The sequence below is a fragment of the Cynocephalus volans genome, chromosome 5 (genome assembly GCF_027409185.1).
Source record: "Cynocephalus volans isolate mCynVol1 chromosome 5, mCynVol1.pri, whole genome shotgun sequence".
Taxonomy (NCBI): domain Eukaryota; kingdom Metazoa; phylum Chordata; class Mammalia; order Dermoptera; family Cynocephalidae; genus Cynocephalus; species Cynocephalus volans.
The window spans coordinates 41,161,751-41,305,929 of record NC_084464.1 but is presented as its reverse complement, the minus strand read 5'-3'; the positions used below and the strand labels follow the sequence as shown (position 1 = coordinate 41,305,929).

The 144,179-nt window shown below is 36.0% G+C and overlaps 3 protein-coding genes, 1 long non-coding RNA gene and 2 pseudogenes across 4 annotated transcripts; 1 reads left to right on the top strand and 5 right to left on the bottom strand.

Moving 5' to 3' along the window:
* Positions 1 to 3,506: 3,506 nt before the first annotated feature.
* Positions 3,507 to 4,437, bottom strand: LOC134378388 (olfactory receptor 2J3-like). Its single transcript, XM_063097451.1, is given in 2 exon segments — positions 3,507 to 4,418; positions 4,420 to 4,437. Coding segments are annotated over 2 exon segments (930 nt in total).
* A 24,644-nt stretch (positions 4,438 to 29,081) lies between these two features.
* LOC134378417 (olfactory receptor 2J3-like) lies at positions 29,082 to 30,018 on the bottom strand. The gene is given in 2 exon segments (XM_063097500.1): positions 29,082 to 29,999; positions 30,001 to 30,018. Coding segments are annotated over 2 exon segments (936 nt in total).
* Positions 30,019 to 60,958: 30,940 nt separating this feature from the next.
* LOC134378963 (thyroid receptor-interacting protein 11-like) lies at positions 60,959 to 117,649 on the bottom strand. Its single transcript, XM_063098244.1, has 19 exons — positions 117,071 to 117,649; positions 113,520 to 113,578; positions 106,360 to 106,470; positions 103,728 to 104,006; positions 101,691 to 101,759; positions 96,862 to 97,027; positions 96,022 to 96,384; positions 92,844 to 92,881; positions 92,189 to 92,275; positions 87,821 to 87,961; positions 87,105 to 87,298; positions 83,604 to 83,767; positions 82,405 to 82,508; positions 78,058 to 78,157; positions 66,450 to 66,531; positions 65,361 to 65,475; positions 64,810 to 64,926; positions 63,502 to 63,646; positions 60,959 to 61,179 (listed from the first exon to the last, which is right to left on the bottom strand). Exons 1-19 carry the CDS (start codon positions 117,207 to 117,209, stop codon positions 60,959 to 60,961), a joined length of 2,694 nt encoding a protein of 897 aa, XP_062954314.1. The 5' UTR covers positions 117,210 to 117,649.
* A 114-nt stretch (positions 117,650 to 117,763) lies between these two features.
* Positions 117,764 to 123,837, top strand: LOC134379236 (uncharacterized). Its single transcript, XR_010023707.1, has 3 exons — positions 117,764 to 118,127; positions 122,193 to 122,276; positions 123,509 to 123,837. It is a non-coding gene; the product is annotated as an uncharacterized LOC134379236 (long non-coding RNA).
* A 9,224-nt stretch (positions 123,838 to 133,061) lies between these two features.
* On the bottom strand, positions 133,062 to 133,687 carry LOC134378962 (peroxiredoxin-1-like; annotated as a pseudogene).
* A 7,055-nt stretch (positions 133,688 to 140,742) lies between these two features.
* On the bottom strand, positions 140,743 to 141,543 carry LOC134378961 (olfactory receptor 2J3-like; annotated as a pseudogene).
* Positions 141,544 to 144,179: the final 2,636 nt, after the last annotated feature.

Here is a 144,179-nt window from a genome sequence, read left to right as displayed (position 1 = left end):
AGCACTAGGTCAGCTTCAGGCTCCAGGCTGGTCCCCATGGTCCCAGTCTTCAGTGGACCAAAAGACCAGGCCCACCCCAATAGATATCACCTCACATCTCACATCTCATATCTGTTAGAATGCCTATTGTGAAAAAGAAAAAAGATAACAAGTGTTGGTGAGGATGTGAAGAAAAGGGAACCTTTATACAGTATTGTTGGAAATGTAAATTAGCACAGTCATTAAGGAACTCACTATGGAGTTTCCTCAAAAAATTAAAACGAGAACTACATGAACCAACAATTCAACTCATGGGTATATATACAAAAGATCTGAAATCAGTGTGTCAAAAAGATATCTGCACTTCCATGTCATTACAGCATTATTCACGATAGCCAAGATATGGAGTCAACCTGTGTCCAGTGATGGATTAATAGACAAAGAAAATATGGTATATATACATATTTGAATATTATTCAGCCTTAAAAAAAAAGAAGGAAATTCTGACAAGTGCAATAACATGGTAAACCTGGAGGACATTATGCTAAATGAGGTAAACCAGGCACAGAAAGACAAATGCCACCTGATCTCAATTATATGTGGAATCTAAAAAAGTTTAACTCATAGAAGCAGAGATTAGCAGAATGTTAATAGCCAGGGAATGCTGGTGGGAAGGGATAGAGGAAAAGAGAAGATATTGGTCAAAGGTAAAAAGTTTCAGTTAAACAGGAGAAATAATTTCAGGAGATCTATTGTACAAATTGGTGACTATAATTAATAATAATGTGTACTTGAAAACTGCTAAAAGAGTAGATCTTAAATGTTCTCACCACAAAAAATAAGTATGTGAAGTGATGAATATGTTAATTGACTTGAGTAAATAATTTTATAATATATGCTTATTTCAAAATATCACACTATACACTGTAAATATATAAAATTTTTCCCAATTATCTCTCATCAAGCTGTGGGTGGAGGAGAGATTTAGATGGTGAGACCAGAATGCTACATGAAGTGTCCCAAACTATAAGATTTCCATAGCGCAAAATGGTTCAAAGAATTCAGCTATGTTCTTTAAGTTTTTAAAAGTCTGTTTTTAACTCAACAACAACAAAAAATGATTTACAAATAGGCAAAGGACCTGAATAGACATTTCTCAAAAGAAGACATACAAATGGCCAGCAGGCACATGAAAATATGCTCAACATCACTAATCATCCAGGAAATGCAAACTAAAACCACAGTAAAATATCGCCTTACTCCAGTTAGAACGACAATTATCAAAAAGACAGAAAGTAACAAATGTCGGCAAGGATGCAGTGAAAAGGAAACTCTCATACATTGTTGGGGGTAATAAACAGTATGGAGGTTCCTCAAAAAACTAGGTATACATCCCACTACTGAGTATACATCCAAAGGAAATGAAATCAATATATTGAACAGAGACCTGCACTCCCACGTTCATTGCAGCACTATTCACAATAGACAAGTGTAATCAACACATATGTTCATCAATAAAGAAGTGGATTAAAAAATATGATATATATACACAATAGAATACCATTCAGCTACTAAAAAAATGAAATCCTGTCATTTACAGACATGGGTGGAATTGAAAACCATCATGTTAAGTGAAATAAGCCAGGCACAGAAAAACAAATACGACATGACCTCACTCCTGTGTATACTATTTTTAAAAAATGGTTCTTATAGAAGTAGAGAGTAGAATAATGGTTACCAGAAGCTCGAAAAGGAAGTGGAGAGGGGAGTTGGGAAGAGGTGGATTAATGGGTACAAAGTTACAGGTATTGAGGAAGAATAAGTTCTGGTACTCTAGGCTGACTGTAGCTAATAATATTGGATTGTATATACCTAAATAGTGAGGAAAAACGGATTTTGAATGTAACCACCACAAAGAAAAGACAAATGTTTAGGTGATGGGTATGCTATCTACCCTATGTGTTGTACAATATATTCAAGTATTGAAACCACACACTGTACCTCACAAATATGTACAACTAAAAGATAAATAAATAAACGTGTGTTTTTATGTAATGTTTCATTCCATGTGGTCCAAATTATTTACTAAAAGTTCTTTTATATACATAATTCTTGAGGTTTTTTTAGTTCTTGGTTTAAGGATGAGAGAACATACCCCATATTATTGTTCATGACTAGTCGGAGAGAAAGGAAGAGTCACAGACACAGAAAGAAGACAAAGTCAGCAGAATCAATGTCATTGCAAACCACACAGAAAATTGAGAGGAAGTTGGGGGTTGTGTTTTCATTTTAATAATGTAGGAAATAGTGCTGGAGGCAAACATATCTAAACCTGAAAGGCATCAAAAACTACAACTGACATTTGCGTTACAGACAGAATTCAGGCATTGCCAAATATTACTTTATACTGAACTGTCCTTTGGTCCTTATTTCACTCCAGTTGAATATGACTGTCAGCATAAAGTATTATATTGCGAATAAACTTATTTCAGATAGAGATGATTGATAATAATATACCTAACAAAATAATCACTTTTATAAAAATACATTTTTAACTTGAAAAATATGTGATGTACTTACTAACCCCAAATATTCAAATTAGAACAACATTTTAAAAAAACTAACTAACATTTCCCATACAACAGCTTTTATCACAAAAATTTTTCAATACATTTTCAAGTAACTTTTTTTGTATATCCATTGGCTTCAAGTCATTTTCAGAGCCTTGTTCTCTATTTGCCTCAAATATGAGTATTTTCCATCGCTTGTTGGGTTATGCAGGTGCTCTAGGCACTTATTTCACCTAATTATGCCTAGCCTGTGATGACCATTGAGCTATATATCACAGATTTTTGTCATTTTCACCTCCTGTACACTTTTCACTTCCTTGTAAAAAAGAGATGTGAAATGCCTACTTCTACTGCATTACTTCAAAGCTTTTCTTGATAAATACATAAACCTTATTTTCTTACTATTGATAATGGGATATGAAAGAATATGGACCAAAATTCCTCTCAATACTTACTATTCAACAAAGAATAGCAATGTTGAAGAAAAATATTTAAGGTAATTTACTATATCTTTAACTAAAGATGGATGACAAAAGTATTCTGCCAAAAAAGCAAAATATTAAAAGACATATGCTAGAAAATTTTCAAATTGGGAATGTCATCCTTCCATAGGAATTATAAACTGCTCTTTTATCAACATTTGCAATGAATTCCATGCCTCATTCTCAATTTTAAAAATGCTACCTTGGATTCATTATGTGTGTGCCTTAGAAAAAATTCACTGTTGTGTCATCATCATTTTACAAGGCTGTTTTCTCCATGAGTGAATGGTATTTAGGCAGACTGTGTTTTATTCATATCTGTACCAAGAACTCTGCAGCCTGTGAGAGTACATGCTCAGTAAGTGCCGAAAGAGCGAATGAATGACAGAGTGGTTGATGAATGGATGGATGGGTGAACGATTGGTGAAGACATGCTCCATTACACTGTTAATGTCACAAGTATGCAGGCTCAATCTCACCCCATCAGTCTCTTTACTGCCCCTCTTACATCTTTGTTTCTGAGGGTGTAGATTAGAGGGTTGAGACTAGGTGTGACAACAGTATAAAAGAGGGCGATAAACTTGCCTTGATCTTGAGAATTTCCTGATGGTGGCTGGAGATATATGCACAGGACTGGAATGAAAAAGAGAAAGACAACTATAAGATGGGCTCCACATGTCCCAAAGACCTTCTGAAGTCCAGTGGTTGACTGCATCCTCAGTACAGCCTGGGCGATGGCACCATAAGAAGTGAGAATGAGAATAAGTGGTATGAGGACAAAAATAGAGCTTGTGACCATGAGGGTCAGCTCATTAGCATGGGTATCAACACATGATAATTGCAGCAGTGCTGGAACTTCACAGAAGAAGTGATCCACTCTGTGATGTCCACACAGGGGTACCCAGAATGTAAAGGAGGAATGAAGTGCTGAGGTAGCAAAGCCACTTACCCAAGAAGCCACAGCCAACAGGCAGCAGAAACGAGGGTGCATGAGGACAGTGTAATGCAAAGGTCTACATACAGCTGCATAACGGTCATAGGACATCACCATCAGTAGGACACACTCTGTGGCTCCCAGTGCGAGGACAAAATAAAGTTGAATCATGCAACCAGCATAAGAGATGGTCTTCTCTGGACCCCAGAGGTTGACCAGCAACTGAGGGATGGAGCTGGTGGTGTAGCAGAGATCCAGAAAAGACAGGTTTGAGAGGAAGAAGTACATGGGAGTGTGGAGATGGGAGTCCAGGTATGACAGGATGATGATGAACAGGTTTCCTATGAGTGTCATCAAGTAGAATATCAAGATGACCACAAAGAGCACCACTTCTAGATGAGGCCAGTTAGAAAAACCTAGTAGAACAAAGTATCCTGTAGAACTAGCATTGGTGTTTTCCATCATCATTCATTTTCTGTTACCTGAGGGAAAAAAATCACATAAAGGAAAAAGTAAGGAAATGCTCCAAGAAGCATAGCCACCTTGGGAAAAGAAACAAAAGTCAGTTTGAAAAGACTACCACTGTTCAATTCTAGGACAATTTGAACTTTAAGATAAATTATGGTAGCAGTAAACTAAACAAAATAGAATCCTTAAACACATATTGATATGAAAAATAAAAGAATAAATAAAGAAACGGTGAAGACAAAGTCATTCCTCACAGGAGAAGCCTAATAAATAAATATAGGAGGGATTATGGAGTTAGAAAGCATAATGGATACAAAAACTAGTGAGTGAAAATTTGATGAGATATTTTCATAGCTTAAAATAACTTCTCTTAAATTACTTGCTAATTGCAAGATGAAAAATAGGAAACTTTATAGTAAAAAAATCACCACCATAACCAAGTGATCAATGTTTGCATCACCAATGTTATGATAAGCCAATATCACTTGCCTGTGATATGATACTCTGAACAGGACGTGATGTCACTCCAGTAATATTCCTGCCATAATACACAGCCTAACTGTAATAATGAAGAAACATGGGACAAACTCAAACTGAGACAAAGTAACTTGCCTGTACTATTCAAAAATGTAGTGTTCAATGAAGACAAATAAAGGCTGAGAAACTGGTCTAGATTCAAGCAGGCCAATGAGACATAATATCTAAATGTGTAATCCTGAACACATTAAAAAATAGCTATTAAAATTATTAAGACAGTTAGAGAAATCTGAACATGGTTGATAAACTGGGTAATAATATTGCACCCATATGAAATTTGCTGACTTAGGGAAATGTACAGAGGTTATGTAAAATAACATCCTTATTCCTACACATGAAACACTGAAGTATTCAGGGGTAAGGAAACGTGGCATCTCCAACTTACTCTCAAATGGCTCAGTAAAAGAGATAGATGGTAGATAGATAGATCTATAGATCGATAGATAGAGAATAAAACAAAGCTTTTAAGGAACAAATGTAATGTTCAGTCTTGTTACAAGATAAATGGTAATTCTTTGAGCAACTTTTTGCAACTCTTCTGTAAGTTTGAAATTTTATCATAATAAAAAGTTACAAGGAGTAAGTACAAAATAAAATTTTTTAAATTTTACATTTCGTCCAGATATTTGCCTTATTATAGAAAAAAACTTCTTAACTATGGAATTCTTCTTATTCGTCATAGGGTGACATCTGAATAAATGACAATTGAAGAAATTCTTGGCCTAGTTAGAGAAGACAATTTCCAAGAAACATAATTTTTGTTAACAAATAAATAACTTTCTTTTTCCAGCATTTTCAGGCTATTTCCATTTATGTGATTACAGGCAGCAAAATTGTAATCCCAATAATCCTATGTATAATGAAGAGACATGATGAAGAATATCAAATTTAGTCACAATTGCAAAATGTTTACGTAGGGTGAAAAATATTTAGTTTCAATCAGATGTGCTTAAAGAATCTTGAAGAGAGGAACCTTATTATAATGCTTAGAGTTGAAAATGTGTATCACGGGGTAAGAAATCTGAACCACAGCACCTGAAGAAGCTTTCTACATGATTCTTTTTCTCTAGGACCATAACTGGGACAGTATTTGAATTCTGATCATGTTCTATATTTACCAAATATTTTCTATTCTCTTATTTTTAGAAAAATTCTGAATATTTAATGAAACTGTAAAATGGTTATTCCTCATTTAATATATTGTATCTAGTGAATCTTATGTTAGTTTTTGGTAAAAAATGAAGTACATTTCACAAATAGTTATGACTGTTAGGTGATTCTTCTTCTGCTGAGGGTTTTCATTCTTTTGTTGGAAATATTAATACTTCCTTTTGTTATATAGTTATTCGGACAAGGCAGAGTATTTCAGCGTATAAATATCCCTTTCCTCTCTAAATTCCTTGCCTCCTCTAATGTTGCCACATCCCTTCTGCTTCCTTCCTTCCTAGGCCAATTCTTTCTCTCATATGTCCTAATAAGCTATGTCACAAGAAGAAAGAAATCACAGTAGAGCCACCTGTGGTTGCCTCTTTTGGAGATTTCTTAAATGTTGCTGTTCTGTAAAAGCAACTCAAAAAAAAAAATGCAGAAGTGGTTAATTGGCTGACTCTCAACAGGAAAATTAGGAACATTCAGTTTGGCCCCAAAGCAATACAACTGATTTAGAGCTTGTAATTCTTATTGGTATTGATAATGCAGATAATCATCAACCAATTGCTACATTAATCTAGTTTTTCTACAATTCAAAATCATCCAGGAATTAATCAGTACACTTTCAAAAGAGAAATATTTTAAAATTATGGCTCTATTCCAAAAATAGCTATAGTTTAATAGTAAATCGTGAAGACTACCTGTCATTTGAGGGATGATGGAAATTTTCCAAGAGCTTTTTTAAAATTTCTCTAGAATGTGAGATAATTCATTCTCAGAAATATGGACCCACATGTTGTAGTTAATTACTCTGATGCAGATATGGTTTTCTTATTTCTTATACAGTTGCTCCAACAATTTAGTACATTAACTAAAACAAAGTGGCACCTTTGAAATATCTTTATCTATTGCATGATGCATCTTCCAGCATTCTTATAGAAATTAGAAAGGAATATGAGACAAGGGACAAAAACAAACAAACAAAAAAACAGAATACAGTAGGAAAAAGGGAGGAAATTTAAAGCTTAACTTCTTATTACTAGAACAGCAGGAAAAAGGCCTTACCAGAAGTTTCTTTTATGAGTTGTGAATAAATTACTCTCTCGAGTTTTGGAAATCAGGTGATATTAAAGAAAAAGTAGTCTCTTTTCTCCATATCATCAGCCATTTTTTTTCTGTTCTTATCATATCACTTCTTTTATACTCTTACCTAGTGCTTAGGCAGTACTCGAAGAATTCCATTCGCTCTGTCCTTCCTGTGTCTGTCCACATTCTCTGTATATTACCTTCACAATCTATGCCCTCCTCATGTGTGGACTGATCCAGTCTCTGAGTTTGATCTCCTTGAAATCACCAACATAATGGCTGCCTACACCACAGAGTATAATCTACTGCACCAAATCAGGAAAGCAGTGTCTGAAAGTAATTGTGATTATCATTGCTTTAGACAGAAGGAGAAAATCAGAGCATTCAGTGTATCAAGGGATGGACCTCTTATTTTAGAGCAAATAGGCCCTTTGTGGAAACAAAAGAAGAATGTGACTTGCTTCCCTTGACTGGGGCCATTGGGAGCATAAATCCCAAAGTGGCAAATAATGCTCTCCAAGAAGTTGTCCTGGTTAGTTCCTCAAGAATGCCCTCAGCATGATACTACACTGCTATAGTGAGATAATGATGAATCTATAGTCCAACCATCACTGAGAAAAATGCTCTCTGCTGTGTTTATAGGAAAGGGAATGTCTTGAGCTACCAGAAATGTCTTATATAATTCTTAATCATACTAATGGCCAAATTTGAGGGATAACTTGTCAGGTAATCTAATTTTGGAGGTGGGAAAGGCATGAAACTTTAAGAAAAAAGAAGACAACATAAGAACTAAAGTATAAATCTTTGCCTTATTAAATTCAGTTCTTCAGTTGTGTCTGCTTGGCATCTCTAAAATTCAAGGCCACATCCAGTTCTGCAAAAGTGTTAAAATAATCTTTGAAGACCACTCTATTACTCAGAAGTTTACTACCAAAACTCAGAAAACTTTTAAGAAAACTACTTAATAGTTCCAAAACATTTTTATCAATAATTTTCTTTAATGTCTTGTCAAAAGCTTTGTTGAAATATATAAAAGAGTGAAATTAGCTGTGATTGCTATTCTATATCCACTAATTGGCTTAGTGGTTAAAAAAAAAAAGCATGTCATGAGTTTATAAATTAATAAACATTTTTAATTGTTACATTGTATTTAGTTAACATATTTCATTTATACTAAAGAAAATTTTGGTGTGAAAATCATATCACATTCTAATAACATTACATTTTAAAATAAGTAATTTTAATTGAGCAATTACATATTTTCCTTTTCATCTAATTGAAGCACCAGAAAATGATACTGGGCTTCAATAATCTTGATGGTTGTAAAAACTCAGTATGAAAAATATGTTTCTATAACTCACAATTCTCAAATATAACTTTTTGCTTATTTATATTCTGCATTTTTAGCTCATAATATGTCACAGATGGTCCTGTCCCCTTTAACTTCTACTCTCTGACCCAGTACTTAATCCAGGCACAACCACTATCATGAGCTTGGTATGTATAATTTCAGTTCACTTTAACATATATGAAATATTATTTCAATAATAAATATTTAAAACCTGTCAGATATTTAGATTTTATCCAAATGTTTATTTAAATGAGTGCTTACATCAAAAGAATAGAAAGACTTCAAATAAACAACCAAACTTTAAATCTCAAAGAACTAGGGCAAAAAACCCCCAGAATCTAATCTAATCTAATCCCAAAACTAGTAAGTGGAAAAAAATAATTAATATCAGAGCAGAACTAAAAAACTACAAATAAGCAACCAAACTTGAAATCTCAAAAAGCTAAGGGAAGAAAAAGAATCTAATCTATCCTAATCCCAATCTAATACCAAAACTAGTAAATGGAAAAAAATAATTAAAACCAGAGCAGAACAAAATGACAGAGAGACCAAAAGAATGAAACAAAAAAAGATCAGCACAACAAAAAGGGTGTTTGTTTGAGAAGATAAACAAAATAGACAAGCCATTGGCCAAACTAACTAAAAAAAAAAAAATGAGAGAGAATACCCAAATAAAAAAATCAGAAATGAAAAAGGAGACTTTGCAACCAATGCCATAGAAATACAAAGAATCATTAGAAACTATTTGAATAATTATACACCAACAAATTTGAAAATGTGGAGGAAGTGGATAAACTTCTGGACACATACAAACTACCAAGACTAAACAAACAAACAAACAAAAAATAGAATACCTGAACACACCAATAACAAGCAATGAGATTCAAACAGTTATCAGCAGTCTCCAAACAAAGAAAAGCCCAGGACCAAATGGTTTCACTACCAAATTTTATGAAATCTTTAAAGAATAATAAATGCCAATCCTTTTCAAACTATTCCAAAAAATTAAAATGGAGGCCATTCTCCCAAACTCATTTTATCAGGCCAGCATCACCCTGACACCAAAATCAGAAAAAGACACAAGAAAAGAAGCTACAGGCCAATATCTTTGACAAACATAGACACAAAAATCCTAAACAAGATATTAGCAAATAGAATATAAAAGCACACCAAAAAGGTTATACACCATGATCTAGTAGGATTCATCCAAGGGATGCAAGGATGGTTCCACATACAAAAGTCAACAAAAGTGATACATCACATCAACAAACTCAATGAAAAAGAACATAAGATTATCTCAATAGATGCAGAAAAAGCATTTGACAAAATTCAACATCCCTTCATGATAAAGACTCTCAACAAATTAGGTATAGAAGGAAAACATCTCAACACAATAAAAGCCATTTATCACAAGCTCACCACCAGTATCATTTTGAATGGGGAAAAACTGAGGCCCTTTCCCTTAAGAACAAGAGCAAGACAAGGATGCCCACTCTCACCACTTCTATTTAACATAGTACTGGAGGTACTAGCCAGAGCAATCAGGCAAGAGAAAGAAATAAAGGGAATCCAGACTGGAAAAGACAAGGACAAACTTTCTCTATTTGCAGATGACATGATACTATATATAGAAAAACCTAAAGACTCTATCAAAAATACTCCTAGAGCTGGTTAATAAATTCAGTAATGTTGCAGGATACAAAATAAATGCCCAAATATCAGTTGCATTTATATAATCAAATAATGAATTAACAGAAAGAGAAATAAAGAAAGTAAGCCCATTTACAATTGTCACAAAAAAAATAAAGTACCGAGGGATCAATTTAACCAAGGAGGTGAAAGACTTTTACAATGAGAACTACAAATCACTTCTGAAAGAAATTAAAGAAGACACAAAAAGATGGAAAGATATTCCATGCTCAAGGACTGGAAGAATTAACACCGTGAAAATGTCTATACTATCCAAAGCGATCTACAGATTCTATGCAATCCCCAACAAAATACCAATGACATTCTTCACAGAAATGGAAAAAACAATCTTACCTTTCATATGGAACAACAAAAGACCCTGAATAAGAAAGCAATCCTGAGCAAAAATAAAAATAAAAAATAAAACTGGGGGCATAAATTTACCTGACTTCGAATTATACTACAAAGCGACTGTAACCAAAACAGCATGGTACTGGTATAAAAATAGACATTCAGACCAGCGGAGTAGAATTGAGAACCCAGAAATCACCCCTCAGGCTTACAGCCATCTTATATTGGACAAAGGCAGCAAAAATCTACATTAAGGAAAGACTGCCTCTTCAACAAGTGATGCTGGGAAAACTGGATATCCATATGCAGAATAACGAAACTAGATATGCATCTATCACCAAACACTGAAATCAACTCAAAATGTATTAAACACTTAAGTATAAGACCTGAAACTGTAAAATTACTAAGGGAAAATATAAGTGAAACACTTCAGCAACTAGGTCTGGCCACAGGCTTTATGAACATGAGCCCAAAAGCACAAGTGGCAAAAGAAAAAATAAACAAATGAGACTATATCAAACTCAAAAGCTTCTGCACAGCAAAGGAAACAATCAACAGAGTGAAATAACAACCCACAAAGTGGGAGAAAATTTTTGCTAACTATGCATCCAACAAGGGAGTAATATCCATAATATACAAGGAACTCAAGCAATTATACAGTAAAAACACAAATAACCCAATTAAAAAATGGGCAAAGGGGCTGCATAGACATTTTTCAAAAGAAGACATACAAATGGCCAACAGGTACATGAAAAAATGCTCAACATCACTAGTCATCAGGGAAATGCAAATTAAAACTATATTGAGATACCACCTCACCCCAGTTAGATTGGCTATAATCAAAAAGATGGTGAATAAAAAATGCTGGTGGGGTGTGAGGGAAAAGAACACTCCTACACTCTTGGTGGGACTGTAAATTAGTACAACCACTATGGAAAACATTAGAGAGTTTTCTCAAACAACTGCAGATGAATCTTTCATATGGTCCAGCAATCCCACTTCTGGGTATATACCCAGAGGAATGGAAATCATCATGTCGAAGGGATACCTGCACTCCCATGTACACAATAGCCAAGATATGGAACCAACCTAAATGTCCATTGATGGATGATTGGATAAGGAAACTATGGTATATGTACACCATGAAATACCACTCTGCCATAAAAAAGAATGAAATACTCCTATTTGCAACAACATGAATGAGCCTGGAGAAACTTACGTTGAGTGAAATAAGCAAAGCACAGAGGGATAAATACTGCATGTACTCATTCATATGTGGGAGCTAAGAGATAAAGAAGGAAGGAAAGAAAGACCACAGTAGTACATTGGTCTTGCAGAGGGAGGGAACATTACTTGGGCTACAAAGTGGAGTGGGGGGTAAGGGGGAGTGGGAGAGAGGTTGGGGATAATTGGGTGGGGGACAAGGAGTACAAATGCAATTTGTGGTAGTGGGTATGCTGCCATTATCAATCTGGCCCTCACATCACGGGCATGAGGGGTGACAATCAGCTTTGTATCTCATGAATATTCATAATACATAAGTAAATAATAAAATAAAACCCTCAAAAAAACATGCATAAATCAATAAAAGTGATACACCACATCAACAAATGCAAGAACAAAAGCCATATAATTATTTCGATAGACACAGGAAAAGCATTGGACAAACTTCAGCATCTCTTCCTGATAAAGACTCTCAACATATTAGGTATAGAAGGAAGGTATCTCAACACAATGAAAGCCATATATGACAAACCCCCTACCAGCATCATTCTGAATGAATGGGGAAAAGCTGAAAGATTTCCCTTTAAAAACAGGAGCAAGACTAGAATGCCTACTCTCTCTTCTCCTATTCAACAGAGTATTGGAAGTATTAGCCAGAGCAATCAGGCAAGAGAAAGTAATAAAGGACATCCAATTGGAAAAGATGTAGTCAAATTGTCCCTGTTTGATATACCAACATCAACTCAAAATGGATTAGAGACTTAAGTATAAGACCTGAAACTATAAAACTCCTGAAAGAAAACATAGGGGAAACATTTTTGGATGTAGGACTGGGCAAAGACTTTATGAATAAGACCCCAAAACAGAAGCAATGAAGGAAAAAATAAACAAATTGGATTCTATCAAACTAAAAAGCTTCTGCACAGAAAAAGAAACAATCAACATAGTGAAAAGACAACCTATATAATGGGAGAAAATATCTGCAAACTATACATCTGACAAGGGATTAATACCTAGAATATACAAGGAACTCAAACAACTTAACAGTAAAAAAAATTAATAATAATTATATGATTAAATGGAAAAAGAGCTGCATAGATATTTCTCAAAGGAAGACACACGAATGGCCAAGAGACAAATGAAAAAAAGATGCTCAATATCGCTAATCATCAGGGAAATGCAAATCAAAACCACACTGAGATATCATTTCACTCCAGTTAGACTAGCTATTATCAAAAAGACAGAATAACAAATGCTGGTGAGAGTGTGGAGAAAAGGGAACCCTTCTACACAGTTGGTTAGTAATTAGTGCAGACATTATGGAAAACTGTATGGAGGTTTCTCAAACAACTACACATAGAACTACCATACAATACAGCCATCCCTCTTCTAGGTATATACCCAAAGGAATGGAAATCATCAAGTTGAAGGAACATCTGCACTCTCATGTCCATTGCAGCTCTATCTACAATAAAGATATAGAACCAACCTAAATTTCCCTCGATGGATGACTGGATGAGGAAAATGTGGTATATATACACAATGGAATACAATGAGCCATAAAAAAGAATGAAATTCTGCCATTGGCAGCAACATGGATGAACTTGGAAAAAATTCTAAGTGAAATAAGCCAGGCACAGAAAGAGAAGAACTGCATGTCCTCACACATAAGTGGAAGGGAGGGAGGGAGGGAAGGAGCGAGAGAGGGAGGAAAGAAAAAGAAAAGAACCACAATAATATGCTGAACTTACAGAAGGAGAGAGCAGATCTACGGTTACTAGAGGTGGGAAAGAGGGAGGGAGAGGGGGGTTAGGGAGAAATTGGGTAATGGACACAAAGACTCATTATAATTTGCAATGATGAATGTGGTAGCAACACTGATCTGATCATCACGTATTGTACAAAAATACCGATAGTCAACTCTGCACCCCATAAATATGTATAATCAGTTATGTTTCAATTAAAAATAAATTTAAAAAATAAAAATAAAAAGGAAATTTTTTTAATAAAGGATAATGGTGACTTTTTTGCAATAAGTGAGAAACAATTTTTCAAAAGCAGCCTCATATAAAGAGGATCTGTAGGGGTGGGGAGGGGTGGGGAGGGGATGTGTCCATTATTACATTACTTTGTTAATAAGATTGATATGTATCAATAGTCACAACTGCGCAAATAACAACTTGAAATGGGAAACATTGAAATGAGAAACTACTTGAAATTATAGCCTAAATATTTTCCAAATGAAAGATTCTATGTATTTTGAATCAATTTTCTAAACATATAAAGATAGACCACATTCTAATTACTTTCCAGAAGCAATGAATTGATATTAGAGAAGATGGAACTTTGCTGGCTGAATTTTGACAAAAATAATTCATAGCTGGTGAAGGAGACTAAAAAATGAATCTCAAGATTTAATAAATGCAACCAGTGACAGATTCTTTCCAATTGAGACCGGGCTGTTAATAATCTTTTAAAAACTAAGGTAGCCATAATTACCAAATATAAGAGAAGCTGAACTCCAGACCAGATTTTGAATCACTCTAGCATAAAGGATAAACCCAAGTGTTTTTTTTTTAAATGAGGAATATTTGCTGTCAACAAAACACATTAAGTGAAAACAAAAGAATGATATTGCTATTAATAAAATAATAGAAAATATTATTTCATTTTTGTATTATTTTTAATTACATTTGTGTATATATTAAATGTTTATAATTACATGTTTGTTCAGTAATATGTAGATACAATGTATGAACAAATAAGTATTCTATACTAGGGGGAAAAAGAACTGGAATTTGAAAGTCTTTCAATTATCAAAAATCTGTACTTTTTCTGTCTTACAACAAGCTATTTGCAAAGATGAGGGAAATGTAATTATGCAACCAAACTGATAAGTGATTCAGTAGTTTCAAGCTGAAGATTACATAGGTAAGATTGAAAGGAGGATATATGTTGAGCCAGACACAGGGACCAGAAGCAAAGCTAGTATTAAAGAATGTGTATTTCTATAGGTGATAAGATCTTACAGGATTTTAAATCCTGAAATTACATAAACTTTTATTTTATTACTACCTTTAGCATTGTAAAAAATTTATTTGGAGAAGGTAAACTCTAGATTGACTAGTTAAGGTTACAGCAACAATTTATACAACAGATAATGAATGATGTCTTCAACAAGGATAAGAGTCATAAAAATGTAAAAATTGGAAAAGTCGATATGAGAGGTTGATTTGGAAATTTTATTAAATGTGAGTCCTCCAGGAAAGAGAAGAGCCAAAGATAAGGGTGGTATCATATCTGGAGGACCACACAGGAGGTGTAGATTTTGTCAAGGAGTTTCATATCTAGGAAAGTAGTTTTGGGACCAGAAGTGTAAAAGGACTCTAGAAAAACTGAAATCAAATTCCAGGGAAGATGTTATATGATCTACAAGAAGAAATGGACTTCAGCTACAAAGAGAAAATAGGTTTTTATCAAAGACAAAGACAGTTTGACTTATAGAGAAGGAACATAAAAGTCTTAATAATATTTCTTTTTTTGGAGACATTTAAAAAATCCAATCATTCAACATGATATTATAATGTCTTAGGATAAAACATTTATACATAACAATACTTTAATATGTTGTATAATATATATTTTAACAAGAATTAATTCCGGGAAGTAGAAAGTTGGACAACATTATTTTCTTCAGATACCTCTAAATCTTAGAGTCTATAATTCCCTTCCCTGGGAAAAACTTTTCATAATGAAACAATATTTACAAGTACCTGTAAGTTTCAGATTTAAGTTTCTTTATATAGATGCAATGTTATTGTTGGTATGCGGATAGTTAGGAGGAGTGTGCGATAGGGGGGATTGAAATGTTTTGACAATGGAACCACTTTACAATTTGCTTCTGAAATTCCTTCTCTTGCTATTATCGCAATACCCTCCCATTGAGCCAAGTTAACCACACCCTGGAGACCTCACCTCCTTCTACTCTCAGGGGATTCGTTATCTCAGATTGCAAATTCATAAGTGCAACATATCCTCTAGTTATCTCTCTCTAGATTCCATAGAAACTATTTTGAAAGAGACAGTACCAACTAACAACTGTATCTGAGTCTACTAAGTGATTCTTAGAGGAAAAAGTACATCTGATAGGTCACATTGATAGACTATTGATAATTAATTTTGACTACTCATCTATATACATTAATAGCTCTATTAGTCTATATTTTTTCATGTCTTGTTTAAAATTAAGGAACATCTTAATGTTAATTATTTTCTGACTAATACATTCGGTTACACAAGCATAATTATTGGTGGAAATATAGCGTTATAATAAGGATCATACATTAAAATATGTAATTGCCATGGAGTGGCCAGGTAACTTGAGAAAAATGTCATTAAATTTTTAAGTAACTGACAGTACACCAAGTACTTCTACAAGCATCTCATTTGAAGCAAAGATTTTATGGCTGTAAGAGGGAATTTGAGATGCTCTTCTTTTAAAATATTCATGATAAAGAGTTAACATATGCCCTATTGTCTAGGAAACACGTTTGAATATATTTGATATACTTATCTGTGTATTCATATGCCTTTAACACAAAGTTGCTACTAAATTATTCATTGTTATTAGTGTAATAACTGGTTAAAGATCTGAATACAGAACATGCTAATGATACTTCTTGGCAAATTATTTGCCCAGACATACATTTTGATTATATGTCTTAGCTGAAGTCAGTTGTCAGTTATTAGAGAAAGGAATTATTTCTGACTCGATTTCTTTTTTTTTTTAATGATCTACTCCAAAATGGCCATGTTGATATAGATAGCACAGACTTTTACCCTATCCTTTGGTTTTACACTAACTGCAAATATTAAACTTAAAATATTATCTTTTCTTTTCTGCTGTCCTTTTGGCTATCATTTTATATGACTATTTTAAATGGTCAAATTATACTTTGCTACTATCAATCTGAATATTGGAATAGAGAATTCATCTTTTTATAGTATAATGAAGTAAAGAATAAAGATTCAGTCTAGCTCATTACACTGGTTGATTTAAGCAAGAAGCAAGACACATTTAGCCTAATACAAAAAGTACCTATTGATCCCAACATTTCTCTCATTGCCCCCAGGTGTTACATTCAGTTATGGCTAATAGGTGGTCACTTTCCCTACTTATTGCTTATTTCTAACATGTGCTGTTGGTGATAGAAAGACACTCAGTGAGTCATATGCTCCCTCATCCTCTCTGAAGAGTTTCTGTAACATTGTGTGAATGCTTGGAGGTTGGTAATAGAGATGAGGAGCAGTGTTAACATACATTTCTGGAATTGGCAGAGATAGTAAGCTGAAAAAAAAATTTTTTTTTAAATAAATGTTTCATTTTGGAATAATTGTAGATTTGTAGAAAAGTTTAAAAGATAGTATAGAGAATCCCCATATACCCCTTACCCAGTTTCAGTGTTCCTTAATGTTACATTTCTGTGGTATATTTGTCAAAATTACTTTAACTCCAAATTGTATTTGTATTCTAACAGGTTTTTAATGTGCTTATCTTGTTCCATGACCCCAATCCAGAATACATCATGCATTTAGTTATCACGTCCTTTTAGTTTCCTCTGTCTCTCAGTTTCCTTGTTTTTCATGATCTTGAGAATTTTGAGGAGTACTGGTCAGGCATTTTGTAGAGTGCACCTTGGTTACAGTTTGTGTGATGTTTCTCATGATTAGACTGAGGCTATGGGTTTTTGGAGAGAAGATCAGAGGTGCTGTGTCCTGTCCAAGCATAGCAGGCTGTACATGATAGCTACGTGGGATCACTGTTGGTGCTGACCTTAATCATTGGCCAAGGTAGTATGTTTGCACTAAATAGAATTTAATCTTACAATTTTTATCTTTCTGTGTTCTGTTCCTTGGAAGACAGTCAGTGGGTCCAGCCTATATTTAAGGAGGAAGAGGAGATGTTAAGCTTAACCTCACAGAGAGAGAGTATTTGCATGCCTGTAAGAAAAACTTGTCTCTACTTCTCTATTCAATTATTTATTTATATCACTGTGAACACAGGGATTTTTTTTTTTAAATTTGGAATGTACTTCAATGCTGTGTTATTTGTTTTGTTGCTCAAGTTGTTCCATTGGAAGCTTTGTTCATTGGAAGCTCTTTCAGGTTGGCTGCTGTGTCCCATGGACATGACCTCATATTATCCTTTTGTTTTGGGAGCACCACCTTACATTCCAGTACTACTGTTACTACTACTCCAGGCTTATCTTGTATGTATTCCTTCACCAGCCTTAGAATCAGACATTTCTCCAAAAAATCCTTGGTTCTTTTCATCAGAGAATGATATTAGAAACTGATATCTGAGTGCTGCATGTGCACATGCTACTGGGGTGACGCTGGTTCCAAGCTTTTCAGCAGACGGAGCTAGGCAATATAGGTATATACACTAAACTATGTATACACACATTTCTAAAGTTACTTAGCTCAGTACTTACTTTTTTCAACCCCTTTCAATGTAGTTATATCATACATATATAATACAGAGAGGTTCATTTGTCATAGTCTGCATTCCATCGTAGGATATTCCCACAACCTGGTCGATATTTTTTAACTTGTTTTATTTTATTTTACTTTTTATTCAAAATATTTTAACATTTATTTGTACACATTTGTGGGTATAGTATGTTGTTTCAAATACTTGTATACACTACTCAATGATTCATGTAGGATACATGGCATAGTTTTGTACCCATTAGTTCACCTTTTTGCCTGTTTACTTGTACATATTAAAGTTCACTTTTTGTGATGTACACCTCTTTGGGATTTAACAAATGCATAAAGTTATGTATCCACAACTGCAGCACAATACAGAACAACTCCATCACCCTCAAGTTTCTCCTGTGTGTCTCCTTTGTAATTAACCAATCTTGCTTCCACCAAACCTTGGCAATCACTGACGTGTTTTCCATCTCTAGTTTTGCTTTGCCAGGTGGCTTGAGTGGAATAATACAATATTGAGTCTTTGGAGTCTGGCTTCTTTCATTTAGTAAAATGCATTTAAGATACACCCATGTTGTTGTATATCTCAGTAGCGCTGCCCTTTCCATCAATGAATACTGTTTCCTTGTGTGAATATAACTGAGTTTCTCTTTCTCTTGTTGAAGGACATGGGTTGCTTCCAGTTTTTAATTGATTATGAATAAAAGTGCTATGAATATTTTCATGCATATTTTTGTGTGGACATATGTTTTCGATTTACTGAAGTAAATACCTAGAACTGTGAGTGCTGAGTCATATGGTAATTCTATGTTAAACTTTATAAGAAATTGCCAAATGGTCTGTCAAAGTGGTTTTACCGTTTTTCATTCCCATCAGCATTAATTGAGAATTCCCCTTGATTTGCATTCTTGTCAGCATTTATTTTTGTCAGTGTTTTTGTTTAGCCAATAAAAAAAATGTGGGAATCTATGTTCACACACTGTATAAGTACCTTAATAATACCCCTATTTTGCCTCTTGGCCTGCAAAACCCAAAATATTATCTGGCTTTTTATAGAAAAAAATTCCTTATCTCTGGTCTTTCATATGAATTTTCTTAAGACATCTAGTTTTCTTTCAATTGATGGACTGTAAATCAATTATCATAAACATTTTTTATGTGTGAACTAATGCCTTTGATGGAAGAAAGTACTTTTTTTTCCAACTTTTCTTCAAGAATTTTGATTTTGTTTTTTCCGTATCAATCATTTAATCTGATTTCTTGATTTTTTTCATGTGTCTTGAAAACTTTCTAGGTAATTACTGCCTTCTAATACAAATAATCTGTGAAGCTTAATTTCATTTTCTCAATAATGTATAGCTGCTACTAAAATGTTCTGATGTAGGTTTTAAACCTCACTTTCAAATTGCATTTTCTAACTGGCAAAATGCTTGACCCATCCTGAATATTTTTATTATGATTTTTAAAGGCTACAGTGATCTGATGTTCCTCAAATAATTTAATTTATATTTCTTTCTCCATCATGAGTCTTTAAAGAAACATACATTAATTGTGTCATAGCCCCCATTAGTGGATCATTAGCTGGTGCTCATTTTCTGATTTCTTCATTCTATCCAATTCTACGTCCCTGCATCCATTTTATCTTTTCAAAGTACGGTAAGAAACATTCATCTGTCATTCACATAGAGATGTCTGACTTTTCTTATCATTTAGCACTTATTCAAAGAATTCAAATATCTTCTCTGTTCAGTGTTTCTTCAATTTGTTATTCAATCCTTGATCTTCTTTTATAAGCAGTTTTTTAAGCCAACCCCCACTGCCCCAGCTCAGAAGCCCAGGGTGCTTCCTGTGGTGGCTGGGTGCCACTGGGATGGTTGCAGATGTCGGGGTGGGGAGAATGCTGAGAATTTGGAAGAATTGAAATGCTCATTCTAACCACATTTATTGTTAAGTTTTTTTTCTCTTCTGACAGGTTTAACATTTTGTTTTCACAGGTTCTCACTATGGGAAAAACTTGAACACATTTTCTAGTGACTGGATCTTTATTCTAAAGTTAGTCATCTTCTTAACTGAATATTAAGATTTAATATTAATATTCTGAATATTAAGATTTTCTTTCTTTCCATTATTTTTAGGAAACATCTATTTTATTTTATTTTTTCTTTTTTAATTAATTAATTTATGAATACTATTATTTTTTACATTCTAAGATGTTGATGTGGAGCAGTTGGGGGGAAGGGGGAGACGGGAAGGTAGAAGAAAATAGGGTGGGAGGAGGAGGAAGGGGGCGGCATGGTCAAGGCCTATGGGACCCCCCTCATTCTGGCAGGGGAGACCAGAAGGCCTCCAGTAGTGGCTTGGTCATTGCTGGGCTGGATGCAGATGTCAGGGGAGTGTGGCTGAAGCCCTTGGCTCCCCCACTGCCCCAGCGCAGAAGCCCAGGGTGCTTCCTGTGGTGGCTGGGTGCCCCTGGGATGGTTGCAGATGTCGGGGCGGGGAGAATGCTGAGGCTGTAGGCCCCGCACTGCCCTAGTTCAGGAAGCCAGGGCACTTCTGACAGCAGCCTGGTGGTCATCAGTGGGCTGGATGTGGTTGTTGGGGGTGCGTGGCTGAAGCCCATGGTTCTCTCCCGTCCCTGGGTTGGGACCCCAGGGAACTTGTGGTCCTTCGAGGTTTTATAGGTGTTCTTTGGTAGTGTTGGTTAGACCTTAACTAGTTAATATCAAACTTTGTCTCTGATCTGTGAGTATACTGTTTTTTCTTTCAGTTCTGTGTTGGTTTATTTGCTGTTCCCACCACTTCAACTCTGAACTGGAACTAATTTGTTGTCCTTTGCTTACCTCTAAAATGGGGGAACTTCCTGTGGGGACTAACACTTGAGCCCTGTGGTTAAGCTAAATTGCTGGTTTGCTACTGATTCCCTAGGGAAGGCTTTTTGTGCAGCTCAGGTTTTAATTGTTGACCCTGTGTGCACTTCTGGGTCTTGTGAGGTCCAGTACAGCTGGGTTGAGTGGAAACTCTGGTCTGGTCCTGAGTCTTTTTAGCAAACTGCACCTCCTGCAGTTCTGTATTCCTGACCAGGCTTCACTGACTGGGCCTAAGCTGATTGGAGGTCAGGTCAGCTGTCCATGCTGTGCCCCAGTGTTCCCCTGGTGGGCCTGTCTCCCCCACCACCTGCACTCCAAACACTTCCCATGGGACAGACCACGTGCCCAACTGTTGCGGAGACTCACCAGCCTCTGAGTGGCTCCTTTTTTCAGTTGTTGTGGCTCCTCGCTCCTATGTGGGTCCACGGAAACTGTGTTAGTGGTCTTGCTGGCCTGAGGGCCACCAAGGTCCTCTTCTCCCCTGACACCTCCAAGCAACTTCATATGAAGGGCACAGCAGTGGCTTTTGCCAGCTCTTCCTCTGTGTGCTCAGCAGGGCCAGCCTTGAAGCAGCCGGGGCTCGAAATGGTGGGAGTGATCCTTTCTTTCGCTCATCGTGGCTTCTCCTGCCACTCTGTAGGTCTCTCCTCCTCTTCTCCTGAGCTCTAGCAGCCCCAGCTTGGCTCTTGTTGCTTTTTAATAGTTGTAAATTGGTTGATTTGTGGGAGAGAGTGGCACCAGGGACTGTCTATTCTGCCATCTTCAAATTATCTATTTTAAACTCAAATTTCTTAAACTCTTAAAGCACTTGATTTCTTGTTCTCAGAGTTGCACATCATTAAACATAGCTTAGGTCTTCATATTCTATTCTAATCAGGCTAATTTATCAAAAACTTTACATTTTTATTCAAGTAAGCAGAAATTCTTCTGGTAAACTTTTTTTCCATATTTACATAAACTTGACTTTAACTACTAAAAAATCCAAGTATAGTTGCCATTACCACCATTTCCCATGGTAAGCCATTGAGATCCAGCAGGAGTCTTGTCCCCTGACAACACTAACAGAGCCTCACTCAGCTTCCCCAGGATTCATATAAACTAAAACTTCAAAGCAGTAAGTGGGTCCTCCATAGCATCAGATCTACCTAGAGTTCCTAGGACCCTCCTATTGCACAACAAACTGCAAAGAACACTAGGAGCGTTCTGCTTGGAACCATAATCTGCACCCGGCAACCAAGACAACCAGATGAGACTATCAATGTTGGCAATGGGGAATGATAGACAGTACTTCCCAAATATTTTTACTTAATAGCACATGTAAACAGTTCTTGATCAAAGGAGACTGACCACAGAGAGTGTTTCCCTCCTAGGCCATACCCAGCAACCCCAAAGTTTGACAGAATTAATGTCTTTTCACACAGTCCAATTCAGGGATCACTGTCTATGAAGCTTGGCAATTAAGAACCTACATGTGCACGTCAATAGTCAAAAGTCAAGTCCTCTCAACGTAAACATATCTTTCAGAGGCCCTGGAAGGCCTAGTCTTCAAAAAAAAATGTAAATATTGTTTTCCTCAGCAACATATTCCTGTTTTGTGTTGGGTTAGATAAGAAGATTAGGCATGGGAGAGTTGAATTCTCATTGTCATTAACGTATCAACCTGAATTCCAAATGTAAAAACTCAAGAAGGAGTCAAAGATTTACAGATCTGCCATAAATGGTTCCACAAACCCACAGCCAGTCACTGTTCCTCAGTGTTGTCTCACTCTCACACACAAAACAAAACTTTGTTTCCCAGATGAGTAGAGGAATGTAATGTTCTAACTAAACAAATACTTGTCAACGATATTATCATCTCTTGGCTTTGCCTACTCCATGCATTTCTGCTGAATTGTTCACTAAGGAACAATTGTTTACCGCTTTGTCCAAAGGGGTGGTCATGTGACCTGAGATAGACAAATGAGTCCTATCTCACAGGAAAGTGTCGGATTAGTCAAGATCATCTGACTTTGCCATAAATTAAAGAAATGTTCTAAGAAGTATGAGGACATTTCAAAAAATATACATGAGCAAGCTGGAAGGGGTTCTCACTCGCCAAATCAGTGACATTTTCAATATCAGAATAATGATAAAATATAAAAGAAATTTATAACTCCATATTAAAATAGAAAGTTAGACAGATAAATGATAGATGATATACACACACTTACACACACACTCACACAAATACTTATATACATACAAAGGATAAAAAAGAAAGCTATTCCTTCTGGTGAAATGCCAACTGTATTAGCTTCCTATTGCTGCTATACCAAATTATCACAAATTTAGTGGTTAAAACAGCTAAAAATTATTATCTTATAGTTCTGGAGATCAGAAGACTATATGGGGTCTTCAGGGCTACATTCCTTCTGCAGGCTTTAGGAAAGAATCCATTTCTTTGTCTGTTCCAGCTTCCAGAGGCCACCTACATTCATTTAGCTCATGGCCTCCATCTTTAAAGTCCACAACATAGTATCTTCTTTTCTTTCTGACCTCCTGCCTCCCTCTTATAAGAACCCTTGTGATTATATCAGCCCACACGCCTAAGCTAGTATGATATCCCCAACTCAAGACCCTTTATTTAATCACAACTGGAAAGGTCCTTCTTTTCCTTTTTAATGAGCATTTATTTATTTGTTTATTTATTTATAACAAGGGTATGCACACTTATCTGTTCAAATAACAAATACATAAACTGAATAACAGATGAATAACAAAATACTCTGTAGAAAGCAGGGCTTCAAATTTTAACAAAAACTAGAGATGTAAAACTTATTAAAATTTACATATTTCAATTTATTTGAAATAGCTCTCTAAAGTCTTCCAAAGCATGCAAATATCAAATTAATTTCACCAGAGGAAACTGAATAAACTTTTCAAAGGCAAATTAATTTCTAAGCAAATCAGCAAGTCCACTTAATAAAAAGAAATCAGGAACAGAAATATTAAATATCTAAGTTTAGCAACATTAATTGCATTAAAAAAATCAATAAAACATAATATAAATACAAGGGCACTTTTAAAAGTTCATGGAAAGGGGTGGGGGTGCAGGAAAAAAAACAAATAAATAATTCCTAGAAAAATACAATTGAAAGATAATGGAAATCTTTCCATGAACTTTTCTATTTGTTTAACTTTTTTTTTTTTAAGACTAAGATCATAGAAAATATTGGAAAGGTCCTTTAGCTATATAAATTAATATATAATCACAGTTCCAAGGGATTAGGACGTGAACATTTTGAGAGAAGAAAAGAAGACATTAGTCAGTCTACCACAGCAACTAATAAATGTAGGAAAAATGATGAAACTTTAAAAATTACCATTTGGCAACCCTCATAGTAATGATTGTTTCCGGGAAGAATTACTAAGAGATGCTTGATGACAAAGCTAGTAAGTGAAATTAGTTGAAAAACAGAATTCTATAGAATTTCAACATATTTTCTCAAGTGATACTTACGGATTACCAAGGAAAACATAGTAACTTTATAGTAAAGAAGCCTGGCAGATACCATGTTAACCAAGCAATCATAATTATTATTACCAGCAATAAAATAAATAAATACCATATTCCTTCTAATATGAGGCATTAATATGGATATAATAGTACTCTGTGGTATTTCTGCCAAAAATCAATAACTTGAATCTAATTATGCATAAATGCCAGACAGCCTAAATCAAAGGATAAAAATAAATGGCCTGTACTCTTCAAAAATATCAAGCTCACCAAAGACAAAGACAGACTGACGAATAGTTCCAAAATAAAGGAGACTAAGAAACATGACCCCTCCAATTTATAATCCTGGATTAGTTCCTTTCTTTAGAAAATACTCCCAGGACCTCATAGGGGGAGATGTACATTATATTTTGTAATATTTCAGAAAAATGTTAAATGCATATTAATACTACATTATCATAGAATGATAAAGTACCCTCATTAAAATGTTAAATTTGTGAAATCTGGTGAAGGTCCATAGTAAGTCTTTGTAATAGTTTTGCAATTTCTCTATAAGTTTTTTGTGGTTGTTGAATTATATTGGCATATGGTGGCGTGTCTTAGCAAGCTTGTAATGTTTGAAATCACGTGATGTTATCATAATGCATGATCTTCAATTACCTTTCTAGCACCACGTTTGTAAAACAGAGATAGAAGATGTAAACCTGAAGTCACATAAAACAGCAGAGAATGAATAGAGCTGGGCTGGACGCCAGGGCTATTTTCTAGGATTATGTGGATGACATATATATTTGTGCCAATAATCTTGTACTACCGAGTTACAACAGGAAGAGGTAACTGAGCAGGTATATAAGGAATGTGCTGCACAGAACTAAATATAAGATGAAGTGCACAAAGATTGGGAGGTATCAGTCTGGATGGGGAAGAGAAAATTACAGGATGAAAGAAGCTGGTGCTTCAGTGCGGTTAGCCTCCATTCTTATCTGGAAAAAGGCTGATCTCATTGTTAGTTTTATAGTAAGGTTACTTTTGGCACAAATTCACGTGTGCTGGTAAATGCCAATTCCCAAATGTTGGCTTGAGATCAGGCAATCAGTGGGAGGATCAGAGCTTCTATTTTGCTTTGAGTGTTCTTGGCCACAAGAATGAGCTTCCAGAGCTAAAAATCTATTGTCCATATTCTGTGGCTAGCATTCAATATTACATATGTCATAATTATAGTATCCCAAAAGGAAAAAAATCTGTACATGGAAAAAAGAATTTATGTTTTGCAAGCAGAAAATGGACAAAAGTGCACAGGAAATTAAAAAGTTGAAAAAAAATTTGGAGAGTGAGTAGGAGTGACGTCAGCAAGATGATGGAACAGGACTTTGCAGTGCTCATTGCGCCAACCATTTTTCCATCCTGCAGCAGAAACATCAATTTGAACTACTACTCATGTACAAAAATGAAAAATAAAAACCCTCACAGAACTAAGGAATTCTGGTGTGATATCATAATACCTGGTATAGCACAGAAATAAGAAAAGACACTTTGAAGAGGGTAGAAGGACAGTTTCAACTTACCTCTATCACCCTTTCCCCAAGCCCCAAGAGCATATAAACAGAGATACACCCCCTCCCCCACATTGCAGAAAGAGATTAAAGTTAGTACCTGACTTTGCTGCAGACCCCAGCACCACACTCCCTCATCCCCCAAGGAACCAGGTTGCAGGTCCACCCCCAGGACCAGGTCAGCCCCAGGCTCCAGACTTGTCCCCAGAGCCCCAGTTCCCAGTGGACTCAGAGTCCAAGGTCTTCCCAGTAGGTATCACCTCACATATGTTATAATGTCTTTTATGAAAAAAACTAAAGATAACCAGTACTGACAAAGATGTAAAGAAAAGAGAACCCTTGTACACTGTCATTAAAAATGTAAATTGATACACTTGTTATAAAAACCACAATGTACATTTTTCAAAAAATTTAAAACAGAACTATGTTATGATTCAACACTCTCACTACAGGAAATATGTCCAAAGAAAATATGTCCAAAGAAATTGAAATCAGTATGCCAAAGATATATATGAACTCCCATGTTCATAGAAGCATTATTTATAATAGCCAAGATATGAAATCAACCTAAGTGTCCATCTACAGGTGAATGGATCAAGAAAATGTGGTGTATATATGTACAATAGGATATTATTCAGCCTTAAGAAAGAAGGAAATCCTGACATTTATGCCAATATGGAGAACCTAGAGGACATTATACTAAGTGAAATAAGTCAGGCACAGAAAGACAAATACTGCATAATCTCACTTATATGTGGAATCTAAAAAAGGTGAACTCACAGAAGTAAGGAGTAGTAGAATGGTGGTTGCACAGGGCTGAGGATGGGGAGAAATAGGTGAAATGGGGTTTGTCAAAGGATACAAAGCTTCAGTTAGACAAGAGAAATAAATTTAAAATATCTATTGTACAACAACATCGTGAATATAATTAATAATACTGTACTGTATACTTGCAGATTGAGGAGAATAGATTTCATATGTTCTCACCAACAAACAATAAGTATGTGAGGTGATGGATATGTTAATTGGCTTGAATAAGTAATTTCATAGTATATGTATTATCAAAACATCACATTGTATATCATAAATATAAGCAATTTTTGTCAATTATCGCTTAATTAAGATGGTGGGGAAAAAAGTAGATAGTGAGAGACCAGGATGTTACAATATTACATGAAGTGTCCAAAACCAGAAGTAAACTATCTGGTGTTTTTTGTTGTTGTTGTAGTTGTTGTTTGGGGTTTTTTTGTTTTTGTTTTTGTTTTAGTTTTAAAACTCAAACTGTGGTCCCTATTAGTTACTGAAAGTTCTTTTCTTTTTTTTTTTTTGTGCATAACACCATTTTTATTAAACAATGGCAAATCTCTTATATATATACATTATACATGATTTGTATTTATCTATTTGTATGAGCAGGGAGAAAAATATTGAAGGACGTATTCTGAATTGTTAATGTAGATTATAGAACTGAGGTTGCTGTGTGGGTTGGGAGAGAGAAAGGCATCGAAGACAGACAAAAAAAAAAAAAAAAATCCCGGCCGTCATTCTGCATTCATGTAAAATTATATGTATGTGTCTATGAGGATATTTCAAAACATTTGTGGAAAGACTTGTATTATCTTTTCTTTTTTTTTTTTTTTAAATTTTATTTTGTCCATATACATGTGGTACATCTACACAATGGAATACTACTCAGCTATAAAAACAAATGAAATACTGCCATTTGCAACAACATGGATGGACCTTGAGAGAATTATATTAAGTGAAACAAGTCAGGCACAGAAAGAGAAATACCACATGTTCTCACTCATTGGTGGGAGCTAAAAATTAATATATAAATTCACACACACACACACACACACACACACACACACACACACACACAAAACCGGGTGGGGGGGGGAAGAAGATATAACAACCACAATTACTTGAAGTTGATACGACAAGCAAACAGAGAGGACATTGTTGGGGGGGAGGGGGAGAGGGAGAAGGGAGGGAGGTTTTGGTGATGGGGAGCAATAATCAGCCACAATGTATATCAAAAGTTATTTTCTATGCATAATTCTGGGTTATTCATTTCTTGGATAGTAGGTTATTGTATTGTTGACGCCTAGTTGGAGATAAAGAGTCATAGACACTGAAAAAACTCAAAGTCAGCAGGATCAATGTCATTGCAAGCCACACAGGAAATTGAGGGGAAGTGTTGCAATGTGTTTTTATTTTAATAATTTAGGAAATAGTGTCTGAATCAATTATATCTAAATCTTAAAGTCCCCACAAACTACAGCTCATACCAAATGTCCACATCACAAGGAAATGATTATGTCTTTAAATGATGAATATGTTAATTACCCTGATTTGATCATCACACACTGTATGCATGTATTGAATATGACTCTGTCCCACACAAATATGTAAAATCAATATGATTCAATACATATTTTAAAAAACTGAGAAACACAATTTTCAGATGTTTTTATTGAGAATACCATCTTTCCATAGGAATTATAAATTGCTCTTTTATAAATATTTGCAACAAATTTGGTGCCTTATATTCAGTTAAGCAAAAGCTACCTTGGACTCATTATATTTATGACACAAAAAAGTTTATCATTGATGTTCAATCTTCATTTTACATGGCTTTTTTTTTCTCCATGAGTGGATAGTATTTAGGAAGGTTGTGTTTTATTCACCCCTGGATCAAGAACTGTGTGATGTTGTAAGAGGACATAGTCAGTAAATGCTGAGGGAGTGAGTGAATGACAGAGTGGTTGATGAATGGATGGATGGGTGAACGATTAGCAAAGACATGCTCCATTACACTGTTAATGTCACAAGTATACGAGCTCAATCTCGCCCCATCAGTCTCTTTACTGCCCCTCTTACATCTTTGTTTCTGAGGGTGTAGATTAGAGGGTTGAGACTAGGTGTGACAACAGTATAAAAGAGGGCGATAAACTTTCCTCGATCTTGAGAATTTCCTGATGGTGGCTGGAGATATATGCACAGGACTGGAATGAAAAACAGGGATACAACCATTAGATGGGCTCCACATGTCCCAAAGACCTTCTGAAGTCCAGTGATTGACTGCATCCTCAGTACAGCCCGGGCGATGGCACCATAAGAAGTGAGAATGAGAATAAGTGGTATGAGAACAAAAACAGAACTTGTGACCAAGAGGGTCAGCTCATTAGCATGGGTATCAACACACGATAATTGCAGCAGTGCTGGAACTTCACAGAAGAAGTGATCCACTCTGTGATGTCCACACAAGGGTACCAAGAAGGTAAAGGAGGAATGAAGTGCTGAGTTGATAAAACCACTTAGCCAAGAAGCCACAGCCAACAGGCGGCAGAAGCGAGGGTGCATGAGGACAGTGTAATGCAAAGGTCTACATACAGCTGCATAACGGTCATAGGACATCACTACCAGTAAGACACACTCTGTGGTTCCCAGTGCAAGGGCAAAGTAAAGTTGAACCATGCAACCAGCATAAGAGATGGTCTTCTCCGGATCCCAGAGGTTGACCAGCAACTGAGGGATGGAGCTGGTGGTGTAGCAGAGATCCAGAAAAGACAGGTTTGAGAGGAAGAAGTACATGGGAGTGTGGAGATGGGAGTCCAGGTAAGACAGGATGATGATGAACAGGTTACCTATGAGTGTCATCAAGTAGAATATCAAGATAACCACAAAGAGCACCACTTCTAGATGAGGCCAATTAGAAAACCCCAGCAGAATAAAGTATCCCTTAGAACTAGTATTGATGTTTTCCATCATCATCCATTTTCTGTTACCTGAGGAAAAAATGGAAACAAAAAAGTAAGGGAGTGCTCCAAGAAGCATAACCACCCAGGAAAAAGAAAAGAAAGTCAGTTTGAAGAGACGACCACTGTTCAATTCTAGGACAATTTGGTCATTAAGAGAAACTATGCTAGTAATGAATTGAACAGAATAAGAACGCTCAAGTTCAAACTGATATAAATAATGAAAGAATAAAGAAATGAAGAAGACAAAGCTGTTTCTTATAGGAGATGCCTAATTAATACGTAGACAAAGGACAATGGAGTTAGAAAAGCATAAACGGTTACAAAAACTAATGGATGGAAATTTGATCAGGAACAGGATATTTACATAGTCTAAAATAATCTCCTCATAAATCACTTGTTAATTACAAAGTGAAAAGTAGTAAACTTTACAGTAGAAAAACCTTGTGGACACCACCATAACCACATGACCAGTGTTAACATCACCAAGGTTGGGACAAGCCAACATCATGTGCCTGCTAATACAATGCTCTGAACAGGACATGATGTCATTTTAATGATGTTCCTGCCAAAAATACACAGCCTAATTCACATAATGAAGAAACATGAGACAAACTCAAATTGAGACAAAATAGCTTGCCTATACTCTTCAAATATATCAAGTTCAATGAAAACAAATAAAAGCTGAAGAACTGATCCAGATTAAAAGAGACCAGTGAGACATGTTATTTAAACGTGTGATCCTGAATTTGAAAAAATGGCTATTAACAACATTATTGAAACAACTGGAGAAATTCAAATATAGGCTATGGATTAGATAATAGTATTGCACTCACATTAAATTTGCTGGTTTTGGTAACTGTGCAGGAGTTATATAAAATACATTCTTTTTCTTAGATAAGAAACACTGAAGTATTCTGAAGTAAAGGAACACAGAATGTCCAGATGGCCCAGAAAAAGATAAATGATAAATGATGGATAGGTAGGTAGATAGGTAGGTAGGTAGGTAGGTAGGTAGATAGATAGATAGATAGATAGATAGATAGATAGATAGATAGATAGATAGATAGATAGATAGACAGACAGACAGATGATAGAACAAATATTTTAAGGGAAAAATGTTAACTAACTTTAAATCTGGTTAAAGGGTAAATGGTAGTTCTTTGTACCTTTTTTTGCAACTCTTCTGCAAGTTTGAAAATTTAACATAATAAAAAGTTACAAAAATAAATGCAAAATAAAAATTTTATATTTCATCTGGATATTGCCTTCTTATAGAAAAAATAACTTCTAAGAATCATCCTCATTCATCCTCAAGTGACATCTAAGTAAATGGTAATAGAAGAATTCCTAATCTTGCTTGGTAAAATAATTTCCATGAAATAATCTCTGTTAACAAATAAGTAACTTTAGTTTTCTTTTTAGCATTTTCAGGCTACTTTTACTTACGTGATTTTAGACAGCATAGTAACTGTAATCCCAATATCTTACATATGATGAAGAATATCAAATTTAGTCATGATTTCAAAATGTTTACATAGGGTGAAAAATATTTAGCTCCAATTAGATATGCTTAAAGAAAGAATCTTATCTTCTGATTTGTTTACTTGTAATCAAAGCTTATTTCTAAACTGAAAAATAAAATATAAATACATACCAACAAAAAGACACACAGACACACGAACATCAACTTATGTGTATTCATGGTATGAACAAACCTGAAAATCTGGGAGAACAGTGATAGAATGCCTTCTAAAGGATGTGTGAATCTAAATGAATTTGAAAAGAGAAAGTTTTAGAGAAAGGAAGAAAAAATTCAGAGTAAAGATGGAAGGAAGGGTCTGAGGGGTAGGAAAATGGAGAGGAACCTGATTACAGGGCTTAGAGCTGAAAGTGTATGTCACAGAGCGAAGAATCCCAAGCACAGGGCCGGAAGACAGTTTCTACATGATTCCTGTCTCAGACAGTAACTGAGACAGGATTTAAATTCTGAACATAAGTCATAATTCCTACATATTTTTTATTCTCCAATTTAAAGAGGAATTCTGAATATTTAATGAAACCATTAAATGGCTGTTTGTCATTTAATATATTGTACCTACTGAATCTTATGTTACTTTTTTGTCAAAACATAAAGTACATTTTACAAATAGTTATGACTCTTAGGTGATTCTTTTTCTCCTACGGGTTTTCAAATGTTTATAGGAAAGAATGATACTTTCTTCTGTTGTATAGTTATTGTGACAAGATATATCAACCCACCATTTAAATATCCATTTTTCTCTCTGAATTCTTTGCCTCTTCCAACTTTGCTACATCCCTTCTACTTTCCCTCTTTCAATGGCCAATTCTTTTTCCACACGTCCTGATCAGCTATGGCACAAGAAGAAAGAATGCCACTTGTGGTTACTTCTTTTGGGGGGTTTTTAATTGCTCGTGTTCTATAAATGCAACTGTTGAAAAAGATGTCTGGAGCTAACTGAGTTTCAGAGGCAAAGTTAAGAACATTCAGTTTGGCCCCAAGGCTGTTAGACTGATACAGACTGATTTATAACTCTTAATGGTATTGATAATGTAAATAATCATTAACCAGTTGCTACACTAATCTAGACATTATACAACTCAGAAATCATCCAAGAGAATGACTCAGTACATTTTTAAAAAAGGAAATATGTTAAAGCTATGGCTCGGTTAAAAAATAGCAATAGTCAAATAGTCAATCGTGAAGATTACTTAGAGGTCATTGTTATTTTAGAGGTGATGCAAATTTTCCAGGAGGTTTTTTAAAAATTTCCCCAGAATGAAAAAAACACACCATGAGATTTACAGACCCAAATTTTGTAGTTACTTCCTCTGACACAGATATAATTTTCTTCTTCCTTATACAGTTGCCTTAATAACATTATATTAATTAAAACAAAGTGGCAGCTGTGGGATATCTTTATCTATTCCATGATCCATCTTTCAGCACTCTGTAGAGAGAGGTTAGAAAGGACAAAAAAACAGTAAAAATACCAGATGCAAGTAGGGAAAACGTAGAAATTTTATAGTTTTATATTCTTCTTACTGAAAGCACAGGAAATAAAAGCATTATAAGAAGTTTATTTCATGGGCTGTTGATAAATTATTCTCTCTAGTCTGGGAAATCAGGCAGTAGGGAGGAAGAAGTTGTCTCTTTTCCAAATCCCAGTATCACTGGCCATTGCTTTTTGATTCTTATCATATTACTTCTTTTATACTCTTACCTAGTGCTTAGGCAGTACTCGAACAACTCCTTTTACTTCTGTCCTTCCTGTGTTTCTCCACATTCCCTGTATATTGCCTTCACAATCTATGCCCTTGGACTGATCTGGTCTCTGGGTCTGATCTCTTTGAAATCTCCAAAGTAAATGGCTGCCTACAACATACAGTAAAATCTACTATATCATATTAGGAAAGCACAGTATGAAAGTAATTATGATTATCATTGCTACAGAAGAGAGCACTCTGAGTCTACTAAAAATACTTCTGTTTAGCCAGGAGAAATTCATTATCCATTGTATCAGGGGATGGACCCCTCATTTTAGAGCAAATAGGTCCTTTGTGGAAACAAAAGAAGAATGTGACTTGCTTCCCTTGACTGGGGCCATTGGGAGCATAAACCCCAAAGTGTGAAATAATGCTCTTCAAGGAGTTGTCCTGGTTAGAACATTTCCTTAGGAATGCCCTCAGCATGATGCCATACTATTGTACTGAGATAGTAAGGGGTCAATAGTTAAAATATCACTGAGAAAAATGCTTTGAGCTTTGCTTACAGGGAAGGAAAAGGGCTGTCTTTTTTTACGTGAAATTTCTTTTACAATTCTTAATGATGCTAAGGGTCAAATCTGAAGGATAATTTGTCAGGTAGTCTAATTTTGGGGGAAGAGGAAGGCTAACACTTTAAGAAATGAGAAGAAAACATAAAGACCAAACTATATATCTTTGCCTTATTAATTTGAGTTCTTTAATTTTGTCTTCCTGACATCTCTAAATTTCAAGACCAAGGACAGCCTGGCAAAATTGTTGAAATAATCTTTGAAGAGCCTTCAAACTATTATTCAGAAGGCTACTACCAAAACTCAAAAAACTTTTAAAAAAACCTATTTAATATTTCCAAAACATTTTTATCAATAATTTCCTATATGTCTTGTCAGTAACTTTGTCAAAATATATAAACAAGTGAAATTAGATGTGATTGCTAGTCTACATACACTAATCAGCTACTTGGCTGATAGTAGCTAGAAGAGAGTATTTTGAATATGCCTCCCACAAAATACGGCAAGTGCTTGAGGTGATGGATATTTTAACTACTCTGACTTGATTATTACACAATGTATACATGTATGAAAACATCACACTCTACCCCATAAATATGTACAATTATTATGTGTCAATTAAAAACAAAATAGAACATAAAAAAGTGTATTGAACATTTAAAAAGCATATCATGAGTTCACTAAATTAATAAACATTTAAAAATTGTTACATTGTTTCTAGCTAATATGTGGATACTTCAAAAGATTTGTGGAAAAAAAGAACTAAAAGTTAATGTAGGATGCATTTGGGGAGGGTAGAGCAAGATGGCAGACTACAGTTGACTAGTGCTCATCCCTTTCCACAAAAAGAGACCAAAATAGCAAATAAACAACTATGTTTTGACCTAAATGACTAAAGAAATATGCTGCAGAACACCAGGGGAGTGACAAAATCTTTGTGGAGCATGGAAGACCAAGATAGCACCATAGAGAGCAGAGCAAGGCATCCTGCCTCTGCCTTGCTGTCTCCCTGCAGAAACTGGCTCAGAGTCAGGTGAAGAGAAGGTAAGCTGGAAAACTCCAGCTGTTTCCACTGCCACACAAATGCTAACAATACCTGCCACAAGAGAGTCCCTTAGTCTTCACAGACCCCCAAACCCAGTTTGAAAAATACCTGGAAGTTTGTGCTGCTGTACAGCCTCATAGTAGAAGTTCAGGTAGAGCAACCATCACCCTCCCAACCTAAGTGGCTACAGCACAGTACCATCTTGAAGAACCTGTGCTTGAGTGCATCCTGTGCTGGGGGTTGGTAGAAACTGACTCCCTCCATCCAGAGATCCCACATTCATTCTACTATGTTCACATGAGAGCTGGCAGAGACACAACCCCATCTGCCTGGAGCCTAGATCAGACACAAAGACTGAGATCTCAGCATCTGAATCCATGTGGCACCCCATCTTCTCCAGGAGAACAGGCAGACCTGCTCAAGGGAGAATCAACTTATAAGTGGCTGGTCTGCCACATTTGCATACACCTACCATGCATAACTGGCTGGCCTGTTGAGCCCAGAGGAGCCCATGCCAGGCTGACAGCCAGTCTGATGGTACCTCTGCCTTCCCCCAGCAGCCTTCCACAGAGCCAAAGGGCCCTGTGCACCAGTGAACATATGCTCCTGGACAGATAGCAATCAAGCAGTGGCTTTGCCCTCCCTGGCAGGCCTCTACAGAGTTGTTGTCCCTGGGTACACACTTGCAGTCTTGGTCTATGCTCTACAGTTGATCTGGTAGGCCTTCACAGAGTTGTAGGGCCCTGCTGCACCCTGGCAGGCCTGCTCAGAGCTGCCAGGCCCAACTGCGTCAGTGCATGCTTACCTCTTGCCAGACAGCAGACCAAGCAGTGGTTTTGCCTCCAAACAATCTTTAACTTCTAAAGAATTTCTGGGCCCTGCTGCACCCTTACAGGCCTGGGCGTCAAAACAGTGAATCAAGTGGTGGCTTCACCTCCTCTGGCAGGCTTCCATAGAGCCACCTGATCCTGCTGTGCCCACACACACCAGCTTCTACCCAGGCAGTGGCCTTCACTCCTCTGACAGGCCTTTGGAAAGCCACTTCATCCCCCCACCTTGCACCCAAGCTCACCTGTTTCCAGCCCAAAATCTGGTCAGGTGGTGCACCAGCCCCTGGGAGAGACAACATCAGAGCTGCATGCTCACACCTGGCCTGAGAGTTGGTCAGGCAGTGACTCTGTGCCTAAGAGATATCACCAAACAGCCAGAAGGCCCTCATTGCCCACTCATGCCTGGCCCAACAACCAGCCTGTAGTCTCTGATCCAGAAAAACAGAGCCAGAGATGACACAAATTCCTGTACCCTATACCACTGAGGCATTTGCAGACATTGCTGAAGAGGATTACAACCAAAAAAAAAAAAACTGCACAGAGACTACTGAGTCCACCCCAAACCAAAGCCAATGCAAAATATCCAAAGGACAACCTAGAATCCGCATACAAGAAAAACTCATTTCTAGGTAATATACTAAATTGGAAAAGCAAGTACTCCATTAATGCATGGATACCAATGTAGAGACACAAAAAACATGAAAAGAAAGAAAGAAAGAAAGAAAGAAAGAAAGAAAGAAAGAAAGAAAGAAAGAAAGAAAGAAAGAAAGAAAGAAAGAAAGAAAGAAAGAAAGAAAGAAAGAAAGAAAGAAAGAAAGAAAGAAAGAAAGAAAGAAAGAGAGAGAGAGAGAGAAAGAAAGAGAAAACATCATACTGACAAAGGAACACAGTAAGTAAATGTGATGCCAAAGTAAAGGACATTTACAAAATTCCTATAAAGGAATTTCAATTAGCAATCTTAGGAAAACTCAGTGAAATACAAGAGAACACAGACAAACAATTCATGATATGAATGAGAAATTTTACTAAGAGGTAGATATCATAGAAAAGAACCAAACAAAAATCTTGGAGCTGAAAAATTCAGTGAATGAAATAAAAATTGCAAGTGATAACTTCAACAACAGACTAGATCAAGCAGAAGAATCAATTTCTTGAACTTGAAGACAGATCTTTTAAAATGGTCCAGTCAGAGGGAAGAAAAGAAATAAGAATGAAAAAGAATGAAGAAAGCCTACAAGACTTATGGAACACAAGTAAGCAAATGTTTGAGTAATAGGTGCCCCAGGGTGAGAAGAGATGTAGAAAGGCTAGAAACATTATTTGATGAAATAATAGATGAAAACTTTTCAAATATTGGGACGGAGGTGGACATTCAGATTCAGGTAGCTTACAGGCCCTCAATTAGACTCAACCCAAAAAGATCCTCTGTGAGGAACATCATAATCAAACGGTCAAAAGTCAAAGACAAAGTAAAAATTCTAAAAGCTGTAAGAGAAAAGTGTCAAGGCACATATTCCCTTTAGAATGTAAGCAGATTTTTCAACAGAAACCTTGCAGGCTAGGAGAAAATGGGATTTTACATTCATAGTGCTGAAAGAAAAGAAAAACTGTCAGCCAACAATATTTTATTCAGAAAAGCTATCCTTCAGAAATGAGGGAGAAATAAAGACCTTCCCAGATAAGTTCAAAGTAAGGGAATTCATCACTACTAGACCCACCTTACAAGAAATGCTCAAGGGAGTATTACAACTGAAATGAAAAGACAATAATTGCTATCATAAAAACATGAAAAAGTACAAAACTCACCTGTAGAGGTAAATTCACAATTGAAACTCAGAAAAACCTGGTAAGGTAACAGTGGTATGTAAATCCTTCAGTCCTCTAGTATGAAGATTTGAAGTCAAAATGGTCAAAAAATAACTATAGCTACAGTAATGGTCAAGGAACATACAATAGTTACAAATATAAATTCAGGCAACAAAAATATAAATTATAGGGGATGGGAGGTTGAGTACAGAGTATATTTATGTGATTAAAGTTGAGTTGCTATCAGCTTAAAATAGTTTATTATAAATAAAAGGATATTAACATTAGCTCCAATATAACCATGAAAAATTGAATTATAATACATACACAAATGAGAAAAAGAAAGAAAACAAAGGTTAGCACCACAGAATACCACTAAACCACAGAGGTAACTAACAGGAGAAAAAGAAAGAAACTAAGGATCTACAAAACAACCAGAAAACAACAAAGTGGCATGAATAAGTTCTCACATATCAGTAATAACCTTGAATGCAAATGGATTAAATCCTCCAATTAAAAGATACAGAGTGGCTAAATGAATGAACAAACAAGACCCAAAGATATGCTGCCTACAAGAGACTACCTAACTGTTAAAGACAAACATAGACTGAAAGCAAAGGGCTGATAAAAGATATTCCATGGAAAAGAAAATCAACAGTGAGCAGGAGTAGCCATATTTATATCAGATAAAACAGACTTTAAATCAATAACTGTAAAAAGGGACAAAAAAAAGTCATTATAAAATGTTAAAGCAATCAATTCAACAAGATAATGTAACAATTGTTAGTATATATTCACCCAACACTGAAGCACCCAGATATGTAAAGCAAACATTATTAGACCAAGGGAAGATATAGATTGTAATTCAATAATAGTAGGAAATTTTAGCACCATGCTTTCAACAATGGACAGATCATTTAGACAGATAATAAACAAAAAAATCTGACTTAAACTATACCATGGACCAAAAGACCTTGCTATAGTTTGAATATGTTTGTCCCCCCAAAGCTCATATCAAAATCGGATCTCCAATATTGTAGTAGTTGGAGGTCTTTGGGTCATGGCAGTGGATCCCTGAGGAATAGATTAATGGCCCCCATGGGGGGTGGTATGAGTGAGCTCTTGCAGGAATGGATTATTTCTTATAAGAGCTGGTTGTCAAAAGGAGTCTGGCACCTCCCCACTCCCTTACTTCCTTGTTCACCATGTGATCTCACCGCACCCACCAGCTGCCTGCTACAAGTGGAAGCAGCCTGAGGCCTGCACCAGATGAAGCTGTCCCAGAATAGTGAGCCAAATAAATCTCTTTTCTTTATAAACTACCCAGTCTCAGGTCTTCTGTTATAGCAAAACAAACAAACAAGCAAATGAACTAATACAGACCTTACACACATTTACAGAACATTCCATCCAACAGCTGCAGAATAAACATTTATCTCAACTGTACCCAGAACATTCCCCAGGAAACAGCATAGGCTAGGCCAGAAAACAAGTCTACACAAAAAAGATAGTGATCACATCAAGTATTTTTTCTAACCACAATGGTATAAGACTAGAAATCAACAACAAGAAAAACTTCAAAAGCATTACACATACATGGAAATTAAACAACATGCTCCTAAACAACAAATTGGTTAATGAAAAAATTAAAACAGAAATTTAAAAATTTCTTCAGACAAATGAGAATAGAATCATATCATACCAAAACCTATAGGATGTGCCAAAAGCAGTTCTAAGAGGAAAGTTTACAGCAATAAATGCCAATATCAAAAAGAAGAAAGATTTCTAGTAAACAACCTAGCATTGCACCTAAAAGAACCAGAAAAAACAACAAACTAAACCCAAAATTGGGAGAAGGAAAGAAACAATAAAGCTCAGAGCACAAAAGTGAAATAGAGACTAATAAAACAATTGAAAAAATCCATGAAATGAAGCATTGGTTTTTTGAAAAGATAAACCTTTAGCTAGACTATCCAAGAAAAAAGGACAGAAGACTCAAATAAATAAAATCAGAAATGAAAAAAGAGACATTACAACTGATACCACAGAAATACAAAGGATCATAGGAGACAATTATGAACAAATATATGCCAATGAATTTGATAAAATAGAAAAAATGGATAAATTTGTGAAGACATACAATCTACCAAGATTAAATTATGAAAAAAAAAAAGAAAGCCTGAATAGATCAACAACAACTGAGGAAATTGAATCAGTAATACAACGTCTTCCATTAAATAAAATCCCAGGACAAAATGGCTTCACTGCTGAATTCTCTCATTTAAAGAACTAATGCCAATTCTCTTCAGAGTATTTCAAAAAACTGATGAGGAGGGAGTACTTCCCAATTCATTTTACGAGGCCAGCATTACTCTTGTTCCAAAACCAGACAAGAACTCAAGAAAAAAGAAAATTACAGGCCAGTATCTCTGACGAACATAGATGCTAGCAAACCAAACACAACATCACATTAAAAAGATGATTCACTATGACCAAGTGGGATTTATTCCAGGGATGGAAGTATGTTTTAACATATGCAAATCAGCAAATGTGATACACCATGTTAACAGAAAGTAAGACAAAAAACATATAATCATTTCAATTGATGCAGAAAAAGCATTTGACGAAATTCAACATTTTTTCACATGATAAAAACTCTTAATAAACTAGGTATGGAAGGCATGTACCCCAATACAACAAAGGTCATATATGACAAACCCACAGCTAACATCATACAGAATGGGGATAAGCTGAAAGCTTTTCCCATTATTTCAGGAAAAAGTCAAGGATGCCCACCTTCACCACTGTTATTCAACATAGTACTGGAAGTCCTAGACAAGAGAAAGAAATAAAAGGCATCCCAATTGGAAAGGGGAAGTCAAACTGTCCCTGTTTGCAGATAAGATCTTATTTATAGAAAACCCTAAAGATACCACCAAAACACTGTTAAAACTAATGAACCAATTCAGTAAAGTTGAAGGAACAAAATCAACACACAAAAGTCAGTAACATTTCTTTATACTAATAGCAAACTACCTGAAAAAGAAATCAAGAAGACAATTCCTTTTACTACAAAAAATAACTGCAAAAAGAAGATAACTAGCAATAAACTTAACCAAGGATTTAAAAGACCTCTACTTTGAAAATTATAAATCTTTGAAGAAAGAGATAAATAAATGGAAAGATATCCCACGTTTATAGATGAAAGAATTAGTATTGTTAAAATAGCTATTTTACCCAAAGTGATCTACAGATTTAATACAATTCCTATCAAAATACCAGTGACATTCTTCACTGAAATAGAATAAAAACCCTAAAATTTACATGGAACCAAAAAAGACACTGAATGGCCAAAGCAATCCTGAAAAACTAACAAGCTGGATGCATTACACTACTTGACTTCAAGTTATATTACAGAGTTATGATAACCAAAACTTATGGTACTGGCATAAAAACAGACACATAGGCCACAAAATAGAGAGCCCAGAAATAAATTCACACACCTATAGCCAACTGATCTTTAATAAAGATGCTAAGAATACATACTGGGGAAAAGACAGTCACTTCAGTAAATCATGCTGGGAAAACTGGATATCCACATGCAGAAGAATAAGACTAGACCCCTACTTCTCACCATATTCAAAAATCAACTCAAAATGAGTTAAAGATTTCAATGTAAACCAAGAAATTATAAAACTCCTACAAGAAAACATAGGGGAAATGATCTATGACATGGGAGTAAGCAAGGATTTTTTAAATGAGACTTCAAAAGCACAAACAATAAAAACAAAAATAAACAAGTGGAATTATACCAAACTAAAAAGCTTTTGAACATCAAAGGAAACTGTTAACAAAATGAAAAGATAGCCTACAGAATGGGAGAAAATTTTGCACACTATACAACTGACAAGGGGTTAATATCAAGAATATATAAGGAACTTAAACTAAACAGCAAGAAAACAAATAACCCATTTGAGAAATGGGCAAAGGATCTTAATAAATATTTCTCAAAGAACACATACAAATGGCCAACAGGCATATGAAAAAATGCTCAACACCACTAATCATCAGGGAAATGCAAATCAAAACAACCATGAGATACTACCCTACTCCAGTTAGAATGACTATTAGCAAAAAGACAAAAGAAAGCAAGTGTTGGTGAGGATACGGAGGAAAAAGAACGCTTGCACACTGTTGGTGAGAGTATAAACTAGCACGATCAGTATGAAAAACAGTATGGAGTTTCCTCAAAAAATTAACAAAAGAACTACCATATGATCCAGCAATCCCACTATTGGATATATACACAAAGGAAACGAAGTCAGAATGTTGAAGAGATATCTGCGCTCCCATTTTTATTGCAGCACAATTTACAATAGCCAAGATACGGAATCAACCTAAGTATCCAACAACAGATGAATGGATTTTTTAAATGTGGCATATATACACAATGGAATACTATTCAGCCACACACATACAAAAACCACAATGAAATACTGTTATCTGCAGCAACATGGATGGAATCAGAGGTCATTATGTTAAATGAAGTAAGTAAGCCAGATATAGAAAGACAAATACCACATGATCTCACTGATATCTAGAATCTTAAAAAAAAAAAAAAAATTGCTATTATAGATACAGAGGGTAGTTACCAGAAACTGGGGGCATGGTGGGGGGAAACAGTTCAGGGTGCAGAGAAAACCAAAAGAGGTTAGCCAACACAGACAAAATTACAGTTAGATAGAAGGAGTAAGTTCTGGTATTCTATGGCAGAGTAGGGTGACTATGGTTAACAGTTAAGTTTTGTATCTTACATGATATCTAGAGGAGAGGCTTTTGCCACAAAGAAATGATAAATGTATGAATGGATACATCTACCCTGACTCAAGCATTTTATAACATATATGTATCAAAACATCAGACTGTACAATAAGTACATAAGTATATACAATTAGACTGCGCCAATTAAAATTTTTAAAAAGTAGCTCTGTTCACAGTAGCCAGACTATGGAATACGGAACCAACTAAAATATCCATTGACAGATAACTGGATACAGAAAACGTGGTATATATACACAATGGAATACTACTCAGCCATAAAAAAAAAAGAATGAAATTCTGTCATTCACAGCAACATGGATGAGCCTGAAGAAAATTATCCTAAGCAAAACAACCCAGGCACAGAAAGAGAAACTCACATGACCTCACTCATAAGTCGGAGCTGAATTCATAAATAAACAAACAAAGAATAAAGAAAGAGAGAAAGAGAAAGAAAGATACAACAATCACAATAATTTGCTGAACTTTTAGAAGGAGAGAATAGAACTGTGGTTACTAGAGGTGGAAAGGGGGAGAGGAAGGGGAGAGAGAGGGGTTAATGAGAAATTGGTTAACGGACACAAAGAATGATTACATATTGTAATGACGAATAAGCTAACTGTCCTGATTCGACCATCACACATTGCACACAACTATTGATAGTCAACTCTGTACTGCCTAAATGTGTAATAAATTATCTTTCAATAAAAATAAATAAATATTTCCCCCCCGAAAAAAATAGTGCATTTGTTTTAGGGGGAAAAAATGAATATAACTGGTACAGCTAATATGACTGGTATAGTTTCCACAATTGTATTATTCAGGGGCCCGACAAGGATATAATGAGGATATAATGGAAAAGACAAAAGATAACATAAATCTTTCCATGAACTTTTTGAAGTACCTTCATATGCTCCATTTGTACCTAAGAAAATCTTGATATGAAAATCATATCACATTACAATAATTTTATATTAAAAAATTAGTAATTAATTTCAAGATCCATCAAGTATTTTTCTTCCCATTTAATTGAAGTACCAGAAAATGATCTTTGGCTTCAGTAGTCTCTTGATTGCTGAGAAAACAATATGAAAATAGATCATTTTTCACAGTGCCTAATGCATAATCATTTAATACATTCTGCTATTACCATTATAGTAAATTATAATTTGAACTGATATTTTAACAAACAATTCTACTTTATTTTTTGTTACTCTTTATTTTATATGCTAAAAATATTAAAAATAAACACCCATGTTTTCACAGCTCAGAGTCACCAACTATAACTTTTGTCATATTTATTTTGAGCATTTTTAACACATAAAATGTCACAGATAAAACTCCACATCCCCTGTGACTACTTCTATCTAACCCAACACCCAACCCAGAGACAATCACTATCATGAGCTTGGTATGTTTGGTATCATTCCAGTTCAATTTAGCATATAAATATTTCAATTTAAATATTAACATGATTAAATGGTTATATATTCATAGATTTAAATTCCTCTACTTTATTGGGGAGGAATTTAACCAGTAATACTAGAATCTGTGGGTACTAGCAGAATTTACTCAGTTATCAAAATGTGGGAAGTCTCTGACCAGCCACACCACAGAATATTACATCAAGCTTCAATATTTTTAATGCCATGGTCACTAAACTTGTAGGAGAATTTTTAGCCTCTGCCAATCTACAGGGTACCTGCAAATGTTAATGTTTTTATGTGCAATATTATGAAATTGCTGTTGAGAAAATATGGATGACATAACATGATTTAATTACAGAAAACTATTTCTAAAGCAGCAGTCCTCAGCTTCCCACCCCTCTTCCAAAACACTTGAGAGATAAAACACATTGAAAGTATGTGACTTTCAAGGACTCTGACTTTGTAATTTTTAGAGCCCATGTTCACTTTCAAAAATATGAAACCAATGCAAAACATTTTAGTCTTATGATATCATAGGCCATAAGAAAGAAGCAACAATGGGTAAAGGGTCATGAGTAGCAATGATAGTGTATATTATTGAATAGAATAATTATTCTGATGTATTATTACACACAAGTATTGATGTTCAACTCTGTACCCCACAGATCCGGATGTACAATGAACTTCGTTACAGTAAAAATAAATAAATAAATAAATAAATAAATAAATAAAAAGAAGTAACTTCTGAGAAATCAGAAAGAATAAATGACATTAATTTATCTCTGAAGGCTTCTGGTAAACTGAGTGTTTTGTTAGAGAGAAATGTGAATTAGAGTAGATTATGAACTATAAAGGATTATGGATGAAAGCTCAGTTGAAGTTGAGTTCTAGAAATTGGTGTTTAGTTGTTGCTGGATATAACTTCTATCTCCCATTCCTTTCATCTTCATAAGCTGTCAGAAAAACTACATACTTCAAGGGTGAGAGCACACACCAGTGATGTAAAATATGATACCACTGAGTTTGCAATAGGATGGGGCAAAGCATTGTTGAGATACTGGAAGAAGCTGTTCATTCTCATCTTGTCAAGGGTTCACATATAGACTAGACCCAATAAGGTCAGGTTTATAATAATTATTTATTTAAATCTATTATTAAAGTGATCTTGGTTCTCTTACCCAAACATGAATGCCAGAATGCCAACAGCCTGTAGGAAGACATCTTTGGAGTGTCAAATGAGTGGAAAATAAAAGGTTTGAATCTCCTGCAATTAAAAAAGATGAAGAATATTGAATATTCCCCCTTCTAAGTATTCAGATTTTGAAAGTGCATTTTGTACACCTGACAAAATGAAAAGAAAACACATAATATTAGTAATTATTTACAGCCAAGACCAATAACAATCCCTCCTCCAAAAAACGTTGTGCATCTCAGATCTCATAATTGTTTGCCTTGTTGCTGAAACTTCTAGTCAAACCTTCAACTTATCCCCCAGGATCATGCCAATTTGAAGTTATTGATCATGTCCTTCTCACAGACACTCATCTTCTTCTTAAGACGTAAAGTAAGGGTCTAGGAAATGAAAAAGAACAACAACAGGTCTTTTCAAAGCTGCATCCTGGTAGGTTTCTGTTACTATCCCTGCCTAGAGCTGATTCTCTTTGTGATTTTCCTCACATTTTACCTGTTCACTCTCCTGGAAAACAAGAATATTTTCTTGCCTTCAGATTAGATTTCCAGTTACTCATATCAATGTTTTTTCAGTGAGACACACCTTCACTACTAGATTTGTGCTTTACCACAGCTCTATCCCTCTTACGTGGTATAATCTTATCTAAGGCCCACATCCTTACTCTTTTTCATGTAATTTTCACCTCAGTATCAATACTCCCATCAATACATGGATAAACCAAGGAGAAGTGCTAGATACTCATTTTGATAACCATTTTTTAGCCCATGAACTATATATATTGCCAGATTTAGTATGATAAAGACATGTTCTGGAACCGACAGAAGAAAGAGGTCCTAAATGGAGCAAGTAATGAGATTCTCATCCCTCACAAGATAATGAAGTAATACTGAGTTGGTTGTCCCCATACCCATCTCTAGTGACTCTAAATCACCCATTAATCAAGAGGGGACTCTAGTAGACTTGAATGACCTGCACTTGTGCAACACTTGCTTTTACTGTAGAAATTAGATTTTTTTACTTTGACTCTGCTCCCAAGCCACATTCTTTAGACTTGTACAAATTGTAGAAAAGCTACAGAGGAGATAGAAATTACGTGTTTGTAATAATCAAATACTTTAAGATCTATATGAAATCATTCCCTCACTGGAACCCTGTATTAGTCTGTTTCTGTTGCTTATAACAAAATACTTGAAACTGGGTGATTTATAAAGAAAATTAAATTTATTGCTTGCAGTTTCAGAGGCTGGGAAGACCAAAGTCCAGGGAACACATCTAGTGAGGGTTTTGGTGGTGGCAAAAGTGACACAGGGGTCTCACATGGCAGAGGAGAAAGAGCAATAATTCCACGTGTATGTTCCTTTTAAAGTCCTCAGAACCACGCCCCGACCACCATTATTAATCCATTCACTACGGTGTGGTCCTACAACCTAATCACCTCCTCAAGGCCCCACTTTTCAATTACCATAATAGGACTTCCCACCCTCAATAGTTACAGTAGGGATTAAGCTTCAATTAAGTTGGTGGGGGGGGGACATCCAATCTACAGGAAATCCCTATTTTTCCCATATCTGTCTCATTATTAGTGTTTTATGGTAGCACCCACTGCACTACTCTGTTCAGTCAATGAAGAAATCACAAAAGAAATTAGAAAATATTTGAATATTCGAAAAGCAAAATGAAAATGCATAATGTAAAAATGCATGAGATAATTTTCTACCTTAAAAGGTTAAAAATAAAGATCAAATTAAACTCAAAGGTAGAAGAAAGAATTACTAAACATAAATGCAGAAATATCTGAAATACAAAACAAAATAATTAAAAATTATATATGAAACCAAAACCTTGTCCTTTGAAAAGATAAAAAAAACTCACAAACTTCTACTTAGAATGATCAACAAAAACTAATCAGAAATGAAAGGGGGGTCACTATATATCACTCAAATACTAAAAAGTTAATAAGGGAGTACTATGAACAGTAAATTTGATAAGTTAGGTATAACATTGACAATTCCTTGAAAGATATAAATAACCAAAGTAGACTCAAAAACAAATAGAAAACCTAAATACTTCTATACCAGTGAAAATAACTGAATTTTTAATTTAAAATGTGCCCACAAAGAGAACCACAGACCCATACATATATACAATGAATTCTTTTGCACATTTAAGAAGAAATAATACCAATCCTAAGCAAGCTATCTAAAAATAGAGGAGAGGGTAAGCCATGTACTAAAGACAACATCACACTACTCCAGAAACTATACAAAGACATCACAAGAAAAGAAAAGAAAAAAAGATATTGCTTAATTTCACTCATGATTATAGATTGAAAAATTCTCAACAAATATTAACATGTAACATCCAGCAGGATTTTAAACAGACAATACATCATGATCAAGTTGGAGTTTTTTTCCCCAGAAGGCAATGTTGGCATTATGTACAAAAATAAATCAGTGAAATTCACCATATTAAAAGAATAAAGAAAAATCCATAAGATTCTCTAAAGACAAGCAGAAAAAGCTTCAGGCAAAATTTTACACACTTTCATGATAAATAATCTCAAAAAACCAAGAAGAGAGGAAAACTTTCAAAACCTAATAAAGGAAATCTATGAAAAATAGCTAATATCACATTTATTGGTAAAAAACTGAATGTCCTTAAGATTGAGAACAAGTCAAAGATTTCTGTGGCCATTTCTTCCATTCAAAATCATTCTGGGCCCCTGCTGGAGAGGCCCAAGATCTGCAGAGACCACGCTCCCTGTGGGGCCAGCACACAACCAAGCAGGTAGGCCTCACCAGCTCCAGACCCATCCCCAGCCCGGCCTAATATGTGCCGACCACAGATGTCCACCCATGGAGAGGCCTGAGTCCCATGGAGACCACACACCATGTGGCACCAGCACATGACCTACAAGGAAGGCCTTGCTGCTGCTGGATGCCATCCCCAGCCCAGCCAAGTGCATGCCAACCAGTGAGGCACCTCCCTGGAGAGGCCTGACACCCGAGGTGACCATGCACCCGAGGTGCCAGCGGGCAATCAAGCAGACACTGAGGCACTGTGCCAAATTGGCAGCCCCGGCAAGATCCTAGCCAGACAATAGTGTTGAACCAGTGGATCAAGAGTGAAATCCCTTGCCACAATGACTAAACATCAAAGGAAAGATAACAGAAATATGAAAAATCAAGAAAGTATACCACCAAAGCATTATAACTCTCAAGCTATAGATCCTATAGAACAAGAAGCCCTTGAAATGTCTGACAAGGAATTTCGAGTGATAATTCTAAGGAAACCAAATGAGATGCAAGAAAACTCAGCTAGACAACATGATGAAATGAGGAAAAGTATACAGAACCTGAAAGAAGAAATGTACAAGGAAATCAAAGCCCGGAAAAAGAATATAGCAGAGCTTGCCAAGCTGAAGAATTCAATAAACAAAATAAAAAACACAACAGAGAGTTTAACCAGCAGCCTTGCAGAAGCAGAAGAGAGAACTTCTGACCTTGAAGATGGGCTGTTTGAAATAAAACAGGAAGACAAAAAAAAAAAAGGATTAAAAACATTGAAGAAAATCTAAGAGAGATATCAGACAACTTTAAGTGCACAAATATTGGAGTTATGGGTATTCCAAAAAAGGAGATTGCACTGAAAACGTATTCAACAAAAGAGTGCCAGAAAACTTCCCGGTTATTGGAAAAGAAACAGATCCTCAGATTAAGAAGCTCAAAGGACCCCATGTATTTAACCAAAAAGGTCTTCTTCAAGACATGTTACAGTCAAATTAGCAAAGCTCAAAAACAAAGAGAGAATCTTAAAATCTGCAAGAGAGAAGCATCAAATCACGTATAAGGGAGCCCCAGTCAGAATAACATCAGACTTTTCATCACAAACCCTAAAAGCCAGAAAGGAATGGGATGATGATATATTCAAAATACTAAAAGGCAGAGATTTCCAGCCAACAATACTCTACCCAGCAAGGCTATCCTTCTGAAATGAAGGGCAAATAGTATATTTCTCAGACAAACAAAAACTGTGGGAGTTCACTACCAAACAACCTACCTTATGAGAAATTCTCAACAGAGTACTTAGTTTGGTACCTGAAAAATGACTACCACTCCCATAAAAACTCAAGAAAAATCAAACCCACTAGTAAAATAAAAAAATACCAACAAAAATAGGAAAAAAAAGTTTATCTACAACCCAAGAAACCAACAAATACAGAAGACAAACAGTAATTCACAAAGAAAGGAACAAAAGACACTTAAGATATCCAAACAAAACTCAATAAAATGCTAGCAGTAAATCAACACTTTTCAATAACAACTCTTAATGTAAAGGGATTAAATTCTCCAATCAAAAGACACAGACTGGCTGACTGGATTAACAAGGAAGACCCAGCTATATGCTGCCTTCGAGAGACCCACCTCACCCATAGAGACTCACATATACTAAGACTGAAAGGATAGAAAAAGATTTACTATGCAAACAGAAATGAAAAATGAGCTGAAGTAGCAATTCTTAAATCTGGTCAAATAGACTTTAAACTAAAAACCATAAAAAGAGATAATGAGGGCCATGACATAATGATAAAAGGATTCATCCATCAAGAAGACATAAAAAACATAAATATATATGCACCTAATGTTGGAGCATCCAGATTTATAAAGCATACTCTATTAGACCTAAAGAAGGAAACAGACACTAATAGCATAATAGCAGGGGAACTGAACACCCCGCTATCAATATTGGATAGATCATCTAGGCAAAGAATCAGCAGAGAAACACAACATCTAAACAACACTCTAGACCAATTGGACTTGGCAGGTATCCACAGAACATTCCATCCAACAACCTCAGAATATTCATTCTTCTCATCAGCACATGGATCATTCTCCAGGATAGATCACATATTAGGTCACAAATCAAGTCTCAACAAATTCAAAAAAATTGGAATTACCCCATGTATTTTTTCAGACCACATTGGATTAAAATTAGAAATCAATAACAAATGAAATTCTGGAAAGGATATGAACTCATGGAAATTAAACAGCATTCTACTTAATGACATATGGGTTCAAGAAGAAGTCAAACAAGAAATCAAAAAATTTATTGAAACTAATGAAAACAATGATACATCATACCAAAACTTATGGGATACAGAAAAAGCAGTACTAAGTGGGAAATTTATTGCATTAAATGCTTACTTCAGAAGAATAGAAAGATTGCAAGTGAACAACCTTATACTTCACCATAAAGAACTAGAAAAACAAGAACAATCCAAACCCCAAGCTATCAGATGGAAAGAAATCATTAAGATCAAAGGAAACTTAATGAAATTGAAACGCCCAAAATGATACAAAACATCAATGAGCCAAAAAGTTGTTTTTTGGAAAAGATAAATAAAATTGACAAACCATTAGCACAGCTAACTAAAAAAAGAAGAGAGAAGGCCCAAATAACAAAAATTAGAAATGGAAATGTTGATATTACTACTGATACCTCAGAAATACAAGGAATCATTAGAGACTACTATAAACAACTATTTGGCAACTAATTTGAAAATCTGGAGGAAATGGATAAATTTCTGGACACACACAAACTACCAAAACTGAGCCAAGATGATGTAGAAAATCCGAACAGACCAACAACAATAAAAGAGATTGAAGCTGTTATCAGAAGGCTCCCAACAAAGAAAAGCCCAGGACCAGATGGATTCACAGAAGAATTCTACCAAACATTCAAAGAGGAATTGACACCAATTCTCTATAAACTATTCCAAAATGTTGAAACAGAGGCAATTCTCCCAAATTCACTCTATGAAGCAAACATCATCCTGATACCAAAAACAGGTAAAGATACAACTAAAAAAGAAAACTACAGGCCAATATCCTTGATGAATATAGACACAAAAATCCTCAATAAAATACTAGCAAACAGAATACAGCAACACATAAGTAAAATTATACACCATGATCAAGTGGGATCATCCCAGGAATGCAAGTCTGGTTCAACATATGAAAATCAATAAATGTGATACACCATATCAATAAAATCAAACAAAAGGACCATATGATCATCTCTTTTAGTGCTGAAAAAGCATTTGATAAAATTCAGCCCTCGTTCATGATAAAGACTCTCCACAAGTTAGGTATAGATGGAAAGTACCTCAACATAATTAAAGCCATATATGATAAATCCACTGTCAATATCATCCTGAATGGGGAAAAGCTAAAAGCTTAAGAACAGGAACTAGACAAGGATACCCTCTTTCACCAATCCTACTCAACGTAGTGTTGGAGGTACTAGCCAGAGTGATCAGAGAAGAGAAGGAAATAAAGGGCATCCAGATTAGAAAAGATGGAGTCAGACCATCCCTGTTTGTAGATGACATGATCCTATACATCAAACAGCCTAAAGCCTCTACAAAAAAACTCTTGGAGTTGATAAATTATTTCAGCAAAGTTGCAGGATACAAAATCAACACACAAAAATCAGTACAATTTCTATTCTCCAATAGTGAAAATGCAGAAACAGAAATCAAGAAAGCTTGCCGATTTACAATAGCCACCAAAAATATAAAATACTTAGGAATTGAGTTTACCAAGTATGTGAAAAACCTCTATAATGAGAACTACAAACCACTGCTGAGAGGAATTAAAGGGGACACAAGAAGATGGAAAGATATCCCATGCTCTTGGATTGGAAGAATCAATATTGTGAAAATGTCCATAGTACCCATAGGATATACAAATTCAATGCAATCCCCATCAAAATTCCAATGACACTTTTCTCAGAAATGGAAAAAACTATCCAGACACTTATATGGAATAACAAAAGATCACACATAGACAAAGCAATTCTGAGCAAAAAAAAAAAATAAAGCTGGAGGCTTAACAATACCTGACTTTAAACTATACTACAAAGCTATAATAACCAAAACAGCATGGTATTGGCATATAAACAGACACACTTATCAATGGAATAGAATGGAGAATCCAGAAATCATCCCACACACCTACAACCATCTGATCTTTGACAAAGGCACCAAGCCTACACACTGGGGAAGCAACTGCCTCTTCAGCAAATGGTGCTGGTATAACTGGACATCAATATGCAGGAGAATGAAACTAGACACAAACCTCCGAAACTATAAAACTTCTTAAAGAAAACATAGGAGAAACACTTCATAAAATAGGACTGGACACAGACTTCATGAATACAACCCCAAAAGCATTGGCAACCAAAGGAAAAGTAAACAAATGGGATTATATGAAACTAAAAAGCTTCTGCACAGCAAAAGAAACAATTAACAGAGTTAAAAGACAACCAACAGAGTGGGAGAAAATATTTGCAAAATATCCATCTGACAAAGGATTAATATCCAAAATATACAAGGAACTCAAACAACTTTACAACAACAAAAAAAGTAACCCAATTAAAAAATGGGCAAAAGATTTAAATAGGCATTTCTCAAAGGAATATATACAGATGGCCAACAGACACATGAAAAAATGCTCAGCATCACTCAGCATTCGGGAAATGCAAATCAAAACCACATTGAGATACCATCTCACCCCAGTTAGGATGGCTAATATCCAAAAGACTCTGAATGATAAATGCTGGCAAGGTTGCTGAGAAAAAGGAACTCATACATTGTTGGTGGGACTGCAAAATGGTGCAGCCCCTATGGAAAATGGTATGGAGGTTCCTCAAACAATTGCAGATAGATCTACCATATGACCCAGCTATCCCACTGCTGGGAATATACCCTGAGGAATGGAAATCATCAAGTCAGAAGTATGCCTGTTCTCCAATGTTCATTGCAGCACTATTTACAATAGCTAAGAGTTCAAACCTACCCAAATGTCCATCATCAGATAAACGGATATGGAAAAGGTGGTATATCTACACAAAGGAATACTACTCTGCTATAAAAAAGATTGAAATACTGCCATTTGCAACAACATGTATGGACCCGGAGATAATTACATTAAGTGAAACAAGTCAGGCACAGAAAGAGAAATCTCACATGTTCTCACTTATTTGTGGGAGCTAAAAATAAATAAATAAATACACAAATAAACTGGGGTGGAGGGAGGGAAGAAGACACAATAATTACAGTTCCTTGAAATTGATACAACAAGCAAACAGATATAAGGTTGTTTGGAAGGAGGGGGGTGAGAGAGGAGGGAGGGAGGTTTTGGTAATGGGCCACAATAATCAGCCACATTGTATATTGACAAAATAAAATAAAAATTTTTAAAAAATCATTCTGGATATCCCAGCCAGTGCAAGGCAAGAAAAGAAAAGAAAAGTGATAACAACTGAAGAGGTACAAATAAAAGTCTGTATTTGTGGATGACATGATCAAGTACATAAATAATTCTAAGGAATCTGTTAAAATGCAACCAGAACAAAGATGTGCATTTAACACAGTCACAGGATACAAGGTAAATGTATGAAAAGAATTGTATTTCTATAGCATTTACAGTGGTATCCAAATCAATTGTATTTCTATTGCATTTACAGTGGTACCCAAAAACATAAAATACTTACGGGTAAATTTAGCAAAGTACGTAGTATATATGTACAATGATAACTTCAAATGCTTTCAAGATAAAATAAGATGTAAATAAATGGAGATACATACCATGTCCATGGATCAGAAGAATCATTGCTATCAAGTTGCCATTTCTTCCCAAATTGATCTATAAATTCAGTACAATCCAAATCAAAAAGCCAGGAGGCCTTTTTTGTGGAAATAACACATTGTATTTCATTAAAGTTAAAAACTTGCTCTTTGAAAGATATTATTTTAAAATAAAAGGCAATGGATGGACTGGAATAAAACATTTGCAAAACATTTATTTGCCCAAGGACTTGAGTCCAGAATATATAAATAACACTTAAAAGTCTATAAGAAGACAAATTGCCTAATTAAAAAAATGGGTAAAATATTTGAACAAAAACTATACAAAATAAGATACATGAAGCTCATGAGAAGCACATGAAAAGATGGACAACATCAACAGTCTTCAATGTAAATTGTAACCACAATGAAACACAGCTATAAACCCACTTGAAAGGCTAAAAGCGCAAAAAAATGACAATACCAACTGGGAGAATGTGGGGCAATTAGAACTACACTGCTGTTTGGAGTGAAAAGAGAATAGACACTTTGAAAACATTTTTGCAATTTCTTACAAAGGTATAGTAAATATATGATCCATCAATCCCTCTCCTAGGTATTTACCCAAATTAAGTGAAAACACCCATCCACAGAAACACTTGTATACAAATTTCCATGGCAGCATTATTTATAACAGCCCAAAACTGTAAATACCCCCAAAAGCCCATCACAGATAAATTGTGGCATACTCAAACAATTCTAACCAGCAATTTTTTAAAAAGGAGTAACTGATACACACAATGATGTGGTTTATTGCAAAAATATTATGCGAAGCAAAAGAACCCAGATTCAAAGATTACACACTGTATGATTGCATTAATACGAAATTCTAAAAATGGCAAAACTACAGTAAGAGCAAATCAATGGTTGCCTGAGGCTATAGGTGGAGGGAGAGAATTTACCGCAAAAGAACACAAAGTTTTTGAGGGAGTATTAGAAATGCTCTGTATCTTGATTGTGGTGGTATTTACACAAACTACATATTTGTCAAAACTCATTCGATCTTCTCTTTCTAGTATACCATATTGCAGGTAATTTGATATTAGATGACCTGGCTTTAAGATCCAAATCTGCCACTTATTAATGTGTGCATCTAGGCAAGCCTCTTAATCTCTTTGAGGCTCAATTTCCTCACCTTCAATATGGGAACAATAATGTTTATATCTTATTTTTCTTTTTTTTTCAAGAGGCTAATAGTCAATGAAGTTTTTAGGGTTTCTATGACCAAAATCCTAAAGAAACAAAATACATTGATGTGCTTTATGAGGTGCGTGGGATTATTAAAATGCAAGGGATTACTATTATAATTGTACACTTTTTCTAAAAGTTATTAAATCTGATATTCAATGTCCAATAAAAATAGAGTAAAAGAAAATACTTTAAAAATCAATGGACTGTGTACTTAAAAGGGGAAGATTTTATTGTATGTAAATTCTACTTCAATAAACCTGAATAAAAGAGAGCAATTGAGACGGCAAGAAGCTGGAATGTTACATAAGGTATTCCGGATGGTAAGATCTCCCTGGAGGGAGGAGGAATCCACATTTTCACATTTTGTGAAGTTTGTGTGATATGTGAAGTGATCCCATTATGTGGCCCCAATCATTTAGTAAAAATTCTGCTACATACCCAAGTCTTGGATGGGAAGGACATGTTCAGGCAATTTATGAAGACAGCCATTGGATGAATCAAGTTGTTTTCAGAGCCTAATTTTATATGCTTCATATATTAAATTCTTTGATATTACTTCACCTAATTTCTTCTAATTTATGAATTCTCATTACTTAATAATCTATAAATTACAATCTTAGAGGTTATTTTTGCTATCTACATACTTGTAACTATCTTGAAAAAGTAGAGAGAGATGAGAAGCCTACCTCTGCTGCACTTCTTGAGAGTATCTCCTAGTAATGATTATCAATATTTTATCTACCACTCAGTGTAGTAAATTAAAGATACAATAATCCTTTCAACCTTAAAAACTGATAATATTTGAAAGCAGTATGAAAGTACTTCAAAAAGTTAAGAATAGAACTACTATATGATCCACTAATCCACTGGATATGTATCCAAAAAAAAAATAAAATCAGTTCTTTGAAGACATCTGCACCCCCATGTTCATTGCAGCATTGTTCACAATAGCCAAGATAAGGAAACAACCTATGTCAGCCGATGGATGAATGGATAAAGAAAATGTAAAACACACACACATACACTGGTATTCAGCCATAAAAAATAAGGAAATTCTAACATTTGCAACAATAAGGATGAAACTAGAGGACATTATGCTAAGTAAAATAAGCCAGACACAAAAAGACAAATCATTCATATGTAGAATCAAAAAAAGTTGAACTCACAGAAACAGAGAGTAGAATGATGGTTTCCAGAGGTTAGGGGATGGGTAAATAGGGAAATGTTGGTCAAATGATACAAACTTTTCTTTACAAGATGAATAAACTCTGTAGGTTCTGGGAATCTGATATAGATCATGGTGACTATAGATAATATTATACTGCATCCTTGAAATTTGCTTAGATATTAGATCTTAAGTATCCTCAACACACACACACACACACACACACACACACACACACACACACACACAGAACTATGTGAGATGATTGATGTGTTAATTTGATTCTGATAATTATATGAGTATATACATATATACATGAAACCACCACGTTGTGTCTTTGAATGTATACTTTACTTGTAAATTATACCTCAATGAAGCTAGAAAAAAAAACAAATTAAAAATAAATAATTTTAAATACTGATACTATTCAGCAAAAAACAATAAGGTTAAGAGTTTAAAAGTATCTTCAATATGTCACTAAGCCAACTAAAGCTAATTAAAGCATTTAATAGCACCATCTTCATATGAGAATTACTGACTAGTATTAAGATTTATTGTCAAACTTCTTGTTTTGTTTTTGATTTTTAAAAGCTACCTTAATTTATTAGCATTGTGTCCAGTGACATCGCTATATGGCGACAGGAGCCTTTGGAGTGATGAAGAAAGGAACACTGGGAACCCATTTTAATGGGAAGCCTGGGTGCACTGGCCCATGGCCCCCACTGCTTCTTTTTAAAAACACTTTCATTTTCTGTTGTTCTGATTGGGTCATTACTTCCTTCAAGGGAGGTTGAACAACCACTGCCCCTCCTCCCATCTGTCCACGAGGCCCAAGTCAGGGCCACCTAGCACTTGGCATGTGCCCCCATGACCACTTCTTACACTTCAGTAATTTGGACATGTGCTGTCTCTCCCATTTGACTGTGAATTTCTCAAGCATCAGACCCTATGTCCACTTGCCCTCAACAGTATGGCCTTTGCTCCTACCATGCCACCAACACTGCTGTAATCAAAGCCAACAACCACCTTCTGGTCCCTCAATCCAAGTCTTCTTAAAACTTATCTCGCCAGCCCTCTCAGCAGCAAGCACTCCATGCTTTTGACCTCTCCTGATCTTTTGGAAATAACACTTGGCTTCAGTAACATCCCCACCCCTGACAATCTTATCCACTCTTTTGCAGTAATAATCACAATTTCTAACATCTGTATAGACCTATGGACTTTAGAAAGCATTTCCACAAGTGGTACATTTATCCATTTTATACATATTATGAATGAATGTATCATTTGATCCTTACAATCCTATGAAGTTTACTAGGCGGGTGTTAACTCATTTCAGACATGAGAAACATGAGGCCTATAGTCAAAGTAAATTTGTGAAAGGTCACAAAGAAAGGATCAACATCAGTACTCCAAACCAGTTGTCAACTTTAAAACTCATGTATGTTCCTTACAATACTGCCATCATATGAATTAGAAGTTCCACATCTTAGAAAAAACAGACATACTGATTATCCTGCTGAAAGATTGAGAAGCCAGTGATGCATAATACCACCTCTAATGAAAAAGAAAAAAGGGCCAGCTAAAACCTCTTAGATCCTCTTTTCATACATAGCCTTGAGCATCTTTTAAATTGTACATACTTAAAATTTAAAGGTTCAAATAGTACTCTAACAGCAGATGTCCAGTGAACACTTAAATACATTAGCTTCAGTAGTTCACCTACTGCTGCTATAAACAACATACGTAAGTCATTTCTCCCCCTTCTAAAGAAAAAGTCAGCAGCTGTTTGCTAAAAAAAAAAAAAAAAAAAAAAAAATTATTGTGGATAAAGACATTGCCAACTTACATATATCATTTTTATTTGGAGTATTTTTTTTTTTTTTTTTTGCTTTACAGTGCTCCTGAGAAACTCAAAAATGCATTGACTTTAGCACTATAAAATGCAACCTAATATTAAGGTTGGGCTGGACATTTCTAACATTTAGATATTTACCTAAATATCAAAAGACAATTTATTAATTTTAAATAGAGAAACCTTAAAAAGTTAAAAAGTAAAGACTGGCAAATAATCACAAATGTCAGAGCATTAAATGCATCATTTTTTTTCCCATCTACACTTGATATTTACAAAATTAAAGACATATTTTTTTGATGGAAGACATTTTAAATACTTTGATACATTAAAAACTTCATTAGCTTTAAGAGTCAAATTCAGTTTGATGCATAATAGCACTAAGTCTTATTGCTCCCCTGTCCCTGAAGACGTAGCTTATTTTTTTCCCCACCTATCAGTTAGATAAGTATTTTTATAAGTCTTTTGTCCCTTTAATTAAAAAGGTAAAAGAAACTGAAGGCTTTATTTGGAGGGATATTTAATGTTTTAATTGGCCAGTTGCAAGAAAGCTAATCCTTCTTTTCTATGGTTTTGTCATCTAGTTTTGTTTTTTTTCCTTTCCTTTTCTCTAAATCAAGAATGGCAGGAACTAAAACTCAAACAACCATATGATACATTATTATACTAAAATCAAATTCAATAGCTGAATGAATTTTCTACTAGAGTACAGAAGTTGAAAACCATTAGGAATGTTGTGAAAAACTGTGGCAGCTAAGACGGAATTCAACTACAAGTTCTACTAAGTCTAAAGAGAAATAAACAGTAAAATTACTGTAGTTAAAATATTACAGTAAACATACTATTAGCAATGTCTTATTGCTAGCATTAGAATTATATGCTTCATCATTGGTTACTAAGACGATTCCTTGAGCAGACGGTTCATCTCTGACATAACTTAGTTTCAGAAAAGTTGATGAGTTATGTCTGGTTTAGATCAATGAACACTTAGTATACATACCAGTCAGCTACAGTTTCAATGGTACAATGAAAACATTAGGTACTACAGCTTTAGGACAAGGTCAAGTACTCATTTAAATAGCAGCCATGTAATATCACACTCTGCGGAGCTTAGATATGCAATCCACCCACAACAGCCTTCAAACTTACGTTAAACTACAGGTGAGGGAGGACAGGCTGTTCTGGTAGGGAAGAAAATGATCAAAATAGTACAAAAGGGATTTAAAATATGATGATGTACTACTTAAATATCCACCATTCAGCTTTTCAAAATAAAAAAGAAAACCTTTTGCATGTTCTATTTCTTCAAAATGAAAAACCACGTCTTTTTGTTTTTTGTTTTTTTACCTTAAAAATTAGTATCTTGGTTGCTCCACACTAAAATGAAACTTCAATGGCAAGTAGCGAACAATTTAGGATAGACAGTGAAAGTATCTTTGTAAGGAGCATATAAAAACCTAATGGTAATGTCATAGAGAAATAATTATGGCTAAAACCGACTGGAGGCAGTTTGACAGTTCTAATATAGAACTCCTATGACAACTTCCTTTAAAGTGTACTAAATAATGGCAATAGAAAAAAATTAGCTAAGGAGACAGGTGACATTCTGAAGCAGCATTATCTCAATTAATTTTTCAGAAAAACAAGTTTTATCCATCAATACATAAATAAGACTTCCAGTCTTCCAAGTACATTAGAAAGTACACAGTTAATGACAGCAAAATTTACAAACAACCAAATTTAGCTCTGGCCAGAGCCAGGCCTATTTACATATTTGGATTTGTCTCATTTTCACCTTTCCTTGCTATACAAATGTTTATATTTTAAAGGCATATCAAAATTTGCAAAATTTACAAGAATTGTCTTTGTAAATGTATAGCTTCAACAACTAATGCAAATATGAACATCTTGATACAAGTAAGATTCAAATCAGGAATTTTTATGATGGATTTATAAAAATTAAAGAAGTACTCTCTGATTCTTAAGTTCCAAACACTGGGTGCTGGTGCTGTCGATGTGATTTCACTGCCCTCGGTGACCACAGGGATGGGAATAGAAGATTCCTGGCCTACTGTACCAACACCTCAGACAGAGGCAGGAGGTGGCATGTTTAGTGATATTGCTAATTAAAGTTACGTAGATGCAACTGTCCAATTTAACACTTATATGAAAGTTGTACTTGTGTGAGGAAACATTTAGTTTTAAGGTACTTTTAAATAGATTACTTAGCTCTTAAGATGAAATGACATATCCACATATTATGTACTCAGCACTAAAAAGGAACAAAGTACTGATACATGCAACAACTCAAGGGATCCGGGATGGATATCAAGGGAATTACGTTGAGTGAAAAAAGGCTGATCTCAAGAGGTTACATACTGGATGATTCCATTCATACAACATTCTTGAACTACAAAATTATAGAGATGGAGAACAGTTAGTGGTTGCCAGGGATTAAGGCAGGCGGTAGGGAGAAAGGTGGTTACGATTATAAGAGGGCAGCACTAGGGGTCCTTATGCTGGAAGTATTCTGTATCCTGACTGTGGTGGTGGTAAATGAATCTACATACGTGATAACATTGCATAGAACCAAATACACATTCTATCTCAGGGCACTTATGACCTCCCAGGGACAACCTTGTCCTTGGCCTATCTGCACAAAATCCTCTAAAAATGATTAATACATACTTCAGATCAATTTTCTGCACTATGCAGAGAAGCCACTATTAGTATGTTTTTCTCCTTTTTGGGGGGGTAAATTTCTTGATTATCTTTATAAGATAAACCACGTGTCTCTAGCTTAAATGAACTTGAAAATCAAAAGAGGAAATAAAAGCTGATATACAGCTTCTAGTATTTTTGTCTTTTTTTATTTTTGTAAATTAACATAAAAGATAAATCAAATGTTTCCAGGTTAAATTAGGTCAAATCAGAGAAAGAAAAAAGCAAATTATATAGCAAACACTTGCTCCTCTGACACCTGTAATTTCTAAAAGCATTGAGAATATTTTTATTAAATTTAGAGAAAATACAACTATAAACAAATACATGACTTTTTCCAAAAGGCCACTTTGTGATACAGTATATACACATAGTGTTCGTGGTTTTTTTTAAAGTGCTATATCATCTCTGGTTTGAGAACCATCTATTGTTTTAAAAGGCTTTTCAGCACAACTCCAGCGCTGTTGTCAGGTGACACTGGCAAAAGTGTAAATGTGGGGAAAACATCTGAGATGGGTTTCAAAAGAAGATGCTCGGGCCCACCAGGTCCAAGTCCAGCTGGGTTAATAAGCGGCACAGCTGCAGAGCGGGAAGCCAAGAATGGATTCATGTCTGTTCTTCTACCAGACCTGGATTCTGTTGTATAAAAATGATAAAATATGGAATATTTAGTCTCCACCCTTCACAAATAAGTCAGATTGAAAAAACCCTCTGAATATAAGTAAGAGCATAAAGAAAGTTATTCTTATATTGTTAAACTGACTAATATAGACATATATGAATAACCAATTTACCACTACTATCAAATTTAAAATTCTACCTGGCTAGTAATAACTCTGGTATTTAGCACATTTTTTGGACTACTCTTTAATTATTCAAAATGAAAGTACAAATAGGCCTCAATTCCTAAACACAAATACTAATTTATATTACTAAAATCTGATTAAAGAACAGCCTTGATAATTCAAAACATTTTCTGATAAAAACAATGCTAGACATGTGTTTTAGGTTCCCAGATTTGCCCCCCAATAATTGTAACTCATATACTGCTGGACTCTGGATCCCACATGCAGGGTCTATGAAATATAGAAGGGTAAAAGAGGACAAGAAACAAGAGAAAGAAATGGGAGAAAGAAAAGGGGAGAGAAGAGTATTTCTATGTATATTTAATATTTTATTGAACACATTAATACTGTTTTATATTTAAATACCAGTTATATAACTGATAGACCTCATTTACAACAATAACAGCTTTTAAAATGTCTTATCTATGCTGCAAGGCAAGCTACTTACCCAGCAGAAAAATGAAGAACTTGAGAACTTAATATATGGATACCTTACCTGATCCTCTTTTAGGCATTCAAAGGTTTGAAAACAATTCTCAATTAGATTATTTCTCTAAAAAGTTGAGCTAATACAGTTCCTTTTTCTTGGAATAAGTACTTAGTTTATGACCTAAAGTCTTAGTGGATAGAATCCTGCTTTATTACCCAAGACCACTAACAAGTTCATTGATAAGAGACAAGCAACCCTTTGAAGGTGCCCACTTCAGCAATGGGAATCTCAAAGAAAAGAGGCCTCCCAGAACAAAGACAGCATGGAAACAAATTCATCAAATCTCCTCATTACTGAGCACCCCTGAGTTCCCAATCTGTATGTTCCTGTGAATGACAACTTTCCTAACTCTGGGAAAGCTTCTGGTGATAGCTAGTGAAAGCTCTGGTACACTTCCAAATCCAGGATTAAAGATTAAGCTTGCTTTTTTTCATGCAAACTTTTTATCAACTGAGATCATCACTGGCTTTTGTCTCTGATCAATACAAATCAAGCTGAGCATAGAACTTGATAAAAGAAAGGGGAGAGGGTAAGAAAGAGAAAGGAAAGGGAGGAGAAGACAACTCTGCCATAATGAATTGGGGAGTCTGCTTCAAGATGCTACAGCCTAGTGTAATAAGAAAAAATGCTTTCAGTATAGTCCATACCTCTTAGATAAAGTTACAACTTTTCACTAAATTTAGTACATAAAACTTTTATTTAATCGACAGATAAATTTTACCACTTTCTTTTTTTATAGGAGTTCAGAAAAATAGAAACATTTGTCTGAATAACTAAGGAAGTTTTTAAAATTTCAAGGGTATAAATTCTTTAATGTTTTATCCAAATTTAAGAATCTGGCATGTGATATAAACTCAAGAGTATATAATAACATATTCCTTTAAAGTCCAACTAGCAAACATGTTAGTCTATAATAAAATACGAAGATTTCAGAAAAAAAGAGAGATTTCAATAAAGAACGTGTTTACAGTTTAATGGATTATAATACAATTTCAATTCAAGACATTTTACTGCATGCCAATATAGGCAATGTGAATGAATATAAATAACGCCCTCACAACCTAGTGGGATAGAAAAATATGTATACGTGTCTACAAGCACCAACCATTTGCTTCAGGAAGACCTTTCAACATACAGTATAAGGGCACTTCATAACATTTTTGGAAGTCTAAGTCAGTTTACCAAACTGGCATTTTTAACACGTCAAGGTTTGGTTACTGTGTGTAAAACTTAGATTAGAGAAGGGGGAAAAACCCTTCTCAAACTATAAACTATACATCTAGCTCTGATTAGTAACAAGCACCATTAGTGAAAAAGGAAAACAGGACCAAGCAAAGGTTTAACTAGTTCACCATCACTTCCAGAAGAATAATTCAAAGTGGCTTATGCAGAGAGAAAAGAATTACTCTGATATACAAAGGGAAAGTATTTCACACTGTTTAATCTAAGCCAATTAAATATCAGATTCCCACAAGAACATATAAAACCAAAAATCTGATGGCTTATTGGAATTTTGAATAGTCATTACACATTTTCAAAAACAGTAAAATTTAGTTAATATCACTATAAAACATAATCATAAATTAAACTTTCAATTTTTATAATCGTAAAAAAATAAATATTTGGATTTACCTCTAAAACTTTCTGGTACATTTGTATCTAGTTTTCTCTTTCCTGGTGAATCTAGAGGTTTTATATCATGACCAGAAAACTTTGGTGGTGGAACAGATGGATGAGACTCTGCTTCCAGAAATTTAACAAAAAGTTCTGAAAAAGACTAAGGTAAAATGTTTGGTTATATTAGACCGGATAATAAAATTGTATTCACTACAATTAAGAAAGTATATTCAGCTATCGTAATTAAATATAAAAAACTAATCATGCCATTTGAAACTTTTTTTTTTTTACAAATCAGCTTTATGAACAATTGAAAATGCCAGCACTTTAGTTACACAGTTATCATTACAAAAATTTAACAATTTAATCAATACTCTCTGATGACAACACTCATTTCAAACATCTTTTTTTTTGTAGTTGGCCAGTTTCAAACATTTTATAGTCAGAATTAGCCAACTGATAACACATTTCTTGCCATCAATGACACTTAAAACACCAAGTCTTATCATTTTAATAACTGTTAATACAGATGTGAAAAATTATATTGAAGAAAAACAAGCATTAAACATGATTTTCTAAATTAAAACCAAATCAGTGAATATAGCAAAAGATCACCAGTAACATTATCAGATTAAAATAATATAGTGTAGACCTTTCCTTTAAACTAAATTTTATGCTATCTAAGTAAAACAGTGTTTTATCTTTAACCAATTCTGGGTAAGTCACCTATCCTTAATGTCCTCTTTATTAAAAAAATAAAAGAAACTCCACATTCTAACTCACAGTACAACTCAATTCAATTCATATTCATCTACAGCCTACCACATACCACACACAGTGTTTTCATGTTTACTAATTGCTTCCTCCTACCAGAACGTAAGTTTGTTAAGGGCGGGCACCTTGTCTATCTGGTTTGCAGCTGCATCCACAATGCTTGGAATAGTGTGATACACAGCAGGTATTCACTGGCTCACTTTGGAACATATATACATGAGCAAAATAAAGCCTCTATTTTCAAGAATCTTATGAGTTAGTAGCAAGACTGCCAATGGCAGCATAATCAAACATAAAGAAAAGAAGAGTTAATACTTTGAAAACTAAAAGTACCATATAAAAAGTTAAAATAAAACCTATATGCAATAAAATTATTAAAACTGGCTTGTTATCCTTAAGCTAATCACCTCTCTCTTCTCAGTTTTCACAACTCCAAAATCAAAAGGATTGTATAAAATAACCTGAAAAAGAAATCTGATTATTTTCAAATGAGTGCAACATACAACCATTTCACCATTCATATTCAGCAAGAATAAAATCGGTTCTTACACTATTAAGCACAGATTGCTGATTTGGTCTCAAAGGTGTGTTGGGGACACTTTTTGATCCTCCTCCAAGCCACCCAGTCATCCACCTGGTCACACCACCCTGATCTTCATGAAACAACTACAAGATTATTTCAAAAGAGAAAAATATTATCAGTACAAGAAAAGAAAAAACAAGAAGCACTTATACGTAATTTCATATAGTATGGTTTTCAAGTCCAATTCCTAGAAAATGTTTCCTACTGATAGAGGCCACAAATACAATAAAATGGCATCCCTGGAATGATCTCAAATAAAAGTTTTGGGGATTGCCATATCTCAAAATGTTAGCATCCTGATATCCTGATATGAGAAGTGGTTTATAAGTTACAGAACATTTAAACTAATACATAAATTAAACAAATCCATTTGTTCAATGTACTGTGAAATGATTCATTCCATTTCCACATTAGAGAAAATTATATTCAGTAAAAGTTATACATATTAAAAGGAAACAATTTGATACCAGTATTTTAGTTATAAATGTATTCTGAATGGCTTTCACACTCTAGTTACCTGCTCCATTTCCTCCCTTTCAATACCCAGGATGCTTCCCATCAATCTCAACACTTCATGACGCTGATTTTTTGGTGTGTGGAAATGTCCAACAAAGAGGTTTCTCATTAGGACTCTATGAAAATGAAGGCAGAAACAGCTCAAGCAACTTAACATTAAGTGTACCCAAACACTAAACACTAAACATATAAATATTTAATTATTCTCAAACAATTAAATGTTTGATTATAAAAAGACTAAACAACAAAATATTTTAAAGTAACTTTTAAAAACATCTTGACAAGTCTAATGAAGAATATTTCAAACAACCCAAAATGTAGATCTTTTAGAACATTATTTATTAGCCACCTACTTTCTTCACCCCAACACTGACTAAGGTGGTGCCTCATTAGTAATGGTCACTGCCTGATTGGGCTGATGTTCACCTGAAGCAGACATTTAAATGGTGACAATTGTTCTTGTGCTTATCCATCATGCTTACATTTTCCCATTCACATTTATTAGAAATTTGCTAATATCTAAATTTTAAAAACAGTAGATATTATTGCATATATACCTAGGTTTCAGAGCTAATACTTTTTTAAAAAGATGACCAGTAAGGAGATCTTAACTCTTGACTTGGTGTTGTCAGCACCACGCTCTCCCAAGTGAGCTAACTGGCCATCCCTATCTAGTAGTGATCTGAACCCTTGGCCTTGGTGTTATCAGCACCACACTCTCCCAAGTGAGCCACCGGCTGGCCCAGAGCTAATACATTTAAACAACATACATTTATTTAAGAACAGCGGGGAACAAAAAAGGACAGTAAAAATAAACTTTTTATTTTCTAAGTCTTCATATATGGGTGATGTTTTAACTCTTCCATGTGGTTTTAAGAAAACCAGTTGAAAAAAATTGACTTTAAAAAACAAAAGATTATAACTTATTCTACTGACCCCTCATTAAAATTACCTATATCTCCTCACTATATAAGAAAAATAAAAGGCTCTTAAAAAATTGAATTACATATAAACATCTACAAGTAGAAGTTGTTTTTACCATAAAAGCAATCTCCATAAAATATACAAAAGTTAAAAGGCAAAAGCATACCTGTCCACTTTTCCTTCTGCACTGTTTACTAAGTTCGCCAATTTCTTTTGTACATCATCCAGCATTGCTTGTTGGAGCTCATCTGTTTTAAAATATGTGAGCAAAGATAGCCTTTAACTGATTAAAACTGTCTGGATGAACATATAATGAGATTTATGAGATCTTTTCCATGAACTTTGAATATATGCAATTCTAATTGGGAATATTCAATTATTTCCATCTCTTCTTTGGAACAGGGAACTAGGCTCTCTGATATAGAAATCATCTTGAAGCCAGAGTACACATTAATTCACATGGGTTACCCCAATAAAGTAATCAATTCTTTAATAGAAAATTTAAAAACCAAAAAAGGTTTTCATCCTCTTTAGTAACTTAATAGCAAAAAAGAGATTTTCACCACTGCTTCCATGCAAGAAACATTTCCAGAGCCACTTATTTAATGGCAGGAATGGAAAAGACAATTTTAGATTTCCCTTTTTCTATTTTCCTGGCTTGGACTCAGTTTCTGGTGAACTAAGAGGAATGTCTAACACAACCAAGACCATGGTTCAGGATGCAGCTGATAGGGAAAAGTATTCTGGAGTAAGGAAATTGCAAAATACAATTCAGATCATTGATTCTAAAATACTAACCAAGTTACTATAGCTTATGACTGATTCAGAAGGATGCTTGGGCTATTTTATTTTAAAATTCTCATTTAAAAAGGAAGCAAAATTTGTAAAATCTTGGTAGAATAGTTGGAATTTGAGCAGTATTAAAAGCAAAGTCTAGAATTAAAGCAAGAGATGCCTTGTTCGTAAATCCAACCATACCTCAGGGCCAAGGATTCCTGGACTAAGGAACACTCACTGAAAGATGGAGTTTACACCTTATCTCAGAAATGGACAGTTTGAGCTGAAAGAGATGCTTACTAATTTTAAGCTAGATTACAAATTTTTATTCAGAAAGAAATAAGGAGGCGATCATTTTGTAAGAGTTCTACTTTTCAAATCAGAAACATTCACATCCAAACATTAGACTTTGACCTCTTTTCACAAACCTACTCTTTATTTAATGCTGCATTTTCCTAGCAGTAGCTGGATGCAAGTTCCTTTATCAGATATATGGCTGAAAACATTTTTCCCCCATTCTGTGCGCTGTCATTTCACTTTCTTGATGGTATCTTTTGAAGGACCAAAGTTTATTATTTTGATGAAGTCCAATTTATTTTTTCCTTTGTTGCTTGTGTTTTTGGTGTCATATCTAAGTAACTGTTACCTTAATCAACATTGCAAGGATTTACTCCTATGTCTTCTTCCAAGAGTTTTACAGTTTTAACTCTAAAATTTAGTTCTGTGGCCCAATTTGAGTTAATTTTTATGCATGGTGTGAGGTAGGGTTCCAACCTCATTCTTTTGCTTGTGGATATCTGGTTGTTCCAGCACTATATGGTGGAAAATTATTCATTTGGTACCCTTGTCAAAAATCAATTGAACATTAATGTATGATATATTTCTAGACTCTCAATTCCCTCTGCAAATGTTTTTTCTTGTGCCTGGAAAGCTCTTTTCCGTCAATATTGCCTATTAACTCTTACTCACCCTTCATGTCTCAGTTCCCAACTCGCTTCCTCACAAAAGTTTTCTCTGAGCTTTCCAGATTAGGCCAGGTCTGTCTGCTTTATGTTTTCATTCTGTCCTGTACAATGCTTCCATACAATGCCTAAAATCCTGACTTAGAGTATTAAATACATATATAAAATATCTAGTTTAACTGTTTTCAATGGCTTGTGGTTTTTCTAAATAGCAAAAATCTAAATTGTAAAATGTCATTCATATAATAGGCTAACTTTACCAAAATAGAGATGGTTGCCATAACCATATTATAAAAGCAAGGTTAGTGTTTGGAAAATCTACTACAAACTTTTCCTTTCCTGTCTTTCCAGTAAGGAATTTAAACTTGGACGAGAAAGAGAGAGAGAGAGCACGAGCACAAGTGTGTGCGAGCGAATATGAACAGGACTATTGTGAAACCCTGGGTTAGTAAAACATTTTAGATTCTTAAGGTGCACAAGTATATTATGAGTTATGAGCATATGTTGCTATTTAGGCCTTTTCTAGCACTACGTTCTTAATGTAAAAGAACTCTTGACTACTCAGAGGAAGAACAGCAAATATCTTAATCTTGTCACTGTTCTTACTTAACCATCTCACTCACAAGCCAAAGGAGGAGCCAGAGTAAAGATGGGCATTGTCTTCTCTTCCTTCCTCACCACATGACGAGGTTATAGAAAGGTAGCAGAGAAACAGAGGCCAAACTTTCTTACCTGCCCCTTCCCTTTTTCTGAGATTTCCCTTCTCCTATTTTCCTCTAAATTGATAATTGTTATAGTGATTACATGTCAAAATGATAATTTGGATATATTGGTTTATATAAAATATATTAAAGAATTGATTTCACATATCTTTTCACTGTTTTTTAATGTGGCCACTAAAAAATTTAAAACTGCATGTGGCTCACAGTATTTCTTTTGGACTGTACAGTCTAAAACATAACCAGGATATAACACTGCGCTATACTGTCTCTTATTTAAAAAAAAAAAAAAAAACTGAATGATAGACATTTTCAGAGTAAAATTCAAAAAGAGTTGATTCTGATAAAGATGATTTTAGTAAAATAAGTTTAAATTTTTTTTTAACTTTTCTGTATGAAAAACTGATCAAGAAATCAAACTGTCTTAAAATTCAAATCAAAAATATTTTCTTGATGAAAACTGATTATGGTTGGGACAATTTTGATTAAAATATCTATATTCAGGAAGGAAGAGATGAAACATGCTCAAGGCCAAAGTGACATGGTTATAATTTCTTAAACTCACTATCAGAATATCCAGTTAGTCCCTGAGCTAATGTGAGGTAGAATGCAAAGAGTTGTTTCAAATTCAAGTAGCAGTTTAAATGTACTCTGACATTTGAGCCTAGGGGAAAAAACCTCAGAATTTAGGGGAAGGGGCTGGAAGGATGGTATTAACTACAAGAGGTTTGGAAAAGAATAGAAAGTCAAAACACCCACTTCAAAGGCCCCTACAGACTCCTCTTTTCTCCAGACACCCTTATTCTTCACCTGTCAGAGATTCTGAATACTTCTCTACAAAAACTAATGACTAATTCAAACCACAATTTGAAATCAGAACTGTATTTATATGGGCAGGCAAAATATGGTTATTTAGAAATGGATTTTAAGCCAAATACAATATTCCTGTGAAATCATCTCACATGCCAAAGTAATTCTTTGGAAGTGACACTTTAAAATTAACCATTTCAAAGCAATTGAGATTTAGTTTAGTTTGGAGAAAAAAGAGTTACTTTGAATGTATGATACAGTAAAACCCGACATATTAGAGCTTCTCCTCTGAAATACCTAGAGATGGTGCCATGGTCTTCATCATTTGATTTAAAATAAAAATTGAACATAAAATGTAGTTGACTGCAACAAATCAGCACACTATAGTTTTACATTTCATTTGTGATTAATGATGGTGCACTATAATGCTGTATTCAAAGAACGTCTTAAAATTAGTCATCCCCTTACAAAGTTATTTGGTTACTTCATGACTAAGCTCCCATGGACAAGACCCAGATCAGGTTTATCGAACAGTCACCTGACTGGGAAAAAAGTTAATGGAGCACAGAACTTGAGTGTCAGAAGACCTGGATATGAATCATGGTCCTATGACTGGGGCCAGATTTTGTTGCCTATTTTATAAAGCAAGCATGATCATCTCAAAGAATTTTAAATGTGCTTTTCTAAATAGTAAAGTGCTATGTAAAGCATTAGTACTCATTCATCTCATTTCTTAAAATAACTAAAGAGTTCATTGTTTAATCTGGCCCTCATCAGTACCAATCATACATATCACTTTGGTTAATGTTAATTTTTGTGATGTTTTTCCCTTCCATTTTGCATATTTGTCATTTTTAAGAACCAAGGCAAAGGAGTCAATCAAAGGAAGAAAAAATTTTAGAAATTTGATTTATAAATGTAGGTAAATAAATTGGGTCTGGTGTCTTATTTGCATTGGCTACCTTCTAAATAAATTTAAACCTGATACAATATTAAACCTAATAAAAGGAAATTAAGCCTTTTCATTTAATTAAATATAACCAAAGCGAAAGCTAGAAATTAATGGTCTTTTTATCACAGAATTTCAACTTATAAAAGGTAACTTTTATTTTAACACCAAATAATATTGTTAAAAGATATATCTATTTACAATTTGAACTTAAGATATACTAGCATCCGCTTTGTCTTTTAACTCAGTTCTTTTCAACCATATCTGACACAGAATTTTAAGGTCTAGAGCACTTGGTAAATGCTTTCTTGTTCCATAATCATAATTATTAATTGCTGAGTGAAAAATAACCTTTAACACTGTACTTCCTGGCAATGAACTCAGAGAAAAAGAATTTCATTAATATAGTATAACTTCAATTTGAATTCCATTAGATCATAATCTGTGATTAAAATGAAATAAGTTGAGGTCTACTGAATTATTTGTACAGTTAATTGGAGTTACTATGTGTATTTGAAAGAGATTTTATATAAATATTTTAAATGTAACTGAATCAAATGTATTTTCCTTCTCCATTCTTTTCCCTCAACCCTTTATTATGAATTCAGATAATGTGTGCTATGTTTTTCCATACTGAAACAGAAAATTTCTTAAAGAAAGTAAATATTATGAGTAAAGTTATATATTTACTTTTAAAGGTTTATACAGACCAGCCACATCCCAAAAGAAAGGACTAGAATTTTTCAGTGAAATTTAAAATCACTATAGTAACGTTTCCACTAACTGAATATAATCACTACAGAAAGCACACTAATGATAAAAGGTTTGCTAAGCTGCAGCCTGAACTTCAACTCATTTCTGAAAGCTCTCTACTGCAAATCAGCATGGACGACCTCCAGCCTAAAGAAGTTTTGTTCAGCGCACACAGGGTTTTTACAAAAACTTAAATTATGTGTCACACTAAAAAATAGGGGTATTTCACATAAAAATCCAGATTCCCAGTGTCTCTTGGAAGATCTAAAGATTTGGCAACTCTGGGCCTATACTCCTGCACAGAACAGTTAGGTCGAGCTGAGAATCTGTTGCCCCATAAGAAACACTCTTCAATTCACCACAGGTCTCATTTGCTCTTTTATATTATCATTTTGGCCCCAGTTTACAATTTGTGTTTGTGATCCATACATAAGAGTTCCATTTCTCTATACAGCAACACAGTTCCACCTCCACCTTCTCAGTAGTCCACACCAACATGCCATACCACCTCCCCCTACCAAATACACACACCTGCATGTGCACACACACCACCCTTCAGTCATTACCAGTCAACCGTATCTTCAGCCAGATTCCAGATTATGCCACACAATTTCATATGAATTCCTCCCTTTGTCTAGAATGCTTCTCCCCAGCTCCCTGCATGCTTAGCTGTCCCTACTCATCATTCAAGTGAGGTCAAGTATACCCTTCACTAGCCTTTTCTACCCTTCCATGCCACCATCACCAAGTAGAACGGATAGCTCTTGCCTTGCAAAACAATTTGTTGTATGTATTTGATTACATATCCTATCCCCTTCCTGACTACCTATAACCTCCTTAAAGTAGGACTCTAGTCCCCTGTCTTTGTATTTCCAGTGCCTATTGTAGTGCTCAATATGCAGCAGATAAACAAGGAATATTTGATAAATAGACAAAATAATGATTAATTTTCCCTGGGAAGGGAGAATGGGAAGAACAAAACACAGGACAAAAAGAATATATAATTTATGTTCTGAATTACTCATCCATACATAAAGAAATGAAGGAAAGTACATAAAATACATAAACTAAAATGTTCTTATCTCTACATAATTTATCTTCCTTTATACCTAGAAGAATTATTAAAAAATAACTGTAATTTCTAAAACATAGCTCAGTTTAGATATTAAGGAAACACATTAAAAAATATAACTATTAAGGTAAAAAAGACTTAATTACTCATCTGATACAAACTTTTTTCTTAATTCAAGTTTTGGCATTGTCTAGTAAACCCAGATGTTTATATCATCGCAAATAAATTTTTAATCATTTATGGCAATTCAGAAAACTGCATCTGGTACCTCTTATATATTTCCTCTAAAATCACCACTTGTGCCAAAAACATCTATAAAGAAATCCCTGAAAAGGTTTGGGTAACAAAGCATCTGGGAATGTATTTGGCCTATGTTGAACAGGACATTATATGTTTTCTTGTATGAATCATATCCTGGAAAATGGAATGTCTTTATTTAATATAAAAAGCTCTACCATCCACCACCAGAAAGGTAGTCCATGGAAAACACTTTAAGCTTCTTTTATAATTGTAGTTTTAAAACACATTTTTATGCTTAATATTACAGTAGGTTTTACTGGGACTCATTTTATACATTCTTCTAGATGTTCTTAAAAACAAATATTCTAGGGAAATTTTCCACTGTCAACTCATAGAAGACTTTTTTAAAAGTGGCAACTAAATCTTAAAAAAAAATCAGTTAGGGGGCCCTTTTACATACAGGGATAAACTGGCAGATAGACCAAAAGATTTTTCCAATGCTAGAACTAAACTGGTGTTGCTTATGAAAACTTATTTTTCTCTGAATACCATAAAATTCACCACCCTTTTGTTTTTTGTTGTTTTTTAAAAACTTTGTTATTAGTATATCACTGCCCTTTGGAAAAATAGTTATTAAAACAAGAACCATCTTATGCTTTCTATTTCACTTTATCCAATCCTTTTCATTTAAGCATGAATTTATCTCAAGGATGATGACACAGAACAAAAGTGAAAGGAGGAAAATGTCAAATTTGACCATAAATATGGCAAGACAACACATCTTTAATGTTCTGCTATAGTCTAAGTTTAGACAAATGTAAATATTTTCTCATTAATAGCAATTCCATAGAAATTGTGAACTTTAATCAACTCAGAATAATGAGAGACACTGCCCGATCTGCTTCATAGACTAGCATATAAAGTGTGAAAAAACCAATACGATATAGATTGGCATGTAAAATAAGTTTTTGGAACTATCGTCATCCCTGGTATGGAGGGACAGGGGTTGGTTCCAGGACCTCCATTAGATACCAAAATCCACAGATGCTCAAGTCCCCGGTATAAAATGTCATAGTTTTTAAGTATAACCTATGCACATCCTCCAGTATACTTTAAATCATCTCTAGATTACTTATAATAGCTTATGCAATGCAAATACTATGTAAATAGTTGCTATACTGTATTGTTTAAGGAGTAATGACAAGGAAAAGCTCTGTACATGTTCAGTAGAGAAGCAATTAAAAAAATTTTTTTTCTTTCAATCTGCAGTTGGTTGAATCTACAGATGTGTAACCCAAAGAAAAGAAAGGCTGACTGCATACTGAAGAACACTTTTAGATAAAATATTGAAAGGATAATTTCTAAAAGGAAGGATAGCAGTAATTCTTCTACCAGCCAAAATCATTTATTAAAGTAGTGCCCATAAAATCTTTTTTTTTAAATTGTCTTTTTGGTGGCTGGCCTGTATATGGATCCAAACCTTGATTCTGGTGTTCTAACACCTGCTCTGACCAACTGAGCTAACCGGGCAGCTCTACTGTAGGATCTTAGGGATTCTTTTCACCATTACTGTCTCAGGCAGAGAGAAAGATGTTTTAAACAGTTTTACACTTACTAAGTGAAATTCTACTACTGCTTCAAGGTTCTTCTCAAGTTCCTTTCATCCATGGAATGCCGCCTGACCCTTAACAGGATTCTGAAGGAACTAAATATGTACTGTTGTATGATCACTATCCCGCACCACTGTCTTAAATTACTAACCTATGGTGTATCTATGCTGGATGTCATTTCCTTAGCTAAGCTCCTTGAAAAAGGGATCCTGTCTAATATCTGACACAGCACCTAACACAAAGCCAAGCAGTTGGTTCTCACTAAGAACATAATACCTGATAAGGCATCTATCTTCATACTTTTCATACAAGACCTGTAAATGTCCTCAGTTCATAACCATGGCACTAACAATAACATACTCTAAAAATGATTGAAATTAACAATCTACTGGTTTAATATTGGTGTTATATGTAAAAGCTTTCATATGTCTCACCAGACTTAATCATTTCATCTCTGGTAGCAATAACATAATCAATCATTTTGAATAAAACACCTTTTTGTTAAAGTTAGGTTTCCTAATATTGTTTAAAAGCAGAAACTGCATATCAACTAATCATTAGTCTACAGATGATTAGAAATAAAACAATACTTCGCCTCTACAATTCAAGTCTATATACTTTCTTGCAACAAAAACCAATCTATCTTATTCAAAATTGTTTCTCCTGGCAAATATTTTTACTGTCTGGCCAAGTTTTGTGTTAAACATAAAGTACAGTACTACAGGGCCGGCCTGTGGCTCACTCGGGAGAGTGTGGTGCTGATAAAGTACAGTACTAGAACATCAATCAGCATTTAAAGGACTTAATGATCTATGAAAGAAAATATACAGTGATTCTTTTGAAAAAAGCAAGCCAATCAAAGTTTTGTTTCTATTATCAAATCAAGAGTGGAGCTTTGAGAAAATAAAATCACATTTGTGTTTAGAGATATAAGAGCAATATTAAGTACTTATGTAACATGAGAAAACAGACTGGGAGGGAGAGCTATAAATGGCAAGAATAACTTAAAGACATAACAGAACCAACTGTTTCTTTACTACCCTTCCTGTCTGTGGAACACTGGCCTTTTGCTTACCCTTCCAAACATAAGCTGTACAAGCTTAATTAAACAGAGATTTTTCTATAACTAATATCAATTCAACAAAATGAGCCCAACGTTCCTATACGTTTACAAGGAATATTAATTGTAATTTTTAATATGAATAGGAACCTAGGCCACCGAAGCCTTACCAGTGCCTAAGCAAATACTAAATACGGCAAGGACTCTCATAATATTTATCAACTACAATAAGTCACAGAATTTTTTGTCATCTACTGGCAAGGTCTCAGGGAGATGTCTAAAGAGGTGGCTTTAGATATTATAGAAACATGAAATACAGCATTGAGTTGTCACAGACCAACGAGTTGGTTCCAAACACTGCCTTTTCACCTCCACTAGTTGAGCCCAATTCTACAATACCAATTCTTCAGGTAACTATTTAGCTGCCCAGTGTGTCTCCTCTGGGTTGCCCATTTGCCTTCCAAATAATACTGTAGTTGCATTGGCCTTCAATCTAACTAGATTGTTTTCCCAATAAATACTGTGTCTTGGTAAAGGCAATCATTTCAACATTTAGTGCACAATACAGAGGACACTACCATATCCTCAAGGGAGATGGAGACATATAGAACAAAATATAAGTCAGACTATAAATAACCATTTTCCTGACAGGAATACAGTAACGTGGAAAGATCATGAACTTTGGTCATGGGCAGAATGATCAGAGTTTATATAACTTATAAAATGGAATTAATACCACCTACTGTAGAGTTGCTTATGAAAATAAATAAAATAAGAAGACTAAATAATACAGTATATATCAAATGTCCGTAATAGATATTCAATATATAATTATTTCCTTGCTGCCCATTTCCTGGCCCTCTACTAGATTTAGAGTTCTTCCAGGCTGGCCAAGTCAACTAAAAGTAGAGGACTTTCAGTTGGGCAGTTCTTTGCCTCAGAATCAAGTTTATTTTGAGTACAACTATCTCACATCTATCTTATCATTTTTTTATTCCTAAAAATCTCCCATCTACTATCTCCTGTTGGATTTAGGCCAACTTACTTTGGCTTGTCCTTTAGTATCCATGCTTCAGTGATTCTTGCCTGCTTGCATCCTTAGTGTCTAAGCCAATGTTTCTATTGTTTGACAGCATCTCTGCTGTGCCATCTCCTATTTTTGCCTATTTCTTATATCTATTTTATGTTAGGTGGTATGTAATTCCCTAATTACATCCCTTGTTACTGCTGTGCCTAACCTAGACACCTAAAACTGATGCATTTCTGGGCTCCACTATCACCCTTCTGATAGCCTTGAATTGTGACCTACTAAATACAACCCTAGAATAGCTTCAACTTCCTGGTTACCCCTAAATCAGAGATGAAATGAGGAAATACCATCTTTGTCAGCTATTAGATTCAACAAAGCACTATCAACCACCTGATTATCTGAGGCCCAATTGATAATCCTAACCACAGGACTCATCTTAGGGAATTGACAGGGATTATGAGCTACCTTACAAGCCTCAAAAAATAAGGGCTAACTACTTAGCTCAGTTGGTTAGAGCACAGTGTTATAACATCAAGGTAAAGGGTTCAGATCCCCATACCAGCCAGCCACCAAGAAAGAAAAAAAACATGATGAATGGCTGTGTGTAAAGCACTATCTACAGTCATAAAAATTTAGTTATACTCAGACATTTATTCCATAAAAAGTTACTCTTTTACTTGAAAATATTGCCCTAACATATCAGACAGCTTTAGGGTAGCATGCATATGAATTGATCAGAAAGAAGTCAGAACCATAAAAAGTCAATCAGTCAAATTAACCCCCTTGGCCTGTCCAGGGGCCCAAGGCATGGAGACCCCCTGCCCACAACCAGGCACACTGCCAGTGCTGCAGGACCCACCCAGGGGCCCGAGGCATGAAGCCAGGGACTGGACCCACCCTCACAACCAGGTACACTGCCAGTGCCTCGGGGCCCACTGGGGGGCCCGAGGCATGGAGCCAGGGACCAGACCCCCCCCTTGCACAACCAGGCACACCACCAGTGCCAAGGAGCATGCCAAAAACATCACCTCCATTTGGGTGGCCCACCACAGCTACCACAGTAACCACAGTTGCCATGAAAGTGGCTAGACATTACAACCACCATGCAGGTGGTCCACCAGCCACTGGAGTGCATTGACACAAGGAGAGTCACCAGAAGAGACCAAAGAAAAGAAGAGGATGTCTCTCTCTACAAAGCCCATTCCAGAGCGACAGAAGAAGCATCTGCTCTATGATAATATTGGGGGAACTGAACACACCTGTCAGCATTAGACAGATCATCTAGGCAGCAAATCAACAGAGTAACTATTACTCTTTCAGAGGGAGAGAAGAAATGTAGGGTTATAAGTGTTGGGAGAGTGGAGGGAGAGCGGGATAGGGAGAGATTGGACAAGGGGCATAAAAAATAAGTACAATTTGTAACAATATATATACTAGTAATATTGATTTGATCAACATGTGTCAACACTGAACCCCCAAAATATGTACAATCAATTATGATTCAATTAAAAAAAAGACGGAAAAAAATCAACCCGCTTCTTAGTGGTCAACAGGGTGACAACCAACACAACAGCATTGCCTCAACATCCAGGAAAACTAACTGCACAGCTAGGGCCAACGTAATGACTCTGGTTTCACCAGGATCATACTTAAGTTGAAGCTAACCAGTCATGGGAGATAGAAATGGAAGACACACACTCATGAAGTTGGTCTCACTCAACTTGCCAGTGCATGGTGGAAGACCACATCTGATTGGTATTGTAGGGTGGGGGAAGGAAAAGAAAAAACCTACTCTGTTTTTTAAGTTCTTCAATTTCTTCTTCCTTTAGGTCTAACTGTTCTGTAAGTCTTGACGCTGAATCCAACACAGCATTTGTTTCATCCAAATGTTCCTGAAGGATAAAAAGTTATTAAAAAGCAGTATGCAAAAACAGTTTCACAAACTATAGAGCTGAGAGACATCTTAGAGTCAACCCTTTACATTTTAGCTGATGAAATTGCACCTCTGTGACCTTGGGCAAGTTTATGCAACTACTAAGTACCAAAGATAGACCCCACACTCTTTCACAATAAAACATTGCCTCTTTCAGAGGAACTAAATAAAAAAAGAGAATGCTATTAAAAGACAACATGAGGACAGAAATTTAAAATAGTGACATTAAGAAATAAAACTTCAAAGAATGGACAGAAAAAGTCAAGAAATATAGCAACAAATGTTATTGCTCTTTTTAATTTTTGCAAGTCTAATAAAGTGATAATTCACTGTGATTTTATTACTTTAAATTTTATTTCCCTATTACTGAATTTGAGCATTTTTTCACATTTACAGGATAGTTGGGTCTGCTCTTCTGTGTAAACCTCTTTGCATACATTGCTCGTGTTTCTAATGAGCTGCCTCTTTCTTGTCAATTTGTAAGAGCACCTTGTATGGTAGATGTAAACCCTTTGTCATCTGTGCTACACAAATACCATTTACCACATATGCCATTTTTCTAATGAATCTATGATGTCTTTTGCCATGTAAATTTTTAAGTTGTACATAGTCAAGCATGTCCTACTATGCTTTTACAGCTTCTTGAGTTTTAGTCTTGGTTAGGATCCTCCTTGCCCCTAGACTGTACATGTAGTCTTCTAGGTTTTATTGCAAGATATTTTGGTTTTTATATTTAAATCTTTAACAGAGTGTTTCTCAATGGGAGTGCTTTTGACATTCCTGGCCCACTAAATACCGGGAGAGCCATCTAATCACTGTAACAACCAAAAATATCCCCAGGTATTCAGTACGATTCCCAGTTGAGAATCCTCATTCAAATACAACTGGAATTTATTTTTGTATATGGTGTGAGATGGGACTCAATTTTATTTTCTTTCATATGGACAGCCAGTTGTGCTAACCTCATTTATTAGACAATCTATCCTATTTCTCATTAAATTAAAATTAGTTTAGTTTAGGGTTTAGTTTTAAATTCTCAAGTATATTCTGTGGTCTATTTCTGGACTCTGCTTCTGTTCCCCTAATCTAGTCAATATTGTATTGACTTAAGGCTCTATTTTAGTATCTAATAGGCCATTCCCTCCTCACTGTTTTTCTTTCTCATAATTTTCTTGGTTGTTTACGAGTATTCATCCATGTAAGTTTCAGATCAAGTTTTGTCATCTTCAATCATTGTGACAGCTTTTTTTATGTGTCATCCTGAACAGGCTACAGTCCCCAGTTATTCAAACATAATCTAGATGTTGCTGTGAAGACATTTTGAAAATGCAATCAAAGCCCTTAATCAGCTGAATTTAAGGAAGGCACATTATACTGAATAATCTGGGTTGGCCTGATTAAACCAGTTCAAAGTCCTTAAAAGCAGGAATTAGGCTTCCCCCCAAAAGAGAAAAATTCCTTCTGTGGACAGCAGCTTTCACCTGTACCTATGGAGCTCCATCCTGCTTGTGATTTTCCTTTCTTCACTGCCTATGGACAATAGCTTTGGCCCATGCCTGTCAGTTCCAGTCCACCTTTGATGTAGTCTTCCCATCTGGACTGCCAGCCTACAAATTTCAGACTTGCTTTGCCAGCCCCCACAATCGCGTAGCCAATTCTTTATAATAAATTGTGTATGTATGTAATCATACGTATCATATATACAAATTTGTCTGTATATGCATATGTCACACACACATACACATCCTACCAGTTCTGCTTCTAGGGACTGAACCCTGCCAATACACAAGGTGACTGAAACAAAAAATTCTAAATAAAAAATTTATTATTCAAAATCCACAAAACTAAACTTAATGTGAATGAAATTTAAATAAACTTCCAAATTACTTTTTTAACCCTGTAGCATTTATACTTACAAAATTATTAAAGCTTAAAACTACACTAAGACTTTTTACACTAAGACTTTCAAAAATCAGCATTTATACTTCATTTTTCTACCATTTGTTTGGTTTCTATTTCAATAATTTCAGCTTTTATCTTTATTAGTTCTCTCTTAGTTACTTCTGATTTATTTTGTTCTTTTTCTATATGCATATCACATTTTAAATTTTAAAAAAAACTCTAGTTTTAAAAGAAGATCTGAACTTCCATCCTAGCAGTCTGACAGATTAGATACTCTGGACTCACTGGAAATAACTAAGTGTTGGATAAAATATATCTTCTTAAATGTATTAATGAACTGACAAGAAAGCAAGCATAAATGATCAATAAAAATATTAAAAGATGCTCGATCTCATTAGTAATCAGGGAAATGCAAATTAAAACCACTAGAAGATAGTACTTCTGCTATTGTTTGAATGTGTCCCCTCAAAGTTCATGTGTTGGAAACTTGATACCTAATACAGTGGTGTTGGGAGATGGGGCCTAATGAAAGATATTTGGTTCATGAGGGCACTGCCGTCATGAATGAATTAATGTCATTATTGTGGAAGCAGGTTCCTTATCATGGGAGTGGATTCCTTATAAAGATGAGTTTGGCCACCTCTTGCTCTTTCTCTTGCCTCTCTTTGCCCTCCCACCATGGGATGAGGTGGCAGGAAGGCCTTCATGAGATACTGGCTCCTCAAGCTTGGACTTCGCAGCCTCCAGAATTGTGAGCCAATAAATTCCTGTTCACTATAAATTACCCAGTTTGTGGTATTCTGTTATAGCAGCACAAAACAAAGACACCTTCCAACCCATCAGACTGGCAAAAACATGATGTCAGATAACACCAAATGTTTGCAAGGATGTAGAATAAGAACTCTTACACATTCCTGGTAGAAGTAAATTACCACAATTGCTTTAAAAAACAATTTGCCATCATCTAATAAAGCTGAGGCTGCCCACATATGAGGGTACTTCAAAAAGCGTATGGAAAAGGTTCATATTATCTTTTAATTCTATTTTTCCATGAACTTTTTGAAGTACTCTTATAGGTCTGGTAACTCAGCAATTTCAATCAAGATACACACCTGAAAGAAACTCCTCCATGTGTGCAGCAGGACATATAAACAAGGAAGTACATAACCACATTATCTGTATAGAAGACATCTGAAATGTCCTTTATTAGTAAAATGGGTAAATAAATTATATACTCATGCAGTAAAAATAATGAACCATCTACACACACTAACATAGCTGAAGAAGTAAGTCTCAGAAGAATTATTTGATTTACATACAGTTCAACTTTCATTTATAAAGACTTCAAAAATATGCAAAACCAAACAACATCATTTGGAGATGAAAACCTATGGGGTAAAACCATAAAGAAAAACAAGGAGGTTTTAAACACAAAATATTAGAATAGTAGTTATCAACAAGGTGGTAGGAAGGAGATGAGATGTGGAGGGGCTCATAAGGACTTCAAAGGATGACATTCAATTTCTTACATGGGGTGGTGAGTATGTGTGTATTTGCTGTATTGCTGCTATATTTTATACATATTACCTAATTTTTTTTGGCAGCAACTTAATATTTAATAAAAGTCTTAAAACTTTGTAGGAAATATATCTACTCTTACTTGGGACATCAATGTTCCTGTATAGCATATTCACCACTAATGCCAGGTAAGTGAATTTCATTATTTTTCACTAGTTTTGCTAAAATCTACTTATGACTTAGAAAAGTATCTCCTAAATCTAAAAGAAGTCACTTTGCTGTTGTATTGTTTCTTAGTGATTCATTTTATTTATACCTCATGATTTTTGTTTGTATGAAACAGAATAATAAATAAAAAATATTTTAAAGGATGACCTATGAAAGAAAAAGATCTAATGGGATCATACACATTATTTTAATCCATGTGAAATATAGTACCCAGTATATTTTGTTAAAAAGAGAAAATTATGAAGTTAAAATCATAGATTAATTTGGTTTTTTTCCCCTAGAGATCTCTAAAATACCCATGTGTGCTAAAAAATTAAAATATCCTATCTTCTCACATTTGCTGTGTGTGTGTACTCTATACTATAAGTCAGTGACCTGAGGGGAAATCCTGAGTATATAGTTTACTGTTATGCCACAGTAGAGGATCAGATACAGAGTAGCCACTTGAACATCATTTACTAAATGAATAGCTTTGAAGATTAGTTCCAAGACAAAGATTCTACAAAGTAATTATTTCATGAATAATAAAAGTTACAAGAGAAAACTATTTTGACCTACCTGTAATGACACCACTTTTCCTTCCAGATTTTCTGCCTTTTCCTTCCACTCAGCCATAAGCTGTTTTTGCTTTTCTAGTTCAGCAGAATACATAGCTTTCTCCTCTGAAGACCAAGAAAGTGACATTAGTATTTTGCAATTGTATGATAAAACTAGAATTTTAAACCACTTGAAATTTTAATAATTCAACAAAACTAGTTCAAATGTCTCAATGAGAAAATTACATATGCCTCAGTGATAATGTTAAGTAATGAGATCACTGTTTGCTCTGCATAAACCCTTTTCCATGTTGTTTATCCTGCAGATTCTTCTCTCCTTTCATAACTCTATTCAAGTATTTCCCCTTTGGCAATTTTTTTTCTCTCTGGCCTCAGTACCATACTAGTTTGTATACATGCCTGCTCTTGTAATTATATTACATTACAGAAATCTAGAAACCTTATATTCAAAATTCACAATTTCAACCACATGCATAACCCTGAAGGACACGCAGGTACAAATTTAAAGTTACTTCCTTATCCTCATATCCCCTAAACACCCCCCACCTAGCAGTTAATTCACTGTCAGTAGGTACTGAATGTATGAAAAAACAAAAGGATGGGTGAAACTAAAGCATTACCATAAATCTGAGGATGAGAGAATGTGAAAAAACATTATTTGGTTCTCAGGATAAAACAGCTCTGGTCACTGTTACTCTGTCTCCAGAAAAGTACTTCCCATTTGGACTAGAAGATATAGTCACCTCAAAGTATAGATGAATATCTAATAACAAGTTAATAAATATATCAAAGGATGCTAATTACTAACGATTAACACTCTGAAGTGGGTTTGACCTCCAACCAATATCTTAAAACCTAATCACCTTTTTCATATGTATATCTCTCTCTTCCTTTGTATTCTCCCTTTATCACTTGATCATTCTACTGCTACTGCGTGTTGCCTTTATACTACAACTCTCACCTTAACTGGTAATATAATACTAAATCAAATTTTTAATAACTACTGAATATAGTTAATGTTCTCTAGTCTTAGTTGTAAAGGAGTCTAAATAGTTGATGATGGCTACTTACCTTTTGCCCCTACAGGTGGGTAACCTTTTGAAGATTTCCCCATGTTTAATCTAAATTTGCATTCCAATAGGGGCAAATTACCAACAACTACAATTTTTTCTTCACTGAAAAACCGACCATACAACTTACTTTCTTGGAACTGTTCTAGTACCATCTGTAGGTTGGCTAGTGATAGAGTATACTGCTTTACTTGTTCTTGGGAGACCAAAAGCTGCAGTGCAGTTTCATCCCTTTGCTTGGAGACTACATTCAATTGCTCCTGTAATGACTCTACCTGCACACTGGCTTGATGGCTTCAAACAAAAAGAATAAAAATCAAACTGCTTCTATTACTTTAACCAGAAGAATCACTTCCCCTAAGTCTTATTGCACTAAATTCAGGGTAGATTTCAAAGTATTTAGGCACTTTAACAAGATGAAACGTCTTCCCCACATTTCATTATTGTGGTAACATACACATTAAAATTTACCATTGTAAACATTTTTACATGTCCTGCTCAGTGGCACTAAGTACAATCACACTGTTCTGCAACCACCACCACCATCCATCTCCAGAACTTTTTTTCATCTTCCCAAACTGAAACTCCATACTCTTTTTTTTTTTTTTTTGCAGCTGACTGGTAGAGGGATCTGAACCCTTAGATCTTGGTGTTACAAGGCTGCGCTCTAACCAGCTGAGCTAACCAGCCAGCCCTGATATTCATTAAATAACATCTCTCCCTTCCTCTGGCAACCACCATTCTACTTTGTCTCTATGCATTGGGCCTTCCCGACATTTTATTGCATTAAATTCAAGTTAGATTTCAAAGAAACTTGAATAGTTCCTCTGTTCTCCCTATTTTTATTAATTCAATGATCCTTCCTGTAAAAGTGACTTTGAACAAATGGCTGTCCTTTTAAAGACTAAGAATTAAGCTAAACAAGAAATGTCAGCAAAAGAAAAATTTATAAATAGTCTGCAATTTTCATGTCTCCAGGTTAAATCTCTAAGATGTAATTTATCTCAGAATTTTAAGTTGTAAGGGACCTTCAAGGTAATTTTATCCAGCTTCTAACCTAACAAAGAAGAGATTCTATGACACCCCCTTGCTTTTGACACTTGCAATCATGGTGAACTCACAATTTCTAAAGGCTATCCAACTGACGAACTAACTGCTCTCATTATTAGTTAATTATCTTTTACTATCATCTTTCTTTCTACCTACATTAAATACAATAATACCTACACCTGTCCCAAAATAATAATCCAGGGATCCCTAGGAGATTTATATAGCACCTATCTAGGCTTAGGTCATTGGTGTACTTCCTTAATGTATAATGATTATATCCAAGATACTGCAATAATCTTTCTGGGTTCTTAATATCTAGTTAAATTTTTATTCAAGATCATCTCACTTTGAAGAGACTTTACCCAATAGCACCCTCTTGTGGAAAAAGCAGTAAATTGATAGTAAGAAGACCTCTGCTCTCAATGTCCATGGAATTTATTCAGCTTTGCTGGTTAGCTAATCACTCAAAGGGTGATTTTAAGGATGAAATGAGTTATGATGGCATTCAAAGTTAAGAAATACCAGGTCACACTATTGTCAAGTTAGGGTTTGTAGACTGAGTTACTCATACAACAAATATTTACTGAAAATCTATTAAACTATGTGTAATATATGCTACGGGAAGGGTATAAAATGAATGCCATCATTCCTACTCCCCAGTGACCTTACATTTCAATGGGTGGGAGACAGTATAAGACAGGTCAACAATTACCTGTACCCTAAAGTAAAATATATGTAATCTAACAAAGACTCAAAGTGTTATACATTTCAAAGGAAAAACTTCACACCAGTGTTTCTTCTGCACATGAGGAGGGGGGTGCTAAATAAAGTACCCTTCATGAAGAAAATGGAATTTGAAGAACAGGTGGATTCACAGAAAAACTGTCAGGGATAGTTCCATTCTTCAGGCAGAAGAAAGAATATGAAAATAAAAAGTATAAGAAAAAGAAATAGGAAGATAGTAGGTCTGAGAAAACTGAGTAATACAGTTCAGCTGGATACAGATGATAGCGTGAAATAAGGCTATGGTAGTAGGCAGCATGGAACCAAATCATGGGAGTCAAAACTGGTTTTTAAAAAAAGAGGAACAAGATCACAGCTCTACTTAAGGAAGGTTATTCTGGAAACTATTACAAAGTGTAAATAAAAGGGGCAGAGACTAAAAACTATTTTAATTTGAGAAAATAAGGGCCTGAAAATTGCAAGGAAGGATTACAATATATAAGGACATAATCTGAGGGTGTTCTGACATGTCTGCCTGAGTGAAACACATACAAAAATGATCACTCATTTTAATTCCCATTTTAAACGAGTTTCCCTTGAGAATCTGAAGGTACAATAACACTCCATGCAAAGGGAGGAGAAGGGGTTCACCCTCAGGAATATTGTCTCTACTGGCCTATAATATCTTTGCGGACAGATAGTGTCTACTATCTTCTTATATTTCCATCAGCACCATACGTAGTAAAAAGATAAATAAAAAGATGCACATACCACAAATGGAAATATAAATGGACACATCTTTTCTGGAAAATAATTTTGCAGTACAATCTCAAAAGTTTTAAAATACCCCTTGACCCAGAAGTTCCATTTCTCAAAATTTACACTAAGGAGATAATCTGTCATCAACACAAAACATACATGTCTTGGGATATCACAACAGCACTCTTAGTAATTTGGAAAAGCTGAAACATTAGAAACATCCAATAATAAATGGTTGAGTTAAAGAAATTATGGCAAATCCAAGTAATAGCTAATCATAAAATAATATTGCAGAAACATATGCCTTAATGTGTACTGATACTCATATATTATTAAGTGATAGAAACAGGTTACAAAACCTGTATGAATAGTATAATCTCAATTTTGCTTCTAAAAAAAATAATATATATATAAACAAATATAAAAGCATAAAAGGGTACAAAAAAGTTTATCACTGGGGGGGTGAGACTCTGCTTTATGTTCTTTTGGTTTGAATGATTCTCCTGAAGTGGAAAATATAATGTTTTTGTAATAAAGAAAAAAAGAAAAGAAAAGAAAAGAAAAGAAAAAACATTTTATAACATTTTATTGAGAAAAATAAAATTTTAAAAAAGATAAGCAGGGACCAAGCGGGGACCTGGCCAATTAAAAGTCCTAAGACACCAAGAGCTAATTCTTCATACTGACCTAGGTCCTTCACCTTCACCTTCCTTTACTCTAATATCTACACCTAGTTCAACCTTAGACCACTTGATGAAAAATAAACCCACATAAATTAAATTAGTTCTTTGGGAGCTGAACAGAGCTAATTAAATCAGCCAGAATTGCAGACTATATCCCTAAAATGATAAGAGGCAATTGCCTAGGGTGATGGTTAAGATTAAGAGTTTGAAAGCAAGACTCAGAGTCTCAGACTTGCGTGCGAAACCCACACATAAATTCTGTGTGTCTCACTTTGGGCAGGTTACTAAATCTCTTTACCTTGTATCTTTATCTGCAAAAAGGAGATAATGAATTTTGTGAGAATGAGCTAACATGAAAAATGCTTACTGAGTCTGACACTCAAGAAGTTTTCAGTTAAAGTTAATGAAAAAGTTACCTTGCATTTTCCATTGCATTAGAGGACGAAACTAGCTTTTCCTCCAATTCTGTGACTTTCTTTTTTAGTTTAGCCTCTCTATCTTCAGCAGCCAAAGCTTCACGGGTATAAGAATCTTCTGATTCTAAAAGATGATTACGCAATCTCTCTAGCTCCTGGTTTAACCATAATTCTTTGTTACGTAAATGTTGAACCTAGGTAGAGGACATTTCTTTATTTTTCTTCTACAAAATGTTCCTTTCCCCCCACTGCAAGCCACTATATTATCAAATCTTTTTCCCACTGTTGAAATGTATTAATTGTATACTAATTGCTCATACTGCAAGATATATTTATACTAGGAAAAATTCTCCTGAAATCATCTTGAATATTCATCTAGAAGCTTTACTTTGTACGATCTCATTCCCTGAAAAATGGAACTATACAAAAGTACTAGGTTCTTTGTGACAGACCACTTTTTCGGGGTATCTCATTTTTTTCATATTTTATGGGTAAAAATTTTGTCTTATTTCCAAGATATGCCATGGTTTTCATTTTTAAAACCTAAAATATAAAGCACCCTGGGAGATAAAAGTCCTACTACAGCATATCAGAGAAAGACTAAGAAAAATCACCTAAGAGATAAATTCATTTTAATTGAAAACTTTCCAGTGTTCTTACTTAATAGTTATTAAACTTATTATTTGATTCACTGTTTCTTTAAAGTGAAAGTATACCTCATTCTGTAGGGTATAGTTTTCCATTTGTTTCTGTTTCAGGGACAACGTGACTTGGTCTCTCTCCTGTTGAAATGTAACTGTCTTCTCCTGCATTGACTTAACTGCATTTAAAAGCTGATTTAACTCCCCAGTCTTGCCCTTTAGAAAGAAATAACTTTAGCTTTAAAGAAAAATTCACTTTAAAAAAAGACATTTTCTTCATTAAATAATTAATTTTAAAATGTAGTTAACTATGTCAAGGTCATCAAAAACAAGGAAAGTCTGAGAAACTGTCACAGTCTATAGAAGCCTAAGGAGACATGACCTCTAAATATAATGTGGTATCCTGGATGGCCTCCTGGAACAGGAAAAGGACAATTGGTAAAAATTAAGGAATTTGAATAAAGTCTAAATGTTAGTGTAATGCCTCAATATTGGTTCATTAGCTGTGACAAATGTATTATAGTAAAGTAAGATGTCAACAATAAATAAAACTGGGTGTGAGGTATAGAACTCTCTCCACTATCTTTGCAACTTTTCCATAAATCTATTATAAAAGAAAAAGTTTACTAGAAATGTTTCAAAGGGAACTCAAAAGACAAAAATCTCTTCAAATTTGCCCATACAACAAAGTGTTCATGAACCTCCAAATCATCAATAAAATGTACGTGTGTGCATGCACACAGGTGCGTATGCACACAAGGATGTCCATTCATCAGGCACCCACAACTGTTGTTCAAGAAAATAAGTGTCAGTAGCTAGAAAAAGATAAAGAGGAAATCATTTCATATGTACAGTCTATTTTAAAAGAATATTTTGGCAACAACTTAATGAAAGCCACTTTGGAAAGATATCTGGCTAGACAATAATGAAAATTTATTCCATATAAGTACAATATATTAACGACAGCAGATAAAAGATAACCCTTCATTGCAAAAGTAGAGTCATGAATTTCAAATGATAGCTGGAATTCTAACAAACAGAAAAGTGTCAGGTTGTTTACAGCCAAGTCTTTTCTCTGTTTTAAATATGTAGAGTCATGAATTTCAAATGATAGCTGGAATTCTAACAAACAGAAAAGTGTCAGGTTGTTTACAGCCAAGTCTTTTCTCTGTTTTAAATATGCATATCAAATGAATCTACTTATAGTTTAGTATTATTTTAAGTTGTTACATAAAGTTTTCATTTCTTTAAGAATATATAATGTTTCCCCCAGGATAAATCATTGAAACCCAAATATAAAACCATCTGTTCCTTTTACTTCAACATCACCTCCTAAATAGGATGGCCAATATTTTCCAAATAGTTTTTCAGTTAGTTTTCTTTTTCATATTACAGAGAAAGAGCAAATGCTTGAGAAATTAAATAGATTTGAAGATCTCCTGCTGAGAACATCCCCTTCTCCCCCCCAAAATATGTAATTTACTATACTCAAAATGTACTATTAAAGGTACTCAAATTATGAGTGTACTTGAAAAATTTTGTGACAAAACAGAATTAAAAGAAAATATGAATCTCTCCATGAACTTTTGGAAGACCCCTTGCATAGAATATTGGAACAAATTAATTAGTTTATATGAATTACCCTCAAGTAATACAATACTCTAGTAAGACTTGACTTAGGGAAGCTTCCTAAAAGGTACAAGAGCCCGAATAAAATCTGCACACTTTGGATGTGTAAATGTCAATGAAATAGAACTAAATTGTACAAGATGCAAAACTGCAAAAGAAAAAATATATATACAACAGAAGACTTGTTCTACATTCCTTCTGTTGTAGTCTTACAACCATAAGACACTCTACCTAATTTTGGTTAGTGAGTAATAGGAAGCTGTACCCTCTAAGAGTCTTTTTCACACCAATTATAGACCAGTACCATTAAGGCTAAAAAGTTATCTCTGAAAGACGAGAACACCTCGACATTGACCATGAGTGTACCTATTTAATCAGATATATGGCCAAGAAGAAGAAATGAAGTAAGTTTTCATAACTTTAATCCAAGACTCTAGGAGAGAACTTAATTGACAAAAGAAGTTTATCTTGTGCCTGGCAACATGTAAATGCTCAAGAAGCACTTGCTGAATATTCCATTGTTCTGCCTATCAACTCTTTTCCAAATTTCTACTACTAAAAGTATAGAAATCAGAGTAGAAAGGCAAAACCAAACAAGCCCTACACAGCACCTATCACAGTATGATATAACAGGAGATCTTCAATAATTCTTATTAAAATGAAATGCATGTAAAAATTTAATTATATGAAAATCTACTGACACTTTCCATATAACTGTTATGACCCTCCATATTATGGTTAAATAAACAAACCAATAAGGTCAAAACATACCCAAAGTCACATGTGTGACAGAGCTGGGATTACAGTATTTACTAAGTTTACTATGTGAAAACTACTACTCTTGGCTAACACCTTTCAAATTCCAGGTTATGACTAATTGGTTCATAAAAATCAGTTCAATGGTTTATCCAGCACTGTTTTTGGTTTATTTTTTTAATTTCTTTATTTTATTTATTTATTTTTCTTTTCTACATTTTTTTTCTTAATTTTATTTTGTTGATATATAATGTGGTTGATTATTGTGGCCCATTACCGAATCCTCCCTCCCTCCTCCCTCTCCCCCCTCCCTCCCAACAATGTCCTTTCTGTTTGCTTGTTGTATCAACTTCAAGGAATTGTAGTTGTTATGTCTTCTTCACCCCACTCTGGTTTTTTTTTTTGTTTGTTTGTTTGTGTGTGTGTGTGTGTATGTGTATGTGTGTGTGTGTGTGTGTGTGTGTGTGTGTGTGTGTGTGAATTTATTTATTTATTTTTAGCTCCCACCAATAAGTGAGAACATGTGGTATTTCTCTTTCTGTGCCTGACTTGTTTCACTTAATATAATTCTCTCAAGGTCCATCCATGTCGTTGCAAATGGCAGTATTTCATTCGTTTTTATAGCTGTGTAGTATTCCATTGTGTAGATATACCACATTTTCCGTATCCACTCATCCGATGATGTACATTTGGGCTTGTTCCAATTCTTGGATATTTCTTATCAGTAAGCAGACCCACAGCAGACACAATTCAAGGAATAGTTAGAATGGACTACTTAACATCAAAAGAAAGAAGAAACAGCTATCAGGAATAGCTACAGAATCCAAGAATATCATGAAAATGTTACAGGCCCTACCAAATATGTGCAGAGAGTCTGCAAACTATAAAATATACCTAGGCCAGTCAGATAAGCAGCAGAATACAATGGGAGCAGAAACAGAACAGAGAAAATATATGATGGTACTTCAAAAAAATTGCGGAATAGAATTAAAAGATAATATGAATCTTTCTATGAACTTTTTGAAATATCCTCATTTATAATATAGTAATTTAAAAAGTGACTGGCATTTAGTGGGTAAATAAAAAGTGGGGGCAAAGATCCTACAATGAATGGGACAGTGCACACAACTAAGAATCTTCTCACTGAAATGCCAATGGCACCCTCTTTGAGAAACACTGCCTATATACTAATGTAGAAAGATGTTGAAAATATAATGTTAAGGTATGTAAGAACAATATTTTTAGTATGCTGACACGTATTTTTTTAAATCTCTTTATATATAAAATCATACATGCATAGATATAGTCTGAAAAGATATAACAGAAAGCGGTAAAAGAGATCACCTCTGGGAAAGGCCAAGCAAAGGATACTCCACTCGTACTGTCTGAAGTTTTTCAGTAATGTATGAGTATTACTGAATACATATATCAGTAAACATGTATTACTTTAAAAAATTAAAAATTTAAATTGAATCCAGACATTGGCCCTTAATTTAACACCAGCTTACAAATGTCCCATATTTAAGCACCTGCCTTAGCAAGGAATTACCATCAAGTGGTACAGACCTAAGAATACCTCTCCCCATACAGAATTTAATCCCAAGAATTCCATCCTTGCTACCAACATATACAAGAAAGACCCTACTCCTACCACTGAAACTGTCCCCCTTATCCCCTCACCACAAAGAAATCCTGCCCACCACAATGGACACATTCTAGAGCACATAAGAAGTAGCTACAGTTATTACAGTATGCCCCTCCAGACCTCTCAAATCACCTGTGTATGCTGCTGCTGTCAGGCCTTCATCAGAAACCAAAATAGGGCCTGTCCCTATCTTTTCTGCTCACATCTGTGTGCCTACTGGCTTATCTCTAAACATAAACTCTGGCCAGTCTCTCATACTCTTAACCTTGTCCAGGTATTTCAACCTCGCCTGCCAAGCATCAATGAGATCAGCTTTATCCAGAAGACTCTCAGTTTTGATATAAACTGGCCATTAGCTGTAAACTATAATACACACACCATTTTAATTCTGCCCCAATTTTTACAGTACCCACCTTTTCTTGGCTCAATAATGAATTCTCTTTTTCTAAAACTTGGACGTGCATTTTAAGGTTCCCATTGTCTTCAGTGAGATTGTTAGCCTACAAAAATGTTAAAGCAGTGTTTTCAGATAACAAGAAATTTCCAGTTTACAAAAAAGCAGGCAAACTATGTAACTGTGTTTCTAATTTTTTTTAGTGATATATAAAAATTATAAGAATTCAATGTTGAACCATCTTAAAAGCCACTCATTTTAGACATTCTTATAGATCTCTTTATTATATTAAAATATATACATATATTTATTTTTATTTATTTACAAAATAACTTGTAATTATTAGAAATAGAAACAACTCCTCAAATTCAACAAGGAAAATCAAAATACATTCCTCGCTTCGGTATAGGATCTGTTTCCACTGTCTCTACACACATAACATCTGTCCAATTAATCCTCAAAAAGATATACCTGTATTTTTCAATCATGCAACTTTTTAAATTATATCAATTTGTGATGCAAAAGGTTTATTAATCAGCAAACATAAAATCACTGAAAGTTCTTAGGGTAAATTCACATGAATTTGTGAAAAAAAATTAAGCACCTATAATAAATCGAAATACTTTTTCTTGGTACACCAATGTCAAAAACTGTCTCCCTTAAAATGACTTTACCTGGCTTAAACTATTCAGTCTCACTTCATTTGCAGCATCTGTAAAAACAACAAATGAACCTGACATTAAAATAATTTAAAATAACTTATTACCTCCTATATTAAACTAAGAAATGAAACCCAATTAAAATAAAGTATATTTATAAGCTTAATTAACAAGCGCTAACAGTTGCAAGTGAAATGCATTTTTGTTGTTTTGTATTTCTATTTTCATTATACCAAAGAAATCATAATAAAAATGCCAGTTAAAAACCATGTTAAGGGCCAGCCCGTGGCTCACTTGGGAGAGTGTGGTGCTGATAACACCAAGGCCGTGGGTACGGATCCCTACATAGGGATGGCTGGTTAGTTCACTGGCTGAACATGGTGCTTACAACATCAAGTCAAGGATTAAGATCCCCTTACTGGTCATCTTTAAAAAAAAAAATGTTAAAATCCAATTCTATGGAAAAGTATAAGAAAGAACTATGATTGTATTCTGAATGAGTCATAAGTTATCACCTTCATAAAAATACTAACAACTACATCTCAAAGTGAGTTAATTAGTTTGGGTAGCAGGAAACAGCATAAGGTCTAAGACTGAAGGGGGAAAAAGCCCTTAAAAGCAATAAATATATATTTAGACCACAACAATACAATAGTATCAATTATCTAATGTGATTTAGACATGACTATTGATAAAAAGACCATTCAATCTGGTAGTATTGATATATTCATAAATAGAAGAGATTCTGGAAGAGGAACACAAAGACAATACCATGAGTTCAGCTGAGGTAATACATTTGACATTCATACAAAGAAATACTGAACATTTACCATGAGTTCAGGTGCTAGACAACAAGATGTAAAAATTTAGTCCTTGCTCTCAAAGAGCTTACAATTCAGAGGGGAAGGAAAACTAGTGAATATATGATTACAATACAGTGTGATACAGTGAGTACAAGGTGCTCTGAGAGAAAAAAAGGCAAACACCTAATCCAGACTAGGGGGAGCCAATGGGGCAGGGAAGTGGCAGTGCTAGGTACCTCCCAGTTGAGGTAATACCCATACTGAATCAAAATAGTAAGAGTTAGCTAAAAGAAAAATGGCAATAGTCCACACAGAGAAACCAGCAAAGGCGACAGAGCAAAGAGACAACACTATTGGTTTCAGAAGCTACAGAAAGTTCAATACGGCTAAAGCTCAGAATGTGAGGAGAATGGGAAGAGTGGAAACAAAAGAGGCAGACAGGGACCAGATCATGATGGACATTACATGTCCAACTAAGAAGTTTAGACTTCATCCTGAAGTTCACAGGGAGCCACAAAGTACTAAAAACATGGGAATAGGGGCTGGCCAGTTAGCTCAGTTAGTTAGAGCACAGTATTAGAACACCAAGGTCAAGGGTTTGGATTCTCATACTGGCCAGGGGCCCAAAAAATAAATTAAAGAATTGAAACTAAATCTTCCCACATGGGAGACTACAACTGTTAAGGACTGGCTGGTTAGCTCAGTTGGTTGGCACACAGTGCTGGTAACACCAAGGTCAAGGGGTTCAGATCCCCAAACCAGTCAGCAACCAAATTAAAAAAAAGTAAAAGCAAGGGAATAACTTGCTTTTCATTTTCTGAAAAATTATTCTGGCTTCAGAATGGAAAAAATGTATTGAAGGAGGAATCATGGAGACCAGAGAACAAAAATGGCTAACGCCTTTATAACACTATTGGCCAGACACTGTTCTAAAGAGAATGTGCAGCTAGTAACTAACTCTTATAATCCTCATTACTACTACAACAACTATAAGGAAGTTACTATTATTATCTCAACCCTCTCAGTGAAAAAACCAAGGCAAAGAGATGTTAACTAACTTGTCCCAGGTCAGGTAGTTAGCGATAGAGCTGTATTCCAACCCAGTCAAGTTCTCAACCACTATATTATCCTGCTCCACTAAGAGATCTGCTGTAGTTAACATAGGCAAAAAGCAATTATGATTGGCTGAAGTAATTCCATGGCAACAAAAATGGAAAAAAGGAGAAAGTTTAGGGGAGTAGGTTTGTTTTTTCAGCAAATAAACTCATATGGATCACCCAACATGATAGATAAATAATTTTTTTTTAAAAAAGAGCAGAGCTACGTTGATTGAAGCCAAATGAGAAAGAAGTCCAGAATCCCACTGCACTTTGCCTGTATGGCAGCTCCCAGGACTGATGAACCTGTGAGAAACCCTAGAGCTCCTATGGAATACAATCCCAAAGTATCACTGAATCAGAGAAAAGCTAAGGAAACAGAACCTACAGGAATTGCTAGGTGATGACTTCTAGCTTTCTGTTTTGGGAGACTGGGCTACCAATCACTAAGGTAGGGAAAGGAAGAGGAGGCGGAAAAGGACACGGTGACTTTACTTTAAACTTAACTTTAGTTTGAAAATCAATCTGCTATATACAGAACTGGCCATACAGATCAGGAACTCACGACAAACAACTGGTTGAGGAATACAGATGTGGGGGGTCACAAGCACACAAGGGCTGGAAACCTCCAGAGCAGAAATGCGTGAGTTCAAAAAGTGAGAGTTGATAGCGTGAGAGAAGAACAAAGTGCAAAATGAAATGCATCTTTTCAGCGGAAGAGTTCCTATTATGTTTTCCTGCCATGAATGCATACTGGTGTATTTCATCCAATACTATAAATATCATCTTTAGCATGGAAAATGGCAGAAGATCTATGGTTATTACTCAGGCCTTTGCTCCATATAGGAGATCATTTCAAAAGGTACCAACAGATTTTTGAAAAAGAAAGACTGCATTCCTTAACTGGAGGGTTTGGGCCCTGATGAGTTACAGGAAGTATTCAATACAGATTACAAGAAACAGACCTTTACATCCTCCCAAAAATGTCAGTGTACATAAACTTTTCTCAGATATCTTCAAGGCCTCCTAAATCAATGAGTTACATGTAAATAAAAGGATAATGAACGTAGGTTGAGAAACAACAAGCCAATACTTAACCATTTTTAGTAGAAAATTCCTATTTGTGATCTATTATTAACTATGGCACTGAATCCAAACCAAGCAATTCTCAAATTACTAAAAGTTGTTTCCATGAATACTCCATTTCCAAGAAGTATTCATTTATTCAAGTGTTTAAAAACAACTAGTGTACAATGAAATACCAGCCTGAAATAAGTTCCGAACATTTTATACCAGGCAATGCTTCTTGTAGTGTGACCACTTCTTCCACTGACGTACTCTGTGGAAGAATTCTTTCCTTTTCTGTCACACAATCACTTTGCTTCATAGCATAAGATTGCAATGTACTGCAATCCAGTTTCAAGCTTTCAAATTCTTCAATTATTTGTCTCTTTTCCACGTTTAGTTGTTCTTGTTCTCTCCTTAAAACATCTCTGTCATTTTCTGCAGAAGATAATTTTTCATTTACGTCTTTTATTTTATCCTCAAGTTCTTCAATTTTTTTTGTAGATTCCATTTTTTCAGTTTGTAGAACTTGAATAGTTTTTTGCATCTCATAGATTTTAGAGTGATCAGTTCCTGTAACTCCTGAGCCACCTAGAATATAGATAAAGTCAAGGATATCAAATGTTAAGAATCAAGAAGTAAATAGCTTGCTATTTACAACTAAGATTTAAGAGTTCAGAACTTGAAATGCTTAAAAAGAAAAATTAAGTTACTATAATAAACTAAGCATGTTTAAATAAATAAAAAGTTGGGGAAACATAGGATTTGAATCAACTACTAAAAAACCTACGTACCTGAGTTTGAAAGAAAGTAAAATATGACCACCAAACAATGCAAAAAAAAATCTATGAATTATAACTATTTACCACAAATGCAAAAGGACCTTTCCATTTTTGCAAAATCTTGAAAGTAGTGGTGCCATAGCAAATTTCTGGCAGACAAGCAGAGCAAGTCATTTACTCATTCTTTAGAACTTAGTGCAAATTTATAGCACTGTCCTGGTCTCAGAGTGCTAGAATTGTCATTTAAGTATGTCATCTAACATGTTAAATTAATAAAGCTAATAACCTTCTTGTAACAGGTTTTTGAGTTCTTCAATTCGTTCTTCATAGTAGCTTAATTCCTCTCGATACTGATGATGCATTTGTGTCAATTTCTGTTGATGTACATTCTGCAATACTGACATTTCATGTTGATGGTCATCAATTTCCTGACTTCGGTTCTGTTTAAGTTCCTTAAAAAATAAAAACAAAGTTAACCATGTTTATGATCAATAAATTTACCTAAGCTATTTATTTTACTGTTGTCTGAAAGTCCATTTTACTAAAAATAATTCTCTGAATATGTCAAGGCTGAAAAGAATTTAAACACAGGCCCCAAATTAGGACAATTCTGAAAGACTACACCCTTTCCCTTCTTAGGCCTTAAAAACAGTTTTTCTACTTTTAAAGAAGGAACACCAGCAAGAAAACACTGAAACAAAAGATAAGCAAAAATATCTTTTCGTAATGACATATTCCACTGATACCAGCTATCAACCCTCTGGACAATCTGTATCTGTTATCCTACTATCCCCATCCTCTCACTCAGCCTTTCTCTCTAGCAGTCTTGATGGGAATTCCAAATTGTCAACCAAGGTGCCTTGCTACCCAAGTTGAGAAGACCAGTGTCTCTCCCAGGAACCTAGATCATGAGCTGAGTCCTTGAAAGAGAGAAATTGGTTGGATGGGAAGCTTTATGATAGCTGCACCTTCAAGAGTCTGTCTGCTGTATCCCACTACCTAGATTCCTGACACTGTCCCCACTCCTGTCCTTCCTGTGGCCAGAATACTCATCTCTTCCTCCAGTCCTATGGATGGACTACACCAGGTCCTTCCAATAAATCCTCTTTTCCTTTACTTAGCTAGAGATAGTTTTTGCTGCTAACCAAGAATCCTAATCTATAAATTAGCTTCTACTTCCTGAGAAAATAAGTATAGGTGTTCTTTAATCCTATGCACTTATTTATGTGCCAGCACTGGGCTAACAGCTTTATATTTAAACCTCAAATAAATAAATAAATAGAAATATAAACCTCAAAATAATCCTACAAGGTAGGTATTATGATGACATCTACTTTACTGATGATGAAACAGAAGCCTGGAAAAGTTAAGTAACTTTCCCAAAGTAACACAGATGGTAAATAGCAAAATGAACATTCAAACACAGGTCAGAATTTGGAACCCCCCCAAACAAGTGTTGTAATAATAATAAAAGCAGGAAGTTCCAGTCAAGATGGCAGAATAGACAGTCCCCAGCATCACTCTCTCCCACAAATCAACCAATTTAGAACTATAAAAATGTAACATCAGCCAAGCTGGGGCCACTGGTGCTCAGGGGAAGAGGAGGAGAGACCTACAGAGTTCATGAAGGTGGGAGAAACCACGATGAGAGAAAGAAAAAAACTGCTCTGAGAGTTTCAGGTCATCGCTGCTTTAATGCTTAAGCTGCTGAGTGCACAGAGCAGGAGCCAGCAGAAGCCACAGCTGTGCCCTTCAGATGGAGTTACATGGAGGCGTCAGGGGAAAAGGGGGCCTTGGTGGCCCCCAGGACAGCAAGACCATTAATAGGGTTCCTGTGGACCCACACAGGAGTGAGGAGCTAGAACAGCTGAAAAATGGGAGCCATTCAGAGGCCAGTGAGTCATCGCAAGGGACCAGTGCATGGTCCATCCCATGGGAAGTGTTTGAAGCATGGGTGGTGGGGGAGACAGGCCCACCAGGAGAACACTGGGACACAGGAAGGACAACCAATCAGCCCCCCAATCAGCACAGGACCACTCAGAGGAGACTGGTCAGGAATGCAGAATTGCAGGGGGTGCAGTTTGATGAAAAAACTCAAGCCCAGGTGAGAGTTTCTACACAACCCAAGTGCACCAGGTCTCTGGAGAGCTGGAAGTACCTGTAAGGTCAACCATTAAACCCTGAGCTGCACAAAAATCCTTCCCTAGGGAAACAGCAGCAAAGCACCAATTTAGCTCAACCACAGAGTTCAAGTACTGGTTCCCACAGGAAGTTCCCCCATTTTAGAAGTAAGCAAAGGACGAAAAATTAGTCCCGGCCCAGGCACACCACCGGTGCATTGGGGCCTGCCTGGGGACATGAGGCATGGAGATGGGGACAGGACCCCCACTCACACCCACTCACACAGCCAGCGCCTTGGGGCCCACCTGGGAACCCGAGGCTCGGAGCCAGGAACTGGACCCTACTCCCACATCCAGGCATGCCGCCAGCACCTCACGGCCCACTCAGGTACCCGAGGCATGTAGAAGAGGACCAGACCCCCTGCCCATAAACAGGCATACAGTGCCAGCACCTTGGGCCCCACCCAGGGACCTGGGGTATGGAGTGGGGACCGGACCCCCTCCCACAACCAGGCACACCATGCCAGCACCTCAGGGACTGCTCATGGACCTGAGGCAAGGAGAAGGGGACTGGGCCCCCCTCCCACAACCAGGCACACTGCCAGCACCAAGGAGCATGCCAAAAACATCATCTCCGTGTGGGTGGCACACCACAGCCACTAAAATAACCATAGCTACTGCGAAAGCGGCTGGACACCACAACCACCACACAGATGGTCCGCCAGCCCCTGGAGTGCACTGACACAAGGAGAGTCACCAACAGACATAAAGAAAGGAGGAAGATGTCTTTCTCCACAAAGCCCATTCCAGAGTGACAGAGGAAGCATCTGTTCTATGATAATATTGGGGGACCTGATCACACATGTCAGCACTGGACAGATCATCTAGGCAACAAATCAACAAAGTAACCATTATTCTTTCAGAAGGAGAGAAGAAATCTAGGGTAATTAGAGGGGGAAGGGGTGGGAGAGGGGGATGGGGAGAGATTGGACAAGGGGGATAAAGAATAATTACGATTTGTAACAATATATATGGTAGTAATATTGGTTTCATCAACATATCTCAATATTGAATCCTAAAAATATGTATAATCAATTTTGAGTCAATAAAAATTTAGAAAAATAATAATAATAATAAAAGCCAAAACTACAAATTCTGTATCTGACAATAATTTAGACACTGAAAACAATTCATTGACACAATAAATATATGTAACTAAGAATTATCTTAAAAGAAATATAATAATTGACACAAAGTAGCAATAAAGTATTTTACCAATAAAGTAAAAATAATTATTTACAATGCATAATATTAGCATTTTATTTTGTCAATAGCCATTAATCTTACATCTTGAAACTTCAATAACCTTGGAATTCTGTTTTAATAAAGATAGTTTTATGAGATACATGTGAGTGTAGAGACTTATGAAATATAAACTAACTAACATTTGAGTGTAGAGACTTATGAAATATAAACTAACTAATAAATGCTCAAAATCAAATGATTTTGGATCCCTGTGGCCAGCCACACACAAATACATACCAAAAAAAAGATTTTTGAAAGAGATTTTTATATACCTTACTTGTCATAAAAAATAAAGAGGATACAAAATATTAAAAAAGAAACAAATATAATTTCATAACTGAGACTTTTACTAACAGGCCTGAGGCACCCTCCAGAGGCTCACTGCCCAGGGCCATCTCGGGAAGCTGCTTCCAGCACCAGCACCGCGGTTGCTTTGGCTGCTGCGTCTGCTGTAGCCATCACTAAATTGGCCCTGGGTGCAGCTAGACCTGCAGGTTTAGAAAATACATGCTGGAAGCCTAGGCGGCATCTACATGATGTTAGGTCTGCATGCTTGCAGAATGCTAGAGCTGTGGAGGTTTGGGATTCTCCACCCCAATTTCAGAGGATGTATGGAAAAGTCTGGATGCCCGAGGAAGAGATCTGTCATAAGGGTAGATTCACTGCAGTGAGTCTGCCAGAGCAATGTTAAGTGGAAATGTGCGTTCAGAGTTGCAGCAGAAAAACCCCAAAAGCTCCATGCCTACTGGAGCCAGGAGAGCGGGACCACCACAGAGGCCCCAGACCTGTGGAGCTACCAAAGTGGAACCCCAGCCTGGTAGAGCTGAAGTGTGGCCTGCAACCAGGAAAGCCATAGGGGCAGAGCTGCCCAAGGACTTGGGGACACAACCCACACACCAGCATGCAGAGGACACCAAACATGGAATCAAGATATATGATTCACCAGCTGTAATATTTAATGCCTGCCCTGCTGGGTTTTGGACTTGTTTGGGACCTGTCACACCTTTCTTTTGGCCTATTTCTCCCTTTTGGAATGGGAATATATACCCTTTGTTTGTCCCACCATTGTAGATAACTTGTTTTGAATTTCACAGATGGGACTTTGAACTTTGGACTTTTGAGTTGAAACAAGTGAAGACTTTGAGGATGAAATGTATTTGTATGTGAAAAGGACATAAGTTTTGGGGAGCCAGGAGTGGAATGTAGTGGATTAAATTACGTCCCCCCAAAACTCCCTGAAGCTTGAATTGTGTCCCCCAAGTTTTATGTATTAGAAACTTAGCCCACACTGTGACTGTTAAGAGAGTGAGAAATCCTATTATGGTAATAGAAAGGTGGAGCCTTGAGGAGGTGACTGTATTGGAGGACCACGCTGGAGGGAATGGATTAAAAATGGTGGTCAGGGGTGTGGTTCTGAGGGCTTTAAAAAGCAGAGGAGAGTCTGTCTCTCTGCTCTCTCTGCTTCCACCATCTCGCAATGTGAGACCCCTGGGTAACTGTTGGCACCATCAGATGGACTTTGGACTTCCCAGCCTCAGAAACTGTAAGCAAGAAATTTCATTTTCTTTATAAATTACCCAGTTCCAAGTATTCTGCTATAGCAATACAAAACAGACTAATACAATAGGCTTATGCTATTAATAAGATTTTAGATGTATAATAGCAACTGTGAATCAGCAATCTGACTTACCTTAATGATATTTTGCAGTATGAAGATTTCTCTTTGATCAGAGCTATGTGTTCCTTGTGCTTTAGAAGTCTAGATCAGAAAAAGAGAATTGGAAAATAATTACACTGATTTTTTTTTAAACAGGAAGTTGCAAACTAACTTTATTAACAGATACTTTTCAAAAAAGGGGCATTTCTCAGACAGATTATGATTAATGAATGCCAAGCACCTTTTAAAGAACCTAGTACAATAGCAATACACAATAAATAAAAGATATCATATTTGAGAATTTGTTAACTGATTGAAGAGACAATGGTTTTATAAAATAGCTAATGTTAAGAAGAAAAAAATCATAGAATATTTCATTTAGCTTAACAAAATGCAAATGTGAGGATAATTGACCAGCTTTTTAAAAGGAAATTTCTAAAATGGAAATTACCCAATATTAATGCTAATAATGATCCAAGTAAAAACCTTTTTTAAATGACGTTACCCAAAAGATCTCTACTCCAAGACAGAATAATTTTTGGTATGACAAGTAAATTAAAGAACTTTCGGATTCTTCTCATTCAAAGCTGTATGTTGGTCATTTATGTTCATTAACATTTACTATATAGCATGTTAATAAACTAAAAGCTGCTCTAGGGCTGAAAGAAGGAACACAGTATAATGGAAAGAACACAGGTTTTGGAGTCAAAAGATGTTTTTGAATCATAACTTAATCACTGTGAAAATGGGTGTATTACTTTAACTTTTAGTTGCCTTATCTCCAAAATAGAGGTAATAAATTTGTCACATAGTTATCAGGATAACATAATATGTATTGTGATAATAAATATGGAAGCATCTTGTAAAGTGTAATACAAATAATTTTTATTATGCCTTGCTAGAAAATTAAGTCCTGAAAGGGCCCAATTTTTTTCACCTTTGTATTTCAGCACAGATCTGTCATACAGTAAAACATTTAAGATATGCTAAAGTGAACATAACAAAAACCCATCACTTCCCTTTGAAATCTTACCTAAGCAGTGTTTCTTAAAATCTGTTCCTCAGATCATCAGAATCACCTGGGGTATTTATTTGTTTGAATGTAGTTTCCAAGGCTACTAAATCAAAATCTCTGAAGACAGGCCAGAGAATCTACAATATCAAGTTCCCCAGGATATTCTTACAGATACAAAGTTTAAGAACTACTACTTTTTGGAGATAAGATAGACAAACAAATCAGCCTTTCTAAGGTTTATTTTGGGTACTGGGTTTATTTTGGGTACTGGGACTGTCTAGCAACTTGGGAAAGAGATCATTTTAATTGGGATGATTTCTCCCTTACATAACTAGATTAAATCACAAAAAGATAGAAAAATAGTCTATTTAAATACTTTGTTTTTTTCTACACTGATGAAATTAAATCCAAATGAACAGTGCTCAGGTTTATTCCAAGTCTCATGTCTACAGACAAACTCCATTAACTCTAATATGTAAGAAAAATAGTGTTCCTTGGGAGAAAGTTTACAGCCCAAAATAGCAAGGATTTAATTTCTAATGCATGAGAAACAACACAAAATAGTTTAACTTATTTTATAATCCAATTATCAGATTTCACTTTACACATACCTAGAGCTAAAAGAAACCTAAGACATCATCTAAGCAAGCAGTATCAAACACAGTGCTTCAGACTCCTGATGTTTCCACCAGAGAAGCCTTCAGGGACTCCAGTGGAAAAGGTGCTGGTTCAATCAACAGCAATTCAATTTTTATCTCTTTTGAGTCCTGGACTTGAAACTTTTTATTTTATTTTTTAAAAAATGGATCTGTTTCTTTAAATTCTTTTTGGAAAATTTTTTCCAAATATTTTTTAGAAGGGAAAACTAAGGCTGAAAGAGAAAGACGACCTGACTAAAATCACTTAGAAAGAAAGTCATTGGCAGAATTAGAGTACAGATTTTCTATTTCCTAGCCCACAGTACTTTCTAATACCAAGAGCTCTCTATATATCTATTCATATAACATCAGTATTTTTACTCACTATTTTCAAAAACTCATGAAAATTTTAGCTACCTGAGCAATATGCCTCCAATGGCCAACTTCAGACTCGAGTCTTGAAACTTCATTTGACAATCTGTTTATTTCTTGTTGTAATGAAATAATGTCTCCAAAGTCCATGTTATCATCACGGAAAGCTGAGGCATGATGACCGATCCCACAACTGAATGAAGAAGATGCAGGGGTTGCTGGTATACCACCAGCTCCTGAATGTACTGACTGAGTGGCTGACTGCAGTTTCAGCAACTGATCCTGTAGCGCAATCTGTCTTGCTTTACGTTGGCTGATTTCCACCTATATATTTATAATCCATGTTTTAGAGAAAGTACTTTAAAATAACCATATTAACCTTTTTTATAAATTAATAATATTAAAAGGTATAATAATTTGTTTAAGATTATCAAATAATGATACTCTGTTAACTGAACCCATGTCTTCTATAACATCCTATCCATAACATGGTTATTTAAAAAACAAACATGATCACCAGAGTGAAATCACAGTTAATGTTTCAATAGTATAAGATCAGAATTTCACTCACATGTTAACTAAAGCAATGAATTTCTCAGTTAAACATGGGTTTGCTATCATCTATGTATGGGGTACTATAGGTGATTTCTTAGGGTTCTGTTTGTGATTATCAAACCTTAAAATGATAAGAAAATGAAATCTGTGTCAGTTTATGTATTGGATACCAAGTCACAGCCTCAAAGAAATTAAGAACACAGAATCTACCATAATGCCACATCCATTTGGAATGAAAGATTACTAAAAACACAAGTGAGTAATCTAAAGAGAACTGTCAGAAGCATTTTATGAAGAACTCAAACTAGTCCAAAAGACACTCTGCCACAACTAAGAAAAATGTGATACTGAAAAAACAGCCAACAAGTAACAGTATCTCTACATGAGTAAAGTTAAGCAATTAGACAAACAAAAACCAAACACATTTATGTCATATGTCATAACAAACAGGTTTTTCATATTAGAGACCCTTCCCTAAGGGAGATTCAGAGTAGTACACAAATTTCATCTTCTCAAAAATGATATGAAATAAATTGCATTTTGGGGGAATATGAACATCATAATGAGGGCAGCAAATAGATTCAGAAAAGAGCAGTTTTATACAGTCACACATTAGCTTTCATCCTAGTAAAAAGTACTGAAATACACAGTTTTTTTTTAGATGTAGCTATAACACAAAAGTTGTCCTTATACAACAGACATTTATATCAAGTTGTAGAGTTACACAGTGCATGCTCTAATAACAAAGACACATTTGCAAACTTGAATGCTTAATGTGCTCTCTAATATCAATAGTTAAGTAGAAAATAAAAAGCCAAAATTTCCCACAGCAGTGTTTTCAACTTTGGGGTAAGCATCAGAATCATCTATGGAGCTTTTGAAAATTACCAGTACCAGGGCCCCTTCCCAGTACACTAAATCTGCATCTCGTGGGGGGCATAAGCATGTGCATTTTTAAGTGTCACTATGGTTCAGCTGTAAAACCCTGGGTAGGAACTACTATTCTGTCGTAATGTCTATAAGTCAGTGCTACTCAAAGTGTGGTCCATGGACTGATGCCATGTCTGCTACCAGTCCATAAGTACAAAAATCAATGAGTAGCGTTTAAACAGTTTTAAAGCAATTTGGCAGTAAGTGGGCTTGTAATTTTAATTTGAACTTTTAACTTTGCTTTTCTGTATTCATTTTATTTTTGAAGTAATTTATCTTTATTGTATTATGATTATCAAATTCCCAATAGATTAAAAAATTAAGCTCTATTTTAAATTTTATATTTATCTTTAATGTGGTATACTTTTATTTTTAACCTTAGCATGTCACTGAAGGTACTAGAAATCAATATATCTAAATTTAAAACACCTAAATATGAAGTTATGGTAGACATGAACATTTAAATCAACAAACTGAAAAACACCCAAATGATCTGGCTAATAAAATGGTTAAATTCAATACAAGTATAAGTATTTATTGGACCCCACTTATGTACTAAACACTAAAGAGAAGTCAATAACAGCATGACAATTGGGGACGCAGTCTACATTTTAAGGATTCGGGATAACAGTGGCTATATCATACAACATCTATTACCAGCAGTGCAAAGAAAAGATAGGCCAATTTCAAAACAACCATTTCAATCAAACTAAAAGAAAACAAAAACATTTATAAAACAGAATAATTATATTTCATATTCTTTTTCCATGGAAAATCAAACACATGTTAATACAACAAATAATAACACTTGTAATCAAAAGCATTTAAAAAAGTCATTAGAAATAACCACACTGATTTAAAACAACTTAAGAAAATATGACAAATTAAAGTTTCATAAAATCAGAAATTACAAGCAACAGATGCCTGAAGACATTTTACATAAAAACTTTTCTTCTTTTGGAAAGTAGAAATTAAAGTCCACAAAGGTCAGTTTATATGATATAAACTTAGTAGAAAAGCTTAGAGAGTTCTTGTTAAATTAGTATTATCAAAGTAAGTCGGGAATTATTAAATTCAACATCCTTTCAATATTTTTATGGATCAAGATAGCTTGATTTATATTATAACTCTTAAAAATCTTCCTAAATACATTACAGTAAAATGAATATGAAGTAACTGTAAAAATCTTTGCCTCTTTCTGTTGTAGTTGATTTTGGTAATTTGTAGATTGCTGCTTTATTTGAAGCTCTGAGGCTTCATGTTTGTCTTCCAGATCAGTACAAAGTTTTTTCACTCTTTCATTCTAGAAAGCAAAGAAAAAAGTATTTTCAACAAAAAGACTATAAGTTATGTGCATGGCATTATGAAAAAAACGTTGCTTCATATAAAAAATGATGTAAAAATATAAAAGGTCTCAGACAGAATCGTGGCCTTTAAAATATACTTTCAAATCACACAAATGCATAAGCATGTTTATACAGAATATGCCCAATTCTAAACCAAAGGGGGAAAATTAACATTTTGCTGAGTTTGATTTTCTGCTAAGAAAAGCCACTGATTGATGTTTCTCCCATCTTTACATACCCAATGTCTAGCATATAATACATGTCTAGTAAATGAATGAATAGATTACCTGTTTGAGCTTCTGTTTTCACCCCAAGCAGTAGAACTTTTTAAAGACATATTTTTTAAAAAGATTTCTGGCTGAATTACAGGAAGGAGGCTAAAGCATCACATTACCTACTTGCCTTGTTCCCCAGACTCCCTGAGGCACCTCTGAAAAATCCAATTTAAAAATCACTACTGGGATTGTTTGAAAAACTACTGTTAAAAGTATACAAAATAGTCTAAATATAATTCAGTGACTCTAGACATTACACATAGTCTTTTGTTTTAAGATGTTGGAAAACATGAAAAAAATTACTCAAATTTTATGTACATAAATATTATCTTAACCTATTATCACTCCTTGTCATGAACATAATAAGAATATAATGGGACAAGAGAAATAGACATTAAAACTCTCTGCAAAAAAGAATTTAAAAGTTATTACAGATAATTTACTAAGCATTCTACTAATATATCTACACAGTTTAACAATGATGACTGAGAAAAAGAAGACTGACGGCGGGCAAGAAGCTGCCAGAAGACGATGAATTTTTCACTTTTGGGATGTCATCTGGTTTTTTCTTAGATTCTAGGAACTTCTGATGTCAGCAGCCATGAAAACTACGGTCTAGGAATATTTCATGAATTCCCAGAGAAAACGAATGGAGTAAATCAAAGGAATAATTACAACATCCACAAACCTTAGTTTGGGACTCTAGCCCCAAATATCTAACACAGACCTCGGTTATCTTGAAGAAGTAGTAGTAAGCAACAGGACCAATGGTCACACAACTAATTACCTTCTATTCTATTGGCTGCTTTTGCATGATTTTCTGAGAGCTGTTAATACGAAAAACATACATAAATGAATAACACAATATACTGAAGTCAAAACCTGGCTATAAAAGTCCACTTTAGGCTTTTTAACACAAAAAAACCCTGAGGTTATTTAACTGTGACTAATAACTAGAACTTTGAATTTGGTCAATACCTACTTGTTTGTCTGCCCTCATCTCCCTAGCCATACAGGAGTCAGAAAGGTTGAGAAAACACATAAAGGACAGATTCTCCTTATCTGGCTGAACCTGTAATATATTAAGAGTTGTCTGGGGTCATATTTTCTATCACAGGGAATATGTAGCAGAGGAGGGCTGAAAGGAAAAAAGAATAAATACACACAACGAAGAGAGAAGAATAAAAATGAGAAAAAAAGACTCCTGATGGCTTCCATTTCTAGTTGCAGTCCCTTCCTAAAGTGTGCATACATTTCTGCTCTTGGAGTCCAGAGACATTTATATTCTTAAAATATTTCATCCTGCTTAATGCTTGGTAAACTATCATGGTCCACTAGTACCAACTTTAATTTCTTTTTAAAGCAGTCCTATTTGTAAGAATTGATATTAATGACTATTACTCTTTCTTAAAGGTCTTCCAACAAACAAAAAATTTGCCTACTTTTTAAAATAGAATAAAATTCATTCCACCTTGCAATTACCATAATGGTACATTGGATCCTTTCATAAATCTAAGAATAATCCATGGGATTGTAATGATCTTGTTTTTTCTGTATCCTGAAACATTTTGCTATTTTATTATCCTAGGATTTATTTTATCATCATTTATCAACTATTCCCAACTATGCTGAAAAAGACTAAAATAGTAAGAAAATGGAAGGCTTACGGAATCAACTAGAAGAATCATGTAATAGTGAAATAACCAGTTTTCTGTTCGCATTGCCCTAAGTATGACATCATCTTTTTTTTTAATTTTATTTTTTATTTTTTTAAATTTTATTTTGTCGATATACATTGTGGCTGATTATTGCTCCCCATCACCAAAACCTCCCTCCCTTCTCCCTCCCCCCCAACAATGTCCTTTCTGTTTGCTTGTCGTATCAACTTCAAGTAATTGTGGTTGTTATATCTTCTTCCCCCCCCGTTTTTTTTTTTTTTGTGTGTGTGTGTGTGTGTGTGTGTGAATTTATATATTAATTTTTAGCTCCCACCAATAAGTGAGAACATGTGGTATTTCTCTTTCTGTGCCTGACATCATCTTTATAAAAGTAAACAGCAGTTTTGAGATCTCTTTGGAGGTGTTTTTTTTTTTTTTTTTTGGCTTTCATTGAACACAGTTGAAAATTCAGAATTTTTGTTTTTCGACAAAGAAAAATAAACTGACAGAGGAAAACATTTCACAACCACTAGACAACTCTGAAGATGAATGCAAAGAGACAGAAAGCAGCACTCTAGAGTCTAATGGTGAAACTGACTATAGAGGCAAAATCTCAAGCAAGTCTTTAGATGGCAATATCAAAATGAAATTTTCTCAAACTCAAGAACTGATGAATGAACAATATATTTCTAAGAACAAAAAGGAAATATGATTTTCATATTAGCCATTCAATAAGAAAGTATTTTATTCTGCAATACTTTATGACAAGGACCTGAACCATCCCATTTTGCTAAATGAATATGTGACAGTATTCTTTCATTAAGTATAACATTTGTACTCCAACCTTTACTTGATTCAGTTCATTCATGGACAAATGCTGAAGGCCAATGTGTATACAAAGATGACTAGGAGGAAACAGATGATACAGAAATGAAAATAATTCAATGGATTGATCACTCTAATTGGTATTTGTAAATATAAGAATAAAAATACTTTGTAATTATGGAGCAAAGATGACAGCCATTGTCTGATCAACAAAATCACAAGGACTCTCTCCCACAGATCATCCAATCTACAACTATAAAAATGCAACAACAGCGAAGCTGGGGCCACTGGAGCTCAGGAGAAAAGGGGGAGAGACCTACGGAGTTCATGAAGGGGGAGAAGCCACAATGAGAGAAAGAAAAAACTGCTTGGAGGATTTCGGGCCACGGCAGCCTTAAAGGCTGGAACTGCTGAGCACATGGAGCAGGAGCCAGAAGAAGCCACAGTGGTGCCCTTCAGATGGAGTTGCTCGGAGGTGGCAGAGGAGAAGAGGGCCTTGGTGGCCCCCAGGACAGCAAGACTGCTAATAGGATTCCCGTAAACCCACACAGGAGCAAGGAGCCAGAACAGCTGAAAAAGGGGAGCCGTTAAGAGGCCAGTAAGACATCACATGGGGCCCGTGCAGGACCCATTGCACATGAAGTGTGGGTGGGGCAGATGGGCCCACCAGGAGAAAACTGGGACACAGCAAGGACAGCCAATCAGACCCCCAGTCAGCACAGGACCACTCAGAGGAGACTGGTCAGGAATGCAGAATTGCATGGGGTGCAGTTTGATGACAAGATTCAGGCCCAGATCAGACCTTCTACACAATCCAGGTGCACTGGGTCTCTGGAGAGCCAGAAGTATCTATAAGGTCAACCATTAAACCCTGAGCTGCACAAAAAGCCTTCCCTAGGGAAACAGCAGCAAAGCAGCAATTTAGTGCAACAACACAGCTCAAGTACTGGTTCCCACAGGAAGTTCGCCTGTTTTAGAAGTAAGCAAAGGAAAAAAATTAGTTCCTGCCCAGGAACACCACCAGCGCCTTGGGGCCATCAGGGGACCTGGGGCATGGAGCCAGAGACCAGACCCCTGTCCACAACCAGGCACACCACCAGTGCCAAGGAACATGCCAAAAACATCACCTCCATGTGGGTGGCCCACCACAGCTACCACGGTTGCCCTGAAAGTGGCTAGATGCCATAACCACCACATAGATGGTCCACCAGCCACTGGAGTGCATTGACACAAGGAGAGTCACCAGCAGAGACCAAAAAAAAGGAAGAAGATGTCTCTCTTCACAAAGCCCATTCCAGAGTGACAGAAGAAGCATCTGCTCTATGATAATATTAGGGGACCTGAACACACCTGTCAGCATTGGACAGATCATCTAAGCAGCAAATCAACTGAGTAACCATTATTCTTTCAGAGGGAGAGAAGAAATCTGGGGTTATCACTGGTGGGAGGGATGAGGGACGGGGGATAGGGAGAGATTGGACAAGAGGCATAAAGAATAAGTACAATTTGTACCAATACACATACTAGTAATATTGATTTGATCAACACAGAATCCCCAAAATATGTATAATCAATTATGATTAAATTTTTTAAAAAACCAGGAGCCATTAAAGTTTTCAAAACTGTCAGTTTTAATGACACAAGTCAAGAATTAGAAGTAATGATCAAAAAAAATTTTTTTAAAGGGGGCAGCCCCGTGGCTCACTTGGGAGAGTACAGTGCTGGTAGTGCTGAGGCCTAGGGTTCGGATCCAATATAGGGATGGCCAGTGCACTCACTGGCTGAGCGTGGTGAAGACCACACCGTGCCGAGGGTTGCGATTCCCTTACCAGTCAAAAAAAGAATTAGAAGTAATGATAACCTAAAATCTACTAGGGGAGTAATTAAAATCTGGAACCAGTATTTACAAGATAGATAGAAACATTTTCATTTATGCTTAAGAGTTAACATGTGCTATCGATATTTTTCAATAAAAAATTTAATTTTAAAAAACACAAAAAAAGAGTTAATAAGCAGTTAACTGAATTCAAAGAACACTGCCTATTTTGTGTGTATATGTTTCAAAACCAGAAAAATATGAAATAAAAATTTGGATTTGCTATATTTAAATTAGTATTAAAATTTCTAATAAAGTTTTTCACCATTAGTGTATTCATACTTCTGTAAGTTACTCGTAAACTGACTTAATATAAAAAGATTAAAATTGTCTATTGGACCAAGACAGTAAATGTGATGACTGTTTTTCTTCGTATACAGAAGGTTAAGTTAGCTTACACTGGTTACTATTACTTGGAACTAAAGAATCCTAACTAATTCAGTCAGCTACACATACTAACATCTATAAGCAAATCTAATTTCCTTTGGAAAACCTCTGAAAAAACACTGCCCTCTGTCTATATGAAAACTTACTAAATAAAATATTCAGCCATATCTACACCTTATCCTCTTACAGCAGTTAAGTCTTGAACAGATATACTGCACAGTCACATACGGGGTTAGGGTATGAAGTGAGCACATAAGGTGAGAATTATGTATAGTCGAAATTATCTTAGAAAATAAGCCCTCGGGAAGTCCAATCGTCTCTTTTCCTCTAGTATTTGAGTAGCTTATGGTACTTTGAATAAACACCAAATGAGAAAGTTAGCTTGCATTTGGATGTGTTTAATCAAAAACAAATACTTCTAAGCACTAGAATCATACTTACTATAGTCCGATGATAACACTATGAGAGGCATTAAAAGAACGGAGATCAACAGAAGGACAGAAGACTTCTATCTCCCTTCTCAAGCTCAATACGGAGCAGACATTCATTGAGCAGGTTAACCTTATTTATTTTTTTCTCGAAATGTACACTGGTGAATTAACCAAAGCTAATGCTACCACACACACCTCTGCCCTTTAATTTTTCTGGGTGGATCTGTGCCAATGAGTGCTTTCTCAGGATTTCTTTAGGAACTATGGGAACGATTTCCTATCTCAGCCGTACAAAGAAACTGTCACTGGAACACACCTACTTTACTTATTAGGTAATTACTAAGGTATTAGCTAAGATCTCTAAGTGCCACCAAACTGCCATCTTGTACTGAAGCAGAATACCACTGTAGTTCTTCTTGAGAGTTCCCTCTACTTTCAAATTCCACAATCCCACCTGGATAACATAGACCAGAGTTCAACAATGCCAGTCAGTAAATATTTTCTTATATCTAAATTCAATGTTCTCTTTTTATGGGCTTAGTTAAGAGGAAAACATGCTTACGACAGTCCTCTAAGAATATCTTTTGCTGAAACACAATTATTAAGTGTTCTCTCACTGTTCTTATCTCAAGGTTAATAGCTGAGTTTCTTTAGTCCTTTACAATAGAACCTACTTTTTTTTTTTTTTTTTTACCGGTAAGGGGATCGCAACCCTCTGCACAATGTTGTCTGCATCATGCTCGGCCAGTGAGCGCACCGGCCATCCCTATATAGGATCTGAACCCGTGGCCTTGGCGCTCCCAGCACCATACTCACCCGAGTGAGCCAGGGGGCCAGCCCTAGAAACTACTTTTAAATCCTTTCATTTTCTTTATGGCTTTCCTTTGAACTCTTTTCCAAGCTTTTCTCATCCCTATTAAGTACAATGTCCAGAACTAGTCACGATTAGACACTTGACCAATAATGAATAAAATGGTAAAATTAATTTGCTATACCTATATTCTTAACTACTTTGCATCCAAATATTATTGTTATTTTAATGTTTGGGAATTAAAAAGCTGTAAATTAAACAGAATGACAGTCTTCATATTATACTTAAATAAATGTACTACTGCAATTTAACACACTCTTAGAACACAGTAAATCCTTGATAATGACAGATTTTTGTAACAGTCATTTCTACATTTGGCAGTTTTCCTACTTCCAGCATATAGAAATAGAGATGAGAATATTAAAGAATAGCAAATGCAATAACATGTAAATATACCCTTCATCAAAAGGAGGCTGATGAAAGCTCACAAAAACAGAGATAAAGAAGAAGAGATAAAAAGTGGAAGGAAGTGCATTTAAAATGAGAGGACTGAAATAAAGTTTGAATAACTCTCACAGCTTCCAAAAAGAAAAATCTGGGCTGGCCGGTTAGCTCAGTTGGTTAGAGCAAGGTGTTGATAGCACCAAGGTCAAGGGTTCGGATCCCCTCACTGGCCAACCACAAAAAAAAAAAAAAAAAAGGAAAGAAAAATCTAAGTTTAATCAGTCTTTAATTATCCTTACCTCTGCTTTTAAGACTGCATGAATGGCTTCAATTTCCGTTCTCCTAGAATTAGGTGATTCTGTTACAAAAGAAATAGCATATACTGAATATCTGATCAACACATGAAGTATAAACAAGCATTTTAAGGAAAATATATTTCACTGGGTTTAAACAGAATAGTAGGCAGATATAAGAGCAAATTCAGACGTATACCACTTGATTTTCATCACAACTTTCCATTGCCATTAATGTTGCTCATTATCATATGTCATTATTTTGCCTGTGTCCTATACCTTAGGATGTCTACCTTTACTCCCTTGAAGTGCTCACTAAGTTTTGAAAATTGACACTCTCTTTCTCTGTTGACTTACCCTGTAATTTTAGATGAAACTTATTCAACTGGGACTTAAGACCTTATTTCTAACTTCTGCTTCTAATACTATCAAATAATTAATGACCTGTAAACAAAAAATGAAAATACACTAAAAGAACACTTATTTAAAGTAACATAGATATAACCTACTAAAAATAATAATGAGCTCAGTCTGGCTTTATACATTTGCATTTAAAAGTAGAGTCAGAGCCCAGTAGTGGCAAAATAGCACCATTGATGCTGTCAGAAAACTATCATCCACAGTTATTTTTTTCTAGATATTAGTGTTTTTTCATTACTCACAGCACTTTAATATTATAAAAATAACTTCTCTGAACTATAGTTTAAGTCAAAAGCAGCATGCAATACAAGCAGCATGCAATAAATTATACTGACAAACACACCCTTGTTTTGAAAATCACAGGTAGGGTTGCTTCTCTGGTTGTTTACACATCTAGTTTGAAACTCTGGCTGTCTAATTGCTACCTTGAAGAAGATGAAGTATAACCTAATCTGTTTAGAAAGGTAATTTTTAAAAGCAGCAATTGTTTCAAAGACGGATTTAAATTATTTAAGTGGCCTCCCACTCCCTACCCCCAACCCCCCAAAAATCCTGGTCTTTTTTAAGTAAAGGGGAGATATTATGCGGACAAAAAAATCTGATTTCCTCAATGAGAAAGAAACTGTGTTTTTTAGAAGTATTTAATAATTTGCCAAAGATCCCACAACTTGCAATGCATGGAAGTGGAATTTCAACCCATGCCTATCTGATTTAAAAGTCCAAGCTCCTAACCTTGAATAAATCAGTAGAGTGTTTGGTAGAATAGCAACCTTCTGGTATTTGTAAATATGGATGATTTTCAAGTTGTACCAACAGTGCTATTTTGGGACTGTTTTCTTGTTCATAATTGGCACAGGGTAAGCACTCAATAGACATATGCTGAATTAATAAAAGATCTGACTCTTTTTAAATAATTTACAAAATCAATAAATTAGGTGGTAGGCAATCCCTATAGTAATACAAAGGGAAAAGAATAAAAAGCATTAAGCAACTTTGAAGATTCACCCACTCGCAAAATTTTTATTGAGCACCTACTACGTACCAAAAAAGATGCAACACACTGTTACTATAAGGACCAAAAAAATACAATCCCCACCCTGGACATCAGGAAAGAGATAAATTATAACTCAATATGGTAAGTGCTATCAGGGAGAGATCCACAAAGTTCTGTTAGAACACATCACTGGCAATCGACTCAACCTAAGTGTGAGTCAGAAAGGTTTCACTAAGTACCCAACATGTGAGCAGGCTCATACAGGAAAATTGTTTTCCAGGCACAGGCAGGTGAAGGAGGAAGTAGAGAAGGAAGAGCTTTCCACATAGAGGTTCAGAGTTGAGTTGACACCTGACAAAGTTCCTTGTGGTAGAAGTCTGATTACAAGCATGCATGACTATGCAAATATGCAGATGCATGGCCATTGGTATGGGAACTAGAAAAGGTAGGCAGAAAATAGATAAGATAGGTCCTTGGCCTCCCAAAACTAAGAGGTTTGGAATTTATCCTGCAAGTAACATGATCAAGAAATTTTTAAGAACATTTATTTTTAGAAAATTAACTGGGAATACAACAGAAAATGAACTGGAGTAGGGAGAAATGGGTGACAGGACATGAAAGAGAAAAAGTCCCTGGGAGAGATTATGGGGACCGAACTAAAGAAGTAGGAGTAATAAAGGAAAGGACAATCTGGCATTGGATGAACAAGATTTGGTGACCAACTGGACATAGGAGATGAAAAAGAAAGAGACAAAGACACAAATATTCCTAGTTTAGAAAATTGGGTAGAAGATACGGAAATCACTAAGACTGAGAATACAGGAGCACATTTGGTGTGAAGAACAAAATTAATCCCACCTTAAACCTGCAAGACATCCAGGTTGCGGATGCATGTTTTATGGTTCGGGTCAAAATAGTCAACTGTGTCCCCCTATCTAGGATATAAGGAAAGACTAGTCATTTCCCATTGTTATCTGGCCCTTCTCTGCTTCTGACTGCCCTCAAGGTCCCAAGATCCTTTCTGGGACACAGAAAGAAGCCCTTTCATTCCCATCCCCAAACCTGTCCCACGTCATGCACCCCCCCCCCAAGGGGAACCCCAAGCTGTAAGAAGGATTTTGGCAGCTCCCTTGTATTCCTTCCTTCTAAATAGACCCCACAGAAATTCTAAATATAAACTCTACCTTTCTATTAAACTATCTTTCTCTATTTCAACCAAATAAATATGAAGGCTCAGTTAAATCAGGATTTAAAAAACAACAACAACCAGAATTCTAATTTATTAATTTATAAGAAATAAAACTGTCAAAGGAACTGCTCTTAACCAAAAGACCAGCCCATTATCACCCTGGAGGCAGACCTAGATTCAAATTTTAAAAACTCTTTTGATCCAAGAAATATCTTGGATAAAGAAATACCAAGAAATCAAAATAGGTAATTAACTTAACCACTGATCGCCACGTAACTCTGGGTCACTACTCATTAGCAAAGTAAGACGAGGACTTCAAAGACGAGTGAAGGTTGCTAAGGATTCCCAAAGAATGGGCTGTCTTCCCTGTTCTACTGTCAAAATATGGGAGAAATAGGCAATTTCACACACAAAAAACATTTTCAGCTGGAACTGTACAATGTGTCATCACAGTAAGTAAAAATATAACTGAATGGACAAATAGCTATGTCTCACTAACAAATAATATACGCAAGACAGAAGTACAAGAGCTACCAAATGTTTGAATTATCAGTTATTTCTATTGTTACAGAAATAGAAGAAAACAAAAAAAGTGACGACTTATCATATACAATTCTTATAACTGTAACAAAATGAAGATGGTCAAAATTCAGATCCGCCCCCAAAATGAGGGCAAAATAAGGGGTGGATGTGAACGAACCAAAGAAAAATAAACTCTACTCTACCTCGGAGCAGTTTCACTCTGAGATATCCAGAGTAGTCAAAAGCACGAGAACCAGACTCCTCCCGCAGACCCCAGTGGTCATTCATCACAGAAAATCAACGGGAAGGGTCAAAAGGAGGAGTGTTAATAAAAAAGGACGGGGTGGGACTCGTCTGCGACCTGTCCCCGTCTGCTGACGGACGTTCCCAGGGTCCCAGGAAAGCCCTCCCTCCCCTCGCTCCAGCTCTTACCTTCCACTTCCTCCGCGCCCTTCATCGGTATATTTTTTGTCAAATTTGAAATCTGGCCAGTGAGGGAAGCCAGGCTACCCCCCACTCGACCCAGAGACTGGCCCAAGCCGGCGCCGAGGCCCCCAAGCCAGGACGACATCGCTGCGGGTTTAGAGAGCGACGCGGTCAGCTCCGAGAAAAGCGTCCAGCGCCGTCGGACATCCCCGCCAAATGTCCTCCAACGTCGGCCTTCACGGGACTAGTCCGAATCCAAACACTCAGAATTCGATGGCACAACGGCGGGGTTCCCTGGCAACGCCGGCGTTCCCTGGCAACGCCGGCTTCCCTGGCAACACCGGCTTCGCGCGGGCCTCTCACCAAGGGCCGGGTTCTGCCTGGAAACGCAGAGTCCTGGCCTGGAACTTTACCAGGGGCCCCCTTCTAGTGACACCGTCACCCAAGCGGGGCCTCGACTCATTCCCACGACTTCCCACCGTCCGGACTGGGTCACTGCTTCCTCCGCTTTAGTGACTTTCCCCAGTTCCGGGGGCAATTCCTGCCAACTCCACGCCAGCCGCCACGACACCCGCTCTGACAGCGGCTGTGGAGCAGAGAGAGGCGCCGCGGTGGTGTAGAAGGGCCCTGCGCAGCCGCCAGACGTCTCCTTGGCGCAGGGGAGGGTGGGACGCTGAGGACCGCCTGTGCGCTGGCGGGGCCTGCAGCCTGCAGCCTGCAGCCCAGGGCAAGGTCAACCTCCACGTAGCCAGCCGGCTTTGGCCGCGGGAGGAATAGTCTGAAGGACCCGTGGCAGCGCGGCGCTCTCGGCCTGCTGCAGCTGCGTTTCGAGGCGGAGCCCACCCTTGGTGGGGTCCCCCCAAGCCGGCGTGCCGGGGGCTCTGAGGACCTGGACCGTGTTGTGGAAGACAGTGTTGTAATTCTGACTACACCGCGAAGGCGCGGAGCGAAGAGACCTGGCCGAGGACATTGTGCTGCGCTGGAAACAGCTTCGGAGAACTCATCGCAAGTTACTGTGTCGATCATCCAACCGCTGAAGGGCTGCTCTGTGCCGGGCGCTAAGGTAGGAGCTGAGAATACAAAGATATAAAAGATGGGGCGCAAATTCAACTGTCAAGGCAGGAAACAACACTTTTTACTGATTACCCAAGATAGCAGAAATTCCTCTGCTATATTCCTCTGTAATATTTGATGTTATTAGGACCGATCTGCGCCTCCCTGGTCTTCCCTGTCTTAGTGAACTGTTTCACCATTCACCGTCCCCCATCCCCCATCCAGCTGCTCAAGCCAAAATCCTAGGAGCCATCTTTGAATCCTCTGTTTTCCTTCTGCTTCCCCTAACACCCCCCACCCCCCACACCCCCATCATATGCAGCAAGCCCTGTCAGTCCTACCTCAAAGTCACATCCTGAACCTGGCCACTTATCTCCTCTCCCACCACCTTCTCAGCTCTTGTCTGGACTACTACAAGAGCCTCCTAGCTGGTCTTTTTGTTTCCATGTACATCAGCAAGTAAGTGCTCCCTGTAATATGTCCTCAGAACAGCCCAAGGGATTTTTTTTTAAAAACCTGATTATTTTATTACTGCTTTGCTTAAAGACCTCTGGTACCTTCTCTTTGCACTTGGAGTAAGATCAGGACTTCAAACGTATAAGGCCCCCACATAATTTGGCGTCTGTCTTATTCTCAGACTATGTCTTTTCTGCTTCTTCTGTCCCTTGGACTTGCGGACATATCAGCTGCTGTGCTGCAGGGCAGACACACAGTGCTCAGTCTTCCTTTAGGGCCTTTGGAATGGTCTTTCTTCAGATCTTGCAATGACAACTTTCTTTTTCTCATTCAGGTCATAACTTAAATGCCACTTCCTTAGAAATGCCATCCCGAACATCAGTCTAAAGGTGCCCTTGGGTACTATCAAATCTTCTACTTTTCTTTATTTTTTTATTTTTATTTTTTTCTTTATTTTATTTATTTTTTTTTTAATTTTATTTTGTCGATATACATTGTGGCTGATTATTGCTCCCCATCACCAAAACCTCCCTCCCTTCTCCCTCCCCCCTCCCCCCCAACAATGTCCTTTCTGTTTGCTTGTCGTATCAACTTCAAATAATTGTGGTTGTTATATCTTCTTCCCTCCCCCCCCCGTTTGTGTGTGTGTGTGTGTGTGTGTGTGTGTGTGTGTGTGTGTGAATTTATATATTAATTTTTAGCTCCCACCAATAAGTGAGAACATGTGGTATTTCTCTTTCTGTGCCTGACTTGTTTCACTTAATATAATTCTCTCAAGGTCCATCCATGTTGTTGCAAATGGCAGTATTTCATTCGTTTTTATAGCTGAGTAGTATTCCATTGTGTAGTTGTACCACATTTTCCGTATCCACTCATCCGATGATGGACATTTGGGCTGGTTCCAACCCTTGGCTATTGTAAAGAGTGCTGCGATAAACATTGGGAAACAGGTATACCTTCGACTTGATGATTTCCATTCCTCTGGGTATATACCCAACAGTGGGATAGCTGGGTCGTATGGTAGATCTATCTGCAATTGTTTGAGGAACCTCCATACCATTTTCCATAGAGGCTGCACCATTTTGCAGTCCCACCAACAATGTATGAGAGTTCCTTTTTCTCCGCAGCCTCGCCAGCATTTATCGTTCATAGTCTTTTGGATTTTAGCCATCCTAACTGGGGTTAGATGGTATCTCAGTGTAGTTTTGATTTGCATTTCCCGGATGCTGAGTGATGTTGAGCATTTTTTCATATGTCTGTTGGCCATTTGTATATCTTCCTTAGAGAAATGCCTACTTAGCTCTTTTGCCCATTTTTTAATCGGGTTGTTTGTTTTCTTCTTGTACAGTTGTTTGAGTTCCTTATATATTCTGGATATTAATCCTTTGTCAGATATATATTTTGCAAATATTTTCTCCCACTCTGTTGGTTGTCATTTAACTCTGTTAATTGTTTCTTTTGCTGTGCAGAAGCTTTTTAGTTTGATATAATCCCATTTGTTTATTTTTCCTTTGGTTGCCCTTGCTTTTGGGGTCGTATTCATGAAGTCTGTGCCCAGTCCTATTTCCTGAAGTGTTTCTCCTATGTTTTCTTTAAGAAGTTTTATTGTTTCAGGGTGTATATTTAAATCCTTAATCCATTTTGAGTTGATTTTAGTATACGGTGAGAGGTATGGATCTAGTTTCATTCTCCTGCATATGGATATTCAAGTTATCCCAGCACCATTTGCTGAAGAGGCAGTCCCTTCCCCAGTGAATAGGCTTGGTGCCTTTGTCAAAGATCAGATGGCAGTAAGTGTGTGAGTTGATTTCTGGATTCTCTATTCTATTCCATTGGTCAGTGTGTCTGTTTTTATGCCAGTACCATACTGTTTTGGTTATTATAGCTTTGTAGTATAGCTTAAAGTCAGGTAGTGTTATGCCTCCAGCTTTATTTTTTTTGCTCAGCATTGCTTTGGCTATGCGTGGTCTTTTATTGTTCCATATAAATGTCTCCTACTTTTCTTTAAAGTGATAGTACTTATCACTTTATCATATATTTTCATATTTATGTATAGAATGTAGAATGTTATCTGCATGAAAAGAGGGACCATATCTGTCATGTAACTGCTTTATTCTCAGCATCAACAATAGTGCCTGGCACATGGTAGGTGCTTAGTCAGTATTTGTGGAATGAATGGACGGTACCTAAAATACATTAATAATATTACTGACCTAAAGGTATTTTTGTGAGGATTGGATCATGCATGTAAGGGACTTGGTATAGTAGAAGCATAGTATTAAGCACATGGTAGATGCTTAATAAATTGTATTATTATTATATACATAACAAAAAGTTTAAAATGCTAAATACATTTATACAATATTAATGGCAATCAAGGGTGAATCATTATTACATCCCCACTTCAGAGATGAAGAAATGAGACTTGAGGAGGTTAAGTAACTTTACCATGGCATGGTGAGCAGCATGACGGGACATTCACCTACAACCTGGACTCCTAAATACAATGATAAACTTTTAACAAAAACAAGAAAAGAAACATCATTGGATATTGCCTTCATTTCATAAATTCTCCAAAATTAATAAAATGGATTAGTAATTTATAAACAGAAACTTAACTATTCTAAAATGGACACTTGTTCTGTCATGGACTTTGCCTATATTCATATGAAGCAAGTGCTTTTTGTGATTTTTTTCTGTTCCCATATTGGTGATTTTCCTTCCCTTTTACTTATTGTAGTTTCCTCTAGTATACAATTGATTTGAAATGGGTTAGTATCATAAAAGGTATGATGATACTAACCCAATTTTATTATTAGAAATTAGTATCTGATCTGCCATCCTATATGAATTATCATTTTATTTTCCATTAAAAAAAAGATATACTAATTTGTCCTTAGTGTCATGGATAGAGGTTTTGAATTCAGCTACAAATTGAAGGGTTGTTCAGCAGCTTGTAATGCTGAGTTTGTGTTTTTAATGGTGCATGTATGAACAGCTCATGCCACTCAGTGGTCTCTGCAATGGGTGATCTTTTGAGTCTACAGGGGACAAAAAATAATGTGAATTTTGTGTTTTGAGTACTTTAGAGAACAGAAAGCTTATAAGTATAATAAACACTTGCTCACTCTCATCCAGCACAGAGCTTTGGGCTTTGAAATTTATTAGGGTTTTTTGGTTGTTTTTTGTTGTTATCATATTAGAGAACAGGTAATTAGAGCCTGCTAAATCAATCAATAGCAACCAAAACTAGATTAAGAAGACTTTTCTTTAGCATTGAGAAGATGATAAATTGTATGTGGTATTGAAATATGAACTTTATGAGAACAGTGGTTCTCAAATAACTTTAAGCCTACTCTAAATTTTTAATTCTCTGTCTTTTGAAGCATTTATTATTAACATAATTTTGGCAAGATATCAATAGTTAATTGTATTTCAGTTAGTCATTGTACAAGTATTTCATGAGGAATGTCATCTATATTTAACACAGGATCATGTTTATTAAGGTCCTTTCTAGGTAAGGAATTCTTTTAACAACAATAACAAAAAAATCACAAATATAGTGCTGATATATACTCATATGCCACTGGTTTTTCTTTTCCTTTCTTTTTTTATACAGGCAAGGGCACTGTTACAAACTGCATCATCATTAGCACCCCATATGTATGAACCACATTTTAATTTTGCAACAGTCTCTGATAAGGTATTATCTTCTTTTGTGAATTTATCACCTGATATGTTTCTTTTTCTTTCTTGGTTTTAAAAAAAAGAATAGTGCAGATAAGTAAGGAAATTCAAACCTTACCTTTCTGAAAGAAATGATTTTTTAAAATTCTTAATTATTATATACACAAATATCTTCACTTCAAAGGAAAGTTTAATAAAATTTAATTTATCACTGAATATTGACTAAACTCAACACCGTTATAGATTGCAGAAGAATTATTTTATGTTTTAAAATATAATATTTGGTCATTGAAGAAATGCTTATTAAGTGATTACTGGCTTGGGAGGGATGTAGTACTAATTGGCTTTTCCAGCAAGGAAATCCTGTATATTATTTGTAAAATCATATTGCCACTAAGTCTCTGGCATGATTGCTGTAAAATTAGGGTTATTAGCAAAAGCTATTTTGGCTATGAACAGTATGGGAGAAATAGAACTGTTAATATTTTGTTGCAAGTCAATTAATATCCAAAAGGTAAAAGAAGTCATGTGCCATTTTTAATAAGAAGAAAACAAACAAAAGGCACTCATAAATAACTTTTATTTGGGAACCTTTCTTTGACATGGCAGGTAAGTCTGTCTTGAGGATAAGCAGATGGCTAAAAATGTTTGTGATGTAAGTAGGAGTCTTTATAGACTGAAGACATAAAAATATGTTATTTTCCATAGCACGATATGAAGCCATCCGAACTCTCATATCTGTTTTGAAAATAAAATAAGCTGTCACTTATAGTTTTTAATTTTTGAGTGCTTGAGTACGAGCTAATGTTCTAGATGCTTTACACACTTCTCTAGTAATTCTCCCAACAACCCTGTAATGTAAGTGTCCCTTACTTTCCTTACTCATTTCTTCATACAACTGATGTTTTGTTTATTGAACTTCTGCTATATACCAGGTGCTGTTGTCAGCACAGAGGATGTAGCAATGAATAAAACAGGCAAAAACCTCTACCTCGTGCAGCTTACATTCTAGTGGAATGGGAGGCTCACAGAAGTTAAAAGACTTCCCTAGAGTCAGTGGCAGTGGCAGGGTCCAAATTCACACTCAGCTCCTCGTGATACCCACATGTTTTCCATTGCATTGTGTATAATCAAGCAATTTGCCTTTAAGAACCTGTTTAGTTTCTACAGCATGCAGATAGTAAGTCTTTTTTTCACTGCCTTACTCATTTTTTCTGGTCTCACTCTGTGGTCTTGTATTTCTTACAGATTGGAGATCTACAGAGAAGTTATGTTGCTGCACAGAAGTCTGAAGCAGCATTTCCAGATCATGTGGATACACAACATTTAATGAAGCAATTAAAGCAGCATTTTGCTATGCTTCGATCGTTCCTTAGACCAAATATGTTCGTATGAAAAGGCATTATACTGGGGGGAAAAAGTAGTGTGTGTGTGTGTGTGTATGTATATACATAGGATATATATATATGTTATACAAACCTATGTTCAATATTAGCGAAGGTGATACATTAAGGGAGTTTAACCAGAATGTATAATGAAAATTTTATAATAATAGTAACTTTGTAAGATAATAATATAAAATAAAGGATTTAAGCATTTCTAAGTAGATCATGAAACTTTCTCCCACATTATATGGTAAATGTTTGTATGTAATGTTTATAAAACATTTTAATGAATATCTTCAAATTTTTATATATGTACATTTTTAAAGTTCTTAAGCTGACTGTTAGCCATCATGTAGATTAAGAGATCTAAAATCTGCCTTTAAAACTACACTCTTATGGCTAAAATGTGTGTTTATCCTAAGTAGAGACTTTATTTAGGGCTTAAAAAATGCATTTAAAACTATTTTTTATCAAATACTTTGTGATTATACATTATGATTTAAAATAAATCAGTGTGGGGCCGAGCCAGTGGCGCACTTGGTAAAATAAATCAGTGTGTAAAGCCATTATTCTGTTACTTTTCATGAGTTTTTATTTTAGTCATCTCAGATGAAACAAGTTTTTCAGAAGTCTAGTAATCCTAGAAATCAAGTCAATCTTTCAACTTTATTTCAAGTGATATATCACCAATTTTGTTTTTTCTGAAAAGCTATTTGTCTTAGTCCCTGTTATGTTGCTATAACAGAGTACCACAGACTGGGTAATTTATAAGGAACAGAAATTTATTTGGCTCACAGATCTAGAGGCTGGGAAGTCCACACTCAGGGGGCCTGCATCTGGTGAGGGGTTTCTTGCTGTGTCATCCGTGGTGGAGGGCAGAAGGGCAAGAAAGATCAAGAGAGCAAGAGAGGGCTGAACTCGCTTTTATAACAAGCCCGTTCTCACAATAATTAACCTACTCCTGTGATAACATTAATCTGTTCTCTGCCCTCATGACCCAGTCACCTCTTAAAGGTCCCCCTCTCAACACTGTTGCATTGAGGATCAAGTTTCCAACACTTTGGGGGACACATTCAAATCATAGCACTATTTATGGGATATCACATTATTAATACAAGAATATCAGTATTAGAAATAGTTACAGGCCAAGAGTCCCACCTGTGGTGAGTCAGCCCCAAGAAAGTTAAGCTCTGTCCCAATGACACGGTATTATACAGTCCTGGAAAGGCTCTCAGACTTTCTCTGCCTTGCTTAGTGGATCTCTCATTAAAATGTTCACACAAGGAAATGTGTTAAAGCGATAGGGCCACTCAAATTCATACTTTGGACTTTGATATCTGTCCATGATTTTTTTCATTTCTTTAACTTCATGCAAAACTATTTGATAGATATTTATGTTCTTTGCAGATTTGTATAAATTGTGCTACTTAGCTGACAAAAAAATTCAATTCAAAAAACTGAATAAATCGTTAGAGCCTAGAATTCACTTCAGACAATATGTAGTCAAATCTCTTTGTGGTACAGATGAAGAAAGCAAGACCCAGAGTCACACAGCTAGTGGTGTGTGGTACAGTGGTGGGTGGTACAGTCACGACCGGAACCCAAGATCATGTTCCACCACTTCAGACTTAAATCTTTCTTTGTTCTCCATGACCTGATAGTGTTTGTTTAGCATTTCCTCAAGCACTATCAAATTTCTTAATATTATATTCAATATTGAGATTCATATTATCAAATGTGAATTACTTTCTTAGTTAACTTAAAATAAGAGTTAATAATAATGGCTAACATTTACTGAGGGTGTTGAATATGCCCAGCACTGTTCTAAGCACTTTATGTGAATTAATTCATTTCATTCCCACTGCAGTCCTAGGCAGTGCTGTTGTTATTCCTGTTTTACTTGTGAGAAAACTGAGGTAGAGAAAAAGATTGTAAAACTAGTGTCACAGCTGAGATTCAAATGTAGGCAGCATGACCCCTGAGTATGTGCTCTTAGCCACCAAGTTAAAAATAGCCTCTCAGTGTTTCTCCTATAAATAAAGCTAATATCATTTAAAATGAATGTTGTGTGCATTAGCAAAGTTGAATAATAAGGAAATACATGGCAAAAAGTAAATAATTCAGTATTTCTAAAATATGGTGAGATTTTTGTCTTACATTTATGTTAATGTTATGTGAACATCAGTGCAAAGTTGAGTCAGGGTGGCTGAGGGCAGGATGATGACATAATGTAACACTGTGCATCAAGGGCCACACTGTTCTTTTTAACGAAATTACTTCTGGACTGCATCACTTCTGGCTTCTATGCCAACATTTCTATAGAAGGATTGTTAACAATTGTCTTCCACCATGGCTACAGAAATGTTCTATCCCTAGATCCAAATTGTTCAACCAAAATTCACATCGTTGAGCTTATTTCCAACTGATGAAAATGAGATCTGGCAAGAAGGCTGCCTGCAATGAATAATTGCTGAGGTTAGAAATTCTTTCTTCTTCACAAATGTGTCCCTTCTGAGCCGGTCCCCTATGGTAGTAACTCTCCTGTTACATTCCTGAATGGTATTTCCCAGCATCAGAGTATCCATCACAATATAATTTATGGCCTGGAAATAAGAAAATTAATAAAGATAATACATCAGTACACTTTTAAAGTAGTTCCCACCACCACCTCTCGACTAATGTGAGGGATTCTGTCAAGAGCTTTCAGCTGGAACTGAGTTTAAGCATTCAGAAAACAAAGATTTTAGAAAGACTGTGGTAGGACTCAATCTTGGAAAATGATGAACCTGGAAATTGATTTTAGGAAAAAGCTATTAGCAGATTTAAATTCCAGAGAATAGTTAAATTGGAATGGTTCATGGATATATTCCATAGTTCCAAAGTAGTTATCTAGGCTCAGACCTGGGGGGGGGGGGGCAGGAGGGAATTAAGCAATGTGAAAATAAGTGCAGTTTCACATTTTTCCATATAGATGGCATTAGTCTTATTTTGGGCTGAATAAACACTTAAACGTTTTTGACAAATACTGTCATTTCACTGCTCCTGTTCCTGCTAATGTCTGTAGTTCTTTTTTTAAATGATATTCATGTGATTGCTTAAGATACACAAATTTATTCCTAGGAAAACGTGATTGTTTACTAGGTTTCAGTTTTACATGTTGATGTTTCCAACACACACACACCCCACTGATTTGAACATCAAAATCTATTTTCTGGTTATATATCCTACCTCATTAATTCTGAAGATACAAGAATCCCATGGTGGAACTTGTCTCCTTAAATTGCTAGATACATACTTGGTAATAGATACGTTATTTATATACTTCTCATTAAGATTGGACAATGATTATTATGGCTCACCTCACACATTATTTATAATAGAAATGCTTGAAATTCAGAAATTATATTTTGTGATTTATAGTAAATTATTCAATTATTGTTGAAAATAAGTGTAATGTATATTAATAGAATACATTAAAATGCCAATGATGGATAAAAGATTATTTTAAAATATGAATTTGTTTTCTCACTGCCGAGTCCCTCATTATTTTCATGCTTTTCCAGTACTCTCCTTCTGATAGCCTGATTCCAGTAATTCCTTGACATCACCAGGACTTCCGATTCTTTGACCAGGCATCAGCCTCTATGTCTTCACTTCCCTTCCTGCTCTTCTCTCTGTGTATGCCCCACATCATCTGCTCTCTCTCCCTTGCTAGTATCTCATGTCTCATTTTCATTATTCAAATAAAAAAACCATGAAATTATCCTTTCTACTGTGCTCTCACATCATCTCCATTCAGCACATCCTTTCACCTCTACCTTCAAAATATACCCAGGGTCTGACTACTTTCCACCATCTCTACTACTACGAAAATCAGGAGAGGAAGGAAACCTATAAAGGTAATCTTGGCGTTGGGTGCTCATTTTCCTTCTCGGGTATCTGCCAATTCCAGAAAAGGCTAAGAAGCTGAATGCCTCAAAACTTGCTCAAAGCCACTCAAGGGGTTCTGTAAAAGACATTCACTGGGAGGTACCTTGTGGGCTGCACAATTTTAGTGTGAAGTCACTCTAGAGGGTTCCAGGGAAGCTGCTAGCTGCTGGGTGCTGCTGCTCACCTCACACCTCAGGAGCCCCAGTCTGGAAAAAACGTGCTTCTGGGGTATAACTCCTCCTTCCTGTAGTGCCCCTCCAGTGCCCTTTACATATGTAGCTTAACTTCCTATCAGCTGTCAAAAAAGAATGATTTAATTTTACGTGACAGGCAATGACCGGTGGATTTGGAGCTGAGAAGAAATAAATTGATAACTGACAGTCTTGAAAAGAAAGCATGTTGTAATCTTCTAGGGAAACCACTAAAGGAATAGTAAAAGAATGTGTAACTACAAAGGGAAAAATGAAATAATCTTAAAATGTTCATCTGAAAGAAACCAATAAAAGAAAAGAAAACCAATAAATCTAACAAACAAAGAACAAATGGGATAAATAGAAAACACCAAGCTGGTAAATTACATCAATAATTGCATTAAATAGAAATGGATGAAATGCTCTCAAAAGACAGATTGACAGACTGAATTTTTAAAAAACCATTCTTTGCTCCTTACAAGACACACATCTACAAGATAAGTATACTGAAATCTTGAAAGCAAAGAGATGGGGAAATAGATACTGTGAAAACACTAATAAAAAGAATGATGATGTGGCTATCTTAATCTCAGACAGGGTGGAACACTTCATAATGATAAAAGTTTCAGTTAATCAGGAAGATATAAAAATCTAAATAGGTAGGCAATTAATAAAATAACCTCAAAATATACAAAGCAAAGAATGGCATAACAAAATGAAGAAATAGCTAAATTGAAATTACAATGAGATATTTGAACACACTTCTCTCAGGGAATGATAAATCAATCGGACAACAACAAAAAAATCAGTAAACACTTGAAAGATTTGAACAGTACAGTTTTAATTGACCTAATTGACATATAGAGAATACGGCTCCTAACAACCACAGAAAATGCACTGTAAAGATATACTGATCTTTAACACAATATGACTATAGGCTGATTGTATACTTGCAGCAAGTCTCTACAAATTTCAAAAGATTTAAATCATATTACAGTATATTCTCAGACCTGAAGGAAATTAAGATTAAAAAATCAATAATGAGTAAGGTAATTATAAATCACCATAAGTTGGAAATTAAGAATTAAATTCTAAATTAGTGGTTTTTAAACTTCATTAAAGGGATTCTAAAAGGGCTAGATACAGGAAAGATATAATATCTTCATGGACTACACTCAATATTTTAAAGAAGCTAAGTCTCCCCAAATTGATTAAAAGAGTCAATGCAATCCCAATAAAAATTCCACCAGTCTTTTAAAAATTAAATTTGATAGGTTGATTCCAAAATTTATATGGAAATACGTACAAAGTTTCAAGAGTAACTAACACACTATTGAAGAAGAGAAGGTAGAATATGGGCAATCTTACATTTTCCTAGGCCAGTGGTTTTCAAACTTTAGCATGCATCAGAACTCCCTGAGGAACTCGTGGCCCCAAGCCCAGAGTTCCTGATTCAGTGAGTCTGGGGTGGGTCCCACAAATTTGCATTTTCAACGATTTTCCAGATGATGCTAATGCTGTTGGTCAGGGGACCACACTTTGAGAACCACTGTTCAAAATAACCCACGGAACAAGAAAGAAATTCCAATGAAAATCAGAAAATATTTTGACCAAATGATAATGAAAGTACAATATCTCAGAACCATTATGGCAAACTAAACCATGCTTACTAGGAAACTGACAGCCTTAAATGCATATATAAGGAAAGATGAAAGGCTGAAAAATCAATGAACTAAGCATTACTGTCAAGAAGCTGGACAAAAGGTGGCAAATTAAACCTATACAAAATAGAGAAAGAAAATTAAAAACTTAAAGCAAAAAGTAATGAAATACAAAATAGATGTACAATATAGAGAGTCAACAAAGGCAAAAGTTGATTCTGAAAAAAGACTACTAATTGATAAACCCGTAGGTAGGCTGATCAGAAAAAAAAAAAAAAAAAACCCGATATCAGAAATTGAAAACATAGATATTAAAAAGATAATAAGATGATAAAATAAACTTTTGTGTGAATAATTTTGAAAATGTAGATTAAATGGACACCTTCCTAGAAAAATATTGCTTACCCAATACAGTATAAGAAAAATCTCAATAATTGAATCAGTATCAAAGTAATTAAATCTATAATTAGATATCTTTTTACAAATCAGACTTCACTCCAAGATAGCTTTACAAGTGAAGTTTTCCAAACATTTAGGCAAAACATAATGTCTATTACTTTTAAACTCTTTTAGGAAATAAAAAAAATGAGAAAACTTTCCTCAAACTTGTTTTTTGAAGCCAACATGATCTTGACACCAACACATGAAAAGGACAGTTTGAGCAACAAAAATTTTAGTTCAATTTCAGAAATGGTCATGGATGCAAAATCCTAAACAAAATATCAACAAATGGAATACAACAATTTATAAAAATAATAATTTATCACAACTCGGGTTTAGTCCGAGAATACAAGGTTAATTCAACATGTGAAAATCAATCAACGTATTTCACCACATTAGCTGAAAGAGAAAAATTATAAGATCATGCCAATATATGTACAAAAAGCATTTGTTAAATGCTTTTATGTCCATTCATAAATTTAAGGGGGAAAAAAAACTCTTAGTAACTAGAAGTAGAAACCTTTCTACAAAAGAAAAGAAAGGAAACAAAACACTATTGCAAATATCTTACTAATGGTGAAATGTTTAAAGCTTCCTTCTGACATTGGAAGCATTGCAAGGATGCCAGCCATCAACACTTCTTTACAGTATTTTAAATTCTAGCCAGTGTAATAGGGCAAGAAAAACAAATAAAAGGTGTGTAAACATTAGAAAGAAGTAAAGCTGTCATTAGTTGCAGACAGTATTATTGTGAACATAGAAAATCCAAAACAGTCTACAGATAAGTTTTTCAGAAACAATAAATGTGTTTAGCAAGATTCCTGAATATCCATATAAGGTCAATATACAGAAGAAAAATCTAATATTCTTATATATAGAAAATAAAATTTTCAAAAGATACCATTCACAACATCATCAAAAATATTAAATACCAAAAAGAAATACCAGGAGGGGTGGAGAATCAAGATGGCGGAATAGACAGTCCCCAGTGTCACTCTTTCCCACAATCAACCAATTTACAACTATTAAAAAGCAAAGACTGTGAAGCTGGGGCTGCTAGAGCTCAGAAGAGGAGGAGATACGTAGAGAGTTCATGAAGGCAGGAGAAGCTGCAATGAGAGAAAGAAGGGACCGCTCCAACCATTTTGAGCCATGGCCCTTGTGACATGAAGCAAGAGCTGGTAAAAACCACAGCTGTGCCTTCTGTGTGAAGTCACCTGGAGACTGCAAGAGAGAAGAGGGCCTTGGTGTGCCCCAGGCCAGCAAACCAACTGACAGGGTTCCCATGGACCCATGTATAAGTGAGGGGCCACAGACAACTGAAAAAAAGAGCCACTCAAAGGCTGATGAGTCATCACAGGGGACCTGTGTATGGCCCGTCCCGTGGGAAGTGTTCCGAGTGCAGGTGGTGGGGGAGACGGGCCCATGGAGGAGCACTGGGGCACAGCATGGACAGCTAATCTGCCCCCCAATCAGCAAAGGACCACTCAGTGGAGACTAGTCAGGAATACAGAACTGCAGGGGGTACAGTTTGCTGAAAAGACTCAGGCCCAGACCAGAGTTTCCACACAACCCAGGTGTCAGACATCACGAGACCTGGACGTGCTTACAAGTTCAACAATTAAAACCTGAGCTGCACGAAAAGGCCTTCCCCAGAGAATCAGCAGCGAAGCAGCAATTTAGTTCAACCACGGGGCTCAAGTGCTGGTTCCTTGAGGAGGTTCCCCCATTTTAGAAGTAAGCAAAGGACAACAAATTAGTTCCAGTGTAGAGTTTAAGTGGTTGTGGTAGCTAATAATCCAACACAGACCTGAAAGCAAACACAAAAGCCCACAGCTCAGAGACGAAGTTCCGATATTAACCAGTGAAGGTCTAACACCACCAAATAACACCTATGAAACCTAGAAGAGCCAGAAGCCTCCCAGGCTCCTAAGCCAGAATGAGGTGGGTCTGAGGGCCTCAGCCACACCCCGACATCCACATCCGGTCCGTGATGACCACACCACTGCCGGAAGCCCCCAGGGCCCCAGAGCTGGAGTAGGGGGACGCACAGGCCTCAGCCACACACCCCCACCCTCCACAACCAGGCCGGCCCTGACCCCCTCCCCTGCCCCTCCTCGTCCCCCTGCTCCGCAACGTCTTAGAATGTAAAAGAATAATGATAATAAATAAACTTTAAAAAAATAAAAATACCAAAAGGACCTCAAATATCTATATACTATATTAAATACTATAAAAATCTATATTAAATACTTCAGAATATATCTAACAAATCTCTAAACACAAAGCAACAAAACAATATTGAGAGAAATTAAATATCTGAATACCAAAATTAAAGACCTAATAGAGGGACGTATCATGTTGATGAACTGGAAGACTCAATATTTTTAAAATGTCAGTTTTACTCGACAGGTTTAAAGCTCCCAACAAGCATTTATTTTATGAAAATTGATAGGCACTTTCTAAAATTTACACGGCAACAGAAATTTCAAGAATAACCAAGGCACTCTTGAAGAAGACAAAGAAGGGGGAAAGGAAGGAGAGAAAAAGGAAGACAACAGAATATATTCTACTGGATAACAAGACTCATGACACTCTAGTAATCTGACAGTTAGCTGGTGGCACGAGGGAGACAAATAGATCCATAGAATAGAAAGTACAAGAACAGACCTAGGCATATTTGGACACTATCTTTAAGACAAAGATTATATTGCAGAAGAGTGGAGAAAGTACAGTCTTTTAAATAAATAGCGCCAGGTGAACTGGATATTCATATTTAGGGGGAAGGGTCAGGGAATCAACCCTGCCCCCTATTTTATCGCACAAACAAGGAATGAATGCCAGGCAAATGATAAATCTGAATGTGAAAGGTAAGCAATGAAACTTCTAGAAAATGAAATAGAGGCATATATTTGTGACCTTGCTGGCAAGATTTCGTTTTTTTTCTTTAAGGTCTCAGTTCAAGTTTAATAGAAACTACAAGGGATTGGTGGGCTGAAGCCCACTTCTGCTACATCACACACATCAGATGGCCTGCCGCACAGCACAGCGCAGGACATCCCCCCACCCAAGGGAAGAAAGGCTGGCCTCCCAAACCCCTGTAGGAATGGTCCGTCCTGTATCACACCACTTAGAGGCTCAATCTAAAGTCTTGTGTTTTAAGCATGAGAAAAGTACAAAGGAGGTTTTGTTCTCATGGCTGCCCAGGGCAGCTCAGCACTAAAACGACCCAGCACTCCTGCTTGGGGAAGTATTCTGTGCTCTTTTGCACATCGGGCTTGATGGTATCACTGTCAGGCTCCCAGCCAGCTGGGCACACTTCCCTGTGCTTGTCAGTGAACTGGAAGGCCTGAACTAGTCTCGTCCACAGAATGGCCGACAAGGAGGTGGTTCACAGTGATCTGCCGAAGGATATTCTTATCACCGACGATAAAGGGCCCTTGAAAGAAAAGCCTTCCTAAGGCTTCAAGACCCCATAATCCTGAGCAATGGTACACTTGGGGTCTGACACCAAGGGAAAGTTCGTGGGTCCCCATCCTCCTTGTTTCTTGGGGGTGCTGATTTATGCCAGGTGACAGAAGTGGGGATCCACAGAAACACCAATACCTGGCAGTTGTTCTTAAATTCTCCTGCCCCATCACTGAAAGCAGTGATCTCCGTGGGGCACACACAGATGAAGTCAAGAGGGCAAAACAAGAACACAGCATATTTTCCTTTGTAGTCAGACAGGCTAGTATCTTTGAATGGACCATCTGGCATAACAGCTGTGGCTTGGAAGTTGGGGACAGGGTGCCCAATTTTGACATTTCCTGAAGACATCTCACTATCAGCAGTTCCCACACAGAGCATCTTGAGACACATGCCACAGAGACCAGCCAGGAAGAGGACATATAAAGATTTCTTTAACAGGACACGAAAAAGCACTCACCATAAAGGAAACAAAAACAAATTGAAAAGTTAGACTATGTGAAAAGTCTGTTGATGACTCAGCAATCCCACTTTTAACTACTGACCCAAGAGAAATGAAAATTTATGTTCACACGAAAACATGAACACGAATGCTTGCAGCAGATTTATTCAAAATGGCCCCCAAATTGGAAACAGTTCAAATATCCTTCAACTTGCACATGTATAGACATGCATTCCACGGAATAGTGTTCAGTAATAAAAAAGAATAAACTGTTGATAAATGCGACATGAATGTATCTCCAATGTATTACACTACGTGAAAGAATCCAGACTCAAAAGACAAACCTACAGAGATGGAGAACAGATCAGTGGTGGCCAGAGGTTAGGGGTAGGAGAAAGAGCCAGCTATGGGGCGCAGCATGGGTGAGGTTCTGGTGGTGATGGAATGGTTTTGCATCTTGATTGTGGTAGAGGCTATGCAACTCTATGCATCTGACAAAACTCCCTGAACACCAAAAAGTGGTGAATTTTACTCTATGTAAATTTAAAATAAATTAAATAATCCGTTAAAAATTAATAACCTCTGTTCACTAAAAACAACATTAAGAGAATAAAAAGGCAAGCCACGGAATGTCTCTTACAAATTTTTTAAAAACATGAATAATAAAATAATATAAAAGTTGATTCAGTTACTTCACAATAAAAGGATATCCAAATGGATGATAAACTTTGAAAAAAATGACCAGATTAATTAATCATTGGGGAAAGGCAAATTAAAACTCCATTGAGATACTGCTACCCATCTATTAGAATGGCTACAATGAAAAAGACAATTCCAAGCATCACTGAGGACGTAGAGTAGTAGGAATCCTCGTACTCTGCTGCTGGGAGTAGAAACTGGTATGACCGCTTTGGAAAACCATTAGGCACTGCTAAAGTGAATACACACATAGTCTATGAGAATCCCACTTGTTGGTATATACCCAACAGAAATATACACATGTATTCACCCAAACCCATGTGTCCCTGAGAATGTTCATAGCAGCACTTCTTGTAACAGCAGAAAACTGAAATCACCCCAAATACCCATCAGGAGAAGATTAAATTGTGGTATATTCACGCAATAGAGTCCTCCACTGAAGCAGTTCTCAAAGTGCGGATCACAGACCTAGGGAGGTCCCCAAGATCCTTGTACCAAGTCTTTGAGGTCAGAGCTACTTTCATAATAATACTAATGTTACCTCCTGTCTTCTCCGTGCTGACCTTTACACTGACGGTGCGAAAGCAATGGCGTGCAGGACCGCAGACGTCTGGCACGATCAAAGCAGAGGCATGAATCTGTGTAGTGGTCACTGTATTCTTTACTCCGAGCACTTACAGTTAAAAAAAAAAAAAAAAAAAAAAAAAAACTTTGCTTTATTCAACATCCTTGGTAAGGAAAGAAAAAGCATTGATTTTATTAAATTTATTTTATGAATTGATTAATTAAAGACCTTGGGTATGTGTCAAGGGAAGTATGCAGAGAGCATGTCTGTTACACACTCAATTTTGATGACTGTCTTGAAGAAAGGAACTTATGTGACTGAGTCATGAGCTACACCGGTCACCTTTTTCATGGAACACGATTTTTCCTTGAAAGAAAGACTGACAAACTGATGATTCAGACTCGGGTATTTGGCAGACATTTTCTTTAAAAAGAAGGAAAGAAGCCTGTCACTTCAAAGATAGTAACTGGCAGTATTTCTTGCCAATGATCATTTTTACTCAAGTAAAAATTAGAGTTTTAGAAAACTTGTATCTACTGGTGTGGCCCGTGTACAGCATCACAATGTGTCCTGGGGACCTGGGGGAGACACTCTGGGACCAGTGGGACTCTCCACAGAGATGTTGAGAAAGGGCCACTCATTCTATTCACAGCTTAAATGCTCAAGGGGTTGTGGAGAATTGAAAGTAACTGAAATTATTTTCTTTGATGACTCAGCCGCACAAGGCCAAATAGTACAAGTGGCGTCTTTGCTTCCTGCCAGCTAAGCTAACCAGCAGCTGCCCAACGAAAGGAGAACGCAGCTTGCTGTTCTCAGACTGTGGTTTTTCTTCTCTCACTCTTTTTTTATGTATATATGTTTACATCATGTTTTTGCCATGTTAGAAGACATTAAATCAATCTATTGATTTCCCTTTTATACAAACAAGTTAACAGGCTACTGTTCATACATCTTTATTTATTATATGACAGTCATTATAGATTTAAGTAATTTCTATAATTTCAACTGTAGCTGGTAATTATTTCAATTGAAAATTATTTTAGTTATGTAAATAACCATTGAAAATGTCTTCTTTATGTAATATAAATTATAACAGGAAGTGTACAAGATATAAATAAAGAAAATAATAAAATTTTGTCAAGGGATATAAAAGAAGACCAGAATAAAAGAGGAGAAATATGTTCTGGATGGAAAAATTCTATATGGTACCAATTTCTAAATTCAGTGGAATCTCAGTAAAAATCTAAAATTCATAAAGCATTCCCACAGATAAATAAAAGCATGTAAATGATGAAACAGAAAAATTGGTGAGAGATATGAATAGGAAATTCTCTAAGGAAATACCAGTGAATAAATGAAAAGCTTAAATTCATAATAAGGTACACCAAACTAAATGTACAAGAGGGGTTATTTGCAGAATTATTTATCATTTTAAAACTTAGAAGAAACAAGTATCTATCAATTGAGAAATATATATATTAGAGTAGATCACATTATATATACATATGTTAAAAACAATGAGGTAGCTCTGTATTGATCCAGAAAGACATACAATGCACAAATTTAAAAGAAGCAAGTTGCAAGAAATATCACTTTTATGTTTCAGTAACACTAGATATAATAGTGTGTACATGTATACATGTGTGCATGCAGGTGTGTGTGTAACTCCAAGGAAAAAGATCTGGAGTGTTCACACCAGTCTATTAACAGGGAGCAGACAGACCGGAGGCAGGAAGGTAATGATATCCACTTCTTACTTTATATACTTCTGCATTATTTAAACTTATTACAACAAGAAAGCATTCCAGTATTTGTTGTGTAATCTAACTCCACCACTCTAACTCAGTTATAATATTTTTAGTATTCTTTTCCAGCCTTATTCAATATTATTGTTCTTACCTACTTAGATATTTTATATCTTCTTAGGCATCAATTTTTTCGTATTATTACATGTTAAGATAATTTTTATGTTTGTGTAATATTCCACGTTCTGGATGAGCCATGACTTGTCTTCTGTTAAACATTAAACAATCTTATGAAGAATATTATCCATATAACTCTTTTCACATTTATGGATTCTTTTCTTGATAAAATTCTTGAAGTTAGATTACCGAATCCAAGGATATGAACAACTGTGGCTTTTGATAGCATCGTCCCAAGCTTCCAGTGAATGTGCAGGCCCGTGCAACACACGGACGATCTTTCATGCTTTTGCATACATTGATTCCCCAAGGAGCTCCACAATGTTAATTCGGCAGAAACCACCCCTACTTCTGCTTGCAAATATTACTCATATACTATTTCTCTTCTAAAAATTCCTCCAGTACCTTTAGGGTGAGCACATTTTCTGAAAATCAGCAACAACAAAAACCTTCAAAATATGCAGTACCTCTACATATTCTTAAGCATCAACCGATTGTAAGAAAAAAGATATCAGAACTCTGCTTCCCTTATTTTAGAAGCTGGAAATCAAGGTTAATTTACTCAATAAAATAGGTAATCCAGATTTGTAGGATTATGTATTTCCGCCGTGGACTCAGTAACTATTTTCTTTTGAATGGTGAAAATGTGACGAACAGTACTAAGCAGTTGCATCAAAAACTGCAATGAGCCGATGTTGTCCACAGGTGGCGGAAGAGGACCACGCCGCAGCCCCGCGGCCCGCGCTCGCTCTGTTCTGCCCCTTCCGTGCGTTCGGGCTGTTGCTGCCCGCTCGGTGACGACCTGGAAGTAATACAAGCGGCCGCCTTTCGCTTCAAGAATCCGCTTACTCTGGTGTATCTAAGAATTGAGAGGCTCCCTCTGTGCCCCCAGCCGCACCTCTCCGCCGGTAGCTCCGGCTCCCCTGCCCCGCCCCTCCCCCTGTACCCCGGTCTTGCAGGCTGATGGGAGTGGCGCGCTGCACCGAAGCTCTACGGAGCAGAAGATTAAGAATTCAAGTTTTAGCTAAACATGACTTTCCCCTAGTGTGGTGAGGAAGCACCTAAGGCTTTAAACTCTTTACAGGAGGGCGCTTTGGGTGCACGCAGTTCTTGGTCATCCTTTCCCATTCTCAAATCCAGGCCTGGGGGGGCGGGGACAAAACCATTATTTATGTACTCATTCATTCACTCATTCATTCATTCATTCACTCATTCATTCATTCATTCATTCATTCATTCACTCATTCATTCATTCATTCATTCATTCATATTATACCTATACGTGGGGTACAACGTCGACTTTCAACAGTTGTGTACAACGCGTGGTGGTTGGATCAGTACAGCTAGCTTATCTCACCAGACCTTTAGAAGCCCCCTCCAGCTCACAGGGCCTCACCCCAGGGCTCGCCTGGCTCGGGCCTCACGGCTGCCGCTGTGCAGCAGGCGCGGCTCTCACTCGGTCTCCTTAGAGATCCCCACGGGTGACCGCGCAGACAACCATTGAATCAAACCCACACATCTTCTAGCGACAAACACTTACCTATTTTCCCAGAATGTTGTCTCGAATTTTAAGAAGGAAGGGATATTTTCCTCATTTGCCAAACAGAGGAGTTTGAACTTGGATTTGTTAGCAAAGCAATGTTACCTCTTGTCCTTTGACTTCATCGCTCCCCACCCCCACCCCAATTTTCAAACTGTGCATCTTTGAGCCAACCGGGAATAAGAAAGGGCCCTGCGTTGGAGACACTGCCTCTTGATAAACATTCTGTGTACCCTTCAGTACACAAAACCTAGACTCCCTGTGCTCTGAAATGTCATCTTGCAAGGAGTAGATTCTTGGCATCCTCCTCAGCCTCCTCTGTGGGAGGATAGGAGAAGGGTAGTTTTGCTCCTCTGTTAACAGTAATTAAAAAACCAAGATGGGTGGATTGTACTGCTCTGTGTAACCACAAATATCGCACCATTGATGGGCGTAGCCCTAAAGAGAGAGCCACATGTGTTAAAAACAATCTGATACAAAAAGGTGGCCCTGCCCAGTAACCCAGCTATAGAACCCAAGGTGAGAACTTTTTTATTTTTGAGGCGTGGACCGACCCAATCTGGGCCTGTGAAAATCTTGTTCCCATTAAAACAGCATTTACAGACCTGGTCATTTCAGTAGCTGCAATTGACTCAGGTAAACGGGACCTATTCAGCAGTAAAAACTTTCATTTATTTATTTTGCATGAAAAAACTCTAGGGCCAGAATAAATTTGCCTCCACAAAATAGGTCAGATTCTTACATGGCCAGGCAATGAAGCAATGTTTCCAGGGGCCTCAGGCCAATATACCTCTGGAAAAATATTAAAACAGGAGTGGCCTCACGAGCCAGAAACAAACATTATAGAGCCCTCAGGGTAGACAGATGTCACTAAGTTCAACCAGGTATGTGGGACACAGTGATCAGGGCATTTATGTCCATTGCAGCAGTGAGCCCCAGCTGCCCTAACACCACCAGCTGAAGTGCCCACAAGTTCTAGTGCGTGTCTGCAGAATTTACAGTGAATCTGCAAATAGCACATGTCTACTCATAGTTATTATTATTATGTTGTCACTGTATACTGTTTACAAAGTTTTTAGGAAGCTAGACAGGCTTCAATACCATTACCCAGGAGATATGGTGTTTTTGTTCCTGCCTAGAAAGACAACCATTTTGAGATTGAGTCTCACCTGCAATTGATTTCAAGAGGGCAAAATACCAACTTCAATCTCATCTCTCCCATCAGTGACTTGGGCAGAAAAGAGAAAAATGGGAGAAAAAGTGTTCAGATGAAGAAGAAAGAGCAGTGATGCAAAATTGGGCAAATAAAGGGAGAAATTCTTCCCAGGATAAAATGCATCCTGGGCTGATATTTTGGAGAGCTAATTAGAGAAAGCAAAGACTTCTTAGGAATGTAATTGCAAAACACTCTGAACTTACAGTGCTACACCAAAATGAAGACTGTTCTTTGATGTGTGATTAGGTAGTTTTAGCATTTATCTGAGTTTAGGTCCCTGTGGAATAGGAATAATTTTGGACACAGAGGAGGTAGGAACTGGATAGCCAGAGATAAACAGAAACCCAAGTCTGAACAGAACAGAGTTGATTCTCATTGCCCCACTCAGCTAAGGGTTTCAATCAACTTAAGTTGGAAATGAAAGAGCAATTAATATTAGAAACTCATGGTATCATATATAATGTTCAAAGTAACTGTAAGGAAACCTGGTATTGATTCTCATTCCCGAGTGTGGACTTATTCATTCTCAACTCCTGAGCTGGTTTTCATGGGCTCAAGATTTGCAGAACCCTTGGGTGCTAGATGAGATGCCTTCTTCAGGGGGCTCTGCCTCACCCCTGAGACGAGATTCTGGTTGTCAGCTGGGGCAAGTCAGGTGCAGTGAGCCGCGGCTCCTGTTCCTTCCAAGTGTTATGTGCCCCCTTTACATGGCACTCCCCTCCTCTGGGCTGCTTCTCGCTCCCACTGAGCTTTTCCTTTCTTTGCATCTGTCAAAACTCCAACCATCCTCAACACTTACCTCCTTGGCATCTCCAGCCTGCAGCTGTCTGCATCTGTCTTTCCTTCTCTAAATCCCATCCTCCCACATAACTGAGCACCTACACAATGGCCAGTCACTTAAGGCGCGTTAATCTTATGTCCTCTGTAAGCTCTGGAGCTCAGGGACTGCACCTTATATCCATCCTGTGGTCATATTACCTACCACAGTGACATTTTCAGTTAATACTTACCAGTAATAACAGCTAACACTTATTAAACTGTATTAAGCACATGACTGGAATGAAAAACAGGGATAGAACCATTAGATGGGCTCCACATGTCCCAAAGGCCTTCTGAAGTCCAATGGTTGATTGCATCCTCAGTACAGCCCGGGTGATGGCACCATGGGAGCTGAGAATAAGAAAAAGTGGTATGAGGACAAAAATGGAGCTCATGACCAAGAGGGTCAGCTCATTAGCATGGGTATCAACACACGATAATTGCAGCAGTGCTGGAACTTCACAGAAAAAATGATCCACTTTGTGATGTCCACACAGGGGTACCCAGAAGGTAAAGGAGGAATGAAGTGCTGAGGTGGTAAAGCCACTTACCCAAGAAGCTACAGCCAACAGGTGGCAGAAATGAGGGTGCATGAGGACAGTGTAATGCAAAGTCTACGTACAGCTGCATAACGGTCATAGGACATCACCACCAGTAGGACACACTCTGTGGTTCCCAGTGCGAGGACAAAATAAAGTTGAATCATGCAACCAGCATAAGAGATGGTCTTCTCCGGACCCCAGAGGTTGACCAGCAACTGAGGGATGGAGCTGGTGGTGTAGCAGAGATCCAGAAAAGACAGGTTTGAGAGGAAGAAGTACATGGGACTGTGGAGATGGCAGTCCAGGTATGACAGGATGATGATGAACAGGTTACCTATCAGTGTCATCAAGTAGGATATCAAGACAACCACAAAGAGCACCAGTTCCAGATGAGGCCAGTTAGAAAAACCCAGCCAAATAAAGAAGCCTTCAGAATTTGCATTTTTTTCCATCATCATTCATTTTTTTTTTTTTTTGTGCCTGAAGAAAGAATCACATAAACTCAAAGGCCTCTCCTTCATTGTCAAACACTAGCAAACAGATTGGGAAAAACATGTATGCCACTTCCAAATATAATATTGTGTGCCATCATAAGTATAATTTTATAGTTTTCTTTTTATGTTTCATTCAGATATTTGTCCTGTTATAGATACAATCAATAACTCCTCAAGTAACTGAGTTCATTTAATACATCCCTAAATCAGCATTTGGGTAAATGAAGTCTAAGATACTCCACGGCCAGAAAGGATGATTATCACAAAAAATTATTTTTTATAAAACTACATTAAGTTGTGCCCCTTTTCTGCATATTCAGGCTATTTTCAACTTTGCAGTTACAGAGAAAGAAATAACTGCAGTCAATTATCTTGCATATAGATGGGAGTTTCACAGGTGACAAAAAATTGGGGTTTTTTAAGTATTAATTTTAGCTGAAAAAATTACCTTTAATTGAATATAATTATAGAGAGAATAAAATGTTATTACTACTTTATTTATTCTAGCATCTTGTTTCTAGACCCCAAAAAACCATGAAAATGGAAGTATAAACAGACATGTACATGCACACACAAACTGATTAGTATTCAAAATATGAGTAAAGCTGATTAATAAAGAAGTGAAATAGATTGGGGAAGTGATGAAATGCTTTCGGAGGCAAATGAGAATATAACTAATATTGTAAGTTAAAAAAAGAATACAGAGGCTAAGACAAATGTAGGGAGGGGGCAAGAGAAAAAGGCAGGGTGTTTGAGTGCAGGAAGGAGGAGAGGAACTCTGGTTGTAGTATTTGGCATTGAAATAGTATATATCACAGGGCTCTGAGACCTGGACAAAAGGACTTAAACATAGTTTCTGCAATACTTCATATGCTTTAGGACAATAACTGAGATATTATTTAAATTCAGAGGTATAATTTATAATTGATATGTTTTGGGTTTTCTACAATTGGTAATGGAGCTTCTGAATAAACATTAATATTACTAGACAATTAAAAATATATGAACTTTGCACAAAATTCAATGACAAATTCATCTCGCAGTTTTTCTTTTGTAAAAAAACAAACAGAAAATTTAAATGTGCACTGACTTTTTGACTTTCAGTTGCTTGTTTCCTCCTGGGCATTATCAATCTTTTATAGGAAAGATAAACATTTTTATACTCTACAGTTTTTACTATAAGATATAGTAATTCACCATTTAAGTATTCCTAAATAGCTTTGCTGTGCCATTTCTGCTCCCCTCCTGCCATAGCCAATTATTCCTAGCATACCTTCTGATAGAATACAACAAAAGACAAATTCAACCACAACAGACTCACCTTCAGTCTTTTGAGGAACTTTTATGGATTTAATGTAGTAATCTTGACTAGAAAAAGATGTAAGGGGGTGTCTGATTTGCTGAGTTAACAGTTGAAGAGCCAGGAACACTGAATTTGGTCCAAGACTGGGAGACTGACTCAGGCAGGCACAAAGATATTCGTACATCTTTTCATATTATTGGTAATGTAAACAATCATTGACCTTTAGAGAGATGATAGAAAAATTCCAAGGAACTTTTAAAAATTGCCCTAGAATGAGAGATAATGCACCACAAAATATTTGAACTCAAATGTGGATACTTTCTCTGATGCAGACATAATTTTCTTCCCTTATGCAGCTGTCTGAATTCCTTACTACATCAATTAAAAGTGGCAGCCGTGATAGTCTGTTGCATGACCTGTCTTTCTGCATTCTTCTAGAGTTAAAAAAGGATGAGAAATAAGGGGGAAAAAATAGGTAACATGTAGTGAAAAGTTTGGTGCAGCTTTGATTTTCTTCTTGGTGGGAAAGAGGGAAATGAAGACCCTATCAAATGTAGCTTTTTGAGCTATGGAATAAAATATCTTCTCTCTTCTTTTAAATCAAACACTACAGAGAAAACAAATGACTTAGCACTCTTTTCCCACCTGCGCTATCACTAAAAGACACTTTTCTAATTCTTATCATATTCATTTCTTTACACTCTGCCTGATTTGATTTTATTTATTTTAAGTTGTAGTTGAACAATAATAATTGTATTTATGGGGTGCAATGTAATGCTTCGATATATGTATGCATTGTGGAATGATTATATCAAGCTAATTAACATATCTATCACCTCACAGACTTATTTTTTTGTAATGAGAACATTTAAAATCTACTCTTTCAGCAGTTTTGAAAAAAGAGAGCTATCTATCTAGTTCCTAAGCAGTGCTTCATCAACTGATTCTTTCGGTACTACCTTCCTGTGTTTGTCCACATTCCCTGTCATTCTCTCTTGGACTATGACCTCATCATGTATAAACTGCTGTGCGGGCTCTCTGGTTGTCATGCAACCTGAAAACATCAACCTAATGGCCTTCTTATACCATTTTTGCTAATGTATGAAATCTAGCAATGGAGAGCAGAATCTGAAAATAACTGTAATTATCATTACCACAGAAAAGAAAGCCTGAGTTTGTCCAAAAGATTTGCTTTTAGCAGAATATAGGAACACTTTGGGGCATTCAAGTTATCAGGGAATGAATCCCTTCATGCCAGAGCAAATGGGATCTTTATGGAAACAAAAAGACTTACTTTCTTT

Coding starts and splice junctions, on each gene's coding strand:
- LOC134378963 (XM_063098244.1), bottom strand. CDS start 117,209: ATGTCGTCCTGGCTTGGGGGCCTCGGCGCCGGCTTGGGCCAGTCTCTG. Junction 104,007..106,359: donor ATCAACTACAACAGAAAGAG/GCAAAGATTTTT, acceptor ATAAATATATAG/GTGGAAATCAGCCAACGTAA. Junction 65,476..66,449: donor GCAGAAGGAAAAGTGGACAG/GTATGCTTTTGC, acceptor TCATTTTCATAG/AGTCCTAATGAGAAACCTCT.